At 40.1% G+C, this 140,753-nt stretch overlaps 16 protein-coding genes and 1 long non-coding RNA gene across 23 annotated transcripts; 8 read left to right on the top strand and 9 right to left on the bottom strand.

The window, feature by feature from the left end:
* Positions 1–3,389: 3,389 nt before the first annotated feature.
* On the top strand, positions 3,390–12,967 carry LOC115737652. The gene is made up of 3 exons (XR_004015045.2): positions 3,390–3,400; positions 6,384–6,387; positions 12,830–12,967. It is a non-coding gene; the product is annotated as an uncharacterized LOC115737652 (long non-coding RNA).
* Positions 3,724–6,609, top strand: LOC115737650. Of its 2 annotated transcripts, none has more exons than XM_030669871.2 (2): positions 3,724–4,205; positions 4,925–6,609. In XM_030669871.2, the coding sequence occupies exons 1-2, from the start codon at positions 4,121–4,123 to the stop codon at positions 6,058–6,060; spliced, it is 1,221 nt and encodes a 406-aa protein (XP_030525731.1). In that variant the 5' UTR covers positions 3,724–4,120; the 3' UTR covers positions 6,061–6,609. The 2 variants fall into 2 exon arrangements, with proteins under 2 accessions (XP_030525731.1, XP_048138920.1); XM_048282963.1 differs by lacking the exon at positions 3,724–4,205 and adding an exon at positions 4,268–4,610.
* Positions 12,968–14,965: 1,998 nt separating the features above from the next.
* Positions 14,966–22,570, top strand: LOC115737651. The gene is made up of 6 exons (XM_048282018.1): positions 14,966–15,107; positions 15,401–15,464; positions 17,086–17,201; positions 17,733–18,005; positions 18,216–18,756; positions 22,196–22,570. The coding sequence occupies exons 4-6, from the start codon at positions 17,921–17,923 to the stop codon at positions 22,332–22,334; spliced, it is 765 nt and encodes a 254-aa protein (XP_048137975.1). The 5' UTR covers positions 14,966–15,107; positions 15,401–15,464; positions 17,086–17,201; positions 17,733–17,920; the 3' UTR covers positions 22,335–22,570.
* Positions 22,571–24,090: 1,520 nt separating this feature from the next.
* On the top strand, positions 24,091–30,844 carry LOC115737647 (DNA-(apurinic or apyrimidinic site) endonuclease, chloroplastic). Of its 4 annotated transcripts, none has more exons than XM_048282017.1 (12): positions 24,091–24,249; positions 24,614–24,800; positions 24,879–24,976; positions 25,791–25,870; positions 26,277–26,456; positions 26,540–26,877; positions 27,521–27,631; positions 28,710–28,847; positions 28,932–28,979; positions 29,186–29,266; positions 29,634–29,793; positions 29,997–30,844. In XM_048282017.1, the coding sequence occupies exons 2-12, from the start codon at positions 24,675–24,677 to the stop codon at positions 30,116–30,118; spliced, it is 1,482 nt and encodes a 493-aa protein (XP_048137974.1). In that variant the 5' UTR covers positions 24,091–24,249; positions 24,614–24,674; the 3' UTR covers positions 30,119–30,844. The 4 variants fall into 4 exon arrangements, with proteins under 4 accessions (XP_048137974.1, XP_048137972.1, XP_048137970.1 ...); XM_048282015.1 differs by having other exon boundaries at positions 24,116–24,260; positions 24,613–24,800; XM_048282013.1 differs by having other exon boundaries at positions 24,128–24,304.
* A 1,544-nt stretch (positions 30,845–32,388) lies between these two features.
* On the bottom strand, positions 32,389–36,812 carry LOC115737649 (peptide chain release factor PrfB3, chloroplastic). The gene is made up of 6 exons (XM_030669869.2): positions 36,294–36,812; positions 35,333–35,550; positions 34,885–35,085; positions 33,859–34,071; positions 32,983–33,163; positions 32,389–32,707 (listed from the first exon to the last, which is right to left on the bottom strand). The coding sequence occupies exons 1-6, from the start codon at positions 36,610–36,612 to the stop codon at positions 32,415–32,417; spliced, it is 1,425 nt and encodes a 474-aa protein (XP_030525729.2). The 5' UTR covers positions 36,613–36,812; the 3' UTR covers positions 32,389–32,414.
* Positions 36,813–39,643: 2,831 nt separating this feature from the next.
* On the bottom strand, positions 39,644–40,555 carry LOC115737806 (probable F-box protein At5g04010). The gene has a single exon (XM_030670159.2). The coding sequence runs from the start codon at positions 40,537–40,539 to the stop codon at positions 39,775–39,777; it is 765 nt and encodes a 254-aa protein (XP_030526019.2). The 5' UTR covers positions 40,540–40,555; the 3' UTR covers positions 39,644–39,774.
* Positions 40,556–64,718: 24,163 nt separating this feature from the next.
* Positions 64,719–65,792, top strand: LOC115737807 (F-box/kelch-repeat protein At3g23880-like). The gene has a single exon (XM_030670160.1). It carries the CDS (start codon positions 64,719–64,721, stop codon positions 65,790–65,792), a length of 1,074 nt encoding a protein of 357 aa, XP_030526020.1.
* A 3,465-nt stretch (positions 65,793–69,257) lies between these two features.
* LOC115737760 (calmodulin binding protein PICBP) lies at positions 69,258–76,063 on the bottom strand. Of its 3 annotated transcripts, XM_048282023.1 has the most exons (5): positions 75,502–76,063; positions 74,343–75,327; positions 71,211–74,303; positions 69,804–71,096; positions 69,258–69,643 (listed from the first exon to the last, which is right to left on the bottom strand). In XM_048282023.1, the coding sequence occupies exons 1-4, from the start codon at positions 75,703–75,705 to the stop codon at positions 69,871–69,873; spliced, it is 5,508 nt and encodes a 1,835-aa protein (XP_048137980.1). In that variant the 5' UTR covers positions 75,706–76,063; the 3' UTR covers positions 69,258–69,643; positions 69,804–69,870. The 3 variants fall into 3 exon arrangements, with proteins under 3 accessions (XP_048137980.1, XP_048137978.1, XP_048137979.1); XM_048282021.1 differs by having other exon boundaries at positions 69,804–74,303; positions 75,502–76,062; XM_048282022.1 differs by having other exon boundaries at positions 69,258–69,615; positions 69,804–74,303; positions 75,502–76,062.
* A 7,123-nt stretch (positions 76,064–83,186) lies between these two features.
* LOC115737691 (triacylglycerol lipase SDP1-like) lies at positions 83,187–87,354 on the top strand. The gene is made up of 3 exons (XM_030669968.2): positions 83,187–84,764; positions 85,781–85,924; positions 86,131–87,354. The coding sequence occupies exons 1-3, from the start codon at positions 83,346–83,348 to the stop codon at positions 87,010–87,012; spliced, it is 2,445 nt and encodes an 814-aa protein (XP_030525828.1). The 5' UTR covers positions 83,187–83,345; the 3' UTR covers positions 87,013–87,354.
* Positions 87,355–93,190: 5,836 nt separating this feature from the next.
* On the top strand, positions 93,191–93,998 carry LOC115737692 (probable calcium-binding protein CML36). The gene has a single exon (XM_030669969.2). The coding sequence runs from the start codon at positions 93,277–93,279 to the stop codon at positions 93,973–93,975; it is 699 nt and encodes a 232-aa protein (XP_030525829.1). The 5' UTR covers positions 93,191–93,276; the 3' UTR covers positions 93,976–93,998.
* A 7,713-nt stretch (positions 93,999–101,711) lies between these two features.
* On the bottom strand, positions 101,712–102,719 carry LOC115737809 (BRASSINOSTEROID INSENSITIVE 1-associated receptor kinase 1-like). Its single transcript, XM_030670161.1, has one exon. The coding sequence runs from the start codon at positions 102,717–102,719 to the stop codon at positions 101,712–101,714; it is 1,008 nt and encodes a 335-aa protein (XP_030526021.1).
* Positions 102,720–105,473: 2,754 nt separating this feature from the next.
* LOC125315967 (BRASSINOSTEROID INSENSITIVE 1-associated receptor kinase 1-like) lies at positions 105,474–106,631 on the bottom strand. The gene has a single exon (XM_048282596.1). It carries the CDS (start codon positions 106,629–106,631, stop codon positions 105,474–105,476), a length of 1,158 nt encoding a protein of 385 aa, XP_048138553.1.
* Positions 106,632–108,900: 2,269 nt separating this feature from the next.
* LOC115733504 (BRASSINOSTEROID INSENSITIVE 1-associated receptor kinase 1-like) lies at positions 108,901–110,200 on the bottom strand. The gene is made up of 2 exons (XM_048281710.1): positions 109,726–110,200; positions 108,901–109,650 (listed from the first exon to the last, which is right to left on the bottom strand). Exons 1-2 carry the CDS (start codon positions 110,189–110,191, stop codon positions 109,064–109,066), a joined length of 1,053 nt encoding a protein of 350 aa, XP_048137667.1. The 5' UTR covers positions 110,192–110,200; the 3' UTR covers positions 108,901–109,063.
* A 13,555-nt stretch (positions 110,201–123,755) lies between these two features.
* Positions 123,756–124,520, top strand: LOC125315966 (uncharacterized mitochondrial protein AtMg00310-like). The gene has a single exon (XM_048282595.1). The coding sequence runs from the start codon at positions 123,756–123,758 to the stop codon at positions 124,518–124,520; it is 765 nt and encodes a 254-aa protein (XP_048138552.1).
* Positions 124,521–125,710: 1,190 nt separating this feature from the next.
* Positions 125,711–126,046, bottom strand: LOC115731097 (PTI1-like tyrosine-protein kinase At3g15890). Its single transcript, XM_030661725.2, has one exon. The coding sequence runs from the start codon at positions 126,044–126,046 to the stop codon at positions 125,711–125,713; it is 336 nt and encodes a 111-aa protein (XP_030517585.2).
* A 2,766-nt stretch (positions 126,047–128,812) lies between these two features.
* Positions 128,813–129,958, bottom strand: LOC115731094 (BRASSINOSTEROID INSENSITIVE 1-associated receptor kinase 1-like). Its single transcript, XM_030661723.1, has 2 exons — positions 129,529–129,958; positions 128,813–129,429 (listed from the first exon to the last, which is right to left on the bottom strand). The coding sequence occupies exons 1-2, from the start codon at positions 129,956–129,958 to the stop codon at positions 128,813–128,815; spliced, it is 1,047 nt and encodes a 348-aa protein (XP_030517583.1).
* Positions 129,959–132,239: 2,281 nt separating this feature from the next.
* Positions 132,240–133,376, bottom strand: LOC115731095 (BRASSINOSTEROID INSENSITIVE 1-associated receptor kinase 1-like). The gene has a single exon (XM_030661724.1). The coding sequence runs from the start codon at positions 133,374–133,376 to the stop codon at positions 132,240–132,242; it is 1,137 nt and encodes a 378-aa protein (XP_030517584.1).
* Positions 133,377–140,753: the final 7,377 nt, after the last annotated feature.

The raw sequence follows: 140,753 nt of genomic DNA, 5'->3' as shown, positions 1-140,753 counted from the left end.
GCTTTAGAAAATATTTTCTTAAAACGATCGTTTGTATCGCTTGCAAGATATTTAGATATAAATTATAGTTGATCATGAAGTTTTCTTTAGTCATTTCTTAAAAACAATCGCTTATATCATCTATAAAACATTTAGATATAAATTATAATCTATAAGGAAGTTTTTTTCTATTGACTAAAGAGATCACTTTTAAGAAAGTATTTTTAAAATCATGTACTAACAGAGATTTATTGTTTTTATGATGAAAATCAAAGGCTGAATGGCACAGACATGATTTATTTATATCTCTCTAGTGACGTAAAGTATCGGATCCACCATTTATTTATGGAGCCAACCTCATGGGATTGGTCCACAATTGCATCGACTAACTTCCAAAACAGAAAAAATAAAAATAAAAGTATATTTTCCAAACAATGGAAAATAATAATTGTTGCTAATAAAATCGACAAAGCGCAGGAGATCCTTTTTTTTTTTTCTGTCACTAAAGGAATCACTTTAGAATGAAAAATTAAAAAAGCAAGTTTGTCCCCGGGATGGCGTTTTTGACTATTCAACGGGGACGTGCCACGCATGAAAATGTGAAAAGTAAAGTACAATATATTTTGCAAAAAGAAAAAATGAAGATAATCTAGTATTAGATAAAAAATAAATATAAAAATTTAAATTTTAGCCATGTACTGTTCATAAACCTCAATAAAGTGACAACAATGAATACATTAATTATCAAACTTCAATTGGCCCGTTAAAAGTTAATCGTGTAAGAAATCTAGAAGTGCACAAATTTTCTTTTAATGAAATTAACGGATTTTAAGTAAAGTTATGTTAGTTATTTGATAATTGTATGAAACATTTTTGAAATTTTACAATAAGTAATGTTTTCAAACAGAAATTAAAAAAAAAAAAAAAACGGCTACAACCCAAACCAGCCCTTGGCTATCCTAACCATATTTGATACAAAAGATTTTTCGAGCAACAACTAAAATCGGCTCGGGCTGTACTAGGTATATTCGGTCACCAACTTTTTTTCTCTTTTTTCGAGTTGAGCCAATAGACCGGACCAAGAAAAGTTAGGTTAAATCTATTCAGGTGAGGCCTAAATTCCCTTTAGGCTCAACTTGTCCAGCTTGTTTGTAGCTTCACAGTTATTTATTAAGCAATTTGGTAAGCTTTTAATGCATAATTTGTTATCCTGATATGCATAATTTGCTTATTAGGAATGCTTAATAAGAGCTTCGGGGGCATTCGACTGGAAGACCCTTTATAATCATGCTAAGAAGTTAAGCAAGGATACTCGCTCAAATTATTAAGAAATATTAGTTTTAAGGAGACAACCTAGGAGACATTGTATCGCTTTGTCACTGCTTCCTTCCAAGTGCCATGTCCACACAGGTCACCGTCACGCGCAAAATGAAAAAAGAAGTCAACACCACATCATTGAACAGCCTCCAAGAAGTTAACTTCTCTAGAGCACCGACAATAGACGGATTAGGAGACGCATGACAACGCTTTTTTAGACATGTTTATAGAGCAGAAATCTGTTTTGTAACATAATTTTTGAAGCAAAAATCCGTTTAGTTACGTAACTTTATTTTTTTATTCTAGAACAATGCTCTAAAAGTGATTTTGGAGCTACTACTTCTGTAATCACTTGAAGAAGAAAAAAAATTACTTTTCTCATAAGCAAAAGACCAAAAGTTAATTTGTAGAGTAAAAGTGTTGCCATGCGAACCCAAATTATACTCTAAATTATTTACAATGATTTTTTTTTTTACAGAATAAAAGATTCGGAGGTTAATATAACTAAACCTAAATAACAATAAAATTAAAGACCTAAAGGTTAGTCATTCACTATTCAAAAACCTCAAAAAAGTGGCAAAGATAAAAATGAACCATCAAACTTCAGATAACTTGTCAATAGTTAGAGTGTTAAAATTGAAATGTACGAATCTTTTTTCTTTTGATGAAATTTATAAATTTAAAGCAAATTCATGATAGTTATTCGATAATTGTATGGTATAGTTTTGAAATTTGATCATAAATAATATTTTTGAAAAAAAAATTCCATGCTAAAGCACAAACTAACCCAAAAATAAGGAGCTATTGTATGTTTTTAATACACCGGTTGTGCTTGTAATATGCATAATTAATACTTTAATAATAAAATACCGAAAACCAAACATTCTCGCATTTAAAAAATAAAAGATCACTGTTTTGCAGAATTTGTCTAGAAGATTCTCTGTAATAATGGCATAAGCATGGATTACTCGCTCCAATTAGCAAAGATCTTGACTTTTTTTTTTAGGGGACAACCTAGGACTAATTGTGCCGCCCTGTCGCTCTGGGTCGCCATCACGCGCCAAATTAAACGAAGAAGTCGAGATCACACGCTTCACTGACCGCGTCCAGGAAGTTACCATCTAGGGCAACGATGAAACCACAGTTATACTCCAATTTTTCACAGTGAAAAAAAGCAATTTTTTTTTATTATTAAAATTGACTGATAAGACTTGGGCACGAGCAATAATTTAATACACAACCACATAATACACTAAAAAATCTCGATTTTGATTCTAATCTCAATCATACATTGAACTTTTTTTATCTAAAAAAATCCAAAACTTTCGCTCTAAGCTTAAATATGTTCACGCGTCCAAAATTCGTCATTAGTTTCTTCAAAATTATCAACATCGGGGTTAGCTAAAGGTTTATTATTTCATCAACAATATCACTTTCGTATGGAAGAACAACAGCTACCTAATGTTTGTGTATGGATTCTATGTGACGATTGTGGATGAGGATCTATCGAAAGGGAAACTGTAATTAGAAGTAAGCAATACCAACCGTTTCGCTTGTGGAGTACTTCATGAATAAAGTTATACATGTACCAAGTCGATGTAGAGTAGCACGCTCTCAAGAATGTCTCCATAAAAAAGAACTAAGTACAGTCGATCTAGTTCATCAAAACGGTCGGTATCTCCTGCTTCTAATTATAGTTAATAAATTAAGATGAGTTTTCTTTTCTTATAGAGACATCAAGGGACTAATTCCCTAAAACCATCTTACACTAGGCGGCGATTGTGGTCCCATTGAAAAAGAAACTATAATTTGAAGCAAGCAATACCAATCGTTTCGATTAGTAACCATAATTAAAAGCAAGAGATACCAACCATTTCGGTTAATCCACTTTATGGCGGGATGTTCCTGGATCAATTGTACTTACCTTTTTTTTCTTCTTTTTTTTAGGATGGCATTATTGAGAACGCGCTAATCTATACCGACTTGGTACGTCTATAATTTTATTCATAAAATACATCAAAGAATCATCAAATATCTCTAACATAATATCTATAAAAAGTTCTTAATTATCTATAACGCTACATGCTAAGCCCGAAAACGTTTTGTCTCACCTCACTTATTTCTCATTTAGCCCTTATGGGCATTTTTTTTTTCCGTGATTGCAAAGCAAAGAGGATAAAACGTAAAATTGACTAAAGGGAAAGGGACCAAAAACAAACAAAGTACTTTGTAAAATTTACTTAAACCGTCTTTATTGAATAATCATCTTCATGCTTCAAAATTTGTCCAAGGAACGCAAACAAAGTACACCCGCAATACATGCCTGGAAGTTTGTGCCTTTTTTTATTACGGAATCAATAAGAAATTTTTCATTCAGGACAAGATGATCTTTTTGTAAGAATAATACCCATCCCCTGAATTTGAGAAGCAAGATCGAAACCGCCATTATATATAGTTAAAACACCGGTAGAAAACCCCCCCTACCTTCTTTGTACTGTTGTTCTTCTTTCGATTTCACCTCGAGTTTCATAACTTACGGAGTACCTTTTAAACGTTGCTTCCAAAGCCTAAGACCTCTGCCTCTCTCTCTCTCTCTCTCTCTCTCTCTCTCCGCGTCGTGATCGCAGTTCGGCAACCGATCGCTCCGTTTTCTTGGACGACCCTCGTTTCGTTTCCCGTCGACGAGGCCGGGGATTGTTCGCTCGAGAGGTTTGTCTCTGACGAGCGGCCTTCTTGTTTCTTGCTCTGCTGCTGCAGGGATTTTTCTGGGGGCTTTTTTTGGTACATCGGTTCCTCCTTTTTTGGGAGCCTTGTCGGGTCGAGGATGGGCAGTTGGAAGGGACAAAGGGGTTATTCTCGTCATCAGGGCGTTCAGGGGACCAGATCGCTGGCAAGAAAGCCGCCGCTCGGTAATATTTTATTTCTCTGTAACGTCCCCCCCTTTTTTTCTTTCCCTGTGATTGATTGTCTGTCTGTGTTAAGCGGTTCGTTGGTTATCGTTTTCTTTTCTCAATTCCTTCTCTGCAATAATGTTTCTTCCCCTGTTAATGTCGGGTTCGTACTTGTAAAGGGCTGTTTTCCCTCTTTTTTTTTTTTTTCCCGCCTTGCTTTATTAATGTTGATCGTCCTTTAGAGATATACGGTCTGATGGTAGTTGAATGACTTCTGTTTGCAAAGGGGATCGTGTCTTTACGGTGGTTGGAAGTCTCTCTTTGGTGAATGGGAGATCAAATGTGCTGGGAGTTGAAGTTGAGAGTTGTGTGACTGAACCGATTGCAGACTGGATGTCATGAGCGGCGTGAGATTGATTGTTGGTTAGTTTCATTGGGTGGAGTTTGGCATTGGATATAGTTCGATTGTTGTCCTGCCCGACTATGTCTTACTTGGGACGATTCGGGCTGTTTGCTTCCGAATTAGCACTGTTATATAGGGAAAGAGGTTAATTGGCACCAAGTTTTTATAATCGATTGTGTAGTGAGTCAATGCTCTTTAATTTTTTTTTTTTTGCAAGAGTAGTAGAGCGTCCAATTTTTCCGGTGTGGATGATACTTTATGTTGCTAGATTGGGTCATTGTTTGTGCTAGATGTCTGTTTGGAAGTTGCGTCTTGAGTTGGTGTTCGTTTGCAGGCAGTTGGCAGCCAGCTGTGCCATCATGGGAGAAGCAATTCTGCCAATCGGTCGGCTCAGTTCCCTGGCGCAGACTCTTGGAAGCGAAGAAGTACTTGCACATACATGACAAAGTAGTTAAATGGAACGACTCCGCAGTTGAGGAGGCGTTTCACAATGCAAAGGATCGGTATTGGGAGGAGATCAATGGGCTTCCATGTAGTATCTCTTCCCCTGATCCAAATATTCATATAGACGAAGTAGATTGGGAATCCAAGGTTGACCCTGAACTGCTTTTGGACTTGGAACGAGGACCTGAGGCTTTCTACAGCAGTAATAGTGGTCCAACGATTATCTTTGGGGATGTCTTTGCTAATCCATCCTTTGCATGCGATGGATGGGGAGATGTAGAAGAGGAATGGGCAAAGGATGAGACATCTTGGAAGGTCAATTGTGTGGGTGGCGAAAATGTTTATGGAGCTGATCCTGCGGAGCAAGTCGCAATTGATGCTGATGCTCTTTGGGGGTCGAAGCAGGGCCAATTTCAGGGCCGGAACCAGCGGGTTGGTACACAAGAGGATTCTAATGTGAAAGACTATGCTAGATTAGAGAATGACAAAGATAGGACCGTCGACAATTGGGACACTTGGGATTGGGATAAGATGAATAGAGAACTTGAACCTGGTGGGTGTGAAAATGCACATGGAGTTGATTCTGCAGATCAAGTTGCACCTGGTTGTGACCCTTTTTGGGGTTCGAATCAGGGCTGTTCTCACGGGTGGACTCAGAAGGTCAGTGCTCAAGAGGATTGTGGCGGAAAAGATTATCATAAGTTGGAGAACGGGTACGATGGAACTGGCTGGGACACATGGGATGGGGACAACATGAATAGAGAAAACAAACACATTGGGTGCGGAAAAACGTATGGATCTGATCCTGTGGAGCGAATCACTGCTGATGGTGGCCCTGTTTGGGTTTCAAAGCAGACCCATGACAATTGGGATACATGGGATTGGGATAAGATGAATAGAGAACTCGAACCTGGTAGACAATATATCCCAAAACACAAGCGCGAAGGATTTGGCAGGAATGACAAGCAAATGAGGTATGGATGGAGCCACGGGAAAGGGATGAAGCAGAATAATTTCGTGTATTGATGTTTGTGCTGCAGTCCGTGTCTTATAGTCTTTTATTCTTTGAGATCCGTTGCTCCTGTGTGTCATGGATAAACAGGAGTAAGGTGACCGTTTTGGTTTGCGATAATGATCATTGTTTTGTTGGGCTGTATATGTCATTTTCTGTATTTCGCATCAAGATTGTTAGAGCAGAGCGGAAAGTGTTTGGCGGTACCTAAGTTTTCGTGTTGGGTTCGCAGTTTTGTCCAACTAGTCTGGAAGATTCGTCAAGTCTAAGCATCGATTTACTTCCTGTTGCCCTTTGTAGTTTCTTTGCTGCAATTTACCAATTGTGAATAAACAAGCAAAGTGCAGTTAATACAGATTTTGGCAATCTTCGATGTCTGCTACTTTTGTAGTCTATGATATGCATTGAAGCATAAGGTAAAAGCAGGCCGTCAGGCTGCTCCTGTCTTTGCGACGGCGATCTCTGTTGCTACTGCTGGTTGTGCGATGAGCGCCGCTGCTTCGGAACAGGCAAAAACATGTTTCCTCATCGGAATCTGAATGAGGGGAGGACACCGCTTTGGCGTAAAACTAAATGAACTTCGCATTTAGTGGATTCAAGAGGGAACACCTCAATGCATCCTCTCAAACAATGCAAGCAAGAACAGCTCCACAAGGATGGCCGTCGAAAAGATTTCATCGGAGGACGTTGTAAATTTTGTTCAATGAATTAAGGCGGTTGTTCCTCATTTTGAAGGATTCATATATGATAATGACGCCCTGTACAATTTATGTTAAAATCTCTATGTAAAGACCGAAAATCTATTTAGACAACTACGTTTAGAATACAATATAGAATGCCATATTGAGTTTTTCAAAAAATACCTAATATCGAGTTTTTCGTGTATACAAGTTGACGAGTTCACTCGAGATCGTCGATTTGGAACACCATTTAATAGTAATATTCATAATTTTCTAGGAAGCGTAAAATGAAGTAAAACCAAAGAAAATATAAAATGTTCCATGTTTTAAAAACCTATATTTAGAAACACAAAAATAAATCATAACTTATTTGATGCGCTAAATTTAATTATTTGCATAAAGTAAGATATAATGTAAGTTTCGACCCAAAAAAAAAAAAAGATATAATGTAAGTTGAGAATATTATTTTTTTATTAAGACCATACATCTTTAGTTTATTGGTTTGTTCTATTGTTTTTTTTTTTTTTTTTTTGGTAAGGTAAGGTATATATTGACAATTCAAAAGCGCTACATACAAACCATATACAACCCTCGTACCTGTAGAAACACAAACATGTGTCATCAGGTGCGAAGATGTATAGGCAAAAACCAAAAGATAGCTATACAAAAAAACAACACCGGGTCGAACCAGAGAAACAACCTACACAAACAACTAGATACCGGCAAAAATATAACCGAAACCGAAAGGCCAAAATAGTAGCCAAAACCCAGCAAAAAGATACTGGACAATAACTTAAGACACCACCGACCGGTCCATGAAGATGGAAGCAGCAATACCCCACTTCGACTGAATACACCTATTGCGCGGATTGTCCTCAATGCAGCCAAAGGTGAGACCTTTATCCCTTACTACCTTTAGTAGATGTTTGATGATACCCGGAATAACCAACGTCTTCTGTCTAAAAATGATGTTGTTTCTTTCCGTCCAAATGAGATGACAAAGTGCTCCGAGAGAGAACCTTGCAACGCGGTGAGGGAAAGAACGACCACCCAATCGAGGGACAATCCAACGCAAAAAGTCCTGCCATGGCTGGTTGACCCACGATATATTACATTTAGAAGCCCAAAATAATGCAAGTGAGGATGTAACAGAACATGCAAAAAATAGATGGTCAATGGAATTTGGTGTAAGATGGCAAAAGGCACATAAGCCTTCAGAGATTCCGTGATGCCCGAGCAGCATAACTTGCGTCGGTAGTCGATTACGAGTTGCAAGCCATAATATAAAGGCATGTCTCGGTGTAATGGCTTTATCCCGTATAAACGAATTCCAAAACACCTTTTGACCCCGTGCTCTAATAGCTTCCCAGGCCACCGAAACAGAGAAAGAACCCAAGGAGTTACCTAGCCAAATCATGTTGTCCTCTCTATCTTCAATAAATAGTGGGGCAGTTACACCCAAAGTTGTGAGTGTTTCCAGAACAGGGGATGGCTGCCAAGAGGATGTGAAGAAAGCTCGTATGCATGCATTGCGAGGAACACCAGAACTGAATATGTCTCTATTGGTAAATAACCTGTATAGCGGGCCACGATCATGCCACAGATCAAACCAAAAGGAGGTGTATAATCCATTTCCGATTCTCCATTTAAAGTGCATATAAAACTCAGCTCGCATATCCAGCAGCTTTTTCCATGACCAAGAACAGACCGTGGGTTTAGAGACAACCCAAAAATTCTTGTTCTTTAAAAATGTGGAGTGTATCCATTTGCACCATAACGATTCTTTGTCATTAAACAAGGTCCAGATATGCTTTAGAGCAGCAGCCTTATTACAATCAAGAAGTCTACGAATGCCCAATCCCCCTTCCTCTTTTGGGAGACAAATGTCAGCCCAAGAAACTCTTGCCCCACCTATTCCTAGATCCGGACCCTTCCATAGAAATTGCCTCATAATAAGTTCAATTCGGGAGAGAACAGATTTAGGAAGGTTAAAAACACTCGCCCAAAAGACATGAATGGCATGTAAAACTGATTTAATAAGTTGCAACCGGCCAGCAAAAGAGAGAAAGCGTTGGGACCAAGAACGAGCTCTAGCCGTTATAGTGTTAACCAAAGTAACACAATCCGCCTTACTCAGACGAGAGGATATAATTGGTACTCCAAGGTATCGGAATGGTAGCATACCTTCATGGAAGCCAAACAAAAGCCGAATGCTATCAAGGAGGTCCATGCTTCCACCCGACAAAAACAGTTCACTTTTTGCAGCATTAGGCATTAAACCGGACCAGTCGGAGAAGATGTCCAAAGCCTCCTTAAGCAAGGTAGTGGAGGCTAAATTTGCCTCAGAGAATAACAAGACATCATCAGCAAAGAAAAGGTGCGACAGTCGAGAGGACTTGCAGCGCCAAAAAAATTTAAAGCCCGGAGAAGATGTCTTAGCTTTAATAATACCCGAGAATACTTCCATGATAAGAGTGAAGAGGTATGGAGAGATAGGGTCTCCCCGCCGAATACCTCTACGGCTCGAGAATAACAAGACATCTTCACTGTTTGTTCTATTGTTTAGTCTCTCATTAAGCGGTTTTCTTTAACTTGGATTTTTTCTTTCAATCTTTTTCTTGATCAAGACATTTTTCTAACCTAAAATTTACATTGTCTAATTAGAATTATGACATTCGAAATATAATCAAGGAACTATATTCGAACTAAGCCATATGAGTCAAAAGAATAAATGAATTCACTTGCTTAAATTTGTTCATTGTTTTCAAATTTATACTTAATAAGAGATAGATATATACTTCCTTAATCTATTTCATGAAATTTAAATCCAAAATGGTCAGAAGTTTAGAAGTGACAATTATTATACAAACTAAGAGTTAGTTGTTAGAATGTGAGCTATATGGCGGAATGAAGTCATATGTGTTGCCATGTGGTAATCAAAATGACAAGGCGAAGTGTTTTAAGAGAAATTGAAGCGTCACGTGTGGCGAATATTGAAATACATGTTTTTTTTAACTTTGATATTAAGTATATGCAAAAAATGTTTTTTTTTTTTAAATGCACTTCTTTTTTTGTATTTTATGAAAGAATTATGAAAGGTGTATTTTAACTTTTGCTTAATTGAGAGGAACAAGAGTATTGCTCTAAACATGCACTTGCCCACGATCGCTTCGCATGAGGCATTAGATTAAGTCCAAGCAACATTTAAAAGCCTGTCTTCATTGCAAACTGCTCTTCCTCCTGTCTCCGGCCTACCGACCCTCCTGACCATTTACCGTCATACATCACGAGAGAGAGACAAAAAATCGTCCGTATAAACCTCGGGATAGGATATGTTTTATCCTATCCCGTGTTTGGTAAGTGTCCCAGATAGTATAATGTCGGATATAGAGGGGATATAACCCGGATAAAAAAATCCGAGGGGAGGGGGTATGATAAGGTCGGATAGGATTTCTCTTATCCGTCATATAAAAGCTAATTTTTAGAAACCCTACCCCTTCATTCACGCACTCTTTCACCGACGCTACAGCTTGCCTCTACAATTTTTTTTTCATGTTTACAACTTGCTTCTGCAATTTGTGAAGGTATGTATTCATCCATGATCATCTACAGCTTGCTTCTGGAATTTTTTTTTTCACGTTTACAACTTGCTTCTACAATTTATGAAAGTATGTATTCATCCATGATCGTCTATAGCTTGCTTCTACAATTTTTTTCAAAAGTTTTGGGTTTAAATTGCTTCTGCAATTTAAGCATACTTTTATTTGCAGTTTGACTTTGAATCATAGTCACGTAGGAATAAGCAATCTGTGAAACACAGACCAATCAACCACTTGATGACATCTTACATAGCAAACGAACATACGTAACCTTTTATCGAGGAAACGAACATACAAATTTTTTTTTCAAAATTTTTACCAAAGGCTGCGTTTGAAAAAAATTGCAGAAGCAAGCTTTTGGGTTTATAATTTTCATTTTTTGGTTTAAGCAATCAAATGGTGTCATAGCCAATTTAGGGCTTTTGGAGGTTAAGAAGCAATTGTTAGTGCACAAGTTCTCTACTGATTTTCTGATGACTTAATGAGATCATCTTTCAGTCATGAGTTGAATATCAACGTAGCTTTTTGACCTAAGCAATCAGATGGTGTTTATAATTTTCTGCGTTTAAACGAAATTTTTACCAAAATTTGTGAAGTCAAACTTTGGTGTTAAGGACTTGAGTCATTGATAGATAGAGTTCCATTGAACTATGTGCTGTTTTGTAGGGAAGCTCGAGGGTATATTGCTTGAAGCGAAGGGATTTTGGGAAGAGGCTGAATAATCATAGATTAATTTGGTAAGATTCTCTGAAAATCAATTGATTTGGAGAAGATATTGTTTTGGATGATTTTGCTATTGTCTAACCTACTAGTTAGTATTTGCCTAATGTTTTTTTTTTCCTTTATTAGAAATGGATCACGATGAGAGAGAGGAAATTTTTAACATTTTGTTATTAGAGGAGATGAACTTGCAGATGTTGCTTTTGTGTATGATGTATATGATTGTGGCATCCACGGTTGCGGAAAGGCACTACCGAAAATATTTATTGAAGGATCGCACATTTTTTAAGAGGCAAGCTCGTTTAGATCATCTTGATCGCCTCATTAATAGTAGTGACTTGAATTGTGTCGAACAACTTAGGATGGATAGACGTACATTTTCTCTACTATGCGAGTTGGCACGTACAATTGGTGGGTTAAAAGAAGATGGAATCGTGACTATAGAAGAACAAGTAGCAATGTTCCTACATATACTTGCCCATCATGTGAAAAATCGTGTTATCAAGTTCAGATTTATGAGGTCCGGAGAGACAATAAGTAGGTATTTTAACTTAGTTTTAAGTGCTGTGATAAGAATGCATAGTGTGCTTTTTGTGTCACCCGAACCAGTTCCAGAGGAATGTACCGACGAGAGATGGAAATGGTTTAAGGTATGTTTTCTTTGCTATTATATGGATTAATTTAATTCTTTAAACATAAGGTTATTCTATTAATTTCATGTTTCTAGGGTTGCTTAGGAGCATTAGATGGCACATACATTAGGGTACGTGTTCCGGATGTTGATAAAGCAAGGTACCGAAATAGAAAGGGTGAGATAGCAACTAATGTGTTAGGAGTTTGCTCACGCGACATGAGATTCATATACGTTTTACCTGGATGGGAAGGTTCGGCAGCAGATTCTAGAGTGCTTCGAGATGCTTTAGTTAAACCCAATGGTCCGAAGATTCCCGTTAGTAAGATAAGCATGTATCAATATGTTACATTATTTAACGTGTAGGTTTTGACGATTCTAAGACAATTAATAATGTTATCATTTGTTATTAGGTAATTATTATCTTGTAGATGCTGGATACACAAATGGGGAGGGCTTTCTTGCTCCTTATAGAAGTACTCGATACCACCTATCCGAGTGGAGAGAAGGTTGTATGCCAAATTCCCCTGAGGAATACTTCAACATGAAGCATTCTCAAGCTAGAAATGTCATAGAAAGATGCTTCGGTCTACTAAAGTTACGGTGGGCTATTCTTAGGAGTCCATCTTTTTATCCAATTAGAACGCAAGGTCGAATTATTATAGCTTGTTGCCTTATACACAACTTGATAAGAAGAGAAATGGCTATTGATCCAATTGAGGCACAATTAGATGAAGTTGCTAACACCATTGAAGATGTGGAAACAATTAATGTTCTTGAGCCATCAGATCATTGGACAACATGGAGGCAAAATTTGGCAATGCAAATGTTTAATGAGTGGAATGCAAGTCGAGGACATGGAGGAGTCGCCTGATTTGGCATTATTCCTTGTCTCATTTGTTTCTAATTATTGTAAGGCTTGTCTTGTAAGATGTTTTTGTTTCCATTGCTATTAGACACGTATAATATGGTGCTGATTTGTCATTATGGAGAAAAATATTCCTTATGTAATGTTTGAATTATGGCTATATCATTTTAAATTTTTATTGCTATGTTGTCTTTATCATTAAATTTTCTCTATTGTGATATCCTCTATCACTAAATTTTTTAAAATTGCAATGAGATGTTTAGAAATGGAAGATAGCGATTTTAGTCAAACTCAAGGAAGGGGAACAAAGAGAGACCGACGTGTATGGACAATAGATGAAGAAAATGCACTTCTAGATGGTCTTGAAGAACTAGTTGCGCCAGGAATGAAAGCCGATAATGGCTTCAAGAGTGGTTACATGATTATGTTAGAGAAGTGGTTTGAAGAAAAGCTTCCTAGTTCTAGCATTAAGGGTAATCCTCATATTGAGTCCAAAATGAGAAACTTGAAAAAGTTGTATAATCAGATTTATGACTTGAAGGATCAAAGTGGTTTTGGATGGGATCACGAAAAACATTCTGTTGATATTCATTCGGAAGATAGTTGGCAAAAATATTGCAAGGTTAGTGTTACTTCTTCTCATTTTTCTTCTTTACACCTTGTTTCTTTAAAAAAAAAAAAATATATTTTCTTTGTAGGCCTATCCTGGAGTTGCTTCTTTGAGAGGAAAGTCCTTCCCTCAATATGATCGACTAGCAACTGTATTTGGAAAAGATCGTGCCAAGGGAAATCTTAGTGAAGACCCTTCAGAAGCTCATTCGGTTGTAGATAATGAAGAAGGTGAGAATCATTATGACGTGGCTACTACTGGTGCAAGTCAAAACTTACCGTCACTATCATCTTCTCAAACGCAAAATGTTGCTGATTCTTCAAGAAGAAAAAGGGCTAAAGCAAGTGACAAGTGGGCTGCTGGGTTAGTTGAAATTGCAAGCACTTTTGGCTCTTTTATGGAAAAAGCTAACGAGAGGATGGAGATGATTGCTAGCCGCATCGGACATGCTAAAGATTTGGATGACGACAAGAGGAAAATCAATGAAGAGCTTCTTAAGATGTCTCTAGATACTATAGATAGAATAAAATTGTGCAGAAAAATTGTGAAGGATCCTGAGAATATTCATCTTTTTTTTGGATTTCAAGGAGAAGATAGGAAGGCATTTGTGGACATGCTTCTCCAAGAGATGATAGAAGAGTAATGTCGTGTGTAGTCTCTTTTTGCTATTTTTAGACAATGAACAACATCGAACAATGTTGATTTTACTATTTATTGGAATGCTTTAGTTTTTTGGAATATGTTGTTTCTTGTGAAGTTTGGAGCTTTATTCATAGTTGTTGTTGTAGTCTCATCGTACCCTTGCTTTTATATATATATTGCTCAATTCTTTTTCTTTATGCTCATTCGCCACTTCCTTCCTAGGCAATATATTTAGCAGTGAAAGTCAGTATAGATTGAATTGGGTCAGCTCACTAAGATAACACCAAAAAAAACTTGTTCATTATTCTAAAGGATCTTATGCTGTTACACATGAAAAGGTTTCCTCCGGGTGGGTGCTCTATTTTCCATAGATTGCAACATCTGCTTGATTGTGTATGGAAAAGGCTTCAAGTTCATGGGGGCAAACATGAAAACGATGATGACAACTTTCTTGTCTCATATGTTTTTATATTCATTTTTTTTTTTTGCAAAGAGGTTTGAAAATCTAATAAAATGTGTATATTTTCAAGTTTTTTTTTGTGTGTGTGTATGAGAACGTTATTTTTATAGTAATAAGATCGGAATATTTCATGAGCATCACGTAGGGGTATATATGTCCTTTATATTGATATACAGTTTCTACCAAATGCGGGATAGGATAGGATATGAGAATATCCGACTTTAAATCCGCAGTTCACCAAACAATGGATAGGATATGGCCAAATCCGTGGATTTCTTATCCTATCCTGATCAGAAATCCCGACGACCAAACGCAGCCAAAGGGAAGCTTTTAACACCCGGGAAGCATTGGACGCTCTGAGAGAGAGAGAGAGAGAGAGAGGGGGGGGGGCTTAGCTCACCTCAAATTCAAGAACTCTTCATGGATTTCGCAGCTTGAATGGCTCCGAGCCTTTTTATTGCTTTTTTCTCGCTGTTCCGGAATTTGGGGCGTCGTCTTTTAGGCGTTTACACTTTCTTGATCGACAAAAATGTGTAAGAGGATGAGAAGAGACGATCATCTCATCGCCAACCCTTCTGCTTCTTCTTCTTCGCCTGGTGAGGTCTTTTTTGTTGTTCCTTCTTTACAGAGAGTTTTGCCAGCATTTTGACGATTCCTGGAAAATGTGGGCATGAGTGGAAATGAAGACAGTTCGGTTTCTGATGCTAAATGATCTTCGCTTTTCATTTGTTGCTTTGTGTGATGTTCAAGGGTTCTTTTCATCTTTAGCTGCATAACGTGCCTGACATCCAACGTTCGCCGTTGAAAGGGGGATCCGCATACCCTTGTTTTGTGTGAATCTCTGTTTTCAGGTCTCAGCTTGCTTTGTCTGATACACCTTACTCCAATTCTGAATATTTTCATTTTCTACGGGTGTCACGGAACGGGTAAAATCTCCGTTGATGCTTGAGTCGCCCAATTGCTCCCTTCACATTCAGGTGTATAGGCTGCGCAATTATGCGTTGCTTTATTTCTAAAAAAAAATGAGGCCCTTATGCTCTGGTGCTCTTTTCAAGACTTCTGGCAATACATACTGTTTTCCATGATAGTTTTTGTTCTAGGCAAGACAGGAGTCACTGATGATAATGTTCTTATTTTGATACAGTAGACAGCATGCGGCGCTCCTTTGGTATGGAACTATCAAGCGCCTCTCACCCCTTCCTCCTAGGGTTGTTTCTCTGACTCTTCAGTTGTTTCATCACTCTACGTATTCAGTTCTCTTCGTGAATGCAAATTTTGAATATGTGGTGTCGTTATCTGAACGTTGGGATTTTAGAAGACTTTAATGAGGAAAATGCTTATGATGGTTGAGAACACTTCTGTGGAAAATTAGAAACATGAGGCGCCTTAGTTCACTAACTCGATTGGATTGCACTAGGTGGTCCGGTTCCCAGTTCCACAAACCGGGAACCGACCCTTCTAGTCTAGTTCTAATTCCAGGGTGGGAACCGACCCACTATGGAACCTATCACCCTTAGTAATAAATTCATAAAATAAACAAAAAGAACATTGATGGAATAGACGGAATGCAACACATGTCTAGTTGGCGGCTACTTTTATGGAGAAAGCACCAAAACCTTTTCTTGTAATGAGAAGAGAGCCATTCTGGCATTCTCCGATCCTTGGTGGCAAGTTTAGCGGCAAAACTTGGAGAAATCTCTGTGATAACATATGCACATATTCGGGCCATTGGGCTTCCTTTATACGTCTTACTATCTTTACCACGAATTAAACAGCTTTATCTTTCAATTTTTTTTTGTTAATTAAATTTAGGAAAGAACGTTGATTGGTATACTGAGACCGATTTACAGAGTTGGTATACTGTGATAAATTTTGAGTATTGAATATGATTTGCTTGATTAGGGACGACCCAATTACAGTTTGTCACATAACGTAATATGGTAATTTAATAGACTGGTTTTAATGTACCTACAATTACATTTAGGAAATATAGGTAAATATGGTGTAGTACGCTTGGTCGAATACGGTATCCTAATTGTTATTTTGCCAATATCCCCAAATAATCCCCCTTTAGAATTGGATACTATTTTCCATTTGCGTTTATAAATTCCGGAAGAGATAATATTTCCAAAAACGTTTGTTTATCTAAATTCGATAGGCCGAAAAATCGATATAAGCAAGTCGTACTGTGAGCATCGGCAAACTTGAGAGGTTAAATGTGGTGTGCCGCCTCCCCGGCGTCTCCCCCTCCAACTCTTCATTTATCTCTGTCAAATTTCGCCTAAATTTCTATCTGAGACTCTGTCTATTATATTTTCAATCAAGGATACTTTAGGCAGCATTTAATTTGTTATCTTGAGCTGTTATACCTAGATTCTGCATCTGCCATGGACGAAGGGTAAGAGGATACACGGTTCGCATTCGCATTTGTGCATGATTCTTCGTTTGGCTATTAGTAATTTAGTACCTAGAAAAGGCACAATGTGAACGAGGCCAACGTTTCAACCATTACCATAGTCAGCGAAAAGCCGCTCATCCTTTAAGTTACACCCCAACAGTTTGCGCTGTGGTGTACATATATTGGAGGCTTGGTCCAAAAAGTCTCTTTCATCTATCGATTAACTAAAGATTTTAATGTTGGACTTAGTTACATGTATGAAATTTTTGGTTTCTCGTTTTTTTATTTTTCTTTTTTCTAAGTTAGAAAGACGACCGAACCCGAATTTGCAGTTACCAACTGGGATTGGATGAAATTGGCTGATTTACTTTGCCTTTTATGTGTGATTAAAAAATGAGCCATTCCCCACAAGTCTAACTGCAGATATGCAGGAAGGTGCAACACAAGGAGTGCCAATTACATGGCTTCCCTATTACGAGGGTCAATACTTGGAGAACATTTTGCACAGGTCTCGTCCTTTCCATGTGGATTGACCTTCCAAAGAAGGGTAAGAATTATGTAATCCTGAATTGAATATGTACCTCTCTACTTCCTCTTCTTCTTCTTCTTCTTCTTTTATACCAACAGTCATAAGTCTTGGATTTGGTTTCTGAAATTTGTTCACTTTTCTTGGAAACACTCAATGAAGAGTCGCAACTTCATGGGAATAGATATGTGGAATTGACTTGAATACGAATGCTCGAATGGAAAAAGATATCGGTAAATTAAATGACTGGAAAAGTTCGTTTTCATTTATTTCTTGGTTGAGTGACTCGATGGTGACTGTCCTTTTCTGGTAGTTGACAAAAAAGTTAATAAACATTCAGCAAGAAAAGAAGATGTAGAATCATGTCAGAAAAACAATGATGCCTTGTGCATGAATTCGATTCGCCGGCGTTGGGTAAGGACCAACAAAAAAGGGAAACTGTAATCTGAATCAGAACTTGCGGAGCTATATGAACACCAAGCTGGCCCCCAAGAATACGTGTGCTTCTTCCGATTTCACCTCGAGATTTAGTAGTTTTCAACCACCCTTCAGACGTTGAATACAGGCCTAAAGCCTCCTGGACTCTCTCCCTCTCCCTTGTTGGGACCACAGTCCCGCAAAAAAACCTGAGATTGCCACTTGAAAGTTGCTCCGACGAGTGACCTCCTGTTCTCGCTCTGCAACTGCAAGATCTTCTGAAAAATTTCCTTAAAGTTTAAAGGAGTGTCGTTGGGTTTATTATGGACAGTTGGAGGGGTCAAAAGGGTTACAATCGTCACCAAGGCACTCAGGGGAACAGATCGTTCAGAAGAAAGCCTCCTACCGGTAAGAGTCTTGTCACTGCACTATGTTTTCATTTGATTGTCTGTGTTTTTGTTGAATTATGTAATAATGTCCTTTAATGGATGGTCAATGTGATGTGATATTGTCGTTTTAAGTTGAATGTAGCATGACTGTGCCGTTCCTGGACATGACATGATTTGAACTTTGTGTCTTGAGTTGATGAGCTGATGAAGGTTTCGATTACTTTGGCAGGCAATTGGCGGCCAGCCGTGCCATCCTGGGAGAAGGAGTTCTGCAGATTGGTAGGGTCAGTTCCCTGGAGAAAGCTTGTGGAAGCAAAGCGGTACATCCACTTACACGACAAAGTGCTTAAGTGGGACGACTTGGCAGCCGAGGAAGCGTTTCGCGATGCGAAGGCACGGTTCTGGGCAGGGATCAACGGAACTCCATGCAGCATTTCTCTGCCTGATCCAAATCTGCACATAGATGAAGTAGATTGGGCATCCGAAGTAGACCCTGATCTGCTTTGCGACTTGGATCGGGGGCCTGAAGCCCTTGATGGCGGCGATAATAGCGGGACGATTATCTTTGGGGATGTCCTAGTGAATCAGTGGGCAAGTAATCGTGAGGATCCCAATAGCAAAGATGGTTGTAGCCCAGGAATAGTCTGTGACAATTGGGATACATGGGATTGGGGTGACCTGAATAGGGAACCCGAACCTGCTAGACCCTATGTCGCAAGACACAAGCCCTCTGGATTCCGGCGGAAAGATCAGCAAAGGGTTTACGGACGGAATGGCGGATGAAGCAGAGCTAAGGATCCTGGGTGTCTTCTTAGTTTCTTTGGTGAAATTCATGAATATGTAAAGTATATGATACTGCATTTACAGCAAGATGTACCCTGAGTAAAATGACATTTAATTTTGTTAGCAATAACTAGGATATTCTCGCAAATTCTCCATATCTCTCGCGATTGTGAATGTACTAGGACTAGGAGATCCTCCATGTCTCCATTTAATTATGCATAAATAGGTTCATGTACTCTTCATTGAGATGTACATGAATTACACAATTCTTTCCTTTGAATATTCTCCTCCAAATTTTTGCAGATGTTCCAATTTCATATCCAAGTTCGGTGGTAAAAAAAAAAAAAAAAATTACAACCAAAGCTCCTCCAAGTTATCTGGTCCACTAGGCAACTCCTCAAAAGTAAGTCCTCCAAAGGATCCCCGGTAGAAAGATCGACAAGCTATCCACTCTGAAATTCGTCTGAACTGAAAAAATATCCGATAGATGAGGAGTGACCAATCACTAGTTCAGTCCGTGAATCCTCGAGCGGGGATCATTCTCCTATCAGCCACTTCGATATTTGAATGTCTTTCTTCTAGATAATAACGCATAAGACACATTTGAAAATTTTTTGTGTATTTCTACGTGTCATGATGAAAAGTACTTCGACCTATTTATTTATAGGACAAGCTCTATTTAAGGTAAGGTATGTCAATCAAGATATGAATAATCAAAGAGAGATATACGCGGAACCTTACGGGATACATAAAAAAACAGAAATATTCAAATTATCTCTAATTCATAAAAATATCCTAGAGAATTATCCTAATTGTCTCTAACAGCTTCTTCCTTCAATAAGGTAATTAAGTTAGCTTGAGTCCAAATAAAAAATATGAAAGTAAGCCTAGACTGAAAATTTCAGGATCTAACTCTTTTGAGAGGGGAGTCTGATGTTGGTGTCAGTTCTCCGATACGAAGAGCGAAAGGTCGTGAATCACAGGAAAAACATGGCTTTGTTGACTAAAATGATATCTGGATGAATGCAGCCATGAAGCTGGCGTCGTAATAGCAAGTGATCGATGTGGCTGCATTTGCTTTCGAAACTGTTACTAGACGACACGGCACAGCTTGTGCGGCTATGGTCATAATGACCTAGCTTAAAATCGAAGGCAAAAAACATACGACTGCTGCGGCTGGCTTTGTTGACAAAATCGCAACTCGATGGCGCGCTTCTGTCAACAAAAACTCGATGGCGCTTCATCAAATGACAGGGCTCTGCAGGCCATGTGACAACAGTAAGACGTTAAAATGAGTGCACACTTACGTAGGGCTATGAGACTCTGCAACAATAGTATGACGATGAAACGAGTGCACACTTGCACTTCGGGATCGACTAACTCTGATACCAAGTTAATAAAATTAATAATGCAGAAGAAAGAGTTGAGAAACTTTTATATATTTCAACGCATCACATGAATCAAGATATGCACAATAAAAAACGATATACGTGCAATTTTGAGAGATTAGTTGGCCCCTGCAAATAATCACCCGTACTTCTAACAAAGCCATGGTGGCCACAAGTCTGCTTGTGTTGGAAAAGAAATCCACATATACTTTGAGAAACCCCCCATCGCAATCTCCATCCTCCATTGCTAAAAACTCCATCGTCCTTTACAGACGCCATCATTGTTAATTTCGATGGCCCACTTGGTGGGAATTTCTTTGAGAAGAGTGCTTAGACCATTGTGCTTCCTCTATGTTAGTCTTTAATTACCACCATACCATCAAATTTCAGGTCCAGTTCAAATATTTCCCGAACTTTTCTTCATTTAAAAAAAAAAAAAAAAACTTGAGGTCCAATCCCAAATCTAGCCCAAATGTTTTTTTTTTTTTGGTGTAAGAGAAAAATCACCAATTTTTATTCGAGTCCCAACTTTGCCTCTATTAGCCCCATGTCCAAAAGTTATCGTCAGTCTTCTCTAATTTTCATATCCTAGAAATTAAAGAACGTTTTCCGTGTCATCTTACTGATGTAGATTTGTTATCGATGTGAAAACTCCACATCAAAGTTGGGATTGGGTCATGGGGTAGATTCAATAATAGATTGAAAGTTGACACCTTTTTACATAAACAAAAATTCAAGGTAGATTTGAGACTGGACATAAAGGTTGAGGGGTTTTTTCTGAGACAAAAAGAAGTTCGAGACAGAATTGGAATTAGACCGAAAATTTTGTGGTTTCGAGGGAATTGAGCCATTTTATTCAGTCAAATGCCTCTGACAACTACAATAGGATTTTCTTTGCTGATTTGGGGGGAAGAGAGAGAGACAGATAGAGATAATACCTTTCAAAGGGCATTTTCGTTCATCTGCTGGTTTGGTTGTGCACGGAGCCCATACAGGGAATGGAAATAGAAACATCATAAGTAGTAAATGAAGGACTAGGTGTCACCATTTAATTCTTTACTAAAAAGAGGCGCAGGCCATAATGGTTCCTCTATATCAGCCTTGCCATCTTTAGCAATTGCTATCAACGGTATACACATAATTTTAGTCTTTATTTCCTGAGATAATTTTAGAAAAGGAGGAGGCAAACATTGATTTCCTATAATGCAAAAAGAGTATCTGTTGATTTTGCCATTGGCATAAAAGGAAGTTCATTATAAACACCTCCATTTAATATATTCATGTTGTTTTCATTCTTTAATTGTGAACCCAACGTGTTACGCTATGAATAAGCATATTTGCCTCCTCATTTTTTTTTTTAATTTAATTGTCAAAACCATGAAAAGAAACCTGTTTAATTGATAGTAGTTGACAGTGCGGAGTCATTTTTTGTTTAGTAGATACATGGTGTGTACAACTAGGACAGGAGTGAATCACAATTGTTGTCATACTACGCAGTGTCGCTTGGTACTAAATCAATCCTAACACATCTTACGTTACGCTTAAACAAATAAGGAGGCGAATACGATTCCATGCCACATTTGGGACGCACTGGTTCAAGCATGAATGTTCTGATTATGAAATTGCCAATATCCTTGGATAATTATCCATGTTTAGAGATGAAATAGTCATTTCAATGCAGATTTTTTTAAGGAGACAATATTTGCCATTAATGCTTTATTATTTCATTGTTGATAGTCTGAAAATGCATATAAGTGAGACGTACTTGGAGCATGGGGGAACTCATGGGTTGGTGGCGGCGGCCCGCCACCTCCCGTGTGTCCACTGCCCTCCTTATTTGCAACTCGCTTTGCAGAATCAAACCCCTGCATATTTTTGTCACCATTGAAGTCGAAAACGATTTTCCAAGAGCTATCATCCTCTTCTGCGTCTCCCCATCCATGGCCTGGAATTGACTGATTCGCTAGGACATCACCGAAGATAAATGTTCGGCTTCCGTTACGGTCATCGCGAGCCTCAGGCCCTTGCTGCAAGTCCAGAATCAGCTCAGGGTTCACTTCCCAATCTACTTTGTCGTTATGGAGATTTGGATCAGGCCAAGAGATGTCACGCCGAAGGCGGTTGGTCTCAGCCCCAAATCATTCCTTTGCGACGTGAAACGCCTCCGGAACTGCTGAGTCGTTCCTCTTGACCACTTGGACATGTAAGTGGCAAGTGCCTCCTTGTTTCCATGACCTTCTCCAGGGAATCGAGCCGACCAATCTGCAGAGCTTCTTCCTTGATCGCACGGCTGGTTGCCAACTGCCTGCAGAAGGAGAGAGTCGATAGGTGGACAAAATTTTTGCTCTGATGTCACCTGAGTCTACCGGATTGACCTACCAAAGAATGGTAAGAATAATTGAATCCCAACTATTCATCCCACTCTACGTTTTTTTTTCGCGTTCCACTGTGATGAGAGTTTAGGATTTTGGTTACTGAAATGTCTTCCATTTTCGTGGAAACGCTTTAATGATGAGTTTCTACAGTAGGCTCATTGCCATCCATCGTGGGAGAAGAAGTTCTGCAGCTCGGTCGGCTCAATTCCCAAGTGAAAAGCTCGTGGAAGCAAGGAGGTTCTCATACTTTCATGACATTGGTTTAGTGGAATAGCTCAGCAGTTGAGGAGGTATTTCACAACCCAAAGGAACGTTCGGCGGAAATAAACAGGCTTCCATGCGACATCCCTTTGCCCGATCCAAAAATCCACATCCTGCGCCGACGAAGTAGACTTGGAAGCCAAGAGGGACCGTGAACTGCTTTTGGACTGGGAGCAAAGTAGCCGAGGGTCTTGATGGCGGCAACAGAAGTGGAACATTCATCTTCGGGAATGCCCTCACGAATCAGTCATTTGCATGCGATGGGCGGGGAGATGTAGGAAAGGGTTGTTCGAAAGATGAGAAGGGTCGAAAGATTGTTTCTGACTTGGATGTTGGAGAAAATACAAATGGATTTGGTTCGGCGGAGCGAGTTGCAGCCGAGGCTGACCCTTCTGGGCGATCAAAGCAAAATGGCAATTCTCAGTGTGGGATCAGAAGGTTATCTGAATCAGCAGGTCAGTTCTCAACATGACAGGATTATCACTAAAACAGAATATCCTAGTTTGGAGGACGGCCAAGACAGAACTCTTGATGTCTGGGACATATGGGATTGGGCGACATAAGTATAGAAACTGAACCTACTGGGCTAGAGAAAAACATAAGGAGTGCATTCTGTGGAGCAGAATACAGCTTGAGATCAAGAATTCACTGTAAAAAGTACAGCACACATGGGGGCCAAGTTTCATTTGGATATGCAATCAAAATAAGACATTTTGTTAAAATAAATCTACTGTAAACAATTCATCATCCAATAAATTTACATTTTTTGAAGTTTGAAGTTTTTGCTTCTTATAGATTGATTTCTTTATATGTTATTGTTATGTGTTGTGACCTTCGCATGGAGATAATTTATTAAAAAAATTATAAATTTAGCTTCTACAATTCTTGTTCACTGCTATTATTACCTTCAATCATATTGGTGGGTTATAAAGTATGGATATATATAAAGTCATGGATGCAAACCCACGTTTATATCCATTAAAGTGTGGTGGGAGCGTTGTTTCCACCGGGTGATGCGCCAATCAGCAGCCTGATCGGAAGACATTTTCACCATCAAGGGATGAAGGATTAATTCCAAAATTGTATTTGCAATGGGATGAAGATATTCTATTGAGTATTGGGCCCTCTTCGGTGCCTCAACAAAAATATCAACTACTCATTTAAGAAAACAAGTTTCTTTTGCAATTGAGATTTGTCGAGACATCAAAAGGGTTCTTAGGATTATGTATGCCGGTCCGCTTGAAAATGCTGTCCCTTAGTATATTTGCCGGTACGTAGATGTTCGACCCATGACCGGGATATATTCGTTCTCTAACCGGACCCGCACCCCACGTAAATGGCGGTTTTTGCCAGAGCAAGAGTGGGAAGGAGACGTGGGACGATCCGTTGATTCCGTGGAGTCCGGCGGTTGCTCCCCACGATCTTCACGCTTTGGCGGTTCTTTCTTCGCGTTTCGGTAAGGTCTCGGCTATGCCCTTGTGCTGCGTCTCTTCTTCCTGCTCAGCAACAGTGTACTCTCTCTCTCTCTCTCTCTCTCTCTCTCTCTCTCTCTCTCTGCAATCTTCATCCATGAGGCAAGCATTTCAACTAGGGTTGAGGGGTTTCACCAACCCTTCTTTGAGGTTCGTCCGACCTCTCTAATTTGCGTATATCCAGCGTGGAAATGCTCGAGCTTTCCAGTCTTCTTTCCCATATGATTCCCTTTTCGTTTCGATCGGTCGCTCAGCAAGAGCGACAACGCGACAGCAATTTCGAGTTGCACTCTTTGAAGTTACATTGCTTTGGTTCTTAAAAAGTTCCTGACTTTTCGCACGTTGTAGTTTCGCAGCGGCTCCGAGATTCTGGGTTGGTCGTTCTGTTGTCCAACTCGGAGCAAGCGAAATGGGGTCCAAAAGGGGCGTTTCTAATTCATCGATACCTGAGTCGGCGACTTCTGAGGACAAGGAAGGGAAGAAATTGAAAGGATTAGTGGCTTCAGTTCCTAGTTCTGGCACAAGTCATATCAAGGTATTGTCTTTTTAATCGAACCTATCGCTCGACCTCTGTTTTGGCGACTTGACTGCTTAGTATTAACTTTTCGTGTAGGAAAATTCTGGTGAAAGCATCACCGACGTCGTAGGCCTTAAAAATGACCTGGCCAGAATTGAGGCGATGACATTTCAGGAATTGAGAGCTACATTGAGGTGGGGATGAATTGTTTTTGTTAGATGTTGCAAACGTGCTATCGTTGTTATAATGTTTCCTGCGTGACCTCTACAGTGAGAAAAACTTCAAGTTTTTCTATTTGATGCTTGCAAGGGAGACTATTTAGCTGGGAAATGAATATTTCTGATAGAAAACCATGAAGTCTTGATATTTTGCCTTCAACAAAGAGCAACGTGTTTTTGAAAGTGACATTTTTGCATCATGCCTTTTCTCAATATGATGATGATATCTGTAAATTCATTTTTTTTTGTGTTTCTATGGTCGTTTGAGAGGCTTTTAAATCATCATTGTAAAGCATGCCGGAAGAGTACCTGGAATGACTGGGCCGAAGGACTGGCTTCCCAGCTGCTGTTGCAGTTCAGAGGCACAAATTGCACCTTCTCAGTTCTCCCGCCAGTTCTACAGACTTACACTCTAGCACCCTCTTGGAATTGCTTGTGAACTGCCTTCGTAGATTCCCAAGTTCTATTAACATTGGATTGACTGACTAATTGATGTGATGTTTAATGTACAAAATAGATGCTCATGACAATATTGGAAATATCATCTGTCTAGAGGATGAATAATAGAAGGGTATGCCACTCGAGAGAGTTTTGTTTTGAAAGAGTTTTGTTTTTCTTATTTTTCTGAAGCACTTGAAATATGTGGAGAAATAATTTCTAGTGCATGATTGGTTCCCCCTGACAGTGTACCATGCTTTGTATTATCTTGAAAGACGACATTATTGTTTGAGAACCCTGCAAAATACTTTTTAGTGCGTTGCTGGTTGTCTAAATCTTCTCCTGACACCAGGAGAATTGGAATCCCGGCCAAAGGGCGTAAACCGGATCTAATATCTGCGTTGAAGTGTTATTTCGATCAAGAAATGAACGGTACCATCTTTATAGTCTATTTACAGTTTAATGATAGATCATTTGATTCCTGGCAGACGGAGCAAGATTAGAATTTTTCTCACCAACTGTACCTATTTGAACTTACAGCAGCAGCTTTCGTAACTGTTTGAAATCTATTTCATGTGCTCATCAATGGATGTTGAAAACTTTCTAAGTTTGCAATCTTCTTTATGCACTTTTAGTTCACGGGAACACATTTCAATGCTTGCTCAACAATATTATATTCCATTTTTTATGTTCTTTTTGAACCCATTGAAGTGCAAAGATGAACTCCTCACTATTGTGGTTGACAACCATGGTGGTTGTCCTGTATTGGCTATTGTAGGTGTTACTGTAGGGGCGGCGGAGGATCAAGCGTCTTATGGGTTCTCTGAATCTATTTCAGTTTCAAAGAGGGAAGAGAACTCTGATGAGAAGAATTGTGTTGAAATTGGCTCCGAGTCAAAATCTAAAATGCAAAGAAGTAAGAGGGAAAAACAGTCTACTAGGGAAATAACAATGAAAGTTGATGGTATTGTCATCAGATCGAAGCAGATGCAGTCAACTGTGACTGATGAAATTGCTGGTAGGTGAAATATGTACTGATGCACTAATTATAGTAACATGTGCTCATGCTGTTTGCCCAGTTAACTTAGTTTAAATTATCAGGTGAAATGGCAAAAGGGAAAATGGCGAAAGGGGAAATATTATCCATTTCGAAGAAACAAGTTACAGGAATTTGTATTGAAGGAGGAGGAGGTGAAGTTAATGGAATGATAGAACCATGGACAATTCTCACACACAAGAAGCCACAGAAGCACTGGGTTGCTTACAATCCTAGGACCATGAGGCCTCCACCTCTTTCACGGAATGTGAATTCTGTGAAGTTGATGTCTTGGAATGTCAATGGTTTGAGAGCATTGTTAAAGATGGAGGGGTTTTCTGCTGGTCAGCTTGCTCAAAGGGAAATGTTTGATGTATTGTGCTTGCAGGAGACCAAACTCCAGGCAAGTATACTTGTTTTTCTTCTGAGTTTGTTGGACTATCTCTTGCTATTGGAACATTCAATGCCTACTAGTTATTGCATCAAAACCATTGTATCATGAACCCCTTTATGGATCTGGGGTTCCAGAATTCGCTCAAACAGCAAAGATCCATGAATTGGTATGTGCGTTGCAATTCGTGCTTCACTAAACACTTAATAGACGAGATTTGGCATTCCGAGCATTCTAGGCGGTATAAGGAGAAGAAGGGTGTAATCATCAATTCATACATACTGTACATATCTGCTCTAAACATCTACTATACATGAATTGACTGGAAAAGAAGGTATCAATCCATTAAGTGTGCTCTAAACATAACATCTTTCTTAAATTACTCAAACTGATCTCTGAAAATGTACTCCGATGCGATGTTTGAGTTTGAGTCAGAAAAAGCGTCCTAAAGTAACTATATCCCCTTCATACTGCATCCCGAATACATAATGTTCCCCGTTGCCATTTTCTTCCACGTACCAAATCAAACTGCCAACCAGGTAACTATTTCTGCTTAAGGGAAAATATTAACATATCGCTCCTGAGCATCAATTCTCTGGCTCCTGGCCTCATGTTGGCTTGAGGTTGTTAATGATTTAACTTGGCCTATATGCAGGAGAAGGATGTGGAAGCAATCAAAGATCGGCTTATGGAAGGTTATGAGAACAGCTATTGGACCTGCAGTGTTTCCAAACTTGGTTATTCTGGTACAGCAATTATCTCACGGGTATGCTTTATTTTTCTTCTCACAGGAGCACTCTTTCCAGCCTCTGGGAATGTGATAAAATTTTCTTATATATGTCTTAAGAATATTGTTTGATTTCCATCTTAGTTGGAGTGCTGTATGGTTTGGATAAGAAAGGTTTGATTTTTGTAATGAGAGAGAAATTAATTATCTCTGGCTTTATAATCCACACATTCTGTTTTAATCTGCTGCTTTGACACTATGTTGGATAAAGTTAGTAGGAAATGAGGAAGAACCTGGTTACTTCTTGAGTAGAAGAAACAAAACAGATTGATGGAAGCAACTGATTGTTGGCGTACTTGAAAGAAGAATAAATAAAGCCTGAAAGCATCAGTCTGTCCTTGAAAAAGTGGAGAAATGAGATGGCATGTCATCTCATGGTCAAATCGTCTTAAGCTGGGAATGAGCAGAAATAGACTTCATGTGATTTGCTATGTATTGAATGAGCTACTAGAAACTAGATATCTCGGGGAATATTTCCATCATCCTAATTTTCTTTGTTTCTCTCCCTGAAAGCACTTTGAAGGAGTGATTTGAACCCATTCAGCCATAGTGCCTTCTTGGTCCTTTTGGCGCTTCATAGCATCCAATAAATGTCTTAAAAAAGTTTGTAAGAAAGTAGAAATTCCTAATGGCCCCATTGATTTGTTACAGCGAGTGCATTTGACCACAATGAATTGTCATATTTTAACCGAGAATGTAGGAGTTTGTATAGATATTCTGATGTTTTAATTGGCATTGTAATATGCTTGTAGCAGGGTTAGTCCATTTGCTTTGTGTTTATTCGAATGAAATTCTTCTCACCTGAAATAAAGATCTCAGCCAATGATCAGCTGGTTAAGGGGCTTATGATTTGGAATTAGCATCTCAATTGATGTGGGAGGGTAATAATTGGTATAAGTTGCAATTTGTATGTTGGAAATGCAAAAAGGACTCCCTTTTCTCTTATATTAATTCATGTAAAAGGTGGATACCGTACCTTTTGGCTTTCTCTTAGATTTGGCCTTCGCAGATTATTTATTTTTGAAGTTAGTATTTTTTTTTTCTTTTTTGTGTGCAGAAAAAGCCCCTTTCGGTTACATATGGCTTGGGCATATCAGATCATGATTCTGAGGGACGGCTTATCACTGCAGAATTTGATTCATTCTATCTCTTGAGCAGTTACGTTCCAAATTCTGGTGACGGCCTGAGAAGACTGGTATCACTCTATTTCATTGGTTTATTTTGGTACACACTGGCTGATGTGATTCTCTAATTCTACTGCTTATATTATTTATGTCAGACATATAGGACCACAGAGTGGGATCCGTCTCTTGGCAGCTACATAAAAGTATGTTCAGCTCTATGTAGCCCTTCTGTTTATCGACAAAGCTATTTAGCCTTTTGTTCTGGAGTCATTATTGACCATATCATGGATCAATTCTACATTTTGCTTTTCCTAGTACCTACAAAGGTTTTCCAACAGACTATATTATTATTCTGTTGCAACATTGTTTCATTTCTTACTCAAATTTGTGCTTGTTGTTGGCAATACAGGAACTTGAAAAGTCGAAGCCCGTGATTTTGACTGGTGATCTGAATTGTGCCCATCAGGAAATAGACATTTACGATCCTGCGGTAAGGGAAATAGTCGACGTGCCTTTCCTGCCTTTGATTGAGTAGGTGTGCTAATAATTCACATCAGCTTTTTAAGTTAACTGTCACAGTCCCACGTCCTTGCCACACGATATTTCCCCCACCCCACTTAAAAAGAGGGGAGAAACCCAAAACAAGACAGCAAAATAAACAGAGAAAAGAACGTACTCAGGCTTTTCCTCCATAGAACTGATTTTTTTTTTTTTTTTTTTTGGGTGGGGCGGGGGTTTGTGGGGGGAAGGGGGTGATGAAAATCACAATTGAGGCCGTTTGGCATTCCGAACAGAAGTTCTTGGTACATCTAATGTTTCTTATTTCTGTCATTAATCTGATTGTCATGGGACTCCAGGGAAATAAAAGAAGCGCTGGATTTACAATTGAAGAAAGGGAATCTTTTGAGGCCAACTTTCTGTCAAGGGGTTTTGTTGATACCTATAGAAGACAGCATCCTCATGCTGTTGGTTATACTTATTGGGGTTATCGGCATGGTTTGAGGAAGACAAATAAAGGTATATCTACTTGATGGAAAAGTATATATTGAATGTTACACTTCTCTCCTTCAATGGTGATAATATGAGCAATGACAACCTTTTGCTTTTTCTTGGGTCATTATGCATATCTTCGTCTTATCGGATGAAGCATATGGAAATAGGCATTCTCACATGTTAACTGTCCTCTTGTACTGACCATAAAAAAAAAAAAAAATCTACAGGGTGGCGGCTCGATTATTTTCTTGTTTCAGAATCTATAGCAGGCAAAGTTCATGACTCGTACATCCTTCCTGATATCAGCGGTAGTGATCATAGTCCTATTGGCCTCATTCTCAAGCTTTAGTTCTGTCATCTCTTTTGGGATCTGGGTGAATGGATTATGGGAAGGTAGTGCGGCAGCTTCATCTTGGATGCTGGTTGGTGAAAAGTATTGAGCTTTTCTTGTCATGGTCACTTTTTGAGAAATTTGCTCAGCAAAGGGGGCAAAGAAAAGGATGACGAGATGACAGGATAGACAGTATTTGCTTTGTCTGGGCCTGTGGAGCGATCTGGGTTCTTCTTGATTATTCTACAATGTGTTTTTTGGAGGAAGAGTTATGATGGAACATTGAAATCACATTTGAAGAAATCCGTGCAAGTTTTTGAACATACATTCTGATGCCGAAGCCCTTAGGGGAGTAATGCTGACATGCTGTGTGCAAGTTGTAGGTATAACCTTCCTGGTTCACAATGCAATTTGATCGTCTAGCGGATGTTTTTTTTTTTTTTTTCTAATTGAAAAGGAAGCCTGGAAAGACAGTTGTCTACGAACCGTCTGGTGCTGAGTCTTTTAGTAATGTAAGGCATCCAATGACTTATAATGGATCTTTGCTCGGCTCTTGTCGTTAGAGAAGCTCAAAGGAGCATGTATCAGCAATTTGTCATTGGGCCTTGAATTTTGAATATGAACATGGTAGACCCTGAAGATGATGATGTTGCCATAACTAGGCACGGAGATGTCGGCGATGTTCTAGACAGATGTAATTAGCAAGTTTCATTTATTAAAGGAATCCTGCTGCTCAAGTATGTTGCAGTTTGCTGTGACTCCATAACAAATATGTAGACTCCTAGAATTTGTCTTTGCATGGGAAGGAAAATTTGCCTGGAATTGTTATGTTGGTTAAATTCTATATCAGCGAACCGCAATTGCCGGTGTAACCGACATAACAATTCCTTGGCATAGTGAAAGAAGAATTTCTTCACTTTAATCTGATTTGAGACAGCGCTGGGATGGTGCAGGAGTGAATACTAGGTTGTAGTTGAACCATCTCCAGTGTTGCTCAATCGAAATATGGAGTCATTAGCAGAGAAGGCAACCATTAAGTTGGTCTGATGGTGAAGTATCCAGCATAAGGTAAGGTGGGGGAAAGATCTTCTCATTTACTACATACGTTCGTTCGCGGTATGGGTAGCCTAAATATATCCTTATAAGTTCTTCTTGTAAGGGTACACTAAATATATCCTTATAAGTTCTTCTTGGAAGCAAGGCATTAAGATACTTTGGTTGCCCTATCCATCATGCTTCAAGGTTACTGTGTGGCGGATTTGCCAACCACAACCTTTCTACACTTAAACCAATTAAGCTTATCTTGGCTAACTCCGTCACTCCCTCAATAATTACAATGAGCACAGGAAGATTCACCTATTATCCATCGACTAAGTACCTCAGTCATTCGGCCAGGAGGATTCTCACCCCCTTTTGTTACTCACGCTGGTATTCTCACTAGTAAAAACTCCGTTGATCCTCCTAATTTAGCTTCACTGTCATTACTAGGCTCCCCTACCACTAGCTATCACTACAAAAATGACTAGCTAGCCTATTCGGTGTAGTCGTCCTGATTCCGCAACAAAACCACATAAAATCGAACAAATGTGTCACTAGTCTCTTTTGGTTCCAAACCCAGTTCGAACTCGAGAACTACACTGTTGCTGTGCCTCCACATCTCAAGGATAAACCTGGTCAGACCTCAATAAACCCTCGCTAATTATTTAGACCAGATGAAAGCTTTCTTAAAGTCCGAATATAAAGCTCTTAAGCCTCTTAATCACTAGTGTATTGGCATGTTTATTAAATCTCCTGGCTAGAAAGTTCACCTTATTCACATAAATTCCAAATCCATGAAAATACCCAGACTTCATAAACCAACCGAGAAGATGTAGGCCGAAGGTCGATGGGTACAGTAATATCAAGAACCGAATCTACCTCGTGCGTTTGATTCACACTCCATATTTCCTCAAACCAAATCAACCATTGGGATGTCTACATATATACCTAGTTACATCATTCTGAATTTCTGTGAATGGACATCCTAAACATACTCATCGGACTTGGAGCGATGTCTAGCGGAGGTAAATATTACCAACTTAGAGCCAGCAGAAATCGTGAACCGGCAAAGAGGATTGACAGTACATAAGCTTAGTCTATGCAGATAGTCCTAATCTAGAGTAGTTTACATGCACGGGATGAAAATTTCAGGCGCAAGTACAATCGTCTTATCTTTAACATGAAAACAAAAGAAATTACAAGGGCTAAAACTTTGAAGCGAAGAATCAACGCAGAGAAAGAAATGAATAGAGTGTGAATTTGTAAAACTGATTTACTATCGAGCCATGTCATTTGAGCGTCTCATATGGATATGAGCTCCAATTAGAGGTTCTATATTACCGTCCAAAACAGAACACAGGTCAGGAATTTCAACACCACTTCTTACATCTTTCACATGCTTGTGAGGGTAAAGAACGTATCTTCGGGCCTCGTCTTGCCATACATCGAACATATCTTCTTTCTTGATGCCACTTATGTCGGGAACTCCTTTATCGCTGGCTGTGACAAGAAGTCTAGCCTTCAACCGGTTGAGGGCCTTGGTCTTATTTGCAAAAATGCTCCTTTCACCTGTGGGATAAAAATTTCAAGGTCTTATTTTTCGATCACAAAAAAAATGTGGTACTAGACAGGCAATCATGAACGTGTGTTCCCACACAGGTCGAAAGATTTCATAGAAGTCTTATCACCACCAACAATCAAAATGGACAGGCATAATTTGCCATCTATTGAGGAACCGGCATTTGCTTCTCTCTAGAGTAAAAACCGGATTGCGGAAACCATTGATAAACAAATTAGAGTTGGAAGGTGGACTCCAACAAATGAACGAATAGACAACTCATTACTTGAAGATTGGACGGCAAAACCAGTAGGAACATGCTGAATAACAACTCCAGACCAGCCTTCACTGGCTTCTACTCCAGGTGATGATGGTGGGCACAAGATTAGCAAATCCTCCTCATTAATTTGTAGGTCGGGGGCCGAACCATGGAACAGAGGAATTATATCAACAGCGGCTAAGCTAACCTGCAAATTTTGAGTACTAAAATGAGGAACTGGCAGGGATTTAAGGGGCCAATGATGTAGCAGAACAGAAACACATTCCACAGAAGAGGCTCATCTCGACCTCCAATTCACTATTGGATAAGAAGCAGATATTGCTATAAAAAGAAAAAGAAAAGGCCAGAATGGTAGGATCCTATAAAATGCAGCTATTCCCTTGGCGATGTTTTTGAGTGAACTATCAACCTTAAGCTCGTGCAAAATTAATTCACATGCCACTTGAAGTTGCATATCTTATATCTTTGAACTGATGTTAGACTCTAGGGTACATGTATACATCTAGGTGCCACAAACATCTAAAGTGTGCGATTAAGGTAAGGTCAAGAAAGAATTTACACAAATATATACGATAAGGAGTCACGAGTACAAGTTCATATCTAGCTGCTTTGATTGATGAAAGAGCCACAAAAACAATCAATCTTCCAATTTCGATATGTTCTTCCTTGTGCACAGTCATTTACATGTCAGTGACGTCTTTAATAGACTTAGTTCTTGATATTAATCATGCACTGACAAGATGCCACTTTCGCCGTCTGAGATCTCCGGAAAGAGAAGAAAGGAATCATTCGGAGCCCATTATTAAGAAGAAGTCAAAAACCAATAGCAAGTATGCATAAGTCAATGTTTCATCAAAATGACAACAATAACTGTAACCCTACCTCATCAATTGTTGATCCAGTTTCTGAACTTCTTATCAATCGATGAACACCCATCTCACCTTGAAGATAACCATATGCATAATCAAATTCAAATTCAACTGTTGCAGAAGTGATTCCACCGTTCTTTGCCAGACGCTTCTCTACAATCCTCCCTCTGTAACCTTGCTTCTCAGCCCATTTTTGGTACATTCTCAGTAGTTTTTCAGCCCATAACTGGAGCAGCAAATGCAGGAGAGATAGAGAGATTGGAGCCGGCAGAGGCATAAGCCCAAAAGTTTTTGTTTTTTTTTTTTGGTCAGCATAAACAAGGAATAACATTGAAATAGGTAATGGAAGAAAAATATATCCCCATTATAGATGAATATTACAGTCCAATATAAATGTCGTTCAGTTCTTTCCAGGATTGCACCTGTTGTAACTAATCATCCCCTGCCCTAGTTCATATTGATGTCGAGACGAAGTACCCTCATCGCAGAAGTATCCTCATAGTGGTGAAGATATCGAACCACTATCCAGACTGATCAAATTCTCACCTCTTCCTTTTTTTCTCATTATTCTTTTGATAGCCATCACATTCTCACTCAATGTTCACTTCCGAAAGCATAGAAGAGCTAAAGGCAAACTAAAATTCAGGGGAGGGAGATGCGAATATATCCCACGGGACTAACGATACTAGAAACTAAATTAAATATCCGCTAAACCCTCGAGAAATCCCACGATCGGTATTCAAGATATCTAAGTCGTCAAGCAGAGAGATTCGTATATGAGAACTAACGGACATGGTGATCCGCACAAGCATATGTATATACTAACATCATTCCCCTAATGATGTCACACCATTACATGTTTTTTCATTCTCATGTTCTTTGAAACTCCCATATTTTGGTGTAACCTTTATAAAAAAGCAGGAACCAGAGACTTCACATCCAGTCTATCTCAATGGCCATTACGATGGAAGAGTCTATATAAATCATCATCTATTTACGTAGGCATAATTATCCTGGAAACAAAGTTAAATTATTAAACCTCATGGTAATTGCCATTGGATTCAGCTTTGATGACCATCGATGCTCCATCCACATCATATGGTCCCTTAAGAAGCTTTAACATCTCATACCGGTCAAAAAACTTGCCCATATCCAAAGATGCAGTGTATGCCTGCTCGAAAAGAGCATAATTAATAGCATCCATCTCCGCCAGTTGAGTAATCAGCTTTGCTTCTTCTGCCTGCAAATTGCAGCAGACAAAAGCCAACTAAAGCCCAGCAGTTGCACTCCCTTCAATTGATACAGTTGAACTAGACATGACAGTCATTCACATATTACGAATCAAGTTAATCTCAGAAGAAGAGATGTGACAAGAAGTATGGGCACATGCTTTCAGAGTTCGGCACAGATATTGTGAAACCAATGACCCAACAATTGCCCAACTTAATCCACACATTCTACGAGATGGATACGGCATTCCACATCACCTTGTAAGTTAAATCCCTCAGAGCGTCGACTGCGCTGGCAATATCTGCCAACTTCACAAGAGCATCATTGGTTTTAGCAGGGTCATCCCAGAGGTCGTAGTCTCGAATCAGTCCATCCAGCTTAACCCATCTTGCTTCTTCGATTTGCAGTGCAGTAGGAGCCATCATCTCAGTGCGTTGAACTGCATCTTCGATCTTCTTTTTTAGCGCAAACAACCCTGGAGAAAAAGAAATACCAATTTTATATTTATTCCTAAATGCAATGATTTATATCCCAGCAACATCCCAGAAACACCACTCCTTACATTTCACAGAACTCGCATTAGACTAGACAAGAAAATCACACTTTTACTTAAATTCCTCTGACAGAAGTCACATTTTGCAAAACCCATCCTTTTCATCACGTTCGACATAACTTTCTCGCAACGGCTAAAACACAACCACAGAAATCAAATGAACCCGTGCTTCGAAATTCTGAAGAGCTAACTGCGAGACCAAGGATATTTGGAACACCGAGGGAAAAGAAAGGAAGAATCTTTCCTCTAGGGTGATAACTTTTTGTTTTTGAATCACAACAACCCCTCACATATGGGAGTTCTCTGTTGAATTCGCGGGAAGTCAATAAGATAAGCAAAAGGCCAGGCGAGAAAGCTACAAGCCCAAAAGATATGTACTGACTGCAAATTTTACAAGAAAGACATGATTGTCTGAACGATGGATTTCGGAAAGTTCACTCTTTCCTTTTTTTTTTCTTTACCACGACCTTTGGATTTTTTCACAAGCAGTCTAAACGACATGTCAAAGAATCTCACCATCTATCACATGTACGTTTGCAAATGAACCGAGCACTCTATCTTAATCTGAAAAAACGAAGAATTACCCTCTTGAAAGCATTCAAGAAAGACCAACATAATGGAATCAGGCGAGAGAGGGAGAGAGGGAGAGAGAGAGAGAGAGGGACCAAGTTCTTTGTAGAACTTGTTTCTGCCGTCGACGGAGCTACAAGCACAGACTGTACAGCGCGAGACCTCGAACTTGTGCGGCTGCGGCGTCCGCCACTTTGAGCCAAATGAAGCAGAGCTTATGCTTCTCCGAACAAGAACAGCTTCTGCCGCCATTTTGGGATGGGAAAAGAGGATTGAATTTGAAGGAGACGGATCGCACCGTCCCTTTAAGACCAGAGAGAGAGAGAGAGAGAGAGAGAGAGAGAGTTGATGCGCAGACAAGAAAATGCGGTCATTACATTGCATTATCCTCACTGTTTTTTTTTTCCTTTCCATTCGAGAAAATATCTAACTTCTTGATAAAATAACATCAAGATTAGAATTCTTGAAGCAACAGTTGCAATTACTTTCTTGTATTTCAAAAAGGGGTGGAAACATCTCAAATAAGGAGGTACCTATACATATCCACATGGACCTATTCCGGGACATAGTAAGCTTAAGGGTATTCAAAGGGTGGAACTCTCGCCGCCACCCTGATCGACATTTTGTCGCTCTCGTTACCCTCCCTTTGTTCGTTGGAGCCGCACGAACTGCCATTGTGTCTATCACTGCTTGTGCTTGTACATCTGAGATAGTTTGATATTACTTTTCTCATATTTTTCAACGTATTTTCAACTATTCTTACTTTTCATGTTATGCAATATTTGAAGGATGATTGCCTTATGGATTATTAAATTGGAACTTCCACGTTGCCGTTGCCGCCGTAGTTGATGCCTCCACCTCTGCAGTTCCGATTCATGCTATATCACCATTACCATGCTCTAGCCATTGGCCATTATGCACTTCGAAATAATATTCCCATTGTTAAGGATGCCTCATTTATTTAGGCATGGCTAAAGGAAATATGCTCCTCACTCTTTGGGATACTGCGCTGTGATACAATTAAAGCATTTTATATCGTGAATTTCCCATTGTATCATAAGGAAAGTGCGATGCTAACTCTAACCGAGATTCAAAAGAGACAAAACACACTAGTAGATATGTGTTCATCTTTGGTGGAGATGTTGTAAATTGGAAATTAACCAAAAATATTATGGGAGGAATGACAATTCTACTAAACTAAAAGTCGACTTGATTGAAGCAGATGATTCTAAAGACATAATTATTGTAGTCATCTTCAAAGCCAATATTGTTGCCAATGCAAAGCAAATGTGTGATAGACTCAGGTTTTGCTAGGCACATATGTGAAAACATAATACTTTACCCTTATACACTCTAGTAGGCGAATGCTAAAAAGTTATCTATTTTGATGTTTCGAAAACAACTCAAGTTCTCGTGATTGACCCCAATTTTTTTTTTTTTTTTTTTTGCGAAAGGGAATGAAACCGACATCTTACATATCTATGCATCATTGCCAAGTGGTAATCGCTATTGCAAAGCAACAATAGTTATTGCAAAGAACAGAACTTTTAATAATTAAAAGATATATCCGATTGAGGCATGATGTGATAAAGCAGCTACTTAAAGATAAAAATTATGTTCCATACCAAAAAAAAGATAAAATTATGTCCATCGATTATGTAAAATCAAAATGAACATGTAACGTCAAAATGAACTTGGTTGATCCTCCGACCAACCATTGGGAAGAAATTAATGAACGATACATCAAGGGGAATGGGGCATAAGCAAGTTGAAGAAAACCAACAGTAATGGTAACCCAACCTATATGATTAGCAATGTCATGAATTAGGTTCATATGGATAATAACAAGTCAAATGTTAATCTAGTGATACACTATCAAAAAATTATTGTCCCTTCTAAGATGAGAATTGTGCAAGGCTACAGTTAAAAAAATGTTGAGCTAAGTTCTTAATGAATTTCATAGCCATTATTGGCAGTGTATTAAAATGCATAATACATTTGATGGAATCACTTATATAAGTGTAGAGTGGGGCCCCTCCTATGAGAATTTTTTTAGAGCACTTATGACTAAACCAAAAATTCTCATGGCCTATTAATGCAAAACTGCGTTGAACAACAAAATTTGTGGGAGTGCAATGTGATTAGTGAAAATTATAATTCCCAAAAGAAATTCTTGGTTCATAGAAGTTTCAACCTTCATTAATGATTTCGTGAATTATATTTCATTCTTTCTAGAACTGGTACATAACCTAACAAGCACCAATTCTCATGTACTACGCTCCGACAACTCAAGATTATTCTATTTTCTCTTTTCAAAACATTTTAAAGTATGTGAGTATTATTGGATATTTCGGTAATTTCGAAAAATTTAAAACTAATGACTTTGATAATGGATGACTGCCATAGAAGCCATCACTTTATAACGGTTTTACAACGGCCTTATACCGGGTCTATGACAACTTAATTTATTTCTTTATAAACCCCCCATTATTTCACAACAGCCGATTTCTTAGCGGCTCTCCTTCGTTTGAATATAAAATAAAATGAGAATATTATTTTCTTTTCAAAGCTTTCATTTCCTTACCATGATACACTGAAGTAAAAAGAGAATATTATTTTCTTTTCAACCTTTCATTTCCTTACTTGATTATACACGTAAGGTTATGTATATTCCTTCTATTATTCTTTGTAAAATGAGAAACAAAATCCGTTGTATTTTGAAAAGATAGACTGCTAAAGCTTATCTCATCGAATTTTGTACTTCAAGGGACGAAAGTATCTTTGAGACGGTGCTTGTAGGCCTCGGACATTTTGATCGTGCTTTTCTCGCGTACTCTTATTTTTCCTATTATCTTAATATTTTTTCAACAACCGCGCGTCATTGAGGCCTCATGATCGACCAAAGTGCCCCACTGTGGCTTGACCTTGTCCACGGTGGCTTGAACTCGTCCTCTAATATTCAGAATATAAGATGGAGAAAGGAGGAGAATGCGAAGATTTTCCCGCCAAAGATGTTTCGAGTTCGATTGCAAGGACACGATCCCCTCGGGAGGAGTGTGATGGAAGCCATTTGAAGCCATTGCCTATGGGACCGCGACGGTTGCTCGTCCATGACCATCTCATCCTTACCACCCTTTTGGTGGCGAAGGGCCTCAGCTCCACTGCTCCCGCTTCTAGCTCATCGAATCGAAGACGTGTGAATTGGATCGTCATGTTAGTAATTTCATATAACAATTTATCGGAAGTGAATTTTCATGCATTAAGATTTAAAAACCACATCAGTTCACCTGAAAGTTTAGGATTAAAACATCAATTATCCCCGCCTTCTTCCTCTATCAAATTTTTTTGGTCGGTGGGTTATAAAGACGGGCATTACAACATGATAGAAACATACAGCCTCTTTTCAAGCGGAAAGTCGGAATCGCCTGTAGACGCATAGATGACTCAAATCCATTTTGCCTGAGAATAATTAGATTTTTTTTTCAATTTTTACTCACAATAACGACAAAAACAACAAAGAGAGATATCCTCCCTTTCCACGTTATCAACCGACATAAAAACTTTCACATTCCTACGTCAAGCTAGAAAGTTCTGCAAGTACCTCAAACCATCCTCCATACTTGCGTACCTCCATCGCGACATACTCAGAATTCCCACGCTTACTCTCTCGACCTTGATTCTCCCCCCCGTCACATTCCTGCTACCAAACCCTAACTTCAAGTCCGCCACGAGCCCGCTGGCGGTGGCGCTTGAGCAGCACTCTGGCGACGGCAGCTCCTGCGAGAACCAACCCTCGGCCCCGGGAATGAAGCTTGCCTTCCCTTCGCACTCCATCATCGTGAACACCGCCTTCCACCCTCTCAGCGCCACAATCCACGTGATCCTCACGTGGTCCATGATCTCCATTGCCGACAGGCGCTCCTCATCGGCAACGAGCTCGAACCGGAACAGCCTGTTCGGGTCAGGCGCGATCTCATCCCCCGGCTTCGACATGGTGGTGATGTGGAGGTCCTGGGACCACACGTCGACGACGAACGTGAGGTCATCAAGGGACAGGTGGGGCTTTGCGGGGGCACGTGCTCGGCACCTGGCGGCGGCAAGGCCGAGGGCATAGAGGCGGCGGTAGGGGAGGGCGGGATGTGTGGACTGGAGGGCGGAGAGAGAAGGGAAGTGGGAGGCGCACACGGGTTTCCAGAGGTTGTCTGAGGACATGGAGGCGCACCACGACTTGCAGACGCAGGAGGCGACCGCCAGGGTTTTGGGGTCGAGGTGGTGAGAGACGAGGAGGACGACTTCCCACGGCGGAGGAGGGTGGTTCTGGGGCGGAGGGCCAGCCGACATGGCTTTGGCCTAGTGCTTTTGTCTTGATGAGACAGCGGTTATATAGGAGGTTCTACGTAAGGAGTTTTGGGCTGTGAGTTTTTTGTTTTTTCAGTCATGGCACGTGGAAAACGGTGGGGTCTTGCATGGAGGGGAAGAGCCACGTGCGTTTTGCGTTTGGTCGCGTGTGTCGTGCGCACTTAGTACTAAACTCGTCAAAAGAATGCGGGACATTTCATTGGAATGAGCACGATCGATTTCAGCACCGTTAAATGCTGTGATCCCATATGAGTCAACCAGGATTCAACCATGTTCTTTAAGCTAGTGTACACACCAACCATGCAAGTTTGGCCATCAAATGGGTCAGGCGGGTCGGATCGGGTCAAGAATATCCGAACCAAATTCTCAGACATGCAGTGAACATTCCTACTATTCGATCAAATTCACTGTTTGGAGCTGAGAAACTTGCCTAACTCCATCAAACTCAGTGGCCTCCATCCTATCTATCTGTGTATCGTTTCTTTTTAAACCTCTTTTTTTTCAAGAGACGAAATGGAAGGAGTCAGACAACAGGAGCTACAGGGAACCATTAACACCGTGAAATTCTGCGGAGAGGCCGAGTTGGGCAAAAATGTATCGAATCGGCCATAATTGAGTTGCTCCCCGCAGGTACGCTAAGCCAGAGCAACCAGAAAGCAAAGAAGTGTGCGATTCTGGAGACAAAATGAGTTCAGCTCCTTGGAAGGCCATCGGAAATGGGTGTTGGCGAAGCCAAAGATAGGCGCTGGTAGCAATGGCGACGCCGATCATTTGGGATCAAAGAGGAGGGGGAGAGCTGGCGAGTGACGGTGGTTGCAATCGAAGAGGGAGAGAGAGAAGAGTCTAGCGAAGAAGGAAGAACGAAGGTGGACTAAACCTTTTATTCTTTTCATACTTTATGAGCTAAAAGTGGATTTCATAACAGACCCATTTAAACCCGTTTGTTTCGGACCTTTTTTTTTTATAGTCAAAATCCACTATGGTCTATATGACAAATTTGAACATACCCATATATAACTCACTTTTATAGATACGAGTGAAAACACGAGACAACGACTCATATTGACACCCCTGGCTAATACTGACTAACAAACGAAGCGCGAGTGAACATTTAAACAATGGGTAGCGGCGCCACAAACTACTTAGTACTTTTGCGAACGTGCAGATGTTGGATGACTAGAAGAGAGAGACCCACCACGGACAACTCTGGCCAATCTATGAAGCCTTCGCTGATGGAGTGGGGTCGGTGGTGGCATCGTCGACGCGGGTGGAGCTGCTGGTATGGTGGTTTTCAAGTCTTTGTTGGTGGAGTTCAAGGGCGGCAGCGATGGATGAGCTTCTCTTCTTCAAAACAAATAAGAGTTGGATTTGAAATGTTGGATGATTAGGGGAGAGTGCCCACTGTCATGGGCAATCTCAGCTATTCATTAAATCTTCGCTGATGGGGCAACGTAGGATGCCATTATGATCGTTTGCGGTCGTTTAAAAGTCTCACCATTATCTTATTCGATAGTTCAACAAATATCTTGCATTGAGCCAAATTTGAAAAGTCGAGGTACTTGATTGTAATAAAAATGAAGTTTCAGAGAGTTGGTCGAATAATGGCCAAATATTTGCAGACTTAGAGTGTCATTACCGCTTAAAAAAGCCATGTTTAATACTCGACAAAAGCTTACCACGTAACTCATTGTATGAATTATATTGACCTATGCGAGCATTGGTAATATTTTTCTTGTATCAATCTCATACACGCTCATAGCTAGCTTACGGGTAACGGTAATTATACTAAAGTCGGTCTACAAAAAAATATGCTAAATCATATAAGCAACAGATTGTAAGTATGCCTTCAAACTAGTGGGTCATGTTCAACCCCAACAACAATGTACTAAACCATTTGATAGACTAACTTTGCGAACCAATCTTCATATAGTTGATGTTATTCATTATCCTTTCTAACATTATGTTAATTTCGTAGTTAAGTCGCCAAAGTGGGTGATAAACTTGCAGCCTAGAAGGTCTAGTTAAAAAAAATCAAAATAGTATTATTTATATTGTGACATATTTATGTCAGAACTATTTCTAGATTTAATTTGGGGCTTTTGCTTAATTGATCTTTGTCTATAAATTCATTTGTTACAATTATGTCTGGGTAAAAGTAGAAATTGAGAAATTTAACGAGAGGAACAACTTTAGATTGTATATCGTTACCATAACGTGCATTATTCACAACTCAAGGTCCGGCTAGGACAAGGCTAAGTTGCTGGAATGATGAAAGATGCCAATAAGGATGAGGTGATGGAGAGAGCAAATAGTAAAATCTTGTTGAACCTATCAGACAAAGTAATAAAAGTGGTCGAGAAGAAGGATGTCAAGAATTGTGAGCAAAATTTCTGACACTGTGTAACCAGGGGTTTAAATAATTGCCTATAGATGTTGAGGAGGATGTTTCAGCTTTGTTTTTTGGTCAAAATATGTTTCAACTTCGATATACTAAAGATAATTCCATCAGAGCCTAGTTGGATGAGTTTAACAAACTTATGATGAGTTTAACAAACTTATGATGGATCTAAAGAATGTGAAGAGGCCCTATTTGATGAAAAACAAGGCATGATGTTATTGGGTTCACTACTAGAGTCATGGGTTACAGATTCAATATTACAGGAGTATATTGTGATTATCTTGGAAGATGTGAAGTCTGCCTTATTTTTCAAGAAGTGTTAGAAGAAGTTGCGAGATGACGGTCTAGCGTAGGATGTAGCAAGGGGCTAGTGAATCAAGTTACGCATCAACACCGAGGTCTAGTAGTAATAGAGGTAAAAGTAGGCCGAAGTCGCACTCTAAGAAGTCTAACAGCGGTGTGTTATGCTTTGAGTGTAACGAGGAGGACCACATGAGAAGAGATTGTTCGATGATGAGAAACAAAGGTAATAAGTAGAATGCTACAAGTAGTGTGGCGGATGCCGTCAAGGAAGGTGTGGTTACACTTTTTAAAGCACAAATTTAATGTGTTTGATTGATTCAAAGAGTTTAAGGCACATTTTAAGAAGCAATCAGAAAAACAAATCAAGTGCCTTAGAATAAAAAAGGGCATAGAGATTTGTAGTAATAATTGGACCGAATACTTTCAGAAAGAAGGGATTGTTAGACATTGCACAATGTTGAGGACACCATAGTAGAAAAGCGCCACGGAATGTAAGAACAAAACTTTACTTAAGCAAGCTCAAGTCAAGCGAAAAGCGTGCCAAACTAGGTGAGGAATTTGGGGCCAAACTAGTAAACATTGCCCTTTACTTTGGTAATAGATATTCATCATTTGCTATTAAGTGGATGCCTCCCGAGGAAGTATGGCCGAGGAAACCTATTGACCACTTCGGATTACGAGTATTCAAATACCTGCATATATACTCATTCATTCTAGTGATGTTAAGCTTGAGTTGAGGGTAAAGAAGTGCATATTTCTAGGTTATGCAAATGGGAAGAAAGTCTACTTATTGCGGTAAATTGATCCGAGGTCACTCGATTCTCTAATTAGCATAGACTTGATCTTCAACAAGATTATTGTGCTTCGATAGAGGAGTTTTGAGACATAAACTAGTTGAGCGAAATATTCATGATTTCAATAACGAGGTGGAGATTCAAATAGAGACTTTGGAGACCTTAGAGGTAGTAGAAGGTGAAACCGAAGATGTTGTAGTTCCTAAAATCAGTCATACAAAATAATTAGTATGGTCATATCACACTCTGGCCACAGGCAAATATAGAAGACAAATCAAATCATTGGTACCTTGTAATTATACAAATATAGTTTATGCATTGACTATAAGATGATGGCTAGTGCTTAGTTGGCATGGTGGTTAACGTTCATGAGCAAGGAGATGTAATTACTTCAATGGAATTTCACATGGGAGTTGGTCAAAGTATCCAAGAGCTTGAAAATTGTTGGATGCTAATGGGTCTTCAAAAGGTGGGAGGGCATTTCTAGTATCAAAGTAGCAAGGTATAAGGTGAGGCTTGTTGCGAATAGTATATACAATGAGAGATAATTGATTCCAATGAGGCTCCTATGGTAGACATACTTCTATTCAGAGTATTACTTGCCTTAGTTGGTGTACAAGATCTAGAGTATGAACAACTAGATGTGAAAACGGTGTTTCTTTATGGTCAATTTGAGGAGCGGATTTACATGAGATAGCTAGATGGATATGCTATTTCGGGTAAGGAAGATCATGTTTGCTTATTAAAGAAATTTTGCATGGGCTGAAATATTTTCTTAGGCAGTAGTATAAACATTTTGATGCTTTCATGGCTAGTCAAAATTATTCGAAAAGTCAATTGGATAGCTGTGCATGCTTAGGAGATTGAAGGATGACACTTTGATTTATAAGTTATTAGATGTTATGACATGTTGATAGCATGTAAATATATGTTCTGAAGTGATAGTTGAGTGTTATGTTTGAGATGAAAAATTTAGATGGGGCAAAGAAACTATTAGGTGTCGAAATTTTGCATGGTAGGATTGTTAGATTTTTGCGTCTATCTCAAAAGAAATATATTGATAACATTATGGTATATTTTAACATACGATCATCAAAATCTATGAGTACTCCTTTAATCAAACACTTTAAACTTTCCGATAAGTTATCAATGCAGACTTAAAATAAGGAGGAGCCTATGTCCCGTGTTCTTTGTTCTAGTGCAATAGATAGTATTATGTACACCATGGTATGCATTAGGTATGGCATTTCATAAGCTCGAGCAAGTGCTAGTTGTTCCATAAAATGACTTGAAAAAGTTCATTGGGAAAGTTGTAAAGTGGATCCTCAAATATTTGAAGAAGACAATAGACGCTAGTATAGTGCACTGTAGAGACGACAATGAGACCACATGTTATATAGATTCTGATTATGCCGTTGACTTGGATGAGTGTAGATCTTTAACAAGATACATGCTCACGCTGATAGGTAATGCGATCGATTGAAAATCATCTTTACAAGACAACGTTGCCTTGTCTTTGACTGAGGCAGAGTACTTGACACTAAATTTTATAGCAAATGAGGTGATAAGGCTATGGCACGTGCTTTCGAACTTTGGGTTGGAGCAGAAAGATGTTGATATATATTGTGACAAATGAAGTATGATATAACTGGTTGATAGTCTGATTTATCACGAGCAAATAAAGCATATTGATATCAACTGCCATTTCATTTGAGATGTTGTGGCGAAGGACAAGGTTGTTGTGAAGAAGATCGCGACAATGGATAACTCGGCACACATGATGACTACGCCCATTTCTTTGGCAAAACTCAAGCTTTCGTTGAGCTCAATTGGCATTTGTAAAGAGTGATTGCTTATTGGGGTGTGGGAGAGACGGCATGTTTGATGAGCACTATGCCTTGGCTGCACACGTTGAGCCAAGGTCAAGAATGTTTATATGATGTTTCGAGTTCTAACCCGTGTACGAAAGCCAACCCAAATCCATAATATAAGAAGGATTTACGGGAAGAATTGTTGTCGGTCAGAATTATTGAGTACCTATGTGAGGACAAAATTCCCACACTTCCCTCTTCAGATTAAATTATTTATTTTGAAGGACACATATTCCGAAAAAAATGAATGACGCGGAAAATATTTTTCTAAATTGTTTCTATCTCTTACAAAAATAAAAGAACGAAAAATATTTTCATCGATCAAGAAAATATTTAGACATAATTGTTGATAATTGAAAACATCTTCTATCGACTAATTATTTCCAGAGACATAAGTTACCTTTGTAGGAAAATATTTTCTAAATTATTCATTTTTCGTGAAACAAACGGAACTTGAAAGTTATCTTATTAGCCGTGCGAAGAGCTCCGAACACGGACGGATTTGTTCTGTGAGTTCTCTATTCTAATTGTGTTATTTTTCCTTTTTGTGGAGGCACGAGCGTTTTAAAGTTGTGAGGTAATTTTTTGTGAGGCTGATTATCGAAAGTTTGGATATAATGTAGGGCTGTGAAATATTTGAGCGTGTGAGTGAATATAAATATATGATTCTCCAATTGTTTAGTAAATTATTTGCTACCAGCTTTTCTTGTGAAGTAGATACCAATATTTAAATCGAACCACGTGTGTGTATATTATAGGTATTTATTTTTATGATCATTTTATTCTTTTACGTTAATCTAATTAATTAGCTTCAGAATTATTTTGCAACAATGTGGATGTCATATCAGTCCGGAGCTTTCATGCCCTTTGCAATTGCCGGACCTACACCTATCCCATCCCACATTGACATCTAGCACAGAAGAATTACTCTATTATGGCACTTGGAATATTCCCTCTCGTGTTACTGAGACATGTTGGTTGTGATGTGTTAGATTCTTCCATAGACATGCCAAACGTATGTCCACCGTAAGATGTTCATATTCTTCTACGGACACGATTTACTTCGTTTAGAAACATTGCTAGCATATTTCTTCATTGGTCAAATTGTTTAGAAATTATGTTATCGTCTACAGATTACGTAGCCCATTATCATCTAAATAGTTAATTATGTCCATCCCAACATAGAGTCCACACGATCAACAGTCAAGATGGATTTGATCTATATAAAGGAAAGACGATCATGCAATGATCTTTCAAACTGGTCTTATGTAGACCTATTAAAAATTGAAAGTTGCTAGCCTAACGGTGTAATAACATGCGAGAATTGAACTCTCACTAAACGGCGGAACACAATATTTGTGGAAGTCTCCGTGAGCAAAGCACGAACGATGCTTCCCACGAAAACTCAAAAGCGAAATCAATCGGAATATACTACAAAAGAAGCGATTATTTATAAAGCCTCTTCTGAGTAATCACAGTTCTCCCCGACGGCGTCAGACTTGCTTCGGAGTGTCCGAGACGATGATGGGCCGTCCACGACGGAGCTCTCTTTCGATGGTTGACCAAGAGAGTGCCAGCGACGACGGTGACGCGGCGGAAGCAGAAGCGGAGAAGGGCTGCCAAGGAGGACTCTTCTGGCTGACGAAACCGTCTCTGCCGTCCGATCCTTTCAAGGTCTGCACAGGAAGGACGGCCGTGGCGGGGCTGCCATCGGTGGGGGATGGTGACGGGGAGCGAGGGTAGAAGAAGTCGGTGGGGAAGAAGTAGTACTGGAGGCCGGCCATGTAAGAATCAGGATTTTGAATTTGGATTCTCGATCGGACGCCGGACCTTAGTATAAGAGTGCGAGCTTCGGAGTCCTCGAACTGTCGTACGTTGGTGGTGGTGGGTGTGGTTTTTTATAGAGGTGGAAACAATGGGGAATGACTTGGAGGGCTACGTCAGCTTTGTCGCGCGCGTGGTGTCCTACGTGTGCTGCGCTTGTAACTTTGCGTGGAGAGAGAGAGAGAGAAAGGGAATTCGCATTTTTCCATGAATTTTCAAGATTTGGTGGGTCCTAATCGTCGTGCCACATTATTGGCCGTCGGATTAGTTCCACGGGAGAGGAATATTCTCCATGGGATTTTGGGAGGCGGATGCGTCTTTTATGGGAATTTTTATGGGCAAAATGATTTGTGTTCCAATTCGACAACTGCCCATCTTTGTGATTTATGTTTCAGGCGGGCTAGGGAAAGTCTACAACTTCACACGTGCGATATTTGGTAGGGTAGCGGAGAAAAGGCATCATTTACAATTTTTCTTTGTATTGATTTTAATCTTCCATCATACATGTGGAGAGAAATCGTTAACATGGCGAACCAAAGCATGTCTAGACCATATCAATGCAGACTAAACTAATATTTTGTTTATTTCAAAACAAAAATTGAACATCTTAGTCATTTTTCAGAAAAAAAAAGGGAAAAATTTTCTAGTGTTCGATGGAAATCCGAGAATGAACTTGAAAAGCTTGATTTTATTTTCTAAAGAGACATGTGCTAATCATGAGATATAAGGGATACCCAACGGCCAGGTCGCTGGAGCCAAGGTTCCTCGGGCCTAGCCACTAGGAACCCGAATACAACTATCGGGAACTCGAGCCCGATCTTGATGAACTCGGGCCCGGGTACCGGTGACTTGGGCTTGGAAGTTGGGTACCTAAGTACGAGCATCGGGGTTCCCTTGTCCAAGCACTAGAGACTTGGTCATAGGCATGGGGTCTTGAGCTTGGTATCCATTTATTCGAGCCCCAACCTCGATAGACTTGGGTCCAAGTAGCAGTTACTTGGGCGGAGGAGCCAGGTACCAAGGCATCGAGGACATGGCCATGAAAATTGGTCTCGTGCTCGTCCTCTGTGGACATGGACTTGGCTTAGATCGACTCGAGCTGCGGTGTTGACGGGGTCTCGAGATTGGACGTCTAACCGGAGTCCCACGATTGGACGTAGAATAGGCGTCCCGGGTTGGGGCATCGGCGACTTGGACACAAGAATCGAGTATGATGACTTGGCATTAGTGGCATGGCCGTCGGGGACCCCAATATGGGTACTAGGGTCTCGATCTTAGCCTCTATGGACTTGGGCTCGGGCGATGATGACTTAGGCACTAGAGTCGGGCATCGGGAAAAATCGTTGAAAAACCCAAGAACATGTACTAGAATCTTGAGCCCGGCTTCCGTGGACCTAGGATCGGCCTCGATGGACCTAGGTCCGAGCGTTGGTACTGTGGACATTGGAGTCAAGTATCTTGGCATGGTTGTTGGGGACCATAACATGGGTACTAGGGTCTCGAGTCCGGCCTCCATAGCCCGGGCTCGACCTCTATGGACTAGGGCCAAGTGCCACTAAATTGGCGTTGTAATTGATATAGCCATTGGGGACCTAGGCACGGGTGATGGCGTCCGGGGCCCGGTGCACAAGGTACCCAATCCCAGCTTTTGTGGACCCCTACTTGGCATCGATTGACTCAAGCCCGGCATCTATGGACACGGGTCCATATGCCGGGGACTTGGGCGAGGGAGTCGCGTACTCAAACACGATTGTCGAGGACCCAAGCATGGGCAACGAGGTCTTGAGCCCAACCTCGAGATACCCGGGCCCAACCTTTGTAGACCTAGGCCTAGGCACTGGCGGTTGGCATAGGAACCGGGTACCCAAACATGGCATCGAGGCCTTGGGCCCGGCCTTCGTGGACTTGGCCCCAATCATTGAATAATCGAACCCAGCCTCAATGGACCCAAGCCTAGTGTTAATGATGTGAGTGTGGCAGCTTGGGTGCCCAAGCATGGTTGCTGGAGGGTTGGACACCGACACCAATGTCTTGGGCCTAGCCTCGAGAGACCCGAACCTAGCCCGTGGATTTGAGCCTCACAAAGGGGACTTGGGCACAAGCATCAAGATTCCTTTGCCCAAGCGCCGAGATCTCTTATCTAAGCATTGTTGTCTAATCATATTTTGAAAAATGATTTCTGATTTCAAAAAAGGACAAATTTTTTCTAAATTTAAACATTGGGTTTTTGTCATTTAGCAAAGAAATCTTGTTAACTCATTTTATTAAGCGATTATGAAAACTTTTGTGAGAAGATATTTTTTGCGAAATAAACGGAATTTAAATGTCATTCATGGTGAAAACTTTGAAGTAAAAGGCACAACCAAAGAGGAAGGGATGAGAGGCCGAAACCGCCCCCAAGGGACCAACGAGGGCTTCGATGAGAAATAGCCAATCGTCTACCAACAACTTCAAACACGTTCAAGAAAAGTAGGCGCAACACATTATCTGTGGAAGTCTCTGTGAGCAGCAAAGCACAAACGATATTCCGACGAAAATTCAAAAGCGAAATCAAGCAGAGGGCGCTTATTTATAAAGCCTCTTCTGGGTCATCACGGTTCACACCGACCTCGTCAGGCTTGCTTTGGAGTGTCCGAGACGATGGGCCGTCCACGACGGAGTTCTCTCTCGATGGTTGACGGAGAGAGTGCCAGCGACGACGACTTGGCAGGAGCAGAAGTGGAGGAGGGCTGAGGAGGAGAAGGGCTCTTCTGACCGACGAAACCTTCTCCGCCTTCCGATCCTTTCAGGGCCTGCACGGGAAGGATGGCTGCAGCAGCGCCACCATCGGCTGGGGACGGCGACGGGGCGCGAGGGTAGAAGAAGTCGGTGGGGAAGAAGTAGTACTGGAGACCGGCCATGTAAGAATCAGAGGATCGAATGGGATTAGTAACCGGACAATGTATCCGAATATAAAGAGTGCGAGCTTCGGAGTTCTCGAAATGTCGTACGTTGGTAGCGATGGTCGCTGCGGTTTTCGCCGTTGGAGAGGCGTGTTTTATGGAGGCGACGATGGTCAGCTTTGTCGGCCGCATGGCGTCATACGTGTCCCCCTTGTCATGCCACTTTGTTGGCCATCTGAGGAATATTCTCTAGTGGGCGGGTGGAGGATCTACTTCTTTAGTGGAAATTTCTTAGGTCAAATCATTTTTGCGTTTCCGGCAAGCTAGTGAAGCTCCACAATTCTACATGTAGAATAGTAAACGTTTGACTAATTCCTCGAATTTCGAGAACTTTTGAATCGTACCAAGGTTTGAAGAAACCCGGTTTCGAAAAGTCGTAAGAACTATCGGGCAAGGACGAACTATGGTAAGTTACATCAACTTCTGCTACATGCGCCTGCGCGGTAGCTTTTACATAAAAATAAAAGAATGGTAACGATCAGCAAAACATCCTGCTTCTATGATTATTTATTAACCCTACAAAGTGTTAGAGACCTAGACATTTTGGCAGATAAGTGATGGAAATGTCAAATTAGCATTTTCATCAAATAGTTTAATAAGTCGTGGTCTTTTAGTTTAATTTCGAAATTGTTAGATAAAAACTTTGTCAATATAAAAAAAAAAATGCTCTACAGAAATTCACTGCCATGCTTTGAATCTTTCGATACAAAAGGTGAAGAAGGAAGCAACTCGAATGAGGTAATCGAGTAAGAATGAAGTTGTTTTAAGAGAGGGAAATATGGGATTGTAAACTGAAAATGAGAGAAGGTTTTAAAAAATCCACGAAATAAAAGAAAAGTGAGATGAAACCCGATTTTAAATATGAAAAATACTTCCTCGACACCCTGACAAGATCGTCGCTTATTTTTAATTGTAGATCCACATACCATTATCACATGTTTTGCATAAAGCACTCATTAATTGAAATAATTGATGAGCTTCGGACTATCGGGATAGCAACTATATATATATGACACACACACGGAAATAATTGACGAGCTTCATTGAGCTACTAGTGTTTTGCTGTGATTTGACTCTCGCATTTAAAGTTTGAAATCAGTTTTTGCTTATCCTAGGACCAGGTTACCTCAAGATAATTTACTTTTTATTTCAAAACCGAACCAGTTTTTTTTTTTTTTCTAAATAGGAAATTCAAAATTTGTTTTCTTCGGTTCGCATAAAGTCAAGCGAAGCATGCTCTTGGACTAACGCGAAACATGATAGGAAAAATGAAATTTGTGGAAGATTGATTACTATTAAAGCCGAAAGTCTACAAGAATTGAATGTGAGACTAAGACCCGCATGCTTTCTTAGAAATAGAAAGCTTCAGTTTGTTTGAGAACTTAAATAAGTCCTTATTATACATACATACAAACATGCATACATACATACAAGCATATATATGCGCGTGCGAGAGATCTATGCAAAGGTCACCTATGGCAAGAGAATCACTTGGCTTCGGCTTAAAGTTGCGCACACCACTCCATTGATTTTGTCAATATTTTTAAAAATGTGTGGTCAACAAGCGCCATGTTTCTCCACAGCCATAAAAATTGGGGATTCATAATACTAATGAAAGCTACGTAAATTGAAAGTATTCGTCCAATTTATTATGCCATAGTTGAAATTTTAGTATATAATATTTATTGAGCACCGGTTTACTCAGGAACTAGACTGAACCGGCCTGGAAGAATGATAGTTTCAAAGCCGGTTCAGTTTGGTCTAGGCCCGGTTCTAAGGCCGGAACCACCTGTTTTACTCGAGAATTGATTCAACCAGCCTGGCACCGGGTTGACCCGATTCTGAACCGGCTTTGAAGCCTCTTCTTTTGCACCCATTGACAATTGAATAATGATTTTTAACATGATCAAACGACAATTCAACCACTTTTTTTTTTTTTGGTCGTACACTTCAACCACTTGACGAATAGATCTTCGTAGCGAAATGTTATATCTTTACTGTTATATTGTTAGAATTTGATTTGTCACCCACAACGTAAAATGGACTGACCGGTATAGTACTCAACTTCAATCTTGTGGAATCGGAGGTCTTAGAGTCGGTCGACTATTGACCCACTATGAAATCGATCACTCCTAATATTGACACTATCTTTCTTATGAAGTCATACTGTCGAGCGGGAGTTGATTCGGCAATCATATCGTTGAGGGGGCTATCGCGAGGCCCGCTCAGCATTCTAGATGCCAAGCGATCGCCAGGCCACAATTGGTTATTTTTTTTTTTAATTTCATATGTTTTTTACGTTTTTATATAAAGTTTATTTTATTTATAATTTTGTTCTTTTGAAGTTCGTTTTTATAATATAATTATTAATATTTAATTACTTAAGATATACAATTATAACATTATAATAAATTCACATATGTAATGTAGACATCGAACAAAAGAATTGAAAAAAATATCGCGCAATTGAGATATTGTAATATTACAAAAAAAATCACATATCTAATATAAAAATCATGAAAAAATGAACTTAATAAATATGATTGTCGAACGATTACTCACTCTCGCGCTCTCCCTCGATCACTCACTAAAGTCACGAAATTTTTCGATTCATCATAATTTTGTTGATATGGCACAGATGACTCACACTTGGCCGGGGCTTGAGGGTGGTTCACTACTTACTAGGTAGGCCCAACATAGATCACAGGCCGTATGGGAAGCCAAGATAACCGAGGAATTTTAGCAGGTGATCTGTCATTTATAACGACATTATGAAAATTATCACTAACATTTCATGTGACATTTCACGTATACCTGCGATCGCAGTCCTTAGATGTCGACAAGCGATCTTGCATGTAAGTAAACTTAATCCGTGCATAGTCCCTTATCTGCAAGATTCGGGATTTTACGGTGTTGATAAGATGAGATTTGTCCAGCTTGATTGGCATTTAATTATAGTATTGGTCAAGCGATGAAGGCCCGAGACCCATACCTTTCATATGCTAGAAGGTGAAGTTACGATTACGTTGCAGGATATTGCGATGATCATAGTGCTTCCCATCAATGAACTTGCAATCAATCGCCCTACCGATTGGATTTGGGGTGCTTTCTGTGATGAACGGCTTGGTGCTCCCCCAGCTCAATTGCGTGGTAGGCAAATAAATTTAAGATGGTTGAGTGAAAACTTTCATCATCTTCTCAACTATGCCGATGACGTCACCGTATTGAAGTATGCTAGGACATTCATTCTCCGCATTCTCAGATGATCTATTTTCTCAGATAAATTAGGTGCCCAAGTTAATTTGTTGTTTCTCCCACTAATAGAGAATATCGAGACCTATACGCAGTGCAGTTGGGGTTCAACAGTACTAGCGTGGTTATACAGGGAGTTATGCCATGCAACCGACCCGAATGCAAAGCAAATGGCCAGCACCGTACATATATCGCGGATTTGGGCATGGGAGCGCTTCAAATGTGTCTCCCCTTATCCGACTTCAGATGCTCCTTTCTCGGATGTACCTTTCGGTAGTCGGTATGTGATATATTACATTTTCAGTTCACGCGTTATTAATTCTTTGCAGTGCATATAATATATGAAAATCTAAAGTTTTCCGTTTATGCTGCTGGAGTTGAGGCCAAACTACAACCGACATCCCCACACATACCGTAACACATCTGCACTACCAACTTGATTGAATGGGATCCGAAGATATAAGTAACGATAGCAACGTGTGGGTTTAATATCATGTTACTTTTTAAATTGATTTTTCGTTTAATTTGATATATTTCATTATAATAACAGATTACTTGGGAGTCCTACGAGAGCATTGAAGATGATGTACTAGATTACCGCTCGTAGAGACAACACTGTTGGAGGGCAAAGGTCCCACTTATCTATCACTGGATAATTGAGTAGCACTATCCGGACCGAGTACTTCGACAGCTTGATTTGCACCAGTCAATACCTCCCCATGATCATATTGCCTTGCATGATATTGATAACACGCTACCCAAGACGGACTAGGTCAATAGGCATAGCCGGTGGAACGATTTGTGGAACAGATGTGCCGAACGTATAGTCCTAGGTATAAGTACAATGCAAGCACTCCACTTTCATTCAAGATATATGGAGTGATTTCGTCGACATACACGGAAGTTGATTTCTATTGCGGGAGCCGCAATGGGTTCAATGGTTCGTGCAAACACTTTCAATTTAATTCATTAATTATTTTTAAGTAACATAAATTATTGATATTTGATAACTTTTGTTAATTTTGATATCATTACTACGGTGACGGCGTCGAACATATCGTACATATCGTGGATTTGGTCGATCCATCTCCTAAGGCTTGGGAAAAAGTGAGGACGATAGTTAGGGCAATGTTATACACCCAAAATGAGGAGAGACAGCTAACAATGATGCCAGCACCCTAACAAGCAACTACGTGAGCACCCGTTGGGTCGGACGAAGAGGATGGCCCCCCCGAGACTGTTCGGCCGACCCGGATGACTCCTCAAACTCATCCTTATGATGATGTCGTCCCCTATTCCATGGAATATCATATGATGGATATTGCTCCCAAGTTCACTCCGGGGTTTAGCCAGCATTTTGATACAGGGTTCACCCAGTTCGCCGGAACATTTGACGATCTACATCCGCACACTCCAGCTAATCTTCTTTAGAATATGGATCCGATTTCTCTCATTTTTATCCAGTCCCTCCTACAATATGATATGACATATTTTCACAAGATATGCCTTCGTTATCGACACATCCTACGTTCTTGTCGGTATAACACTAGGCCTACCGATCAATGGAGACAATCTCATTGTAAAACAAGAGATCATATAGGAAGACGACATCATTAGTACATATAATTGCAGTTAACTTGCTATCTATTATGAAGATCCAATGTTTTTTTTATATATCTTAAATAATTAAATATTGATAATTATATTATAAAAATGAGCTTCAAAAGAACAAAATTATAAATTAAATAAATATTATAAAAAAACATAAAAAAAAACATATGAAATTAAAATGAGAAAAACTTGTGAGCCAAGCTTGGCAGCCCAAGTACAGAGCTAAGCCTTCGCTCAGCACTTAGATTGTCGAGCAGGCCCCCGAGACCCATTTGGCCGTAAAGCTGCCGAGCGACACTTGGTCCGGTAAATTTTTTTTTTTCACACCTGATTTGGTAATTACTTTTTTTTTACTCTTGATTTGGAAATAAGCCCACGATCTTCTCTGTGAACCACTTCCAATTGAAGTCATTGAACATATTAATTTAGTGATTTGGATGAGTTAGCTAAACAAGCCTGAAAAAAAAAATCCAAAGTGAGAAAATTATCGAGATAAAAGTGTGCTCAAACGAGTTCCAATGCCTAACCATGAAGACAAAGATGACGATGAATGAGTATGCTCGATGATGAGAGAGAGAGAGAGAGAGAGAGAGAGAGAGAGAGAGAGAGAGAGAGAGAGAGAGAGAGTTATGAATTTTCACATGAACTTGCCATGTCAACTAACTTATCATTCCATGTCATCAAGCTCAGTAATTTCATAGTAAATTTGATGGAAGCTAATGTATGGTAAAGGTGTCATGCGTGTACCAGTTTGAAATTTTTGGTGATCCAAAAATTAGTTTGGAGTACATTTATTATAGGTGTACTAGTTTGGTATTTTTAGAGAAACAAAAATTAGTTTGGGATAAAAATTTGTCACACGTATACCGGTTTGGGATCTTTCGTGGTATTAACCCTTAATTAAAGTGTTACCAACTTTTATTCAATTAAATCACTATCTTGTTTCATGTTGTTAACTCTTATTTGATTTAGTTATCTATATTTATTTGAATATTGTTATTATAAATTATGAACAGTTCTCATTTCCGATTAGAAAAATTTGTTTATCTTCTATCAATCTTTCTTTAGTTTTCTTGGTAATGCCTTAAGCTTACAACTGTCATATGAATTACCATGTTCATTTGAGTAACTAACAAACCTTTTTTTAATTAAGTAATAAACTAGTTTTAAGTTGCCGATTCTTATTTGAATTACTTAATAATGTTTATTTGTTGCTTTTATTGCAATTTAGGATTAAATACCATGAAAAATTTCAAACCGGTACACCTATGAAAAATGTACTACAAACTAATTTTTTGACTAGTAAACATTTCAAAATGATACACATGTGATAAATTTACTCTAAAGCTATCAAAAATCCCAAATTAATACACATATGACAAAATTATACTATGCTAGTTTTTTCATTAAATTGGGTCAATGTCACGAAAAATTTCAAACTGCTACACTTGTGACAAACAGAGAGTAAGAACTCCAAACTGATCCATCCACCAATTGTCATGTATCATCCAATTTAGCAATTTAACGGTAAAATTAAATGAAAACTAATGAAAAGGTAAATTTGTCACATGTGTACTAGTTTGAAACTTTTGGTGGTTAAAAAATTAGTTGTGATAAATTTGTCACATGTTTATAAGTTTAGGATTTTTCGTGCTATTAACCCTTCAATTAACCAACATTTACTTAGATTTGGTATATTTCTATTTACATTGCTTACCATTTTTTAGATTTACCAAATTGATTTAGTAAGCACCAATCTCAATAAAAGTGATAACCAATTATTTTTTGTGTGACGGGTCTTATTTGAGTAAGTTATCAAAGTTCATCTGTTTTTTATATTAATTTTTCTTATGCTTGAAAAATAAAGTTTCTCTTATCTTTTAGCAACTTTAATTACCATTTCTTTACCACCTTATTTTATTTTATTTTTCATGCTTGTTAAAACCCTCGCGACTTTATCTTCTTACCCTTCTCTCTCTTGTTCCATTTTTATCTTCCAGTCCACTCTCCATCTTCTCAACTTGAGTCGAGATTTTCCCTTCCAAACGGATCGGGGAGTATTTTATTGCTTTACCTTTTTTTTTACTATTGATGCTCTTCTCTACTTGCTGCATCAGATCCTCCTAACCAAGAAGTCTGACAGAATCAATGAGGAATACGGTGAGTTCATGGTGCACTCTAAGCGCTTATACAACTTTTCCAAATTTTGAAAACTCTCATCTTCTGTGCTAGATACGTGGATAACTTTTAATAATATTTTAATATCTTCTCGAAATATATATTTATGTATTCTTTTTTGTCTCATCTTCTTCTTTTTTATCTTTACTTTTTCCCTTTTCCTTTTCCCTTTTTTTCCATCCGTCAACCTTCACCAGACCTTAATGATAGTCAGCGGAGGTCGCCGGCCTCTTGCGAGGGTGGGCCTTCACCGGATCAGGTGAGAGCTTCCAGCCTAGGGCCAAGCGTCCCTTGCCCGAGGCTAGCGGAGGGAAAAAAAGAAAAGAAAAGAAAAGAAAGTAAGGAAGAAAGACATAAGAAAAGAAAAAGAGGAAAATGAATAGATAAATAAAAACTTTAAATGCTACTAAAATATTATCAAAAAAATTTCACTTCACATCAGTGGTTCAAGCTAAAATTGACTGAATGAACATGATTGGCAAGAGTGCAATAGATTTAGGACTTCTTGAACAATTTTTCCCATAAGAAAAATTTTCGGCCAACAATTTTCCTCTCCCCGCATCCAGGCGACACCGCCTTGCCCACGGCTGACTAGGGCTTCGCAGCTCTCGTCCAATGGTCGGCAAGGGCTTCGTGGCTCTTGTCTAATGGCCGTCAAGCTCCGGTAACCATGGCCGGCCACCGTAGTAACGAAAAAAGAAAAGAAAGAACGAAATGCCAAAAAAAAAAAGAAGGAAAATTCAAAAAATAGAAAATAATAAAATTTTTGAAAAATATTAAAATATTATTAAAAATTATCTATGTCAACGTCAGTCATCCCACGTCATCATCGACATGCCACATTGTGATTTTCGATCAGATGAATTGAATTGACATATGTATAAAGGTTTAGGTCTTAATTGGCAAAATAAGTTTATGGCACAATTGCAATTAGAGCTTTTTTTTTCGCAATTTTTCATTTGTATGTGAATTTTGCTCCTCAACATGTATGTATTGTGAGAGTTTCTAGCGTCTCATATTTTCATTAAAAAAAAATCCGAATCCAAATGCACGAGTCACAAAAATTTAGATTAAGCAAACAACAAAAAATAGAATTAAATAGTCTATTTAGACAAGAGCGGTTTAGAGATTGAATTGTGTGTTCAAGATTATACGGCCTGTCGAAATGTCCTCATTAACTAATGTTTTGGGTCTCTAAATAGACTGCATCTACGTGGTGCATGCAAAGCGAAATTTTTTTTACGAATTTGGTAACATGACATAACACATAATACTTGCTAGCTTTTCCGAGGGGCCATAAGAAAACGATTCATTAAAAATTTGGTGGATCTCACCGAATCTGACGATACGGATATACTTTAGTACATATCTCGATATTATATTTATTGAATAAATTTCTCCTTATATTGGCTGAAGAAACCATTTGTTCCTTTTATTTGTCATTAATGGAAGAAGGCGGCCGAAGAGATATGCCAAGTGGAAAAGTTGCCCGGTTGCTCATGATCATTTGCAACAGCGACCAAGGGCGCAAACGAACAATTTTTGCGCGTTTTGGCTTCAATGTTGAAGGCAGAAAGAGAACAGCAAATACTAATCACCTATAAATACATCCGTTTTCCTAGATTACATGTTGAATTTACACTTTTCCTAAGAGCAAAAGCCATGGAAATCATGCTGAGGTTGGTCTTGTTCCTGGCCATCTTGCTTGCTGGGATCCGGGTCATCTGTTCATTCACTGATCCTGGTGACTGTAACTCGATCCGATTCCAACAGTTGAATTCATGTTAGGCCAACCTTAGCTCGTGACGGTGAACATCCTACTTTTCTGTAGATCATCTTTGGTTTTTCCGAAACGAGAAGATATTTGTTACATTGTTAGGGAAGTACATTGATATGGGCAAGTTAGGAGAAATTTGGAAGTGGTCACATGCATTAGGAACTAGGTCACATCTATTGCTTGCGTGACATTGAATGAAAAAAAATTCAAGATAAAATTACGTTAGCATTGGAAATTATCCACGTCAGCGATTTTCGATTAAAATTGATCAGATAAACTCAATTGGCAAAATTTAAACATATCCCCAATTGCCAAAATTAAAGAATTTAAGGTTGAATTGATAAGTCTAAAAAAAAAAGGATTTTTTGGACAATTTCTGTTATGTAAGCTGTAAACAACAGATGGGACGACGAGGAACGAGAGGACTCGAAACTCCTCTTTGTTTTGTGGCAACCTCCTCATGCCTCTGCATTGTCCTTGACTTGACTCCTCGTTTTGAATCTCTCTCTCTCATTATCACTTTCCAACCAAGGTTATTGCTGTTGACTTGAATAATTTTCCTCCTTTTAGTGGCTGGAAACCGTTTGTCCCTTCTATTTGTCATCCAGGAAGCAGTCCGGCAGAGAAATCTACGAAACGGAAACGTTGTCAGGTTTTTCATGACCGTTATGACAGCGACTAAGGAAGCAAATGAACATTTCTAGTATAGTAACAATCAAGTTTACAGGCTGTGGCTTCACCGGCGAGATTCCTGATGAGTTGAGCAAACTTTCCAACCTGACGACCTCCATGTAAGAATCAAGGTTTATCTACTTGAGAGTTTGGTTAGGTAATCCAGTGTAAAATGACTTTAGGTTAATTATTAGCCATTGTGGTATTCTTTAAGAGACCATTTCTCGAGAACAGGTAAACACTAATTGGGCATTTAAAAGGCTGATTAATATTCGATATTCATTGAGCCTTAATCATGTCAATTTATATATGAGGGGCAATTGTCCAAAGTTTTCCTAAAACTATTGTGCTTTTGCCAATTGAAGCATCTTGCCAATTTTAGCCTTAAAAAGCCGACATGGACACCGACCGTCTTATGTGGCATAACCGACGCTGCCATGGACAACTTTTAATAATGTTTTAATATTTCTCGAACAATTTATTTATTTATTCATTTTTTTCTTATCTTCTATTTTGCATCTTTACTTTTATTTCATTTACTATTCCCTTTTTCCTTTTTTGCCATCTGTTAGCCTTCGCCAGGGCCCGGTCGATAGTTGGTGGAGATCGCCGATATTGGCCAACGGCTGCCCTCGCCGAAATGGGCGAGGGCTACCCCTCACCATTTCAAGCGAAGGCGACACTCTCCAACCTAGGGTCGAGCGTCCGTTGCCCCATGCCGGTGAGGGAAGCTCTTGCTTGAGGCCGGTGGAGGGAAAAAGAAAATAGAAAAAAGTATGGAAGAAGTAACAAAAGAAAAGAAAAAAAAAGGGAAAAAGAATAAATAAAAAATTAATTATTATTAAAAATTGTCCACGTCGAGATCGATCGTACCCCATTAGGGCGACAACCATCCATATCAGCGATTCTAACCGGATGGACTGAATTGGCACAAATGCAAATGATTTAAGGCTCAATTGGCCAAAAAAAATTAGAATTGAATCGCTACAATAGCAATATGTTTAGGAATTTTTCGGTAATTTATCATTAATATGTGAATTTACGCATCAATGTGTATGTAGTGTGAAAGTTTCCAGCGATTGGGATTTTCAAAAAAATGAAATCCAAATCCAAATGTGCGCGTCACAAGGATTTAGAATAAGCAATCAATAAGAAATAAAAATAAAAGGTCTATTTAGACAAGCGCGGTTTTGAGATTGAATTCTTTGCTCAAAATAATGCGAGCCTGTCGAATACGACATGTATGTATGACGCACTAAAATTTGATGACATGGCATAACATACATCCCTTTGGTCAAACGTGTCATAGGCGTGCGTTGAACTGGCCAATGAGGGTGGCGCACACGCCCAAACAAATACATTTGAACCATTAAAAATTTGGCGACCTCACGGAATCTGATGATACTAATATACTTTACTACATATATCATATGAGATGAGTGCATTATTAAGTCCTAAAACTTATCACAAATATGCAATTAAATCATGAAATTTGTCAAATTGGTGTGATTAAATCATTCAATTAACTCCATTCCTATTTTAACAAACTCACAACTGGCATCCCACTTGCTAACTCTTCACATATGGGAATTAAGATTGCTAATTTCCACAAGAGGGAGGGAGCTAAAGACGGCATTGCCCGATTTCCTAATACCGACATCATTGCCAACATAGCAACTCGCGAGTTGCAGAGAGGCTGATTTGGTGAAGGTGAAAGTGCAACAGTATGGAGGAAGGTCTCCTTGTCGGTTCACCGAAGGATTGATGGAAACGGTGTGATGAGGCCGAGTCGGTGAGGTACATGTGCATTGGCCTGGAGGGAGGTCTCCTTATCGGTATACCCATCAAACGGGTGGGTCAGTTGAGATCATAGGTCTTTTGGCCCGAATATGCTCATCTAACTCGTTTATGACATATTTATTGCAATACAAATCTAATGACTCATACCAGACTCGATCCGTATTTCTAAAATCCAGAAAACTCGTACCCAAATTGAGCTGAGAGTGTAGAGTAAGTTAACGCGAGATCGAGTGAGGGCAAGATAGAAACTTTTATAAACCCATTCGAACTTGAAGTAAATAAGGTACATGTAATGTTAGGTTTGTATACTTATATTTAGGAGCCATTTTTTTCTACTCCTTTTATGGCCCATTACAAAAGTAACTTTGTTTAAATAGTTAGTACTATAATTTCGGTTAAGTAATATATCCCTGAATACTGTGGGCATTCACCGAGTGGTTCGCTATTTTCAAAGCACGTTTAAATCGACGTTTCAATCCAAGAGTATTCACTCTCTCCTTGGGCGTTGCCTAAAATGTGGTCAATATGAACTCGAGTCATACTTAGATGATGATCGCGTGGACACCACTTGACAAACGATTTTGATTGCATTGGAATCATGGACACTAATCGGGCGACCTTCTACTTCTATTGTATCAATATGTATTTGGTCAAGGTCTATTTGATATAATTTCCGCACGACGGTTATCAATTTGATCAGGGTGAAGCCAGACATTATGTCTAGGGTGAGCCCATATGAAGTATTTGATTTCTTCGTATTAAGTAATTTTCTCGATCTTTTCTTGCTTGGTAATGTTTTATCGTGCAAGACCAAGAGTCTTTGCTGGTAATCAAACTTTGGCCCAGCTTTGATAATAGATAATAATTAGCAAAAGATGATCTTTTACGATAATGTATTCTCTCCAGCGATTAAGTTGAAAACAAAAATGCACTGTTTTGTAGGGCTAATTCCCTAAAAAAGTACCAACTTTAGGTCTAATGACGATTTTGGCCCGAACTTTTTTTTGTCTCACGAAAAGGCACCAGCTTTAGGTCCAATGACGATTTTGACCCAAACTTTTTTTTATCTTATAAAAAAGCACAAACTTTAACTCGAGTCCCAAATCTAACCTCCCCCATTAGTAGCCAACATAGCAATTTCATGTCATTAATAAATCCACGTGACTTGTTCACATGGATTTAAGATACTATTCATCGTTTTCTTGGCATGGAATATGAAGTTATTCATGCGCGTCGAGGAGGGGGTAGGACGGGGCTTGTTAAAAAAAGAAGGCACTAGTCATAAGCTTGGCGATCTCATCCATGGCGTCTCTCCATGGGTGGTAATACACAGCTTCAGATTCCAGTTAAACAGTTGATACTTGTGAGTGAAGTGAAGGAGATGATGAATAAGTTAACCGTCATCCTTCAAGTTGTGCGACAGGTGAAGCATATGAACGGCTTCAAAAATGATGAATAGTGCCTTAAATCCACATCAACAAGCCACGTGGATTTGTTAATGACATGTAATTGCCATGTTGGACAACTATTGGTTCCAAATTAAGTGTGGCCAGCTAGAGTTAAAGTTGGTGTTTTTTCATGGGATGAAAAAAAGTTTAGGCCACAATCGTCATTGGACCTAAAGTTGGTGTTTTTTTATGGGATAAAAAATTTTTGGGCCAGAATTGTCATTAGACCTAAAGTTGGTGCTTTTTTAGAGAATTAACCCTTGTTTTATAAGCTTAACCAAAATATGCACAAAGCGTAGAATTTAGAGAAATGATATATTCTGTGAAAACGTAAAAAAAAAAAAAGACAATATAAAAAAATCATATATTCATCATGGTAATGATGGAAATAGGAAAAGGCAAGACATAAAACCCATCTAAATTACCGGTTAAGATATTGAGAGAGAGGGGCGTACGAGATGGAACAGGTGAGGGTTCTTTCGATCATTTTATCAAATTATATTGTTCAGGCTCAAATGGACATTCTCTATATTATTTACGAGAGGCCTAGTAAAGATGATTATTATGGTACCCTCCACTGTCACATTAAAATTGCAAGCACGTTAAAGACGACATTAACCGATTGAGGAAGTGTACAGACGATAAGAGGACACTTTTTAAACATTTCAAAAAGGATAAAGTTGTTATGAAGAGTGTTCGACGCGATTGGGAATATTTTTATTAATAGAATGTGTTGATTTTTAAAATCAATTTGTGATGTTGAAATCATGTGAAATCTTTTTGTTGGCTTAGTATCATCCTCGGTATAGGTAATGATGACTTTATTCAATGAAATTTATCGTTTATCAAAGGGATGTGGATTGCCAATTTACCAAAAGACCACTACATCCACGCCTTAAATTGTATCTATAGTATCTGCACGATTTACCTTAGATTGCAAAATTAAATCTAACCATTAGTCTACAAAGACCGTAGGCATCATTGCAGATATTGACAAATCTTTTTTTTTTATAACATATTTTTTTACATATTGCAGATATATACCGGTCTGCCAATTGCCAAGATAGCGGAATCCAACCAAATTTTGCAAAGATAGTGATGCCCGTCTTAACCATGTCGAGGAAGGTGATGAAAGATATCTATCTATCTATCTATCCATAGTAATCCTCGTCCGAATAGAACAAGGAAATAGACTCTATAATTGATAAATTCTTAATAAATAATCCTTCTCCTTCCTTGTGATGGACATACGCCGGTGAACAGCCTCAAGCAGACGGTGGCTCCACTCTCGATGAAGATGAACAAACTTCCTCTAGCCATCCTCTCCGATATCCTCTCTAGAGTCTCGAGCCAGTCGCTGCTACGATTCCGATGCGTTTGCAAGCGCTGGAGAGAAGCCATCGATGATTCCTACTTCCGCAACTCATTGCACTGCTCGAAAGAGCGAGTGCTTCTACACCATGAGTATGGAAAAGAGGAGATCTATATCTCCGAGATACAAGAGGAAGCGGCCATGAAGATGATCCTGATAGGGAAATTTCCGGAACTGAAAGGCTACATGCTCCAAGGTGCCTGCAATGGCTTCCTCCTTTTCGGGCACTGGACCGATATCGAGAATAATCCTGAACTCCTGATTAATCCTCTTGCTAAAGAGATTCTGAGATTGCCAAGAGTATCTGATCTTCTACCAAACATGTCAGCTATCAAGTTGGTTTGCGGGTTCGGCTTTGATCGCTCTGCCAACACGTACAAGATGGTACAAATCAGTGAAATTGACTATGACGAGGAGACTCATACCCGCACAACAGGGGCTCGAGTCTGCAATTTCAAAAAGCAATTGTGGAGGACCTGCAAAGCCCCGCCGCCTTCTCAGTGGCTTTGTAGTAAATCCGTCTTTGCTTGCGGAGCTTTGAACTGGTTGATCGACAAGAGGGTGAAGGCGACGCTCTCCTTTGACCTTACCAGTGAGGAATTCAGCTTGATCCCAATCCCGATCTCGGATGATTCCTACGGAGCCACCGGAATGCACGAGGTGGGAGAATCGCTGGCGTTGTTCCTGTACCGTATTTCGAACACAACCCACCTCGAGACGTGGGTGCTTAAGGACGCCACCAGCACCCGCAGAGAGTGGACCATAAAATACAGGATCGACACGGTCGGCAAGTTTTACTACGTGCTAGGACCGTACGAGCTCGAGAAGCTGATCCTCCATCGCTGGGGGGACACGTGTTTGTACGATGTCAACAAGCAAAGATTCACGAGGTGCGGGACTGAGGATATGGCGCTTCACCGGTGTAGGTCCGTGACCCTAAGCCTGGTTTCTCTGGAGCAACTTTTTGGTGAGGAGACGTCGGGGAGGCTCTGATTATTTTCTTCTTGTTGTTTTCTCATTCGTTAATGCACTTTTAAATAAAACTCGAGCAGCCGTGGCTGCTCCTTTATTATCTTTTTCGAGGATAGTTTAACTAATCTCTGCGGCTGGCCCCCCCTAGTATTTTGCTCCGTTATTATATTGGGAGTCAATCTCACTCTATCAATCTTGGCCAAATAATAGCAGCAGAAGTCGAGCCGCCAGGGTAAAGAATAAACGTGACAGTCCTAACCCCGTAAGATTTAGGTTAAGCACAACTACCATAAGCATATTTGAATAGTCGCGAAAGAGTTACGATTGCGGCCAGAAAGCACCATTTAAATGCTAACCTGTAGAACACCACCATCCATGTCGACTATGTCTTAATTGTATTTCGAGTGTTTGACCCAAATTGAAATTTGTGGCGACCCCGCTGTAAGTTTATGCAAACTTCACAGCCGGATCCCAGAAAAATTGAAGAAAGCAACAAGAACTCGTGAAAAGTGAGGAAAGAATTAAAATCCCAGCTTAAAAAAGAAAGAAAGAGAAGCACCATCATAAGGAAAAATCGTGCAGTCGGGATCAGAAGATTTAGAACTTGCACAATTACAATAGATTTAGAACTGTTTTTAGTAATTCTCCCTGAATCCAACTAGCGGCAACTTGCCACTAATCTCACATTTAACTATCCTCCTATAAAACTCGAAAACTATCCCCAAAGATTACCCCACGGACTACAGTCTACACCCATCACCTCTACTTCTTCTAAATGAGGGAGGACCCGCAGGAGGGAGAGAGTTAGAGTTTGGAAGACACTGTTAGGGATATTAGTGTATCTATATAATTCTGCATATCTTTCAAGATTATGCATATATCTCTTTTGCTAGTTCATATTCTTGAGTGGTTATATTTGATATTCCATGGGATAATTTCTTATTCATAGATATTTTGATAATTCTGTTGATTTACTGTATCTTCAAAATTATGCGTATCTTGATGTATATATTACTTTAGAGAGTGATCTATAAAAGCCTACAAACAGGGTGATGTGATTTTTATTATCATATATCAATAATACATACAAGAATTTCTCAATTTCATTTTTCCGTTATATTATTCTTAACTATGACGAAGCACTCATCTATGGATACTTCAACTTAATTTTTACTTTTTCATTCTTTTCAATTCGTGCTTAATATGTTTCTCGCGGCTCATGCATTTTGGCTTTCGTTTTTTAATCTGAAAATTTGAAACTTTCACAAAATATAGACATTGACAAACTAATCCGTGTATGATTAACTCGTAGTTAATGTAAATTTAACTAGTGATAATGTCATAGCTCCTCCTACTTTCGAGAAATTTCGTATGTCCTATGTTATTGTTCTAAAAAAATTTTGCAAATTCAAGTCAAATATCAGCCCAAAAAGTTGCTGGAGAGAAGTAATAGGAATTTCGAAAGTTTTACACTCTCAAACTTATTGCTACCGAACGAATTAACAAAAACTCGTTGCAATGGCATAGTTCCTATTATTTTAGAGAAAGTATGTATTTCCTATGTTATTGTTCTCAAAAAATTATGTAGAATCGAGTCAAATATCGGTGCGATAAGTTGCCAAAGCAATGTGATAGGTACTTCAGAAGTTTTATAGGAGAAGTACACTATAAGTACCAAAAAAAAGTTGTGTATGATGCTCAATTAGTGCCAAAAGTTTCGAAATGGTCACTTGCTATCGATTTTTTTTAAAAATGATCATTTAAATGTTAACTCTGATATGCTCAATCAGAAATTTGACTTTTCATTTTTTATTAATATCTGAATCCCATGTGACTTGTCGGAGCTCTAAATAGCAATAAAATAGACAAAAATTAAAAAATTATTATAAAATAAAAATAAAACTTAATTAGAATAAAAATAAAAAATTTAAAAATAAGTTAAATTAAGCCACCACAAACACAACATCACCGACAATGGCTGGAGGGCGTCGCTAGCCCCCGGCCAAGGGTCAACAACCTCTGCTGGCCATTGTCGACAACGATGAGGCAGCATCAATGACTCCTTTTCAAACTCTCACCCCCTTTTTTAGCTTATTTTCAAATTTAATTTAATTTTTTCAGTTATTTCTATTTTTTAAGGATCCACATGGAAGTCCACATGAACTATTTTTTAAAAAATATTTCCATGTCAAATTAATTATACACATAATCACTTTGGGCGGAATTTCTCCAATTTAGTGCTTAGGTCATTGTTTTTCTCTAATTTTAGCACAGAAGTGGTCATTTCGAAACTTTTGTTATTAAATTAGTTAGCTTTGGCACTTCTAGTGTACTTCTCTCAAAGTATTATCCTCTCAAAATCATATTTCAAAATCAATTTACTACTTTTTACCAACTTCCAATTACCTTTCGCGCCAATGCCTTACTATCAAATACGAACCTTTATTCGAATGACTTTGATAAACTAAAAGGAAATAATCAGTGGTAACTAATTCAATGAGAGTTGGTAAATCAGAGCATGTTGATAATTTAGTTGGAGAACATTTGATAATTCACTCAAATTAGAATTAGTAAGTTCATATAATAGTTGGTAAATGTAATATATACCTTAAGAAAGATAAATAAAGTTTGGTAAAACATAAGAAAATTTTACAAATAATAATAAATTCCGCAAAAAAAAAAAAAAAAACTCAAATGTCAAATGATAAACCAAATCTTGGTAACTTGACTAGAGAGAAATTGGTGAATCACTCTAGATTTGAGTTATGCTATTAGAGGATGATGGTTTGATGCTTAATATCACTAGGAACCCGGTTACGGCGGTTAGAGCTTAAGATATTCTTTGGGGATGAGCCATCGGTTGATAATAGATGGAGAGCTTACCATAAGGGAAATCTTGGTCGCCTTTTTACCAGGTGTTGTGTAGTGACCATGATTAAATATTGAACATGAGATAGATAAGTGGAATAAGCCATTGATATGTTAATTGATGAGATTGATAAATGGACTAGATCATTAATTTTTGCTTTGATGTTGCTGACAGAATGAGTATTTCTGATATGGATAAAGCTTTGTTGAAAAGATAAAATTCGTTTTGATCTCGTAAGACAAGACACCCTCGCCGGCCTAAGTGTTCGATGACATTCCAAGGCCAGTTTGTCGACTACTCTTTTGCTCTTTCGAAAGTTTCCTAGGTTCAGTTCAGTGTCGTGGTTGTAGGAATTGCGTTTCCTTAGATTTGAGGTATCATGTCCTCCCATAATCAAAAGTCGGCAACAGAAAAGATAACTATATAGACATATCACCGGGGGCTTCCTTTCCCCCGGCTCTCTGATTCTGGAGTCGTGTTGAAACATTAAACAAGAGCAAGAGCAATCTTCACTGACAGGATTGCGTGTCTGCAGATAAACTATTTTCTGGAGGGAGTGATATGCTGCCTGGGATGGTATAAGTCATGCAGGAAATCATCTAAAAAAAGCCAAACCATCTAAGCACTCCGGAAACTGATTGCCTCATTCACAAGTACGTAACAAATGGTCGAAAATGCAAAATTCTTTTTCATCATCACACTCTTATCACATCTCTAGCTGGAGCAAGAAACTCAATAACTACAGGTTCATCTGTACATTGACTTGGAAAATGACTCCTGATGATATCAAGGTAGACATCATATACCGATCTATGCAAATTAAACCTCTGAGGTGAGAGGAGCTAGTTAGCTCCCACTTACATGTGAGAACACAATGATCGAAGGACAATAAATGAACCTTATATCTCCTTGGATCGCCCAAACGTTCCAATTTGATGAATCCAATGCAACTCTTAAGTGATGACCATGAATTCTCTGCATTGAAGAGACTTCACTTATTTATCTGTGTGCAAAAAGTTAGAAAAGGAAGAGTTAGACCTGTTCTGCCAAAATGGTTGCAATGAGAAGGAAGTTCATCTCGCTATTTTATGGACAGAAATTGGTTATACAAATTGCAGGTAAGTGGGCATTTGGTTCAGTTGAATCATTCAACCGTTTCTTACCTTGATAATAGATGAGGAATAAAGGGATATGCATGACACAAAGCTGTTCCTTGTGCCTGAAGTATGGTCAATTCCCAACTGGAGGACTAACCGTTTCAAAAGCTTCTACGAGTAAGTGAACTTTTCTTCTCCTTGTTGGAGTTAATCTGGAAACAACTTGCTGAAGGGCATAATCCAACATCCATTCCTCGGTATTTTTCCTTCCATCCATGTCCTGATGCCTCAAATTGACTTTTTCTGGTTCATCAAGCAGCTGAGGAGGAAGATGTTGCGGCTGCTGTAGGTTGAGGTTCCTCACTTTCTCTAATGCCTTGACGAATCTCTTAAGGAGAATTACCTTCTTCAGGTTGCTCCAATTTTTCACTGCTCCTCGGCTAAATTTGCTTGCCACCTTGGGCTCCATTCTATTCTCTTTATGGGAAGCACCATTAACAGTAGTAAATTGGAGCTGCGTTTCTTGATCTGAAGCTCTGGGCTGTTCTGTTCCTTCAGGTTCCACCCTTCCATCATCAGCTGAATTATTCAATGTTGAAGTGAGAGTCTCTGCACATTCTGCCTCCTCATATTGAATGTCCTTACTCGAAAATTGACCACCTGATGAACTTTCCTCAGCTTCCAGAAGAAGGATATTGTCAATTGCCTCTTGTACCAGCTTAATGGCCTCAATTTTTTTGAGTTCCATCTTTTCACGATCATCCCTATGACCTAGAGATGTTTGCTGATCTTTTGCCTCTGGTGAATCTTGACAAGGACAAGAACTGTATGTTCTGTCCAATTTGTTCTCTTCTTCTTCGTCTTCCTTGTTGATGCCATCAAGAGTTGACCTGCTTTCATCTTCTGTATTAAGACTTGATACCATGTGCTTGTGTATCAAGTACCAGAGATTTGAATACTTCTTGTTCTCCAACTGTATTTCCGGTTCTGCATTAGGGACACGTAGAGGCATGGACTCCTCAAGTGGAGATGAATCAGATGAAAGCTCATCTATGGGATTTGCTCCATCATTACCTTCTCGACTAGCCATCCTGGGCTCCTCCCATGTGTCATCGACAGATGGTAAAGGGGACGACCCTTCAATGTGTGTTGACTCAGCATCATCATCTTCTGGCGAATGGCCTTTAGAATAATTGGATAATGTCACTGTTTCACCCAAACAACCTTTGGTCTCGGAGGGTTGGCTGTTTGATCCAGCATCAGCACCCTCAGGTGGTGAATTTAAACTTGGAGTTTTCCATGAAAACTCCTCTACATTTTCACTGTTTTCTTCCTTAAAGCACCGATCAGATAGATCACCTGCGATGACGGGCTTACTCAAAACCTCATTAGGACTTAAGAAACTAATCTTCATAAGGTTTTCATCATAGACTGCACTGCTTAATTCTGTACTGATTGAACATAGGTCCCAACCTGTTCCTTTGGCCTCAGAGAATGCCACCGTATTCTGTTGTTCTTCAGTTGGGGAATTGTTGCTTTCGGCAACTGGATAAGTGCTCGATGACTTCCCAGTCAAAGTCTCAGAGAAGTATCCATCCTCACTGGCAATTGGTCTGTCATCCAGGACTGAGCAATTCATGTTGACTTTGGCTCGGCAAGCAGGATATGAAAATGATATATTTGGACTTATGGTAGATTCACCTTCTTGTGCTGGGACGACAGTTTCAAAAGCTTCTACAAGTAAAGCTACTTTTCTTTTCTGTGCAGGATCCAGGTCGGAAATGACCTTTCGGAGTGCATGATCAAGCATCCATTCCTCAGATTTCTTCCGCTCTTCTATAGATTGCCGTCTCAAGCTAACCTTCTCTGATTCTGTGAAAAGTTCTGAGGATGGCCTTCTTGGCATTCTTGGCTTGAAGTTCCTAGTCTTCTCCAATGCCTTGACAAATTTCTTGAGAAGGATGAAATTTTTCACACTGCTCCATCTCTTAAGTGTAGGCTGATTAGGCTTGTGCCAAATCTTAGTATGTGTTTGTTCCTTCTCAGTATGCAGATTTTCAGTTCTGACCTGCTCTTCTTTTGAATCTGACGCTGCACCATTCTGAAGTTCACAGGAAGTAGAGATGCCTGATGATTCGGTTTCACCTCTGCTTTCATCCTTCTCACCAGAGTGACACTGCTCCTCCAACTTTGAGTCATTAGCTTTTGACTGTCCATCAAACTTCTGATGTGGACTTCGGGAAAGAAGAATTTTGTTAATTGATTCTTGTAGCAATTTGATGACATCACTCTGGCACAGTTCCGTCTGCTGCCGATCTTCATCATTGGTTGCTGCCTCAATGTCATGACCCCCTTCAGAAACCTCTTGACGACAGTCAGCTTCTTCCACTCCAAGCAGTGTACTGCCATCTTTCACATATTCTTTCTCATTTTCTAGACTCTGCAATCCTCCACTTTCGGCGATGTCTGAGACCATGTGCTGATATATTAGGTACCACAACCCATTACTCTTCCTGCTTCCAACAGGAGTCCTAAATGGATCATCTGGCTCAGATTCTGCTATATCTTCAGGCAAATCACGTTTAGAATCATTTAATATCGGCACTGTTTCACCCATTGAACCTTCAGTCTCGTAGCTTTTTCTGCTCAATCCTGCATAAGAACCGTCAGCTAGTAAATTTAAACTTGGAGTTTCCCTTGCACTCTCCACCTCAACTTTTCTATCGTCTAATAATTCAATGTCATTGTCACTGTTTTCTGCCTTCAAGCACTGATCAGATGGATCACTCGCAATAGTGGACTTACTCATAACCCCATCAGGACTTGAACAACTATTTTTCATAGGGTTTTCATCATAGATCACCATGCTTGTATCTTTACTGATTTCACAAAAGTCCTGACCTGTTACTTTGGCCTGAGAAGATGCCACTGGGTTCTCTTGTTCTTCAGTTGGGGAACCGCTGCTTTGTACAACTGGATATGTGCTTGATGACATCCCAGTCAATGTCGCAGAAGAGTATCCATACTCACTGCCTTTTGGCTTGTCATCCTGGACTGAGCAATTTACGTTGGCTTTAGCACGGCGAACAGGAGATGAAAATGATGAATTTGGACTTAAGGGAGATTCACATCCTTCTGCTGGGACGACAGTTTCAAAGGCTTCTACAAGGAGAGCTACTTTCCTTTTTTGTGCTGGATCCAGGTTGGAAATGACCTTCCGGAGTGCATAATCAAGCATCCATTCCTCAGATTTCTTCCTCTCTTCTGTCGATTGCCGTCTTAAGCTGACTTTCTCTGCTTCTGGGTGAAGTTCTGAGGACTGGCTTCTGGGCATTCTTGGCTTGAAGTTCCTAGTTTTCTCCAATGCCTTGACGAATCTCTTGAGAAGGATCAACTTTTTCACATTGCTCCATCTCTTAAGTGTTGGCTGGTTAGGCCTTCTCCACATCTTAGTTTCCCTTTGTTCCTTCTTGGTATCGAGATCTTCAGTTCTGACCTGTTCTTCTTTTGAATCTGGAGCTGCACCATTCTGAAGTTCAGGGAAAGTAGAGACTCTCGACGATTCGATTGCACCTCGGCTGCCATCATTCTCATCAGAGAGACACTGGTCCCCCATATATGTATCATTACCCATTGACTGGCTATCAGACTTCCAATCCAGGCTTTGGGAAAGAAGAATTTTGCTAATTGCTTCTTGCAACAGTTTGATGGCATCACTCTGGCACAGTTCCATCTGCTGCCGATCTTCATCATTGGTTGCCATCTCAACGTCCTGACCACATTCAGAAACCGCTTGACAATGGTTGGTTCCATCCACACCAGGCAGCATATTGCCATCTTTCACATGTTCTTTCTCATTTTGTAGATTGAACGGCTGCGACCCTCCGCTTTCAGCAATATCTGAGACCATGTGCTGATATATTAGGTACCACAACCCATTATACTTCTTTGTTCCCCGAGGAGTCCTAAATGGATCATCCGGCTCAGAGTCTCCAAATTGAGCTTCTGCGTTTTCTCCCTTCAATTCATTTGCCGGAGATGATTCATCCTTTGAGGCCCTAGCAGATTCTTTGCTGCTGATACATACATCTGATGTGCATGCTAGCTCATCAGGCATGCTACCTGATACAGTGGTGTTTCCACTGTTCACTGTCATTTCAGTCAGGTGAAGTTCTGACTCCAAACATGAGGGCTCTTCTGCATCAACTTCTCTGACAATGTTGGCATCCTGTGGGTATTCTAAATGACAGGTTTCTGGGATACCAGTTGACTTGGAGGACAGGTCCTGGGACAAACCACCATCTTCAGGTTTCAGTTGGCAGACCGCTGGGGATGCAGCTTGATCTTCATCAAGAGCAACATTCCCTCCTTTGGTATTGCAATTAACTGATGAACTTTCCTCTTCATTCTCTCGTGTATTATTAGAGTCAGTAATGCCAATTTCAAGCTCACTTCCACTTCGACAAAACTCCGTGAGCGTCTCCTTCTCAAGGGCCAGAGGAGACACCAGCACATGCTGTTCCTCGCTGTAAACACATGCTTGCTGTATATTTTCTCCAGAACTTTTATGGGGGATCATAATTTTGACCGACTGTATATCAACTAGACCCAAAGAATCAGAGTTGACTTCGCCTCCATCTTGAGCTACATCTCCATTTGGATCTGCTTTTGGTCCAGTGTAGATTTCTACAGGAACTTCCCTCTTGAGTTTCTGAGCGGTAGGAGTGACATTCCCTAATTCTTCGACGGCTTGCTGTCCCTTGCACACTGTTTTGCTCGAGTCATTTCCCTTTACTGAGTTGCCTATATTGTTTACTCTCTGAGGGGGCTGACCTTCCAGTTTCTTGCTTCGCTGTGCATTCGCACGCTTTCTTGCCGATTTCAAGCGCTTCAATGTGGGAGCATCCCCATGCCGGTGATGGCCGTGAAGAGAACAGTAGCTATATGGACAGACTTTCTTCGCCAAAATCCTCTCAGACGAATCGCCTTCTTGCGGAATCTCCAGCTGATCAGGAACCTTTGATCCCCTGATAGCCGAAGAGCAGGTAGCTCTATGAATGCTCGAGTCAGAGGACTGAGAAATTTGTGGCCGTTTCCGTGCAGGAGGCCTCTTTGGTTTCAAACTGGCCGTTTTAGTTAAAATCTTCACAGGTCTGAGGGTCGGAGTTCTTGTAAAGCCTTTAACAGATTTGTAACTTGAAGGACTCCGGTTTGGCTCAAAGCTACTCAAGAATTTTCCATTCCGATCATTGCTGCGGACAGATGGCTCAGAATTACGAGTACTTGCTTGAGAGTTCACCTTCTTCTCGTCATAACACCTCGTCGACTTCAAATACTTTGGCATTCCATCCATGTCACTCGAGGAACTCAGAGGCTGGTCATGTAGCAAACTTGGGTTTCTTCTAGATGGCCTTGTGGTCTGAAACCCCGCAAGCCTGACAGACCGCAACTTCTTCAATTTCTTCCTTTGGAGATCTACCACTCCAGAGATCTTTTTCGAAGAAGATCTTCTGAGTTTTGAACTGGACATTCTTGTCAATCCCTTGGCCAACCTTAAACTAGATCTCCTAGTTAATGTCCTCAATGGTTTCTGTTCAAAGAAGGCAATACATATCTGTAAGCTATTAAGTTACTGCCTTATTCATCTTCCCACCCAGATATCATACCTTATCTTCCCTCTTCCCCAAACACCCCCCCCTTTCTCCTTTCTTTCATTTTTGGTCTGGTAATTATTGCTAAAAGAAAGAGGATTTGGTGGAATTACCTGCAAATCATATGCCTTCATGCCGGAACCTGCCATCGCCTCCGTGTGATCCGGCGATGCATCCGACATCTCAATGGAAGTAGACCATTCCGAGGCTGCTCCATCACTGGAACGGTCAAGTACCGGGTTGTGACCAGATTGAGACTCCCCTGATCTTCCTGAGGACTCCATGCTCGGCCGGCTCGAGAGCGAATTCATCTCCATCAATTTGGACCCTTTAACTTACTTTTTCCTCTCCTGGTTGAGCGGCTGTCAACTTTCCGGTTCAGCGACGGCCCAAACCAAATTTCAAGAAGCAAGTTCCGCAAGCTCCATCGGAGTCGCTTCAATCATGGAGGTAAGACGTGAAGTTTTCTTGTGGGCAAGGCAGAAAAAAAGCGTTGAGCTTTCTTGCTGGCAAGGAAGAAAATCTCGATTGGGAAAGTTTCTTGGCGAACGAGAGGAGCAGAGATTACAGAGTAGGCTGTCGGCTGTAGAGGTTAGTTTCTGCTCGCCAGCTTGACATTAATTTTCTCCGTAATATTACTGCGCAGAGATCAGAGATTGGCAAAGAGTTCGATAGATGCCTTGACTTTTCACCCAAAAAAAAAAAAAGAACTGTTTGACTCGGCCTTCCTTGCTCAACTGACCTGTATTTTGGATTCTTCAGATGGCGAGAAAAGCTTTCCGGGCTCCTGTTGTTGTCGGGTGGGGGTGATCATCGCTCTCTTTTCTCGTTAACACCCGTCATGTCGCTAATAATGCTGGGTTGAGGTCGCTGTGAAGAAGATAAGATTCGTTAAAAATTACATCTTTTCATGACAGATGGTCGAATGAATCTGCAAGCTGCAGGGGAAGTACGCAAATGCAGGCGGACCCATGAGCGAGAGAGAGAGAGCTTCCCCCAACTCGTAGCCTCGTTTGGGCTATAAATTAGAGATGTATGGACCAGTGCTTGTGCAGCCTGCAACAACCCACTTCCCCAGTTGAAATGTCAACTTCAGACAAAACACAAATCCTATTTTATGGAGTTTACTTCTGATCCATGATGTTTGATGTAATTTGAATATCATGTGATGCGGTCGGCGCTGAGGTCCGATCCAGAAAAACCCCCCTGAAGAATATTTTTAGGTGCTCTCAAAGTACGAAAGGACGAGCTGATTGGTAATGAAAGCCAGTAAAGCCATTTACAATTTTAACTAGGGATGAGCATAGGCCTGATGGGTAGGTTTCGGATCTAGATTCTGAAATCAATCATATTATAACCAGTTCTAAATTTTTGAAACGTAAAACTTACCATGTTTATCCTGGAATCTATTTTCAAATGTACCTTGTTTTTTGGGTCTGATTTCAAAGTTTACCCCATAAATTTTTTTAATTATTATTTCATCAATATAAGTAACAATGAAACGATTCAAAGTAAAATATGAATAATAAAAATCACTATCCATCAAAAGTAACAATTCCTAATACGAGTAATAGAAATTACAATTCACCAAAAATAAAGGAGGTGAGGCAAGCGAGACTAAGATAATTTTTTAACAGTTGCTAAAAATCGATTCCAAAACCGGTCCGGTTACTAGGTATTTAGAGTCAATAATCGGCCCAGTTCCAAGAGATTCTCAAAATTTAGAACCAGTTTCCGGATCTATTTTTCGGATGATCCAATCCGGGTTCTAGATAAACCCAGACTGATTGCACACACTTGATGTTTACTCTAGTATACCATTTTCTTGGTTTACCCTCAATCCGTCAGATAATGAGACCCGTAGAGGGCCTTGAAGAATTCAGGAATCTCTGTTCGTAAACGCGTGGAAGACCAGCGGGAGAGTCAGAATTGGGGGTAGAGAGAGAGAGAGAGAAAGATAGAGGGGACAACGATTTTGCATCAACTTTGTACCGACGATGATGAAGCGTGTGGGTCGGGTTAGACAGCGTGAATGCCGGGGGAGGATCAGCATCGCACCGTCCAGAATCAGATCTACACCGTACGAATTTCGTGTTATGGTTTTCTGAAGCGGAGAGGTGAGGATGAGCTGAGGTTAGGACAGGCAATTCTCGCCACGCTTTGTTTGCGTGATGTTAGAAGTGTTAAACACAAGTTGTCGTGTGCTTTGAATGTGTTAACTTATACTAGCAAACAGATTTACTTGTTGTGTCCGGTCGACACCGAACACGGCGACTTGTCTCATAATCGCGTTTGTGGTGTCGTGTCATGTGAGGCTCTTTATTAGGCGTGTCCTGTTCGTATCGAGGCATCAATTAACAAATGTGTTGTGTTCGAGTTAAACATGCCCGTGGTCATACATGCTCCGCTATAATACAATTCACAAGATACGGCAAGAATTCCCTACTTTAGATGGCTATACTCTTGTTTTCGGTGCATTTTTTTTATTCAAGTCCTTAGAAATAAATGAAATCAGATTCTAAGGCGTGCGTGATAGCACTCTCTTCAAAGAATAATAATCTCGAAATGAGAATATCACATAGCAATTTTAATAGCACTCTCTTAAGGAAACATGTTCCGCAGGGTAAGTTAGAACCTTGATCCTATAATACGTTTTTGTGTTTTTCTTTTTCTATATCTTTGCACAATCCCGTGATAATTCATAGTGTCCGATAATGAGTGTGTAATCTTAAACCAGTAATCCGAGCTTCCATATCCAGCGATATTCGTGACTAAGACTTTTAATTTGTTAATACTCGTATTCATTATGTGTTTAAATATGAGTTGTGGCCAGTAAATTTCAGCGATATTCATGATTGGAATAAGCATGCAAATCGCAAGCCGGCCAGCCAAATGTGTGTTTGGGAGAGTTATAGAGAAATGCAAGAACATTTCTCCAAAGACCTTTGACTCCATGTGCATTTGGTCAAAACAAATATCATTTTTTTAATCGAAGGAAATTTTCAATTCATTGAGCAAAACAATACTCGAGAAGTATTTAGAAGGATTTCAAACCTTACAAATCCTAAAATAATTGCAGAACAAAACAAATACCAAAAAGCATATATAACAAAGAATACTCTACAGCTAATGGTCACTCACCGGATTCGGTGATGAGTACAAGCCGAGATCACTCACGCTATTTATAATGACTTATGATGCGTGTTTAGGTTCAACTTCCTCATTGCTATCGCTGAATAATAACACCAACATCAATATATTGAAAAAACACAAATCCAATACTTGTAAGAAACTCCTATATCTATATCTAGATATAGTTTGAGCGAGTAAAACTTCCGGATCTAAGGTTAAATCTAAATCAGAAGGGGAGAGCGGCCTAATCTCAAAAAGGTTGTGAAATCATGTCATGAACATCTTCCTTGGCTGTCGACTGGACGAATGGCCGAACTGGTCTCCACGTTCTCTCAATATTAGCGGCAGAAATTTATTCACACGCAAAAACTCCCATAATAGAGAGAGAAGCCGAAAAAGTAAAAATCTTGAAGATGAGAGTCAGAAAAGTAGAGGGACGGAAAGGGAGGGTGAGAGGGAGAGGGGTCCCCCAAGACGTATTATTGGCAATCGGAAACCCTAGAGGGAAGCGAGAGATTGTTGGCTGGGAGGAGAAGCAGATGCAAGTGACATTTTTTTTTTTTTTTACTTTTTTGGACTTGAAGAGGTCATCGTAAAGCAAGTGCCATTTGGTTTAGTCACTTTTCCTATATTTTTTTTTATAGAGTAGTTTTAAAGTTAGAAAAGAAAATGAAAATGAGAATGCTTCCATGATGATCCGACAAGACTATTAGTTATTTCTGATCATAGATTCATACACCATCATCTCTTGTTTTGCATAAAACACTCATTAATTGAAATATCGTAGGGTCATAAATAATTATAGTATTGTCAGATCGTTAGACTAGCGGCTTCCAAATAAAAACAAAAGGCATAGCTATTGTTCATCATCGCCATTATGGAAGCAAACCTGGTGAAGCAAAACAATTGCCGGGGGATCAAACCCTCGAAGAGCCAAGGCAATGCGACTCCGAGATCAACAAATCTCTCGACAATGACTTCCACTTCGAAAATCTCTCACCTTCGCACAATCACATTCCAACGCTCAAAATGACAACCTCTTCTACCACAAGCGAAATATGGACTTTTCCATGTGGCGCTGAACCAAAATCCACGAACACAGAAAGTTTTACCCGGGGGATAACCTATTTGGCTTGTAAGTACAAGGCTTGTTTGGTTTCACTTTAATGCCTACTCAGTCAATGGGAAAAGAGCAAATACTAGCGTAGCTCTCATGAAGTATATCATAAACAAGAAACAGTCGATGGCAAACTTTAAGGGTCGTATCATATACACAGGTAAAAGAAGGTGCAAAAGAGAAACAAAACTGAACCGAGAGATCATTTCGCTGGGAAGATGATGAGGAAAACCGATGCAAACTGACTTTTCTCTAATCGAGCATGAGGCGTGAGTTGGTTCAAGGGTTCAGGTTCTAGTGAGACTCGGTCTGGTTCCCGATTCCCAATTTTATATTTTTTGGAACCTATACGATTTGGTTCCCGCAAGAATCAGACCGAAAACTGAGAACCGATAGTTTACCAAACACTAAAAAGAATTGACTTTTACGCTTTGGCTTTTTCATTTTACGAAACCCTAATATTCCTCTCCTTGAGAGTGACTCCTTGGCTTTCTTCCTCTCTGAGAAAATTTCTTCATCTTAAAAGTCTAGACATTGCTCTTCATTGTTGTCATCGTCGACGGCCATTTCTACCATCGCGCACAACCAAGCTATGTTTTGCTTTGTTTTTTGGTCGGGAGTGCACGAATAGCTTAGACTTCACTCAAGACCTCTTCGCTGGCCAAGATCACCAGTTGTCTTAATGAGGATTATCATCGATAAATAGGGTTTGCGAGTTAAAGTAAAATGAATATATGTGGCAAGGCTTTTTAATAATTATTATAGTTCAATTAAAAGTAACTTTAATTTAAAAATATCATTAAGTGATTAACTATGTTTGTGGTTTCTTTTGATTTCAACAGATTAGAACTTGGAGGAATTTTTTATGGAGGATTGAGGCTGAAGTTTTATAATTTAGGTTTTATGTTACGTGTTTTGAAATTATGTTAGTTATTCTATTTTACATGTTTACAATTTTATGTATTATTGCTTTAGACAAACTTGAAATTTTCAATTTTTATTGCTGCATTCACTTTCATTTTGCTTAACTACAAAATAAACAAAGACTTAAAGAAAATTGGCCTATTTCCGAATAGACTATGGAACCTGTTATAGGGTAGATTACAAGTTTCAAAAAATAAGAAACCGATTTTGACGAGTAGGTTTAAGCTGGATAGGACCTAAAACTACTCATTCCTATCGAGCATAAATAAGGAAGCAATCCGCTTGTTGTGCAAACCTAGACGCGTGAACCTAGACTCTTGGCGACCCTCGGCAAGCCAAGCGCAATTGTCAATGGACACCATACTGACGTTCAACTCTGGGTTTAGTGATGGAGAAGATGAGCCTAGTTCCGATGACCTAGATCTCGATGACCGTTGACCCTTGGCAACACTCTCTCGACTATCAAAGATCGTCCCCTGGCTACCGTAACTATGGCTCGCGTGGATCGGAACTCGGAACAAAGGATTTTGAGAGACACGATAAACAGTAGACATTAGGGCAAAATACAAAATTTGAAAATGTTGGTGAGGACAAAGTTTGAAGGGAAAAGAGTTCATTTAGCCTGAAAGTTGACATACAAAGATGCCGAAAGGCCAAGGAAAATCCACTTGCCTTGGCCTTTTTGTTTTGCCAATGTGGCCTTCGCCCAACGCTCGCTAAAAATATTTTACCTAATGCTCAACTTTTACTCAAGGGACTTAGGGTGGGTTTGGTTCCAGCATTCTCAAGGGACTTTCGGCTCCCAAAGCCTATTGGGAGAATGCTCAAGCATTTAGTTCAGCTTTAAGCTATCATTTAATCAAATGCTGGCCTTGTGAAAGCTGAAATCCCAATGTTGGTAGGGACCAAGATCGGGCTTTCGATATTTGACCAAATGCTAAGGGATTTTTTTCTTCCAAAAGTAACCTCATTAATTCCTTATATTTTCGATTTTGCCTCATTTTTACTGTTTATCTTCTTTGCCGGTTCGGTAATAGGTAATTTTTTTAATCAAAAATTTAAAAATTACATTTAAAACCCCTTTAGAATGTTGTTTTTACCAAACACTATTCAACTTAAAGCCCATTTTCAAATGAGATTTTACCAAACACAATTAACATTTTTCTAAACCCCTTTAGGTTGAAGACATTTGCATTTCTCCATAACTTATTTCAAATACCGAACCAAACCCACCCTTAGGAGCCTAAAGTTTTTTGGAAAAGTTGAACTAAACCAGTGGAAGGTTAGGTTGGCCGGTGCGCTCAAGCCCTTATTTAAAATTAACTTGGTCACTTCGGTTCATTCTTTGAGACAAAGTCTGCTATTTGCGTTCTTTTTTTTTTTTTTTAAAGAAAACGGCTTTACTTCGGATCCTGAATTGAAATTTTCCCAAATTGTTCAAACACAATTTTTCTCTTCCAAGATAGCAAATATGGGGGCTGGAACTTTTGGGCCTAGAACACGAAGAATACATGCAAGAGGATTGATTCAGCAATCCTTTTGGGTCGATTTTGCTAGGCCCATTGGGCTCAAATCTATCTAATCCGTGTCCCTTCTTCTTTGGATCGTCTCCTCTGCTCCTCCTCTTCCTCCTTCGCCGATGTCAGACGCCAATCTCCTTTTCGCGTTCCTTCCAAGCAACCGAGAACTCACTCGCGTGGGCGTACACACAAAAGCAAAGCAAGAAACACGAGCTTTGAAAACCACTCTCGCTTCTTCAATTCCCACGACTTCCACGACGCTGGATTGTGATGTCTCTCTTGCATATAATAATAATGTCCGACCCCTTCTTCTGTCTTCTTCCCTCTTCCCTCCCCGTCCGTTCAACTTCTTCGCTCGCTTCAATAATTTCCAGGAAAGCTCCAAGGCAGTAGCAAAAGCTCTGTGTCCCGTAGCGACAGTCATCGTCTCCCCTCCCGTCTCTTATCCATCTTCTTTAAATGCGATCCGTCGCCATCGCTGCTGATTCGGCTCGGCATCATCGCCCCCGTGTCCGGTGAATCCCTATCTCTTCCAGGATTCGCCGTGGTCCTTCGTGGGTTGGTTTAAATTCTTTGCCTTTGGGTCTCACCTCTCTCGCCTTTTCGATTTCGACCCTCCTCTTGGAATTTGGTTTTTTGCACCTTCTTGAGTCTCCGTTGGAGGATTGAGTCGGTTTTGGGAATTTGGGAGCTTGTTGAGTTGTAGCTGAGGGATTGCAGTGAGAATGCTGGCGAAGCGTTTGAGATAGTTTCTGCAATCATTTGCCTGAGAAAGCCCTGCTTTTTTTCGATTCGAAGGATCCTTGGCACCTTGATTCTGCTAATTAGGAGCTTTCTTGGTTGGTGATGTTCATGATAGCTGGATAAATTTCACGAATTGCAGGTCAGCGACTATGATTTGAGCGTCTCTCTTGTAGCTTCAATGATTTAGCTGATGTCTGGGTCAATGTTGCCTACTCTTGCTGGATAGTTAGAAGCTCGATCTGTCTCTGAAATGCCAATCTGCTAATTTGCTCAAAATAGTGAATTTTTCAGCCCTTTTGTGAAATTGATTTATTCACTTCCTTACGCACTTTAGCCAGATTTTATCTGGTTGTCTATTTCTTCCCTCCTCTTTGCGCCTTGTGCTCATTGAGGTTTTTCCCTACCTTTCTTTGCTGTGGATAGTGGAAGTCTGTAAGTTATTCTTTCGTTCCTTAAGAACCTATTTGATACTTTAACATACCAAAGCATCCAGAGATCAAGGGTGGTTGTTACTCAAGACATGGATATAAGTAACGAGGCAAACATTAATCCGTTCTCCATTGGACCTTCGACCATTCTTGGCCGCACCATTGCCTTCAGAATCCTGTGTTCTCGGTCAATGTCACATCTGTCGCAGCAGCTCTTTCATGTGGTGTTGGATTATGCGTTTAGGATTGGGGGCTTTGTTACCCCCATGATATCATGGTTTCATCCTAGGAATCCACAAGGGATATTGGCAATGGTCACTGTTATAGCATTCTTATTAAAACGGTACACCAGCGTGAAAGTGAGGGCCGAAATGGCTTATCGGAGGAAATTTTGGCGGAACATGATGAGAGCTGCATTGACTTATGAGGAATGGGCTCATGCTGCTAAGATGCTTGATAAAGAGACAGTGAAGATGAATGAATCAGATCTTTATGATGAGGAACTGGTAAGAAACAAGCTGCAGGAGCTCCGCCAACGTCGCGAAGAGGGTTCTCTTAGAGATATCATCTTTTGCATGCGAGCTGATCTAGTCAGGAATCTTGGGAATATGTGTAACCCTGAGCTTCACAAGGGTAGACTTCAGGTGCCCAAGCTCATTAAGGAGTACATTGATGAGGTCTCAACTCAGTTAAGGATGGTCTGCAACTCTGATTCTGATGAGCTCTCTTTGGAGGAGAAGCTCTCTTTCATGCATGAGACTAGGCATGCCTTTGGTAGGACAGCTTTGCTTTTGAGTGGGGGAGCTTCTCTGGGAGCCTTTCATGTTGGTGTGGTTAAAACACTGGTTGAACATAAGCTTTTGCCTAGGATAATTGCTGGTTCCAGTGTGGGATCTATAATGTGCTCTATTGTTGCCACCAGGTCTTGGCCTGAGCTTCAAAACTTCTTCGAAGATTCTTTGCACTCATTGCAGTTTTTTGATCAGCTGGGAGGGATTTTTGCGGTTGTCAGGAGGGTCAGGAGGCAAGGAGCTGTGCATGAGATCAGACAATTGCAGTGGATTTTAAGGCATCTTACCAGTAATCTTACGTTTCAAGAAGCTTATGACATGACAGGACGAATTCTTGGGATAACAGTGTGCTCTCCGCGAAAACATGAGCCACCCAGGTGCCTTAACTACTTAACCTCACCTCATGTTGTCATTTGGAGTGCGGTCACCGCTTCTTGTGCCTTTCCTGGCCTTTTTGAAGCCCAGGAACTAATGGCTAAGGATAGAAGTGGAGAGATTGTTCCTTATCATCCACCATTCAATTTGGGCCCTGAGGAGAACGGTGGGGCACCTGGCCGTCAATGGAGAGATGGTAGCTTGGAAATTGATCTACCTATGATGCAGCTAAAGGAACTATTCAACGTGAATCACTTTATAGTGAGTCAAGCAAATCCTCACATTGCACCACTATTAAGAATGAAGGACTTTGTCAGAGCTTATGGTGGGAGTTTTGCTGCCAAGGTATCATCTCTAAGTTCTACTTACGGTTTGCTTTCTTTAATTCATGTCTCTTTCTCTTTCTCCTAACTGGTTTGCCTTTAAAGAGGCCATAACTGGTATCTGGTGCTTGTTGATCCTGTTTTCTCTGAGCAAACGGTTTACATTGTCCAAGGTGATATAGCAGGTTCAGTTGTAATATTTCATGTCCTGCTTGAGCCCTGAATTTACAAAAATGGTGTGCCTCTTTTATTACATTGTGCGAGAGGGAGGGAGGGAATAGGAGTGTTAATAGAAGCAATTTGCTTAGCCTTACACTCGGGAAATTGAGATAATAACATACGGGCTAAGCGCAGAATTGTTGAAGATCACGAGGCGTTAGGGAGGGAGTAGGAGTGTTAATAGAAAGCAAAGTTCCCGGTTTCTAAAAATGTGAGATAGGCCTTTAACACTTACCAGAAAGATGTATTTGCACCTCTTGTCCTTTGGATTTTTTTTTTCTTTGATGTCCTAAACCCTCTCAAGGTGAAGAAAGCCCTGTGTACTATTTATAAATGAAGAATGCTCCCTCTACCCATCAGTTGTTCAGTTGGGCATAAGATAATATCGCGTGCTTCACAGAGAGTTGTAAGTTGACCCATATAAATGAAACAGTGTACATCTCCTAGCTGATCAGAAAATCAGTCACAAACCATTACTAAATGGTACAATAGGGGTGCCCCCCGAAAAGAAAGAAACAAATAAAGGAAAGTTTCAAGTGTTCTGATTATAAATGATCCAAGCTACAGAGTGTTCTTCTCATTTGTATGTCAACCTTGGAACAACTTGAGTAACCTATTCAGTGATTTGATTATTACTCTTCCAAGACTTGCTTTGTCTTTTGTTGGTTCATGAGAAGGAAGGGATGGAAACTCAGGTCTGTGATTTTGATGGTGGATAACCGGATATCTTGTGCTATATGGTGTGGTTTTCTTCTCTGTCTATGAAGGAATAAAAATGTTCTGTCTATAGATTTATTTATTTCTTTTGGATATTTGTAGCTTGCTCAATTAATTGAGCTGGAGGTGAAACATAGATGCAACCAAGTATTGGAGTTTGGTTTTCCTCTTGGGGGGATCGCTCAGCTCTTTGCGCAAGAATGGGAGGGCGATGTCACTGTTGTTATGCCTGCCACACTTGCTCAGGTATGTGCAATACAAAGGCCCTAGACTCCTTGTGAAAACTTATGAAGCACTTTTGATAGGAACTCGTATACTATGGATTTTCTTCTCCCCTAAGCTTCTGGATTGATTTGCCCATTTGCACTTTTGCCTGCACATGAATTGCCGACCTCTTCTTTTTCTATGTGGCAACTGATTTTATCATTTGTCGATCGGTGTTTGTATTACAGTATTCAAAGATCATCCAAAACCCATCCCATATTGAGCTTCAGAAAGCTGCCAATCAGGGGAGAAGGTGCACTTGGGAGAAGCTCGCCGCCATTAAAGCAAACTGTGGCATTGAGCTTGCACTTGATGAATGTGTTGCGATCCTCAACCATATGCGCAGAATCAAGAGGAGTGCAAAGAGAGCTGCGGCTGCTTCTCTTGGCCTCACTGCCACTGCCAAATTCAGCGGGTCAAGAAGGATCCCTTCATGGAACTGCCTTGCTAGAGAGAACTCAACTGGGTCACTCGACGAAGATCTCCTGGCAGACACCACTTCCTCATTACATCAAGGAGTTGGTGGATCCTTAGGTAGGAATTCCCGGCCCTATCGCAGTGGACATGATGGAAGTGACAGTGAATCTGAAAGTGTAGATGTACCTTCTTGGACAAGATCCGGTGGGCCCTTGATGAGGACTAGCTCTGCTAACAAGTTCACTGACTACGTCCAAAGCTTGGACCTACACGTTGACCTAAACAAGATCCCTAATTTGAACTCCAATGTTACCCAAATGGGAGCAGAAACGCACTCACAGAGCTCGAGGGTGACAACTCCTGATAGAACGTCAGAGAATGCGGAGTTCGATCTGCGGGACTTGAGCAATAGAAGCAGCTCAAGCATCACCGTGACCGAAGGAGATCTCTTGCATGCTGAGAAGGTTCAGGAGGGGATCGTGTTTAATGTCGTCAGGAGAGAGAACCTTAGTATTTCAAACAGGAGTCATGATTCTGAGAGTTACAACTCTGAAGTCGCCGAGTGTTTGCATCTCGATTGTCCAGAAAAGGAGATGGATGGCAGCTCGGATTCCGAATGCGGGTCTGGTGGAGATCATGTGGAAACAGCCTAAGCCGAAAAAAAGGAGAGGAGAGATTCATGGTGCTCTGGTTCAAATTGGTTCTGGTGTAGATAGCAGAAAGGACCGGAGAATCTCCTGACAGTTGGTTTATACATTGCATCGCCTTTGTTATTCGGCATTCACCATAGTAAGTGGTTCCAATGCTTCTCTTACTTCAGAAGAACAGGGAGCTTAACTAAATCAGCGCATTGCGTGGGATTGTAATTAGCTGTGGCTGCGTTTCTAGGTCAGGATACCGCACGGTTCTCCGGAAAAGCCCCAGCTTGTAAATACGTTAACATGTTCAATGTGTAATCTTGCCTTCAAGTGCAGCCAAGGACTCTATTTCTCTCTCTCTCTCCATCTCGCCCGCGAGCGCGCATGCATTTGACTTCAGCTTTATGATAGCATTAGAAGTTGTAGTTTATCGAGTGACCGTCCGTTCTTTTTCATCTTCTTCATCCTCCGAGTGACATGTAATTTTTCTAGCAACACATGTCTTCGCTTCCCCTTTCCCTTCTGTGCTTCCGTCTCTCCTGAGACCGATTTGCTTCCCCTTCGTTCTTTAATCCTACATTACATCAATCTATTATTATCAAGTAATTCCCACAGGTGAAATGAAGGGGAAATTACTTTTCCTCTTTAGCTATTTGTTTAGCATCCATCATATGTAGATCATGCAGTTGGGTAAACATAAAGATTCCCAACCATTTAGGGTATCATTAGTGAGTCCGATACCCCGATGGTCAATGAAATCGGTACACAAAAAGACCTCGACATGACACAGATAACTCAAAACAACGACGGCTTATCCACGGTTCAACTGATCACCGATGCTTCTTTAAAAACTCATTCGCAATTCATCACTTCCGAAAAAACAGATCACTAATGGATCAAGGGAAGTATCTAAATCAAAATGGAAAAGCCATTTGTTTTACCTTGCATGAACTTTGACATGCTTTGCGAGCACGCCAAGGTGGGAACTTAGAAGCAGTATTGCACTTGTTGGCAAGAAAGAGAACTTTCACGTGTCAAATTGAGCCGGACCAGAAGGCAAACTGATAAGTCTTTTCATCTTTTCCCCCACGTCAAAACACGTGTTGTTGTTGGTCCAATCTTTGGTACTTTGGTCTGATCCTTACCGAAACTTTTCAAAGCAGAACGAGCAACTTCTTCTGATTCACTAGGGGCTGCGTAAATGTTCAACGATGAACCCTTGACTTATGTAAACTTGAGTGGACCTAGTAATGATTTAAATTTTATATATATCAAGTATCAACTTTCATTTAAAAAAAATAGAAAATCGATATTAGTCGGTCATCATTTAATAACTCTATTTATTTTTATCTCTATCTTTCTGTCTGGACCTATGTTGACGAACAATTTCGCCGACGCCTTAAATTGAGCATTCCAACGTCGAGTGAGGCAAGTCCGTACCCCATCCGGACCCTTTCCTTGCGTAATAAAGCGAAAACTCAGCCACTTGCCAAAGCAGAGTGAAGTACTCTGTCCATGTCAGCGCTCGGAGTCCACATCAGCTATCGCCGGCCAAAATTGACCGAAAGTACTAGATTGACAAGTCGTCAAAAGTTTTATAACTAAATTAACAAAATCGAAAGGTTTAGAACCGAATTAACCGTCATACAATAAGTTTAAGAGTTTATATTTTTTTTAACAATTATCCCTGTTTAAGATGATGATTATTATTATGGATTTTTTCTTTTTTTTGGGTCAGAATTATTATGGATTTAAAAGGGACCTAAAATTAGCTGGAAGGGGCTACGAGTTCGATTCAATGAGGCCATCAATGTCGATCTACTTGCAGACCAAAACCGGCAACGGACGAGCAGAAAAAGGAGTGTGAATGCGAATTGGTCAGACGTCATTGCCTTTCATAGTTATAAATGGTGTCCACTTATAGATGGCCCATCTTAACACAACATGAGGGCAAAACTCTTTTCAATTTGATTTATCTATAGTAAAGGGGGGACATTATATTTAATTTGAATGGGTCGGGGCGTCCCCTTTACTTTTCCCACATTTAAAACGATTTTTCATGTGAGCACAACTTTTTCCGCGTGCCGCTCTAAACTTCTAAGTGATCGACCCCGATGTTCAGATAAAGTTATTATGTGATGTTTATATCGCATGATGTGATGTCCTGATACCGTAAAAAATAATAAAAGCATTCTCATTTTTCGAGTGTGCATTTTCTGTCGTCATTCTATAGGTGCTAAACCGGAATATTTGGTCCATCTAGTGTTGATGATCATGTTGTGTGATATAGAAGGAATATTACTTTTCCTTTCTTGGGAATAATCATTTAATAAGAAGAAACTCGATGAATTTGTAAAGCCATTTTGGTGCCACTGTCTAGGGTCATTAATTGTGCGATTAGCGTGAATCTACAGCTCCGTTAATTTCATGAAAAAAACTCGAATGATTTGAAAATATTTTTTTCAAAATGATGATTTGCATCGCTTAAAATAATTAATTGACGAAGAATATTCTCATTATCGACAACAATTTACGTCTAGATTTTTTCGGGGCCGAAATATTTTTCGATCATTCATATTTATAAGCGATACAAATGATCATTTTTAAGAAAAATACATTTGAAATAATTTATTTTCTGCAAAAAAAAACCGAGCTTTTCATTGATTAATCGACGGAAAAATGTTTTCGTTAATGATAAAATTTTACGTCTAAATATTTTTGTGGCCGATGAAAAGTATTTTACATTCATTCATATTCATCATTTTTTTTTAGAAAGCATTTATCATGTATTCATTCTTCTCGAAACAAACCTCGTTCACATCCCACTTTAAAGAGAGGATCTTGACTCGATCAAAATTGAGTTGGCCGAGTCAACAAGCCGAGCAACACGGGAGATACCAAGCATTTGACGTTATGCTTCTTTTCGTTTAAATTTAATTTTTGGGTACACACGAGAGCGAAGGCCGGACTTTTGAGCCGTTTGTTTAGATTAGGCGCACGAGACGGGTTCGATAATTGGAGTTTTCTCCTGTGATAGAGAGAAGGACAGCCAACGTGCTGTCTACTGCCAAAATTCCTGAAGCGTGGGGACCTGCGGTTGTCGCTTTTCGTGTTTTTGGGTTTTGGCCAGAGTGGGGATGTTGCACTTTTTCAAAGGTGTGGTTGGGGGAAGAAAATCATCTGACTGATGAGGGTTTCCAAGGATCTTTAGAGAAACGAAAATCATCCAATAAAAATATATTTTATTTTGCGAAAAATAAATAATTTAGATATATATTTTTGAAATAATAGTATGTCCCACTTCAAAAATAATTGGTCAATGGAAAAATATTTTTGTTACCGACAATAATTTGTATCTAAATATTTGCATAAACGATGAAAATATTTGTGGCCGATTCATTTTTATTGGCGATGTAGGCGGCTATTTTCTGAAATTTCTTTTTTCAAAATACTCATGAATCTAAATAATTTTAGAAAGAAGAAGGGGGCTAGTCGATTATAAATCTTTTAATATTTAAGATATGAGAAAATGCTAGAAACGATCGCTCGTCGAGATCCCGAGAACCCGTCCCCGATGGACCGTAGAACCACCAAAGATCACAAGAGATTATTCACAAGTTGTAACGGAGCTAAACTAAAAGTCATTTGATCCGATTAGGAGAATCCCAAATAAGCTGTAGTGTGCTATTGAGAGTCATCTCCGGCCCGAGAATGGGACTGAACCGGCTTGATCTTGTCTCGGAGAAATTCAATTGCCTGCAATTGAGTGTAATTGAATGATTTGTTGCATTTGCAAAACTTTTCTTTCTTCCGTTCTCTTCCACCTACTGATTCAAGTATCGAAGGAAGAGAGAGAGAGAGAAGGAAACTAAATTTGGATCTAACTATCAACTTTATTCCTCTTAATCTCTTTCACCTACTCGCTTAAGTATTGGAGTACCAATTTGGGTTGCAAATCCGAGCGCCTTGACCCGTTAGTTGCACGCACAGGTCTAATTCTCGTCTAGGGATCCGATTGACTCCAAAGCATGAGATCGCGCGCAGGACATAGATGAGTAGGGCATGTTCGACCTCATACGGATCGTTACCAAACTTTCAAGTGTATCCTTAATCGAAATTGGGGGGAAAACGACAATCCTGGCCGTCGGCGATGTTCCAATGCGTGATCAGTCAACGTCGGGAATCTCCCCGGCAACAATATGCGTCCACTAGTTGCTGCATGATTCTTCCAAAATGTGGGACAAGTTAAACTAAGATGAAACATTGGTCATAACTAGTTTTATCCTTGGGTCGGATTTTTTCAATTCGTATGCACAGAACCCTGCATGTGATGTGCTGATCCGGTCCAATCCCATCCTCGCTAGAACATTGGAACTCACGAACAATTATTAAATGGCAAAACTGATTAAAATTACATAGTTAAACTCCGATTGGGTTATCGCAATTCGTATATTAACTACCTAGAAGAAGTCACTTTAAAATGTATCTTTGACCCGTCAAAACCGTATAATTAGAAGACACATCGATCGAAGCTCAATTTTCTAGTTTTAAATTTATGATTTAGTCATTAATCTGATCAATTTGTGAGTAATTAAAGTTAATTTTGCTGTGCCAGGCACGAACTTCTATAGAGAAGCCATCCACCCAATCATTCTTTTCCAATTTTGAGAATATATATCTATAAAAAAAAGTTAAAATACTTTAAAAAAATAAAATAATCCAACAAATATTCTTCTTCCCAATGATTGCCACCATCCCACCATGTGCCCCATCCGATACGCCAAATCTGCTCCACGATGTAAAAGAAATAAAAAAAAATCATATGGAATATGAAATTAACATCGGATTCTAATTAGCATTAAGAGGTGACTATACAAGAAATTAAAATGATTAATTAGGCTTGATGGCATTATCGTAAATTTATCATCGTTTAAGGGATCAATCCTTGAGAATAGAATAGATTATGCGTGCTTGATAGAGGGAAGAAAGTGGCAGCAGTTGTCAGTTGTTATCAATGATGAATCGAATCATTTCTAAATCCTTTTTTATATTCTTATTGATTAGGTGATCATATCGAGTAATTAATTGTTGGTACTTGTTCAATTGGTGATCCCAATGCGTTTCTCCTATTTGTTTCGACGATGTTGATATTTTAGATTTCGCAATAGGTTGAGTTAGCTCCTCGACCCATTAAAGACAAGCCGTTCCGCGTCTAGGATGGGAAAAATCATCCGGTGCTCTTAGAGCACATCGTGCCTCCTAATTCTGACTAAACTAAAAGGGTTTCCAAAACCTTATGAAAGATCGAGATGAATTCTTACATGACGCGCGATCGAATCGGGATAAACTTCTCTATGCCGTTCTTCGATTGCTCCGATCGCGTGCTGACGTGGCGCTCCTACATGCATCGCAGTATTTTTCACGGGGGAATCCACAAGAGAATTACTCCATTCTAGCATGACCAAAAGACGGTTGGTGCATCGACCGTGAATCAAAACCCTACGTGCCCTTTACGACATTCAAGTGAAATTTGCAAGTTTGGTCGACTTGTCTCGATACTCTACGTCCATTTCGGTGTTTTCCCCTTGATATTATCGATATATTCTCCGGACGAGAAAAAGTCTTAAAAGATTTTTAAGCAGAAAAGTCCGGACGCTTAAGTCTTTCCGGATCAAACTAAGTCAAAACCGGAAAGCGATTGGATGGCCTTCCCAGTTGAAGGAAGCCGCGCGGAAAGATCAGAAATCGTCTGAAAACGAAAAGAGACATCTTTACAATCTTTTCACATGCCGACCTCCTCCGTTGTTTCGGGGTAAAAGGCATGGTTAATTCCTGGCCAGCTAAGTTGCGGGGTAATTGCCGAAAAGGTCCTCGGAAAGGTGAATTTCTTCCCAATTTTACCCCTCCACCCCACCTGTCAAATCTGGACCGGACCCCAATCCCATCAATCTCCAAGAAACATGGCGACGACCGAGACAACTGACAACCCCGTCGTTGAAGCCGCACAGCTTATGAACAGAAAAGTAAAAAAAAAAAAAAATTTAATTTTTTTTTAATTGTATTTTGGTTGAATATTTCAGTAGACAAAGGTACCCGTTGTTCACTTGTTATTCTCGCAGGAAGCTTCGCGGAAGCTGCAATGGCGGTTCCCGCCTGCATCCGTCTTCTCCATTTAACACCCGCCTCGCTTCCTCCCTCCTTCCCTCAAAGCCCATTTCCCACCTTTCTCTCTCTAGACATTCCGAGTTTCTCTACCCCCGTTCCCCCCCGCCACGACCAATGAAGCTCGTCAAGATCAACCGGCTCAGCCCGAAGCGCCTCTTCGGGTCCAAGAAGGACCGGTCCGGCGTGGCCAGGTCGGACGACCCGTCCTCGTTCGGGTACGGCACGACGTCGTCGTCGTCCTCTTGCTCCTCCGCCGCGTCGTCCGTGCACAAGCCCGGCGCCGGCGGCGAATCCCGGACGCCCACCAGCGTGCTCCCCCCGCAGCTCTCCGGCGAGTGGTCCGACGCGGCGTCGTCGTCCGCCGACTTGAACTGCGAGCTCGCCCGGGCCTTCACGTACATCGACGGCGACAACGACGGGGTCCTCTCGAGGGACGAGCTCGAGGCCCTGCTGACCCGGCTCGGGGCCGAGCCGCTGAACGCCGACGAGAGGGCGCTGATGCTGAGGGAGGTCGGGTGCGCCGACGACGGCGGCGGCGGTGCCGGCGTGAGGATAGAGGACCTGCTCAGCCGGGTGGGCTCCGCGGGCGGAGATCCGGACTGCGACGTCGAGATGCGGCGGACGTTCGAGTTCTTCGACAGGGACGGCGACGGGAGGATCACGGCGGAGGAGCTGCTGGGGGCGTTTGGGGCGATGGGGGACGGGGGGTGCACGTTAGAGGAGTGCCGGCGCATGATAGCGCAGGTTGATAGGAACGGGGACGGGTTCGTGTGCTTCGAGGACTTCAGCCGTATGATGGAGCTGCAGATCTGATCATGTAGTCATTCACACAAAAATGGATGGATGTGATTATGTGACCGCATCACGATGCTTCTGATGCGTAAATTTAACCTTTATTGTTTAGACTCGGATTGATTCGCGGTGATTCGATGAAAATGAATGAGTTGATTATAAATGATCGTTTGTATCATTCAAAATACTTAGTGACCGAAAATATTCTCCATCATCGATAATTATGTATGTCTTACTATTTTTGGAAACAACAAAAATATATTTTTATTTATTCATGTTTATAAACATACACCAGATCGTTTTTGGAAAAATATTATTTAAATGGTTCATTTTTTACGAATAAACGGAGAATTAATTTTTTGAAGATTTTTTTTAGGGGTGTGCATGGTCCGGGCCGGTCCGGTCCCGGCATGGAACCGGGGACCGGACCGTAGTCCCGGTCTCCATATTTTCGGGACCAAGGATCGGACTGGTACCGGCGGTCCCGATCCGGGCCGGTCCCGGTCCGGTCTCGGTCCCGGCCCAATAGAACCGCTAACTATTGAAAATCTAGTCAACTTAATAAACTATGCCATGGTAAAAACATAACGACTCGCTATGACTTTTATGATCGACGAACTTGACTAAAATGTTCGAATTCAATACCAAATCCAGCCATTACATGATAAAAACATCACCAACCGCACTCAAAAAAACCTGCAGAGAGAAAAGATGACCAAAAACAAGATAGAAAATAAGACTAAAAAGAGAGTCTTGAGGAGGAGAGTGCGACCATGCAAGGTTGGGAAAAAAATGGGCAATGGACTTTTATTATTCTGTTTTTTTTTTTCAATTTTTTTTTTGCAATTGTATATATTTATATATAAATAATTATATATTATTGGCGGTTCGGTCCGGGCCGGGCCGGTCCGGTTCGGTCCCAATACAAGAAACCCGAGGACCGGACCGCCCAACCACCGGCCCCATTTATTGGGACCAAGGACCGGACCAACCCAGCCGGTCCAAGCCGGTCCCGGGTCGGTTCGGGCCGGTTCGGTCCAGTTTGCACACCCCTAATTTTTCTTTCTTTCTTTTCGGTTTTTCTTTTATTTTATTGGAACGAATTGGGAGATGATTGATCAAATTTGGTTTGATCTACCAGACGGCTAAGAGTAATTGATCTATGTGGAAGGAAGATGCATTTCGATTTTTCCGTACACATAAGTCCGCGCAGATAAATGAATGATTGAGTATTTAATTCATATCATGAAATCACAAGATGTCGCTTAAGTAGAACCGACACACAACACGACACGACACGACGACACGTCATTTCTAAAAAATTAGAAAATTTCGACATGTTGAGACATGTTATATTTATCATGTACTTATAAAAATATCGGTAGTGAGTTTCTTCTTATTCTTCTTCCGTTGAGAATTCATGATTATGTTTTTTTTTTGGGTGGGTATATTAATGTTGGGTGACTGGGTATATAACTTAATTGTATATATTTTTGATAAATTTATATTTTCACTCTTAATTTAATGAAAATGCTTAAAATTGATTTTGTGTGTGCTGAGATGCTGAACTCGAATGTCGCCGGCATGTCTAGAGCGCCGACAACGCATCGGTCATATGTCGGAGAGTGTCAGAATGTCAAAGAGTGTCAGACATGACATAAATTTTTTTTTAAAAAGTGTCGGTGCTTTCCTAAGGTGTTGCAATATGGACCGCTAGATTTAGCGGCCCATATCTCGACCTTTGGACATTGACCTAATTGACACCTGTTGGAATTCTTATGGAGTTTGGGATTTGATTCCACCCGCCTGCCTTGCGTGAACATTCCATATTTTTGTTCCCTCGAAAGTTCCATGCAACTACACCTTCGTGACATGTTCTCCATCATGGGATTAGGTCACACGAGAAATGATTGCATCATGGAGGGGCATTCCCATTAGGTGCCTTTAACTTTAAGGGCATTGCTGTTGGGGTACATTGCTGTTTAATGAATAATGTTCTGAAAACCTAGCTCTACGACAACACTTAAAAGAGAGAGCACATATCGTCGGTAAGCACCTGAACTTTTGATCCGTCGTTTCAAATTCGTGGACCGTAATGTGTTCGTCATCGAAAGTCTCTTGAGAATTGTCGTATATTCTAATCATACGTCACGAGCACTTTTCTTGAGGGTAAAATCTCACGAGCTTTGTTATCGAATAGAATCGAAGATCATCTTGAGGGACTATCACGTGTGTTGTAAGGTTATTTCATGAAGTTTTGGACAATGACAATCTACGGCTCAACAGTCGTACAGATACAGGCAACTTGATGGATGTAGACGCAAAATTTTTCTGCAAGAAGAGGCAATGACAAAAGGGAACGACAGTAGGAAAACGATGGATTTGATCCGTTCCATCGTCAGGAACGATTCAACATGCGAGTGGTTCCAGAAGAAGCAGATGGGCAGTTTCTTCGAAACTCAACCAGCTGCGTCCGAAACGGTGTTCTTGTCGTGCGGCGTGATTGTCCAATGATCCTTTTGACTTTCCACCTTCGCAGATTGTCCGTCCCTGTAACGCTGCTGCGGCAGTCTAACCATGAACACGAGCTTCTCAAACTCAAATCTTAGCAGATAATAATCAGTACATGAAGCAAAAAATTACACGTCGACAGAGATGTAACGGAGAAAGTGAATGTGGCTATGGACTCCATGACTCTCAGGCAAAAAGAAAAGACTGTAAGTTGAAGAAGATGTTGGATTCTAAGAACGTCGACCGAGATGTGGTATCTTTGAGCCGTTCATAGAGCAACTTCGGATGAAGGAGGAGGAGGAGGGAAAGAGTAGTCAGGTATCGAATCAAGTTCGCTTCGGTTCCAACTGCACCTACTTACTAGGATCTTGCCTGAGCAATCGGGTTTCGAGAATTCTAATTACTTCAAACATCTCGGGTCGGACGGACAGATCGTCGTACGCGCGCACCACAACGCCAGCCAGACTAGTCCCTCTGCTTCCTCTTCCACGTAGTTCCGCTGCAATTCAGGATTGATCAACGTTTTCAACTGCTTGTTCTTAATAATACGTCCGTCCATCCGTTCTTTCAAAACGATGTATTTGCCAAACGCCAGGAGAAGAACGGCATAAGTGCCAAATGCTGTGCACGGGCATTCATTTTGGTGCCAAAATTTCTGCCGGATCATTTAAGTGCTAAATAGAAAACAAAACGATCATTTTAATGCCTCCGGCGAAAAAATCCAAACCAAAATTAATTCGTGGCATTTTTTATTAAATTTGTAATATTAAGTTGATATTTTTAACAAAATAAAGTCCACGTGAATTTCTAGACTAAAAAAATTTAAAAATAAAATAAAATTAGATTTAAATAAAAAGAAAAATTAACATTTTTAATACAAATTTTATTTAAAATAAATTAAAAAAATTAGCTTAAAATTTTAATAAAAAAGATAATAAAAAAAGAGGATACAAAATCAGGCGGCGGGGCATGCATAGCCCTCACCACCTGGTTATCCATCCCGTAAGTTTTTTTTTTACTTTATTTTTTGGCTTTTTTGTTAAATTTGTAAAATTATTGTTCAAATTTTGACAAAAAAGCTTATCTTTCAATTTAAATAAAATTTTTATAAAACATTTAATAAAAATTTGTATTTTAAAAAATTTATTAATTTTGTATTTTAAATATATTTTAAATAAAATTTGTATTGAAAAATGAATTTGAACCAAATCGACATTGTCTTAGCCACGTCATTACCACGTAGGAGAGAAAAAATATTAAAAATCATCATCATTTCTCAATAGTCCAAATGGACAGAGTTAATAGAAGGACTTGTTTGCACCAATTTAACAAATTTTAGGACTTGATTACACTTTTTGTGAGTTTTAAGATTCAATTATACTTTCGTGACAAGTTTTAAAACCTCTATTGGACATGCCTTTTTTTTTTTTTTTTTTTTGAATTTTTAGCTTTTTATTTTTTTTATAAAATTATTAAGTTTGTATTTTTTATTTTTAGTATTTTTTTCGATTATTAGTTTTTTTTTATTACTGATTGGAGCTCCAACGAGCCACGTCGCCTTCATATATTAATATAAAAATTCCACATCGAATTTTTTGTTGGAGTGGGCACTTAAATAATGGTTTTTCAAAAAAATTGGAATTGAAGTGATCCAAACGAAACTTTTGGTACAAAAGCGAGCGTCGTACACAACTTTTGACACTCCTAATGTTCTTCTCCTGCCAAATGCTAGTAGAAAAAGGTCCCCAATCGCCTATCTAGAGATGAGCACAAGAAGCGTTCTCTCGGAGGCGAAATGTCGCTCTTGAGTGTGCTATTTACTATGTACCTGTACCCAAGGGCAATGAACCCAATCACGCCGTCGATGAGGTCATTGATATAAACATCATTATGGCGATGATAGGTTTGAGAACCGGAGTCGGAAGCAACTGTATTTTCTACCTGGGATTTTATAGCCCCCTCTTGTACATTTCTGTTGTGCATGATGCTAAGAAAACTTCCTAATATATTTTGAAGATTGACAAAACCTTTCATGTTATCTATTGAATCTGACAGAAGTTGTTTTCATGTAGTACTCATGGAGAAACAAGATCCAGACTCTGTTTTTTGTCATCCGAATATTGCATCTAAAGCTCTGGATTCTTTTATCTCGTTGATATCGTACATGACACGGACACCATTGGAGTAATATAATAATGCCAACGAAGAATGCATGTTTATATTGTCAACGTACTTGGTATCTCTAGACTCTATGCAAAGTCTATTCGGACTCAGGCAGTAGCATCTGATTAGGAAGTATCTTTAGACGTAGAATTAAATGGATAAATATATATCCCAACAGCTAGTAATCTGGCTCAGGATTCACAATTGGAAAGTATTGATCTTCAATATCGAAGATTGTTTTTGCAATACAACTTATTACGCTAAACATCTTTGATTGATTGACGATATTTTTGAAGTTGAGATACTCTTTCCAAATGAAGAACTCTACATATGGAAAACTAGCGTGACATTGTATGGGCGACTTAATCAAGGTTGATTGGAGAATGATCGGACTGTCCAATGGCTAGTTTGGAAGTGGAAGAGTATAAAAGGAATTTCTAGTACTAAAGCAAACTGGTTGTGAATTTGAAATTCCAAAATTCGAGAGAGCTTCTACTTTATACACTTGTCTTTATAAGCTTCAAAGTGGCAATGTTTGAGAGGTTTTCTAAAGAGTGATTGTGTGAGATAGTGTCATCTTTCGAGAAGCTTCACTCACTGTAATATCTTATCGAATAGGTAGTGAAATCTAGCCATTAAGCTGTCTACATGAAGAGTGGACGTAAACTTGCAATAAGCCGAACCACTATAATATCTATGCGCAATTCTCTCTATCTCTTAACTACTTAATATTATCATTATGGGTATATTGCATGTAAGTGAATATGTTTACAATATTCTCGTTCATCAGACGCTGACTTCACATGACATTTATTTTGAATGTTTTAATCCTGCTTTAATTTGTCAAGATTGATCTAAATCATCTATTCACCCGCTCTACGTGATAGTGCTAGTAACAACACATGATCATAGCAGAGCAGAAACCCGATATCACCGCCTCAAATTGCGCATTCAGCATGTACTGTACAGGCAAATGCGGCGGTGCATGATCCTGACATTACCTTGATCGGATCGTTGCGGTCGCTCCCCAAGATTAGAAGGTAAGGCGTTGTGGATCATCAAGGGATAGACCAGTGAAAGCTCTCTCTTTGTCCTGCAAAAGCCCCTCAGGCTAAGCACGTTTGCGTGTGTCGAAACCGAGCTTGCCCCTTGCATTTCCCTTCCAAAGATCTCTTCCCTTTCTTGATCAACAGTGACTGCTCTTGTCAAAGCCACTAGCGAATCGTCGGCTATGCATTCCCGATAAACCACGCCGGGATTGCCTCCGCCCACGATTTTGCCATTGCTAAAGTGGTTCGTCGCGTCTCGCAGCTCCTTTAGCGAGAAGCTTTTAGGAGGTGTTGGATCATCTTCATTGGCACAGGAGAAACGGATGGCCCGGAGATTGAACACCATATGCTCAAATGGTTATATTCTTCGTCAACGCAAAGGGGATGGTGTAGGCTTGATAATATCCTGGAATTTCTTTTACGCATCTCATTAACAGGACACAGTATTAGGTTTCTAGAAAATTGTATCTTGGGCCAAGAATTGAAGTTGCCCGTCAAAGATAGAGAACAAGTCCAACATAAGTTTGAAAGAAAGGAATGCTGGAGAAATGAATGACAATTATAACGAGATTTGTTTATTAAAGTCGTATAACTTTTTTTCTGGACACAGAAGTGTTGAAAAGTTATTATAGAGGTATAAGGTTAAATCGGATCAAGTAACCTTTAGGATCTGTATAGTTAATTCGGGCATCGGGAGATTTTCAACTCAGGAATTGTTTCTATTCCAAGGTTAAAGGCCTCGACTTAACTGGTTTACACGACTTTTGCACTCATGCCCCTAAGTTACAAAAGGAAATGGTTTGGGAAAGTGACACAAATATTCTCTGAATTTCCTGTAACTTTTTAATTTATTTAATATGGTCCCTCAACTTTGATCCAATATGTAATATCTGCAATGAATAAGTATAGCCCATGAATTTTGCTTCAATGTTCAATGTGGTCCGTGAATTTTTAAATATTTTTACATAGTTTAGGGACTACGTTGAATATCCACCATTGATTCAGGGACTACACTGAACAAATTAAAATTCTAGGAATGACATTGCAACGTTGAACCAAAATTCGGTGGCCGTTTATGTTCCTATCCCATTGAGAGACGAACTTCTGGCTGACTAGACGTATAGATTGAGTTGACCGCATGAGGTCCAGAAACAAAAATTTCATCCATAAAGGGCCACTGCAAAGTTCCTCTGCCAATACTAATTTCAAAGTCTCGTAAGGTGAAAGATCCAAGCGTTCGAATATGAAAATCATGGACAAACCTGAATTCCCTGCGACAGGAAAACCATCAAGTAGCAAGTGAGGTGAAGATGGACTAGTTTACTGGCATCATTGCATAATTTGCTTCCCTCCCTCCCCGCTTGATCTCCACCTTGCATTTCTCATCCACAAAGACAACCATGTCCGGTCACAAACTTAAAACAACTTGAGAGCTGAGTCTCGCGAATTCGCCCCTGCCTCTAGGGGCTAAGTGTCTACATTTTCCTCAGCATCAACAAAACTAACGAGTCTCACTTTCAGCCGTCGAGTTGTCCTCCCTCATTGTCTATCACGACGGCTTCACAAAAGTCGTCTCGGAAGAAAACTTGGCGTTGCCAGAAAAGAAAAAACACAGATGAATTAGTAGTCCAGGAGTACAGAGCACAAGGATCAAGTCAATTTATCCCCATAGTAGTTAAGTTTCGCTTACATCCCTGGAAAACATATTACATAGTGTAAAAATATGCTTGACATATCGATATGCTAGTTGAGGGCCCTGCGCTTTGAAGAATTTGAAAATTCACTTACTGATATTTGGGGATAACTACACGTTTAATTTTTACAAGCAGCTAAGTTTTACATTCATTCACAGCTACTCAGATAGGCTAAATCGTCGCCTTTTTTAATGTCTCTTGAATCCTTACTATCGATTTCGCTCAGAAGATTGCAATCCTTACATGAAACACATAACACAAGATTAGCGGAGTCTGTGGAAGCGGAAGATGATGTTGAATATGAAAGAAGGTTGATCCAGATGTAGTATCTCCGTGCCTGTCATAGAGCAATTCCGGATGAAGGAGAAGGAGGGAAAGAGTAGTAAGTGGTGGAATCACTGTTTCGACTCTGACTGTGCCGACTGCTAGGATCCTGCTCCTGCCTGAGCAATTGGTTTCCGAGCATTCTGATCACTCGAGACAGATCGCGTCGGACTGATGGATTAGTATCCACACACAACAATGCTAACTGGACTAGTTGCTTTGCTTCTTCTTCCACATAGTGCCCCCACAAGCTAGGATCAATCACTCTTTCCAACTTGTTCTCGTTCATCATCTGGCTAATCCATTTTCCCAAGCTGATAATTTCATCTGCTAGCAGACCAAACTCCGTGCTCTTCCGTCCGCAGATAAGGTGGAGAAGAGTTTTCCCAAAGGCGAAAACATCGTCCTTCAGAGTGCGCCACTCGATAATTCCCTTCTCTGATTTACTCTCGTGCACGATGTCCACACGGTAGAAACCTCCCATCTCAGCCTTAAATCGAAAAGCTAGCAACATACTCGACAGGCAAAAGCGGAGTGGCGTGGTCCGAACATTACTTTGATTGTGCAGCTGGTGCATAAGACCTCTTGCTGCTCCCAAGGCTATACGCTTGCGAGTAGTCCAATCGAGAGGTCGGGGTGACCAATCCGGTCTCTCTCGACCACAATGAGCAAGGCTGTAATGGATCATCAGGGGATAGACCAGGATAAGCTCCTTCTTGGTCCTGCAAAAGCCGCTGAGACGTAGCACGTTTGAGCGTGTCCGAACCGAGCTTGCGGCTTGCACTTCTCTTTTGAAAGCCTCTTCCCTCTCTTGATCAAGGGCGGTTGCTCTTTTCACTGCCATGAGAGAACCGTCCGCTAAGCGTCCCCAGTAAACCGCACCGAATCCACCTTCTGCGAAGAAGTTGTGCCGGCTAAAGTTCTGCGTCGCGGCTCGGAGCTCTTTTAGGGAGAAGCTTCTAGGATGTGCTCGATCGTCTTCACTGGACTCGGAGAAACTGAAGGTTCGTAGATTGAACACCATGTTAGAGAACTTCAATTCTTCTTCAACGCATACGAGTGGTGTGAGCCTGGTAATGTCTTTGGGTTGGTGCTGATTGATTCCGGAGTTCCTTTTTCCGAACCAACATAGAAAGACAGTCTTACAATACTTCGAAAATTGTTTGTTTTGTGGGCCAAATTGATAGAGAAAAGGGTCTTAACTTGGTTAGACAAGACAAGGAATGCTGGCGTAAATCAACCACAATGACTAAAATATCTCTCGAGTTTGAAAGTACGAAATCCGACCCGAAAAGAATGTGCGAAAGCCGGACCACGTGAGAGGGAAAAGAAGAACCAGGTGCATAAGACTTGGTCTCTAAATCGGACCATGTAAGAGGGAAAGTCCACGTTGAACTTTGACAGATCAACTTGGTGTTTGACTAAAGTTGGGGCTTGTGTTGATGTCGGAAAATCGTGCAAGAAACATTGTACGTTGTTTGTTTGTAAAACAAATCAAATGGTGCATTTCTTTACCCAAAGACTATTATGCTAATAAAATCTTATTTCTTATTGTCACAAATGAAGATATGGGCTGAGTGGGCTAGACCCTATTATACCCACTTGTAAATTAGAATTGACACTAATCAATAATAATTATTATTTTTATTAAGTTTCGAAATTAAAACAATAAAATAACTGTTATCTTCTAGCAAATTAATGAAAAAAGAGTCACAAATATTTTTTATTATTTAATTTCGGATCCTTTTTTTCGACCTTATGGTTATTAGGCGCTCTTACATACTTTGGAAGGTTGTGTCTGCTCGGACGTAAAATCTCAACATGTAGAAGGTTATGTATGTTCGGACATAACTTCCTAAACATAAGTTTCGGTAATATATATTCAACGTTTTTTTATTAGTATCATAACTTCCATTTTCGTTTTCTTTCAAGAGAAATACAGTCTTCTTTCCAATTGTTTTCTTTTGAGAATTTTTTTTGAGAAATATCAGAATTGCTAAATGATATTCTCATTCCGAGACTATGTCGTATCATAAAGGATTTTTGTCAGTAATTATTAGTAACGTTGTGGGGCAAATAATTCCTTAAAAAGGATGTTATCCCGCATCAAAATCCGATTCCATTTCTTCCCATTTCATCATTTTATTTCCTAATAGGTGTGTGTGCCGTGGCTTCTAGCTTGTGGCTGGTGACATTCGTGAAATACCTCCCGAAGAATTGCAAGTGTTTTGAAACGACATTTCTTATGGACGAAAAGCTACAAATCTTCCCCGAAAAAGAAGGCCACGACCCTCTTTCTGATTCACTTTTATAACAAATCATAAACAGTTGGTTCCCACCACATTACAATTTCAATCGAAAGAATTTCAGTAATTCTGTTGAATAAGAATCGAGAATTTCTTTATTAGATTGAGAGATTGTTTTCGCTAAAAATTATGAGTACTTAACATTGTGCGAGTTACTCGATAAAATCGAGGGTTAGGAAACACAATTGTGTCTTGAGTGACTATAGTGTGTTTGTAATCTCTATCGTATCGCTCGATCTATAGGAGAATCTGTGTTGCTCTCTTCGTGGGGTATGTCACATCAATCGAACTACGTACATCCGGTATCCGAATTATTTCCTTATTCAATTAATTTTATTATTGCAAAGTGAGAAGAGACATCTTATAGACAAAAAAAAAAAAAGTAGAGAGTCTAAAATTTTCTTTAGTGTGGTATCAATTGAAAGAGAAAGCCATTAGTTGGCCAAAAAATGTCAAAAGAAAAGTGTTCATGCCATTAAAAATTCCAAACTGATATTGCAGGAAAAATTCGCTAATCTCTTGTCCATTGTTACAACTTATTACCAACTTAGATTCCGTGTTAATTCACAGCAAATTGAGTCACGAGACAAACCCGCGGCTTAATAATCCGACAAGTCTAGTTGACTGGATAGGGTCTAGACGCAAAAGTTCCATTCATGAAGGGCGACAACAGAGGTCTTCTGCCGGCATTAAGGATAAATAATCAAAGGGAAGACCGGGGAAAAAGATGGATTTGAACGAGTCCCATCAACTAGAAGAGTTCAACGTCGAGTTATTGAAGAAGAAGTAGATGATCGACAGTTTCTTTGCAAACTAACAACCATAGACGATTGTCAAAGTTCAAGATTCAATCGCCATTAGCCAATTGACAAAAAGTGACTTCTTCGATATTTCTTTTCTTTTGGCGGACCTCCTTTTTTTCGTTGAAAATGAATGATAATGATTGCTTATATTGTCTGAAATAATTAAGTCAATAAGAACTATTTTCATTATCGGCAACAATTTATGTCTAAATATTTTCATGAATGTTGAAAATATTTTTTTTTCATTCATTTTTTTTTTCGTTCATTTTTTTTTTGTAAGCAATACAGACAATCATTTTTAGAAAAATATTTTTTAAATTATTCATTTTTTTCGAAACAAACGGACCTTTAGTCTCTTGTCAGTTTCTACCTATCCCTTCCGTGATAAGTTAGGACATAGCAATCCCCACAAGAAAGCAAAAGATATTTGGAAAACCATTGGGTACTGTAGCTGTGATATGCACCGTTCAAACTTTGTGTACGTCCTAATATTAACTCCAACAGTATCTAGTATTTGCTCGACGAAGACATTACAGAAGGATCTTATAAGCGAAACTGGAAATGAACACATAGGAACTTAGGTAAAACAGCAGAAGGCACAAGTTGAACTCCGTGTTGAAGTTAAAAGAACAGACGCTGACCAAGATGTAGCATCGTGAATGCCGGCGGTCATAAAGCCATTTCCGACGGAGAAGGAGGGATGGAGTAGTAAGGAGTCGAATCACACTCGCTTTGGCTCCAACTGCTCCTACTGCTAGGATCCTGCCCAAGCAATTGGCTTTCGAGCATTTGAACCACTTCAGACATCTCCAGTCGGACAGATGGATCGCCATCTGCACACAATAATGCCAGTCGGAGTAGCTGCTCTGCTTCTTCTTCCACATAGTTCCCCTGCAAATTGGGATCGATCAATCTTTCCAACTCGTTCTTGTTCATAAATCCACCAATCCATTCCTCCAAACTGAGATTTTCGTCATAAGCCAGCGCTTCAAGTTTTGCAGATGGCTGTCCAGAGATGAGCTCAAGAAGCACTTTCCCAAAGGCGTGAACATCATTCCTCAGTGTGCACTTTCCTGTGTGTAGGTACTCCGGGGCAATGAACCCGACTCTGCCGTTGGCATAGGTGGTGTCCACATAAACGTCTTCATAGAGACGATAGGTTGGACAATCGGAATCGGAATCAGCTGAATCTTCTCCTTGGGATGAGGATGAGACTCTTGCGGGCCATTGAATAGTCCCTTCCTTTGCATTTCCGTCGTGCATGATAAGGGCACGCCAAAAATTCCCTATCGTGGCCTCAAATCGTTCATTCAGGAATATACTTGACGTGCAAATGTCGCGGTGCATGATCTTGACATTGCCTTGATTATGTAGGTATGCGAGACCTCTAGCTGCTCCCAAGGCGATGCACATGCGAGTTGTCCAACCGAGAGGTTGGGTGGACCGATCCGGTCTAAGTCGAAGATGATATCGTAGGTTCTTGTTGATCATCAAGGGATAGACCAGCAAAAGCTCTTTCTTGGTCCGGCAAAAGCCCCTGAGGCGCAGCACGTTCTGGTGCGCTGAAACTGAGCGCCCCACTTGAACTTCTGTTTCGAACTGCTCCTCACTGCATTCGAAGATGGTGCGTGCTCTTTTTACTGCCACTAGAGAGCCATCGGCTAAGCGCCCCCAGTAAAGCGTGCCGAATACACGTTCACTAAAGAAGTTGTCTCGGCTAAAGTTGTGCGTGGCGACTCGGAGCTCCTTTAGAGAGAAGGTTTTAGGAGGAGTTGGATCATCTTCAACGGACTCAGCAAAACTGAAGGTTCGGAGATTGAACACCATCTTTCAAGCAGGGAGCACCCTCTGCATATCCCAAGAGACTTTGCTTTTTTTTGTAACTCAAAGTTGGGATTTTGCGTCTCACCCCCGACTGCTTTTGGTCGATGTGAATGAACGAACGAAAGGGTAGGGAAAGTCGTTGGATTGCAGGGCTGATGTCGAAGTCCAAGTGTGGGGGCCATCTCACTCCCAAAAAGCAATCCTAGGAGCAGCTCCGTGGAAATTGAGAGCGAGAGAGGTTTCAATTTCATTTGCCTGGAAGCTTCCTAAATTCTGAAAACAAGAAACAACTGCATTAACAATGAAGTAGAAATCTTTACTATCATATAGTATGAACAAAAAAAAAAAAAAGGGAGTCAGTTGATACTAAAGTAAATAAAAATCGAGATTTATTTCTGTTAGATCTTTCTGGAGTCAGCGTTGACCAAATATTGGAAGACACAAAAGTGCTTGGGATTTTGCAAAAAAATGCAGCATTTTTTAAAAATATTTCCCAAAAAGTCATTTTCCAGAAAAATGACCATGTTTTCCATCGTTTGACGAAAATCTGAAAATGCTCTGAAAAACGATTTTCGCCGTTTGGCAAGAAATTAATTTTCCTAAAAAAGAATATCAAATAATTCGTATTTTTAATTATTTTACTTTTTAATAATTTTTTTTTATTTTTCCCTCTTTTTTTTTTTTATCTTCTTTCTTATAAAAATTTCTTCATCAGCTAATCGCCGCTCATGGCAGCAGGTGGAGCCCGGCCACACGAGAGCTGAGCCGCGGCTCATGAGGCCTTGAGCTCTCCCCGACTCACCGAAGAAGCCGAGGAGGTAGATGAAGGAGGGGATGGCGGCAATAGGCAACAGCAGCTCTGTTTTTTGGTTCGACAGAGCAGCAGCTCTGCTGGTTTGCGTGAAAAAATGGGGGAAAAGAAGCAGCTCAGAAAGGAGGAGAGGGCAGGATCTTCACAGAGAGATTGGAAAATGATTCCCTTCCTTTCAAAAGTGGAAATCATTTTCCACAATTTTAGGAAGAGTTTTTTTTTCATTGACCGGATAATATTTTCTTTGACCATGCATTTTTCTCCCCCCAAACATAAGAAATTTTAAGGAAAATATTTTCCAGAAAAACCTTTTCCGTAAAACAAACGCGGCCTTGATATGAGTACATATTCCTTGCAAACTCCCTTGCATAACTCTTCTTGGCATATTGCGACTTGATATGACTTCATCTTCCATGCGAACTCCCTGCATAACTCTTCTTGGCATATTGCGATTGTCACTCGTGACTTAAAAGATAATAATGATCTTGAACATCTTACATATATATATGAACACAGAAGATTCGATTTGCGAGGATGTCCAAAGCATCTACATGCGAATTCCCCTTTCTCTTCTTTCTTTCGTTTTTGTTTAAATGATTAAAATTCCTGGAGGACAAGAAGACTACATATCAAATTCAAAGAATAGCAATTTGATTCAGACATGGAATTGGCTCGGCAAGTAGAGAGTCTCCGGTCTCAGGAATGCGAGGAGGAAGGTGCGTCCCTAGTATTTCTTGAAATTTCGTGAAAGCTTCGTATGAGTTTCCTCGTAGCAAAGAAAGTCAAAAAACCAACTAGTCCAACCATATCCTAATCCTCCTCGGAAAAGCTGAGACACGGATTTGAAAATGCAGGCAGAGATGGGATTGACAGCGGCTTGGAATTTCCTCGATTAATAAGCGAAGCATATTTAGATGATGCTACCTTAATTGATGCCTTGCATCCTGAAGATTACAGGGGAAAACACTGTCCACCCCAAAATGTCTACAACCTTAGCATGCATTAACATCTGAATGCTACTCAGTTATCCATGGTTGAATAGATGAAACATGTTGATATTTATTTATCTTGGATTATGACATCAGCGGTCTCCGCATTTTTTTTTCCAATATTTGAAGTTTTGCCTTTTACTTTAGTTCTTTTTTCCAAAATGATCCATAGTTATATATATATTGTAATTATGTCAATTTAGCCATAAACCTATTTTTAGTTCCTGGCGCTGATGCCGTACTACTTGCACTGATGCCGACTTTTTTGGTCCAAGATGCTTTGTATGTAGAATTTAATTTTTCGACCCAATTGCGGATTGGTTTGAAACAATATAACTTCCATAACAAACACGAAGATTCATTCACGATTAATTCTAAAGATTAAAAGGAGACACTTTGAATCCGTATCTCGGTTTCTAGTTTTCAATTCCATGACAAATGTAGAAGATAGCAGTCACTACATGAAGGACGTGGTATATGTGCCCAAATATCAGAGAACGGTATTACAGGAAGATCATTCGAATGAAACTGGTGGAAACATTGTACATACAGAGTTTAGGAAGATAAAAACATAGAAGCCGGATTCGTTATTGAAGGTAAAAGGCAATGGTGATGATGTAGTATCGACATGCCAGTCATGGAGCAATCCCCTGAGGAGAAGGAGGGAAAGAGTAGTACGGAGTTGAGTCATACTCGCTTTGACTCCAACTACTCCTTGAACTGGGGTCCCGCTGAAGAGACTGGCTTTCGAGCATTCGAACCACCGCAGACATCTTTGGTCGAACAGATGGATCCTCATGTGCGCACAACAATGCCAACCGGACTAGTCCCTCTGTTTCTTCTTCCACGTAGTTCCCCAGCAGATAGGGATCGAGTACCCTTCCCAACTCGTTCTTGTTCAGAAAATTACCAATCCATTCGGCCGGATTGAGATTTTGAAAATGCGCCAACTTATTAAGTTCCAAAATTGACTGTCCCGAGATGAGCTCGAGAAGCATTTTCCCGTATGCATGGACATCATTCTTCAGTGTGCACTGTCCTGTGCACAAGTACTCGGGGGCAATAAACCCATGTGTGCCACAGAGGTCGGTGTCGACATAAACATCTTCATAGGGTTGATAGGATGGAGAATCGGAGCCAGAATCAGCTGAACCCGTGCGCCACTCAATAGCCCCTTCCTCTACATTTCCCTCGTGCATGATCATGGCAAGCGCAAATCCTCCTATCACGGCCTCAAAATGCTCGTTCAGCAGTATATTGTATGAACAGATGTCGCGATGCAGGATCGTGATGTAACCTTGATTGTGAAGGTGCGCAAGCCCCCTCGCTACTCCCAAGGCTATCCGCTTGCGAGTAGTCCAATCGAGAGGTCGGGCAAACCGATCCGGTCTCTCTCTAAGATGGTAAGATAGGCTATTGTTGACCATCAAGGGATAGACCAGCAAGAGCTCTTTCTTGGTCCTGCAAAAGCCCCTCAGGCATAGCACGTTTGGGTGCCTCGAAATTGTGCTTCCCACTTTCATTGCTTCTTCGAACAGCTCGTTGCTCAGTTGATCGACAAAGCGCGCTCTCTTTACAGCCACTAGCGAACCATCGGCCAAGCGCCCCCGGTAAACTATGTTGAATACACCTTCCCCCACGATGTTGTCTTTGCGAAAGTTGTGTGTCGCGACTCGGAGCTCCTTTAGAGAGAAGGTTTTAGGAGGAGTTGGATCGTCTTCAACGGACTCGGCAAAACTGAAGGTTCGGAGATTGAACACCATCTTTCAAGCAGGGAGCACCCTCTGCATATCCCAAGAGACTTTGCTTTTTTTTATAACTCAAAGTTGGGATTTTGCGTCTCACCCCCGACAGCTTTTGGTCGGTGTGAATGAACGAACGAAAGGGTAGGGAAAGTCGTTGGATTGCAGCTTCGTGGAAATTGAGAGCGAGAGAGGTTTCAATTTCATTTGCCTGGAAGCTTCCTAAATTCTGCATAATTCTCCACCGTCATTCATTGGGAAGAGTACTAGTCTTTTTCTTTTTCTTTTTTTTTAACCTACATTGGCTGTACATTCGCATGAAAAAGCTATTGACTTTTGCGTGTCCTCGAAGATCCATTCTTCTAATTTTGCCCCGAATTTGGAACACGTGCGTTATATATGTCGATCGATCGTATTGCAATTTTTAATAGATGATCCTTGAAAACAAGAAACAACTGCATTAACAATGAAGTAGAAATCTTTACTATGATATAGTATGAAGACACAAATATTGGAACGCAGAAGATCCGATTTGCGAGGACGTCCATAGCATCTACGTGCGAATTCCCCTTTCTCTTCTTTCTTTTTGTTTTTGTTTAAATGATTAAAATTCCTGGAGGACAAGAAGACTACATATCAAATTCAAAGAATAGCAATTTGATTCAGACATGGAATTGGCTCGGCAAGTAGAGAGTCTCCGGTCTCAGGAATGCGAGGAGGAAGGTGCACCCCTAGTATTTCTTGAAATTTCGTGAAAGCTTCGTATGAGTTTCCTCGCAGCAAAGAAAGTCAAAAACCAACTAGTCCAACCATATCCTAATCCTCCTCTGAAAAGCTGAGACGCGGATTTGAAAATGCAGGCAGAGATGGGATTGGCAGCGGCTTGGAATTTCCTCGATTAATAAGCGAAGCATTATTAGATGATGCAACCTTAGTTGATGCCTTGCATCCTGAAGATTAGAGGGCAAAACACTGTCCACCCGCAAAATGTCTACAACCTTAGCGTGCATTAACATCTAAATGCTAGTCAGTTATCCCCGGTTGAATAGAAGAAACATGTTGATATTTATCTTGGATTATGACATCAGCGGTCTCTGCATTTTTTTTTTCCAAAATTTGAAGTTTTGCCTTTTACTTTAGTTCTTTTTCCAGAATAATGATCGACGTACTGTTCAACAGTTTTCACCACGACACGTCCTGTGGTGTCCAACTTGATATCACAGTGACTAAATTAAGGGGAGGGCTAATGGGGGGACATTTTTGAAAAGTACATGAACCATTTTGATAATAAAAAAAAAAGAAGTAGCGGGATAATTGTGGATAAGAGTATATGGACCATGATTACATTATCCCTATGTATCTAATATCTAGTAATAATAACCACATTTGCGATCAAAATGTCATTTAGAATGCCACTCCAATGTTCATCAAAATCCAGGGCGTTAGAATAATTTATGCGAATACATGTATAGAAAGAGATAGCAAGATTTGATGCGCACATGGACAAATGCCGCTCATAACCGGCCACAAGCAACAAAAACGGAGGTTAGAGGAAATATAGGGATTGCTAACTGGATTATTAGGAAACTTAAGCGCATATTAACAATGTCATTGATTGTCTCATGGCATCTTTATCCCCATGAAGTCGCGAAAATTATCAGGAAGCATATCTTTGCAATTATGAGAAGACCGTGAGTTGAGGAAGTTTATCCAATCAGTCATAATTCTAAATTTATTATACGGCTGTTAATTCAATCTCAAATTTTTCAATTTTGTTCCGACCGAAAAAAAAAAAAACTTTCGAATTTTGTCAATTTAATTTTATAACTTTGCACAGAATTCTAATATAATGATTGTGGCCAATTTTCTGCTGCTCTCTGTTCCACTTGAAACCATACCCATCACTAATTCCTTCCCCCTTTCTTTATTAGAAAATTTGCTAGACCTACTTCTCAATGGTCAACTCCGCAGCTTTATGAACTTGCCAGTGGCAGGTGGCTTGCCGAATAGATCTTCTGGTCCAGAATCTACCGTCATCTTTAAGAATGCCCGCATAGTTTCCTTAGCTGGGCTCTTATCATATAGAGCATGAAATTTTCATAAGTTACTAAAGTTTCAACGAGTCTGGCCTTTGAAAAAGGAACCAATAAGTCTCGCCAAAAAAAAAAAAACAAAAGATCATGAGTCCTTTGTTATATGAAAGATACATATAATATCTTTAATATACAGCTGAATAGATAACCAAATCGAATTCATGTTTCCTAGCAATTTTGCGATTTTTAGCCCCCATTTATTTCACGAAAAATGAATAATTTGCATAACGTCGTCCGAGAGGTAATAAAAAAGTCATATACATATATTGTAATTGTGTCAATTCAGCCATAAACCTATTTTTAGTTCCCGACGCTGATGTGGTACTACTTGCGCTGATGCATACTTTTTTGGTACAAGATGCTTTGTATGTAGAATTTAATTTTTTGACCTAATAGTCGTCCTACGCATAAATACTTTTTTTTGGGGGGTTCGAACACCCATAAAGTTGACTTGATAGGGTCCGGACACAAAATTTCAAACATAAGGGGCCACAAAAGGGGTCTTCTGCTAATATTAAGGACAAATAACAACGAGGAAGACCGAGGAAAAATATGGATTTGAAGGAGTCCATGGCCAAGAAGCATTCCACATGTTGGGATTGAGTCAAGAAGCAGATAATGCACAGTTTCTTTGAAACTTACCTCCATAGAAAATGGTTCGTCCTGTGAAGTTATTGCAAATTCCACCGCGTACTAACTTATCAAGAGAGATTACAAAAATCAACTCATCCCGTAATTTACGTTGTTGAGTCACGAAAGAAAAATATGTCTCTACAGAGGAAAAAAAGGACTGCCAATTCCTTTCTTTCTTTCTTTCTTTCTCCGTCCAGAAAAGAAAACCTCCTAGTCGTTTATGAACCAACGAATTGAGGAGTACAATTCAATGGTTTTCTATTCTACGACCTACAAATTTGTGAACATTCTAGTCTACTCCATGTCCAGACGAATCATCGTGGGGCTTTATTGGGTGAATGTGCGTTAGGGCACCGAACCTTACACTCGGATCCCGCATGAAAAGAGTATTGAATTGATTAATTTTAGGGGTTAATACCATTAAAAATTAGCACTCACCATATATATACCGCAAGCTATTTATCGTCTCACAAAAAATATCAAAATGGTAATGGCCCTAATCTTTTAAAAATGATTGCAATGAGCCAAAGCGACGATTCCCGCCATTGAAACAAATTCGAGATGGGTTTATCTTTTTTTTTTTTTTTTTTGTTTAGAAAACTCACACCCTTTTATTTCTCAACTAGAGACAACATAAGGCAAGCCCAACGCAGGGGCATCACAACACAGGAGGTCCCATAAAGTTTGGGATGGTTTACATAACCAAGAAACAGGAAGGTAGTTTAAACGGAAAGCCTTAGAAATCCAGTTAGCAACCTGATTTGCAGATCTCCCGCAATGGGCCACAGTAAGGTCTGAATAACTCTTTGAATAGCTCTGGATATGGCCCCGGGCCTCCAGTATGACCGCTTCAGTCTCCTAAGGTACAGCATCATGTTCAAGTACGGCTTCAATCTCCCAACGAACAGCATCCTGTTCAAAGTCCGGCATCAATCACCATCTTGCAGTCTGAGCATGAGTACAGTTTCTCCTCTCTTCTAGATCTAAAGAACCCCAAGGCTTCTACCAGAGCACTCGCTTCCGCTTGAAGAGATGATAAAGCATGGATTTTTTTTCATAAATCCTTCAAGTAGCGTTCCATGTTTATCTCGAAGGACTCCCGCAATCGTTGCTACTCTGCTCCCAACCTCAAAGGAGGCATCAATATTGATCTTCAGGGGACGATCCTTCGGTGGGTTCCATACAGCCTGTTGGTGAGTTCGATTATGCTCTTTTTTCCCTTCTACTTTATTCCATCTCTCATAGTTGCGAACCAAAGCCCCTGCCATCTCAATCAGATCTTTCGGGTTGGGATGTTTACTCCTAAATATACAATCGTTTCGGGCTTTCCAGATCGTCTAGAGGATTGCTCCAATTTTCTCGATTTGAAGGGAATCTCCTATCCTCTTGAGAGGCTCTTCAAGCCATCTATCTATTCTAGTTGTTTCACTGGCTGACAGTTGTAGGTTAATTGTAGGGTGACTCCAAACAGCTTTAATCCAAGGGGCAGTGAAGGAAGAGGTGTTCAACTGTTTCAACTTTGTTTCCACAGAAGGGCAGTAGGCATCTTCAATTATTTTCCCTTTGAAAAGGTTTTCACGGGTGGGGATAGCGTTTTGGCACACTCTCCATGGAAAAATTCTAACCGTTGGTGGGACTCGAAGATGCCAAATCTGATGCCAAAATTTCCAAGAGGGTTTGTAGGATGTTGAGGCCTGAATCAAGCTTGGTTCCTTGACTTTGCTGCGGATTGTAATATAGGCGCTTTTCATTGAGAAGAGTCTTGACTTTTTAGCAGTCCAGATTAGTCGATCTTCTATTTTTCTAGAGCTTAGTGGAATTGCCAAGATTTCCTCAACTAATTGGTCATCAAAGAGTTCCCTTAGAGTCTCCTTGTCCCAACAGGAGTCCTCTTTCCTTATCAAATCAGCCACCATTAAAGGGTCGTTACGATTAGCTGGTCCTCCAATAATACCCTGCTTCAGCTATTTGTCTTCCTGGATATTAATTTCCTTTCCGGAACCTACAGACCACCTGACATTGTGAACAATTGCATCTCTCCCACTCCAAATACTCTGCCACCCCCAAGAGGGGCGAGAACCCTTCTCTGCCTGCCAAAAGTTCCTATTAGGAAAATAAAGACCTTTCAGTAAATTTCCCCATAGAGGGTTCTCTTGTTTACCTAGTCGCCACACCTGTTTGCCCAACATAGCTTTATTAAAAGATACTAAGTCTTTAAAGCCCATTCCTCCTTCATCTTTTCTCCCTTTAATACCTCCCATTTTTTCCAGTGAAGCCCCCTCTTTGTCTCGCAGCCTTTCCACCAAAAGTTAGCAATCCTCCTCTCAATGGCTTTACAAATGGATATGGGAATCTTGAAAATAGACATAGCAAATTGAGGGAGAGCTTGGACTACTGATTTAATTAGGATTTCCTTTCTGGCCCTTGATATCAAATTTTCCTTCCAACCCTCCAGTTTCGAGTTGACTCTTGCCAGCAGCTAGGAAAGCAAGTCCTTTTTTGAAGTTCCCCAATCAGAGGGGATACCCATATACTTGCTAGTTTTTTCCATTACTGAAACCCTCAATACCAAAGCCATGTTCCTCCTCAAATCTGGTGGGCAATCTGCACTAAAGGAAACTCCTGATTTGTTCAGATTTATGGCCTGCCACGAGGCGTAGCAATATTGATTTAGTAACATTATCAGATTTTGGCATTCAATAATTCTTCCATCCGAGAATCTTTAAAGTCATTGAAAAACACATCAATCTGATTGGAAGCTCAATACCTTACCCGAGTAGTTTTTCTTTGAGATAGTGAAGAAAATGCACAATCACACAATTAAGCGCGTCATTAAAACCTCTCACAACTGCACGATCCGTTTGCACAACACAACATTTAGCACTGAGTCTCCTCATTCTCCAACTCGGTGACAGTTAGTGAAAGCTCGAGAGAGGTGTAGATATGAAGAATCGTACTATGCACCTCTTGATTGTTTGAAGGAGGTTAAGGTTAATAATGTCATCGCTCTTGTCATTGCCTCCCCGCGAGAATAGGAGATAATCTACTAAATTAAGACGAAATGGAGATTCCACAGAATGGCCCGGGTAGGTGTGAATTGTGCAAAGTGTGTACCCAATTTTAGAAGTGCCAACTAGAGCCTGCAAGAAGATAGCAGTAATTACATTGTAGGAAAGTATTACAGAACATACAAATGAAAGTGAAGAGGAGCATATAGAGTTTAGGAAGAGATGAACATAGAAACTGATTTTGTTATTGAAGGTAAAAGGCAATGGTGATGATGTAGTATCGACAGGTCAGTTATGGAGCAATCCCCAGAGGAGAAGGAGAAGGAGGGAAAGAGTAGTACGGAGTTGAGTCATACTCACTTTGACTCCAACTACTCCTTGAACAAGGATCCCATTGAAGAAAAAAAATGTAAAATTGGAACAAGAGTTAAATTTGGAATTTTTTTCTTGGGTAATAGGTCTAACAATTTGGGGGCATAATAGATGTAAAAAAAAAGAGGCTCTAACCGAAGCTATTCATCTAATTATTTTTTTTATCAATATTTTTTTTTTTTTTTTTTTGCGGCAATAGAACATATCATTTTGTTGCATCAAAAGTAGATGGATCACGGTGGTTGACCTATTCACCCTCACGCGAAGACGGGGTTCTTGCCACCTCACACAAAGGGTCAGATTGATCTAAGAATAAAGCGTGGAAACGCATAAATGGAGAGGCGGATGACTCGTTCAATTAGCATGATAGATTAAGAGGCAGCACTTTGAATAACTCTTTCAATTTATAGCTTTTGAAGAAAAGTGGTCATTATTGGCCAATTCTTTGAAATAGAGTCGAGAACCTCAACCCCACCATTTCACTATTCTAGAACAATCTAGAAGTGAGCCGTCTCACACTATTACAGAGACGAGTGTGCCATAAAAGAAAGATCATTGAAACAAAAGTGGAACAAACATATAAATGTAAGGAAAGGAGAACCCTAAAAAAAGAAGGTTTTAAAGTATGTCCAAGGGAAAGTCGCCGTTCAAGTCTTAAACCTTATCTACCGGATGTTATTGAGCCCTAACCTTCATCAAAAAGTGCAATCGGGTTTTAAAATTTTTAATAGGTTTATAAATCTTTATCGAAAAATACAATGAAGTCATAAATTGAAAAATGCAAGTTGACGATCTAGCATAAGTATCTTTTTAGGTGACACTTAGGCAATTTTAATTTTTTTTTTTAATCGAAATGACTTGATTGTACATTTTAAAGAAGACTTAGGAATTGATTGAAATAATTGAAAATTTTAAGACTTCCTATGCAATTTTCCTCATTTCCCATGAAGAGAAGGAGGAGGGAAAGTGTTGTAAGGAGTTGAATCGTGCTCGCTTGGACTCCAACTGCTCCTTCTGCTATGATCCTGCCCAAAGGAGTTTGTTTTCGAGCATTCTAACATTTTCAGATGTCTCCGGTCGAACAGATGGATCGCCATCTGTGCGAAACAATGCTAATCAGACTAATCGCTCTACTTCTTCTTCCACTTAGTTTCCTTGCAAATTGGGATCGATCGCTCTTCCCAACTTGTTCTTCTTTCATAAATCCACCAATCCATCCTTCCAAACCGAGATTGTCGTCACACGCCAGCATATTGAGAGTGACATCCGTGTGCTGATGTGTGACCTCTACTGCAGGTGTTACGCACGTCATCAGTGACGTCATCCGACATGTCCACAAAACAACATCCTTCACCACATGTGTTGCCGCACTAGCAAGTCGCCACGTCATCCGCCACATCGCCCCTGACTGTTGACCGAAGACCATTGATCGTTGACTAACCATTGACTTGCACTGATCGACCAATGACCAGTTCAAATCAAACCGGCTAGACTGATTTTTTTTCCCATTTCTAGCCTGTTCGTGCACTCTTCAACTGGTTTTTGGCGCTTTGTGATCGGTTCCAAAGTTATCTCGACGTGCTGAATCCATTTTCGGCCTTATTTTCTACACATATGCTTACAACGTACTGGTTTCTTCATTTTTTTTTTTCTGTTTTTATACTGGTAAAGTGCTTATAATGGATAAATTAAAAATCTCAATGCCCACTCCGATCATTTTGAATGGTTCCATTTATGTTCTATGAGCTCAAGAAATATCAATTTACTCAAAAGGACTGCGCATACTAAGATTACTAGTAAAACTAAGGATAAATTTGTTGCCCATTAGGTTAAATAGGATAAGGAGTCATCATATTCTCACTTGGGCTTTTATCAGTTGCATGTGCATTAGTGAAGTTGAACCTCTTGTTAGATGGAACTCGCATGGAAAGAGTACTAAATTGATTAATTTTATGGATTAATACCATAAAATAATCTCAAATTGGTATTCATGATATATAGACCCTGAACTAATTATAGTCTCACAAGAATCTCAAACCGGTAATGACCCTAATTTTTTAAAAGTGGTTGCAATGAGCCAAAGGGATGATTTCCACCAACGAATCGCCAAAACATTAATCAAGTCGAAACATATACGAGGTCGATTAATCTTTAATTCATTAAAAAACCAAGAAAAAAAATCAATCTAACAGGAAGCACAATGCCCGCCTGGGAGGTTTTTCTCTGCTTCATTGCATACTCCCACTATAGATTGAGTTGACCGCATAAGGTCCAGAGACAAAAATTTCATCTATAAATGGCCACTGCAAAGGTCCTCTGCCAATGCTAATTTAAAAGTCTCGTAAGGTGAAAGATCCAAGCGTTCGAATATGAAAATCATGGACAAACCTGAATTCCCTGCCACAGGAAAACCATCAACTGGCAAGTGAGGTGAAGATGACATGTTTACTAGCACCATTGCATAATTTGCTTCCCTCCCTCCCCGCATGATCTCCTCCTTCAATTTCTCATCCACAAATACAACCATGTCTGGTCACAAACTTAAAACTACTTGAAAGCCAAGTCTCGCGAATTCGCCTCCGCCTCTAGGCGCTAAGTGTCTACATTGTCCTCAACATAAAAAACGCTAACAAGTCTAATTCTCAGCAGTTGAGTTGTCCTCCCTCATTGTCGATCACGACGGCTTTGCAAAAGTCGTCTCGGAAGAAAACTTGCGTTGCCAAAAAAGGGAAAAAGCACGGATGAATTAGTCGTCCAGGAGTACAGAGCACAAGGATCAAGTCAATTTATCCCCCATGGTAGTTAAGTTTCACTTACATCCCTGAAAAACATTTTACATAGTGTAAAAGTATACTTAACATATCGATATGCTAGTTGAGGGCCCTGCGCTTTGAAGAATTTGAAAATTGACTTACTGATATTTGGTGATAACTACACGTAGTTTGACATTCATTCACAGATACTCAGATAGGCTAAATCGTCGCCTTTTTTTAATGTCTTTTGAATTCTTACTATCGATTTCGCTCAGAAGCTTGCAATCCTTACATGAAACACATAACACAAGATTAGCGGAGTCAGTGGAAGCGGAAGATGATGCTGAATATGAAAGAAGGTTGATCCAGATGTAGTATCGCTGTGCCTGTCAGAGAGCAATTCTGGATGAAGGAGAAGGAGGGAAAGAGTAGTAATTGGTGGAATCACTGTTTCTACTCCAACTGTGCCGACTGCTGAGATCCTGCTCCTGCCTGAGCAATTGGTTTCCGAGCATTCTGATTACTCGAGACAGATCGGGTTGGACTGATGGATTAGTATCCACACACAACAATGCCAATTGGACTAGTTGCTTTGCTTCTTCTTCCACATAGTTCCCCCACAAGCTAGGATCAATCACACTTTCCAACTTGTTCTCGTTCATCATCTGGCTAATCCATTTTTCCAAACTGAGATTTTCATCTGCTAGCAGACCAAACTCCGTGCTCTTCTGTACGCAGATAAGGTGGAGAAGAGTTTTGCCAAAGGCGAAAACATCGTCCTTGAGCATGCTCCACTCGATATTCCCTTCTCTGATTTACTCTCGTCCACGATGTCCGCACTGTAGAAACCTCCTGTCTCAGCCTTTTTAACTAGGACAGCTAGCAACATACTTGACAGGCAAAAGCGGCGTGGCATGATCCTAACATTACTTTGATTGTGCAGCCGGTGCAATCAAAGTACGTTATCAATCCACCCCCAAAACTATAAATCCTGAACCTCATTAACCCAGAAATCATCTTTGGCATCTCTTTTCATTTCATAGCAAATCCCCGACCCTAACTCTTCAACCTGGATCTAGGAATGAAGCTGTACACAGAAGCAGTTTGTTCCTTACCCCACTGAAAATTCCCTTACACATCTGCGCATCCTTACCCGATGTTAAAGAAAATGGAGCAAGATAGTGACCAAGAGGCTCGCATGGCTTCCCTGTGTAGTCGACTAGGTCATTTGTGGCCTAGAACAAAGAAAGCAATAATGGATGAATTTGTTACAAAAGAAAGCTTGGAGGAAGGAGCACGTACATTATTTGGCCGTCTGTATTGCAGCCCAGAGATTAACTTCCAAGCGTTTCAATTCACCATGAAAAAAGCATGGAAAACAGAAAAGGTATTGTGTTCTCATCTAGAAGTCGGTCTATTTTCTTTTGTATTCGAAACTGTACAAGAGAAAAATAGGGTTCTGGAAACAGGACCTTGGTCTTTTTCAAGACATTTGCTGATTCTGAAACCATGGGTCCCTAGCACCATACCTCAATGCCTCCCTTTTGATGCTTGTGCTTTCTGGATGCACATTCTGGGGCTCCCTGTGGAAGCTAGAAAAGAGGAAGTTATTCGTAATATTGCTGGAAGAATTGGTAGAGTTGAGGCTATCAAAATCGAATCGAAAGGATTCGTTGGTGTCACAGTCAGTAAGGCTAAGGTCAATCTAAATTTGACATCCCCACTGGAATCCGGCTTACTACAGCTTCATGGGAAAGGAACTATGGTTAGACTTCCGTTATGAGAGACTGCCTTCTTATTGTTATTCATGTGGAAAGATGGGGCACTTTGCCCAAAACTGCTCAGATATTACATATGTCGAGGAAGTTTTTGCTGATAATACCAATATGTATTACGGATCATGGTTGCGAACGGAGATGAATACCCACAGCCCCTTTTGGAAATCCTTCTATGATATAGATATAACTGGAAGGATGGAGGAGGAGTCTATCCCAGAATCCCCAGAGAATTCTAAATTGCCTGATCCATCGCAGAAAAAGGCTGGGGAGAAAGGAAAAGGCAAACTCTCTAAAGAAGAGAAAGGCAAAAGAAAGATGAGTGAGCTTGAACCTTTAACCTCAAATGCGGATATGTCCAAAGTGATGGGTGATACAGCTGGAGAAAGAACCCTTATGATAGAACTCCCTTCAACCCAAGTTAGTCGAGTGACTCTGAAAGAAAGCCAGACAAGAACAAAGCTTAGAGAGCCTAAAAGAGGAAGAAAAAATGTGAACTGGGATGAGAAGGCTATGTTGTTAGATGAAGCAAACTTTCTGGAAACCCCTGTAACCTCTGCTGAGGAACCAACATTACGGGCTTTGGTGGCTTGCCCGAATAAGCCACCAGGTTACAAATGACCGTCCTTTCCTGGAACTGTCAAGGGTTGGGCACACCATTGACAGTTCAAGCCCTCAAAGCCATTATGGCTCAAGAAAGGCCCAACTTAGTGTTTTTATGTGAAACAAAGAATCAAGAAAGGGTGGTTCAACGAGTGAGGAAGAGACTTATGTTGCAGAAACAGTTTGTGGTTAATCCTACAGGAGTTGGTGGTGGTTTAGCTCTATTATGGAAAGAAGATGCTGAAGTTTCAATTTTCGAAGCTACTGATAATTATATTGATATTCAGTATGTTGACCCAATTCAGAAAATTCCCTTTAGGGTGACTTTTGTCTATGCGCCAGCAACATATCGAGCAAGACTCATTACTTGGGAGAAGATCAGACAACTCAGGTTTCTAAATAACCTTCCTTGGGTCTGGTTGGGGGATTTTAATGAAACGCTTTACCATTGGGAAAAGGTAGGAATGAGAGATTCTGATAATTATAGAATGCAAACTTTCAAAGAATTGCTAGATAGTTGTGGAATGATGGATCTGGATAGCAAGGGATGTGCATTTACTTGGTCTAATAATAGAGAAGAAGAGTATCTAGTCAAGAAGAGACTGGACAGGGCTGTTTGTAACCTAGAATGGAGATTATCTTTCCCTCTGGCGGAGGTTTTTGCCTTGCCTGCTATAGGCTCAGATCACAGTCCTATTGTTCTCTCTTTAACAGCTGAAAGAATTAGAAGAAGAAAAAATTTCAGATTTGAAGCCTTCTGGATGGAAAGTGAGGAATGCGGAGGTGTCATCAAGGAAACATGGGAGAAAGTAGAACAATCAGATGCTGACTTGGTTCATAAGCCGAAAAAAGTATCGGAAGCCCTGGAGAAATGGAGTAAAAAAAGCTTTCCAAACAGCCGAAAGTGTCTCCAAGAGTTGAAATTTGAACTCGAATCCCTGACAAATGAACCAAACCCGAATCAGAATAGCAGTAAGAGGGAGGAGATCCTAAACCAAATTGAGAATCTGTGGAGGAGGGAAGAAATGTATTGGGGTGTTAGATCGAGAATCAATTGGCTGAAATGGGGAGACAAAAATACCAAATTCTTTCATGCAACCACCATCCAAAGAAGACAGCGCAACAGAATCTCCATGTTAAAACCAGTTGGACAGGAAATATGGGTCAGAGATCCCTTGCAACTGAAGGAGATGACCACTGATTTTTTCAAAGAACTATACTGCTCTGGAGGACCGAGAAATTTCTTTCCAGTGTTAGAGCAATGCCCCAGTATAGTCTCCAATGAGATGAATGCAGAGTTGTCAACTTCCATTACCATGACAGAGATACAAAAGGCTGTTTTTGAAATGGGATCCTTGAAAGCCCCAGGTCCTGATGGTCTTAATGGATTGTTTTATCAACAGAATTGGGAGAATATTAAAATGGGAATCTTCAAGGAAATAAAAGGCTTCTTTGAGACTGGAGCATTGAACCCTGATTTGAACAAAACTCACATTACACTCATACCTAAAGTCAAAAACCCAAAAAGACTCGACCAATTCAGGCCAATTAGTTTGTGAAATTTTGCGTACAAAATCTTCTCTAAGATCCTTGCTAATAGGCTCAAGCCGTGGTTGCCTGATCTGATTGCCGAAGAACAAAGTGCTTTCGTGGGGGGAAGACAAATTCAAGATAACATCCTGGTGGTTCAGGAAGTCCTACATCAAATGAGAATCAGGAAAAGCAAGAAAAGATTTTGAGCCATCCTTAAAGTTGACATGAAAAAGGCTTATGATAGGGTGGAATGGGATTTTCTGGAAGCTTGTCTATTGAAGATGGGTTTCTGTTCTTTTTGGGTGGACAGAGTAACGTCATGTGTTACATCAGCAACCTTCAGTGTTAAACTCAATGGCGAGCCTTTACCGTATTTTAAACCATCAAGAGGTATTCGACAGGGAGACCCCATCTCACCATACCTTTTTATTCTTATGTCAAACACTCTTTCAATGCTGATGAGGAAGGCGGTGAGCGACGGAATCATCAGAGGCATAAAGTTAAAAAGCCATTGTCCAACTTTGTCGCACTTACTTTTCGCAGGTGATTCTATTTTTTTCTTGGATGGTAAACTGGTGGAAGTTCAAAATTTGGCTTCAATCTTGAATCAGTATTGTTATGCTTCGGGTCAAGATATTAATCATAATAAGTCGGGGTTGTTCATGGGTCCAAACTGCCCATATCGGTTACAAGAGAGTCCGGCATCTGCATTGAGAGTTCCGGTGATGGAAAAAACAGGGAAATACCTAGGAATCCCATCTGATTGGGGAGAATAAAAAAAACAGATGTTCTCTTGGATTAACGCGAGAGTGAATATGAAGCTTGAAGGTTGGAAAGAAACCCTCATATCCAAGGCGGGGAAAGAGATTCTAATAAAATCAGTGGTACAGGCAATTCCACAGTATGCAATGTCGATATTCAAGATACCCACTTCAATCTGCAAATCAATGGAGAGGAAAATCGCGTCTTTTTGGTGGAGTAATAGTGAGTCCAAAACCGGACAGCACTGGAAAAGATGGGATATCCTGAAAACCAGAAAGGACAAAGGGGGGCTAGGCTTTAAAGATCTTATGGATTTCAACAAAGCTATGCTAGGTAAGCAAGCTTGGAGAATAGCTCAAAATCGAGTTCACATGTGGAGCAGATTGCTAAAAGGATTGTATTACCCGGACAAATCCTTTTTTCATGCGAAGAAAGGTTCAAGACCATCCTGGGGCTGGCAAAGTATTCTTTATGGAAGAGAAGCCATTTCGGGGTCAGTGAGTTGGTCAATAGGCAATGGCGAAACGGTTAACATAAGAGAGGACCCTTGGCTAAAGAGGGGTATTATAGGTGGTCCAGCAAATGTAAATGACCCTTCTTTTGTAGCAGATCTCATTTTAAAACAGAATGCTATGTGGGATGAATCAACACTTAGACGTGTATTTGATGAAGAACTAGTTAAAGAGATCTCGTCTATACCGCTAAACCTGCCTCTTGGAAAGGACAAGCTTATATGGACAGGGAAACAATCGGGAGATTATACAATAAAGAATGGCTACAATGTTATCAGAGATAAAGTACCCCCGACCTTCCTTTGATGAAGCTTCAACATCTTTTCAACCATCTCGCAGATTATGGAACAGAATTTGGAAGGCACATATCCCCCCAAAAATTCAGTTTTTCCCGTGGAATGTTTGTCAGAATGCCATTCCCACAAAGGAAAACCTCTCTAAGCGAGGCATAATCACTCGGCTCCCGTGCTCGGTGTGTAACTTAGATGTGGAAACTACAGAGCATATATTTCTACAATGCTCATGGACAGAGCAAATCTGGCAAGACCCCCTCACTTTTGGGCATAACCGGAGACCAAGCGGTATGCGGATGGATGAGTGGTTACGGGATGTTTTAGAGAGACAGGATCTCAGTATCTCCTTTGAATTGATTGCAACAACTCTTTGGTGCATCCGGAAAAAGAGGAATGATTCGGTTTTCGGAGGAAGTAGACCAAACGCAACAAACCTTATCCATGATGCAGAATTAATCTTGAAAAGTTATACCAGATGGAATAAAAAGATCTTAATATTGCCGAAGGGAGATCAAGCTTCCGTCCCAAATGGATACCTCCGACAACCTCAGCTCTAAAGCTTAAACATTGATGCCTCCATCGGCAACGACACAAATGAACGGAGCTATCGCCGGTGTTCTTCGGGACTCGAAAGGTACTGCGCTTGATGGATTCGTAGAGATAACCCCTCCTTTCTCGCCAATTGTTGCAGAAGCACAAGCCTTAGTACACGGTCTGAATTTTCTGAAGTCGAGGAGAGAGAAGAAAATGCAGATATTAGTGGAGTCTGACCGCTATACTTTGGTGAGTGCGGTCAATGCGAGTAGGGGAGTTAAGGCTGGGAAGCTGAAAGTCGGATAGGTGAAGCCCAACACTTATTGGCCCGGATGAATAATGTATCGGTGGCGCATTGTGATAGAAGAGCCAACGAAGTAGCCGACTCGTTAGCCAAAACCCACCGTTCTAATAATGTGCCTGTATCTTGGTTATCTAGACCTCCTCAAAGTTTATGGAATTTGCTTTGTTTTGATGCCCCCTCATTGGGCTTTTCATGTAATGACTCTTGAGTTTTCGCTATGAAGTTATTTCCATTCCGACAAAAAAAAAAAAAAAAAGACCTCTTGCTGCTCCCAAGGCTAAACGCTTGCGAGTCATCCAATCGAGAGGTCGGGGCGACCAATCCGGTCTCTCTCTACCACAATGGGCAAGGCTGTAATGGATCATCTAGGGATAGACCAGGATAAGCTCCTTCTTGGTCCTGCAAAAGCCGCTCAGACGTAGCATGTTTGAGTGTGCCCGAACCGAGCTTGCGGCTTGCACTTCTCTTTCAAAAGCCTCTTCGCTCTCTTGATCATGGGCGGTTGCTCTTTTCACTGCCATGACAGAACCGTCCGCTAAGCGTCCCCAGTAAACCGCACCGAATCCACCTTCCGCGAAGAAGTCGTGGCGGCTAAAGTTCTGCGTTGCAGCTCGGAGCTCTTTTAGGGAGAAGCTTCTAGGATGCACTCGATCCTCTTCACTGGACTCGGAGAAACTGAAGGTTCGTAGATTGAACACCATGTTAGAGAACTTCAATTCTTCTTCAACGCATACGAGTGGTGTGAGCCTGGTAATGTCTTTTGGTTGGTGCTGGTTGATTCCGGAGTTCCTTTTTCCGAACCACCATAGAAAGACAAGGAATGCTGGAGTAAATTGTTCGACAATTGTTTGTTTTGTGGGCCAAATTGATAGAGAAAAGGGTCTTAACTTGGTTAGACAAGACAAGGAATGCTGGAGTAAATCAACGACAATGACTAAAATATCTCTCGAGTTTGAAAGTTCGAAATCCGACCCGAAAAGAATGTGCGAAAGCCGGGCCACGTGAGAGGGAAAAGAAGAACCAGGTGCATAAGATTTGGCCTCTAAATCGGACCATGTAAGAGGGAAAGTCAACGTTGAACTTTGACAGATCAACTTGGTGTTCGACTGAAGTTGGGGCTTGCGTACGTGGATGTCGGAAAATCGTGCAAGAAACATTGTCGGTTGTTTGTTTGTAAAACAAATCAAATGGTGCATTTCTTTACCCAAAAACTATTATGCTAGTAAAATCTTATTTCTTATTGTCACAAATGAAGATATGGGCTGAGTGGGTTAGATCCTATTATACCCACTTGTAGATTAGAATTGACACTAATCAATAATAATTATTATTTTTATTAAGTTAAAAAATTAAAACAATAAAATAACCGTTATCTTCTAGCGAATTAATGAAAAAAGAGTCACAAATATTTTTTTTATTATTTAATTTCGGATCTTTGTTTTCGACCTTATGGTTATTAGGCGCTCTTATATACTTTGGAAGGTTGTGTCTGTTTGGACATAAAATCTCAACATTTGTAAGGTTATGTATGTTCGGACGTAACTTCTTAAACATAAGTTTCGCTAATATATATTCAACGTTTTCTTAGTAGTATCATAACTTCCATTTTTGTTTTCTTTCAAGAGAAATACAGTCTTCTTTCTAATTGTCTTCTTTTGAGAATTTTTTTATGAGAAATATTAGAATTGCTAAATGATATTCTCATTCCGAGACTTTGTCGTATCATAAAGGATTTTTGTCAGTAATCATTAGCAATGTTGTGAGGCAAATAATTCCTTAAAGAGAATGTTATCGCGCATCAAAATCCAATTCCATTTCTTCCTGTTTCATATTTTATTTCCTAATAGGTGTGTGGGCCATGGCTTCTAGCTTGTGGCTGGCGACATTGGTGAAATACCTCCTGAAGAATTGCAAGTGTTTTGAAACGACATTTCTTATGGACGAAAAGCTACAAATCTTCCCCAAAAAAGAAGGCCACGACCCTCTTTCTGATTCACTTTTATAACAAATCATAAACAGTTGGTTCCCACCACATTACAATTTCAATAGAAAGAATTTCAGTAATTCTGTTGAATAAGAATCGAGAATTTCTTTATTAGATTGAGAGATTGTTTTCGCTAAAAATTATGAGTACTTAACATTGTGCGAGTTACTCGATAAAATCGAGGGTTAGGAAACACAATTGTGTCTTGAGTGACTATAGTGTGTTTGTAATCTCTATCGTATCGCTCGATCTATAGGAGAATCTGTGTTGCTCTCTTCGTGGGGTATGTCACATCAATCGAACTACGTATATCCGGTATCCGAATTATTTCCTTATTCAATTAATTTTATTATTGCAAAGTGAGAAGAGACATCTTATAGACAAAAAAAAAAGTAGAGAGTCTAAAATTTTCTTTAGTGTGGTATCAATTGAAAGAGAAAGCCATTAGTTGGCCAAAAAATGTCAAAAGAAAAGTGTTCATGCCATTAAAAATTCCAAACTGATATTGCAGGAAAAATTCGCTAATCTCTTGTCCATTGTCACAACTTATTACCAACTTAGATTCCGTGTTAATTCACAGCAAATTGAATCACGAGACAAACCCGCGGCTTAATAATCCGACAAGTCTAGTTGACTGGATAGGGTCTAGACGCAAAAGTTCCATTCATGAAGGGCGACAACAGAGGTCTTCTGCCGGCATTAAGGACAAATAATCAAAGGGAAGACCGGGGAAAAAGATGGATTGGAACGAGTCCCATCAACTAGAAGAGTCCAACGTCGAGTTATTGAAGAAGAAGTAGATGATCGACAGTTTCTTTGCAAACTAACAACCATAGACGATTGTCAAAGTTCAAGATTCAATCACCATTAGCCAATTGACAAAAAGTGACTTCTTCGATATTTCTTTTCTTTTGGCGGACCTCCTTTTTTTCGTTGAAAATGAATGATAATGATTGCTTATATTGTCTGAAATAATTAAGTCAATAAGAACTATTTTCATTATCGGCAACAATTTATGTCCAAATATTTTCATGAATGTTGAAAATATTTTTTGTTCATTCATTTTTTTTTATCGTTCATTTTTTTTGTAAGCAATACAGACAATCATTTTTAGAAAAATATTTTTTAAATTATTCATTTTTTTCGAAACAAACGGAGCCTTAGTCTCTTGCCAGTTTCTACCTATCCCTTCCGTGATAAGTTAGGACATAGCAATCCCCACAAGAAAGCAAAAGATATTTGGAAAACCATTGGGTACTGTAGCTGTGATATGCACCATTCAAACTTTGTGTACGTCCTAATATTAACTCCAACAGTATCTAGTATTTGCTCGACGAAGACATATTACAGAAGGATCTTATAAGCGAAACTGGAAATGAACATATTGGAACTTAGGTAAAACAGCAGAAGACACAAGTTGAACTCCGTGCTGAAGGTAAAAGAACAGACGCTGATCGAGATGTAGTATCGTGAGTGCCGGTGGTCATAAAGCCATTTCCGACGGAGAAGGAGGGATGGAGTAGTAAGGAGTCGAATCACACTCGCTTTGGCTCCAACTGCTCCTACTGCTAGGATCCTGCCCAAGCAATTGGCTTTCGAGCATTCGAACCACTTCAGACATCTCCAGTCGGATAGATGGATCGCCATCTGCGCACAATAATGCCAGTTGGAGTAGCTGCTCTGCTTCTTCTTCCTCATAGTCCCCCCGCAAATTGGGATCAATCAATCTTCCCAACTCGTTCTTGCTCATAAATCCACCAATCCATTCCGCCAAACTGAGATTTTCGCCATAAGGCAGCGCTTCATGTTTTGCAGGTGGCTGTCCAGAGATGAGCTCAAGAAGCACTTTCCCAAAGGCGTGAACATCATTCCTCAGTGTGCACTTTCCTGTGTGTAGGTACTCCGGGGCAATAAACTCGACTCTGCCGTCAGCATAGGTGGTGTCCACATAAACGTCTTCATAGAGACGATAGGTTGGAGAATCGGAATCGGAATCAGCTGAATCTTCTCCTTGGGATGAGGAGGAGACTCTCACGGGCCATTGAATAGTCCCTTCCGTTGCATTTCCATCGTGCATTATAAGGGCACGCCAAAAATTCCCTATCGCGGCCTCAAATCATTCATTCAGGAATATACTTGACATGCAAATGTCGCAGTGCATGATCTTGACATTGCCTTGATTATGTAGGTGTGCGAGACCTCTAGCCGCTCCCAAGGAAATGCGCATAAGAGTTGTGCAACCGAGAGGTTGGGTGGACCGATCCGGTCTAAGTCGAAGATGATATCTTAGATTCTTGTTGATCATCAAGGGGTAGACCAGTAACAGCTCTTTCTTGGTCTGGCAAAAGCCCCTCAGGCGTAGCACGTTCTGGTGCGCTGAAATTGAGCGTCCCACTTGAACTTCTGTTTCGGACTGTTCCTCGCTGCATTCGAAGACGGTGCGTGCTCTTTTTACTGCCACCGGAGAACCATCGGCTAAGCGCCCCCGGTAAAGCGTGCCGTATACACGTTCGCTAAAGAAGTTGTCTCGGCTAAAGTTGTGTGTGGCGACTTGGAGCTCCTTTAGGGAGAAGCTTTTAGGAGGAGGGGCATCATCTTCGAAACTGAAGGATCGGAGGTCGAACACCATCTTTAAGAAATCTCAAGTCCTCTGCAACACTAATTGGAAGGTACCGATCGATTCCCAAAGCCGCTCGGAGGAAGACTTTGGAGTACAAAGAGAGACTATTGCGCGATCATTAAACTTTCATCAAAGAGATTAATGCTCTGTCTTTTACCCAACTATTGGCAACAACCCGTAGCTGGACGACAAAGCATTCCAGGCGTTCTGAGCCTACAAGCCAACAATGCTTCGCGGCCCTCCTGCCTGCTAAGGCCTAGGGCGATTTTCGGTGTCAACAGAGATTGAGAGATTATTTATGTTAGATATTGGGTGTAATTACACAATCTGCAATGGAATTCATTGCTTCTTACCCCATGGATGTAGGTCATGTTAGAGTAACATTGCTGATACCACGTAAGGTTTTGTAAGACCATTGTCAACAGTTCTAAAAACTTAAGTTGTTAGAACAGTTGGCGATGGTCCACCAAATCTCACATGGTATTAGAGCAGCATGTCATGAGTTCAAATTTGTTTACGCTCCTATTTGCCTCTCCAATGAAATATGTCCACGCTCAATACAAGTAAAAAATACCAGACTAAGCATGATGGGGGAGCATTAGAGTAATTAAATATTAAACCACGCATTCATCCAACGAGTCTCAATGCCTACTCCGACCATTTTGAATGATTTCACTTATGTTCTATGGGCTCAACAAATGTCAATTTACTTGAAAGGACAACAGACTCTAACATTAAGTCATTGGTGATATTCACACGCCTACTGAGATTACTAGTTAAACTAAGGATAAATTTGTTGCCTATTAGGTTAAATGGGATAAGGAATCATCATACTCTCACTTGGACCTTTATCAGTTGCATGTGCATTAGTGAAGTTGAACCTATTGTTAGATGGAACTCGCATGGAAAAAGTACTAAATTGATTAATTTTACGGATTAATACCATAAAAAAAATCTCAAATTGGTACATACATATATCCCAAACTAATTATAGTCTCACAAGAATCTCAAACCGGTGATGCCCCTAATTTTTCAAAACTGGTTGCAATGAGCCAAAGGGATGATTTCCGCCAACAAATCGCCAAAACATGAATCAGTTCAAAACAAATTCGAGGTCGATTAATATTTAATTCATTAAAAAACCAAGAAAAATAAATCAATCTAACAGGAAGCACAATGCTAGCCTCGGCGGTTTTTCTCCTCTTCTTAAAACATAAAGGAAACGCATAATCGCACAATTAAATGGGTCATTAATACCTCTTACAAGTGCACAATTCGTTTCGACATTCAGCACGAGTCTCCTCATTCCCCACCTCGCTAACATTTCGAGAGAGTTCGAGAGAGGTATAGATGTGTGGAATCGAACTATGCACCTCTAAAATTGGGTATGCCTCCCTGCGAATCGGAGATAAATCCAGTGGATTTAGAAGAAAAGGAGATTCCTCGGATTGAAACATTGCCCGTAAGTATGCTGGTGGGCTGCGGGGCTAGCCTCCTTCCAGGTATAGTCGCCGTCGGAAAGGGTCTTCGCCACCCTGCGGGTGGTGGTGAGTTGACCCAATTACGACTGGCGGATCCTGGATTACCAAAAAAAAAAAAAAAAAAAAAAAAACATTGCCCGTAAGTAGCTAAAATGGACCGGGTAGGTGCGGATCGCGGAAATTGCACACCCGACTCAAGCCTACAAGAAGTTGATGTGCAATGCTGTTTCGTATTGATGACTCCCACCACAGAGAAACTTCTTGAAAGCTTCAGATGAATTTACCTCGCAGGGAAGAAAGTCAAGACGAACTATTCCAACCATATCCTCCTCCGAAACCAGAGAAACAAATTTGAAAGACGCGGGCAGAGGACTAAAGTACCAACAACTTGGATGTTCTTGCATATACAAGGATAGATGTGCAAGAAAGAGGCATGTGCGACTGATCTTATCAGTTTCTTCTGATGAGGACTTCTATGGTGGCCTTTATTTTTTGGTTTGAAACAATATAACTTCCATAACAAGCTCGAAGATTCGTTCACGATTAATTCTGAAGATTAAAAGGTGACACTTTGAATCCGTATCTCGGTTTCTAGTTTTCAATTCCATGACAAATGTAGAAGATAGCAGTTACTGCATAAAGGACGTGGTATATGTGTCCAAATATCAGAGAACGGTATTACAGGAAGATCATTCGAATGAAACTGGTGGAAACATTGTACATACAGAGTTTAGGAAGATAAAACATAGAAGCCGGATTCGTTATTGAAGGTAAAAGGCAATGGTGATGATGTAGTATTGACATGCCAGTCATCGAGCAATCCCCTGAGGAGAAGGAGGAGAAGGAGAAGGAGGGAAAGAGTAGTACGGAGTTGAGTCATACTCACTTTGACTCCAACTACTCCTTGAACTAGGGTCCTGCTGAAGAAACTGGCTTTTGAGCATTCCAACCACTCCAGGCATTTCCAGTCGAACAGATGGATCCTCATGTGCGCACGACAATGCCAATCGGATCAGTTGCGCTGCTTCTTCTTCCACGCAATTTCCCTGCAAATTGGGATCGATAACCCTTCCCAACTCGTTCTCGTTCAGAAAACCACCAATCCATTCCATAAAAGTGAGATTTTCACCATCCGCCGACGAAAAAGGTTTCTGAACTGACTTTCCCGAGATGAGCTCGAGAAGCATTTTCCCGTATGCAAATACATCATTCTTCAGTGTGCACTTTCCTGTCCAGAAGTACTCGGGGGCAATAAACCCAAGTACGCCACGGACGGTGCTCTCCACATAAACATCTTCATAGGGTTGATAGGATGGAGAATCGGAGCCAGAATCGGCTGAACCCGTGCGCCACTCAACAGTCTCTACATTTCCCTCGTGCATGATCATGGCAAGCGCAAATCCTCCTATCACGGCCTCAAAATGCTCGTTCAGCAGTATATTGTATGAACGGATGTCGCGATGCAGGACCTTGATGTTACCTTGATTGTGAAGGTGTGCAAGCCCCCTCGCTGCTCCCAAGGCTATCCGCTTGCGAGTAGTCCAATCGAGAGGTCGGGCAAACCGATCCGGTCTCTCTCTAAGATGGTAAGATAGGCTATTGTTGACCATCAAGGGATAGACCAGCAAGAGCTCTTTCTTGGTCCTGCAAAAGCCCCTCAGGCATAGCACGTTTGGGTGCCTCGAAATTGTGCTTCCCACTTTCATTGCTGCTTCGAACTCCTCTTTTTTCTGGGGATCGACACAGTGCGCTCTCTTTACTGCCACTAGCGAACCATTGGCCAAGCGTCCCCTGTAAACCACAGCGTCCCAATACTGCCCCACGATGTTGTTGCTGCTAAAGTCGTGTGTCGCGACTCGGAGCTCCTTTAGAGAGAAGGTTTTAGGAGGAGTTGGATCGTCTTCATCGGACTCGGTAAAACTGGAGGTTCGGAGATTGAACACCATCTTTTAAGCAGGGAGCACCCTCTGCATATCCCAAGTTGGGATTTTGCGTCTCACCCCCGACAGCTTTTGGTCGGTGTGAATGAACGAACGAAAGGGTAGGGAAAGTCGTCGGATTGCAGCTTCGTGGAAATTGAGAGCGAGAAAGGTTTCAATTTCATTTGCCTGGAAGCTTCCTAAATTCTGCATAATTCTCCACCATCATTGGGAAGAGTACTATTCTTTTTCTTTTTCTTTTTTTTTAACCTACATTGGCTGTACATTCGCATGAAAAAGCTATTAACTTTTGCGTGTCCTCAATGATGCATTCTTCTAATTTTGCCCCGAATTTGGAACACGTGCGCTATATATGTCGATGGATCATATTGCAATTTTTAATAGATGATCCTTGAAAACAAGAAACAACCGCATTAACAATGAAGTAGAAATATTTACTATGATATAGTATGAACATAAAAAAAAAGGGAGTCAGTTGATAGTAAAGTAAATAAAAATCGAGATTTATTTTTGTTAGATCTTTCTGGAGTCAGCGTTGACCAAATATTGGAAGAAACAAAAGTGCTTGGGATTTTGCGAAAATATGCAGCATTTTTTAAAAATATTTTCTAAAAAGTTATTTTCCAGGAAAATGATCATCTTTTCCATCGTTGATGAAAATCTGAAAATGCTCTGAAAAATGATTTTCGCCGTTTGGCAAGAAATTAATTTTCCTAAAAAAGAATATCAAATAATTCGTATTTTTAATTTATTTTAATTTTTAATAATTTTTAATAATTTTTATTTTATTTTTTCCCTCTTTTTTTTTAATCTTCTTTCTTGTAAAAATTTCTTCATCAACCGATCGTCGATCATGGCGGCGGGTGGCGCCCGGCCACACGCGAGCCGAGCCGTGGCTCATGAGGCGTTGTGTTACGACCTAGAATTCGGTGCCTGTAAATAGTAGAATTCGATTTATGAAATGACTGTGAGTTCCAATTTGTTGCTCAAGATTGGATTCCAAGGAATCAAGCGACGGAAATTGGATTTACCTGAATCGACGATTGAATTAGTTTAGGTTTCGATCGTCGGTCGTCATGCCTTAGAATTAGAAATTCTCGTGTCCGAGCCTCATTCCGACTAAACCGATCCGAGATTGGACTAAATTACCCTTTGTCGGATAGCCTAATGATCTTGTACATATATTTATATATATATATATATATATATATATATATATGCGCACATGAACACAAGATCCGATTTGCGAGATGTCCAAAGCATCTACGTGCGAATTCCCCTTTCTCTTCTTTCTTTCGTTTTTGTTTAAATGATTAAAATTCCTGGAGGACAAGAAGACTACATATCAAATTCAAAGAATAGCAATTTGATTCAGACATGGAATTGGCTCGGCAAGTAGAGAGTCTACGGCTCAGGAATGCGAGGAGGCAGGTGCTTCCCTAGTATTTCTTGAAATTTCGTGAAAGCTTCGTATGAGTTTCCTCGCAGCAAAGAAAGTCAAAAAACCAACTAGTCCAACCATATCCTAATCCTCCTCTGAAAAGCTGAGACACGGATTTGAAAATGCAGGCAGAGATGTGATTGACAGCAGCTTGGAATTTCCTCGATTAATAAGCGAAGCATTATTAGATGATGCTACCTTAGTTTATGCCTTACATCCTGAAGATTAGAGGGCAAAACACTGTCCACCCCAAAATGTCTACAACCTTAGCGTGCATTAACATCTAAATGCTACTCCGTTATCCACGGTTGAATAGAAGAAACATGTTGATATTTATCTTGGATTATGACATCAGCGGTCTCTGCATTTTTTTTTTCCAAAATTTGAAGTTTTGCCTTTTACTTTAGTTCTTTTTTCCAGAATGATCCATATACTGTTCAACAGTTTTCACCACGACACGTCCTGTGGTATCCAACTTGATATTACAGTGACTAAATTAAGGGGAGGGCTAATGGGGGGACATTTTTGAAAAGTACATGAACCATTTTGATAATAAAGAAAAAAGAAGTAGCGGGATAATTGCGGATAAGAGTATATGAACCATGATTACATTATCCCTATGTATCTAATATCTTGTAATAATAGCCACATTTGCGATCAAAACGTCACTCAGAATGCACTCCAATGTTTATCAAAATCCAGGGCGTTAGAATAATTTATGCGAATATGTATAGAAAGAGATAGCAAGATTTGATGCGCACATGGTCAAATGCCGCTCATAACCGGCCACAAGCAACAAAAACGGAGGTTAGAGGAAATATAGGGATTGCTAACTGGATTATCAGGAAACTTAAGTGCGTATTAACAATGTCATTGATTGTCTCATGGCATCTTTATCCCCATGAAGTCGCGAAAATTACCAAGAAACATATCTTTGCAGTTATGAGAAGACCGTAAGTTGGGGAAGTTTATCCAATCAGTCCTATAATACGGCTATTAATTCAATCTTAAACTTCCCAATTTTGTCCCGACTGAAAAAAAAAAATCTCAGTTTTGTCAATTTAACCTTATTTCTTTGCACGAAATTCTAATATAATCATTCTGGCCAATTTTGTGAGATTCTATGTTGTACCTGAAACCAAGCCCACCCGTAATTCCTTCCCCCTTTCTTTGATAGAATATTTGCTAGATAAACTTCTCAATAGTCAACTCCGCACGTTTATGAACTTGCCAGTTTCAGGTTGCTTGCCGAAGAAAACTTGTGGTCCAGAATCTACCGTAATCTCTAAGAATGCCCATGTAGTTTCCTTAGCCGGGCTCTTATTTATATAGAGTATAAAATGTTCATAATTTACCAAGTTAAGGATTCAATGAGTCTGGCCCTTGAAAAAGGAGCCAATAAGTCTCGCCAAAAAAAAAAAAAAATCATGAGTCGTGAGTTATTTGAAAGATACATATAGTATCTTCAATATACAACTAAATAGATAACTAAGTCGAATTCATGTTTCCCAACAATTTTGTGATTTTTGAGCTCTGCTTATTTCACCAAAAAAAAAAATGAATAATTTGCATAACGTTTTTCAAGAGATAATAAAAAAGTGTTAAACCTATTGTAATTGTATCAATTCAGCCATAAACTTTTTTTTTTGTCAATTCAGTTATTAACCTTTTGCATTATACCGGTTCGGTCTATTTGACTGATCGGCATTGATGTGGCACTACCGGCACTAATGCGGACTTTTTTGGTCGAATACACATATAGTTGACTTGATAGGGTCCAGATACAAAATTTCATACATAAGAGGGGCCACGACAGAGGTCTTCTACTAATATTAAGGACAAATAACAACAGGGAAGACCCGAGCAGAAACATGGATTTGAAGGAGTCCATAACCAAGAAGAATTCCACTCGTAGTGATTGAATCAAGAAGCAGATAATGCACAGTTTCTTTGAAACTTACCTCCATAGAAAATGGTTTGTCCTGTGAAGATATTGCAAAGCCTACCGCGTACTAACTTATCAAGAGAGAATAAAAAAATCAACTCATCCCGTAATTTACGTTGTTGACTAACGAAAGAACTATACGTCTCTATAGGGAAAAAAGACCGCCAATTTCTTTCTCCATCTAGAAAAGAAAACCTCCTACTTGTTTATGAATCAACGAATTGAGGAATACGATTCAATGGCTTTCTATTCTATGACCTACAAATTTGTGAACATTCTACGCTTAACTTTAGGCTTAAGTACACTATAAGTGCCAAAATTTATGTGGGGCGCTCACTTTTGATACAAAACTTTCAAAACGATCATTGAAGTGCCAATTTTTTTTAAAAGCGATCACTTTAGGGCTAACTTTTTCTAAAAACGATCATTTAATTGCTATATTTTTTGAAAAATACTCACTTCAGCGTCAGCTCAAATATTAATAAAAAAAATAGGCCACGTCGAATTTCCAGCGAGCCACGTTAGCTCAAATCGGAGTCGGCTCTGAAGTGATCGTTTTAAAAAAAAAAGTTGGCACTTAAGTGATCATTTTGAAAAATTTGGCACTAAAGTAAGTGTTATACACAAGTTTTGACACTTATAATGTACTTTAGCTCTTAACTTTATGTCCATACGAATCATCATGGGGCCTTTGGGTGAAAGTGCATTAGTTAGGACGGATCCTGCATGACAATAGTATTGAATTGATTAATTTTAGGGGTAATACCATTAAAAATGAGCATCCACGATACATATACCTTATCCTCTCACAAAAAATATCAAAATGTTAATGTCCCTGATCTTTTAAAACTAATTGCAATGAGCCAAAGGGATAATCCCCACCATCAAAACAAATTTGAGATAGGTTAATCTTTAAATTTCATTGAAAAACCAATCAATCTGACAGGAAACTCAATACCCAGCCTGGGCAGTTTTTCTTTTAGACATGAAGGAAATGCACAACCACACAATTAAGCGAGTCATTACAACCACTCACGAGTGCAGGATTCGTTTGCACAATACGACATTTAGCACTGAGTCTCCTCATTCCCCAACTCGATGACAGTTAGTGAAAGCTCGAGAGAGGTGTAGATGCGAAGAATCGTGCTATGAACTTCTTGATTGTTCGAATGAGGTTAAGGCTAATATTGTCATCGCTCTTGTTATTGCCTCCCCACGAATAGGAGCTAATCTACTAAATTAAGACGAAATGCGGAATGGCCCAGGTAGGTGTGAATTACATAAAGACGATACAAATGAAAGTGAAGAGGAACATATAGAGTTTAGGAAGAGAAACACACAAGCTAAACTTGTTATTGAAGGTAAAAGGCAATGGTGATGATGTAGCATTGACATGCCAGTCAAGGAGTAGTTCGAGTCGAGCAGATGCTTCCCATTGTGCGCATGACAATGCCAATCGGACTAGTTGTTCTGCTTCTTCTTCCACGTAATTTCCCTGCAGACTGAGAATTTCATCATCTTCATTGGTATAAGCTTGATGGTTTCTCTCGATTGGTGGTGATTGGTTTGGGAGCACCTTCTGGATATCCGAAGAGACTTGCTTTGTTCACACAGTTTTTTTCTACAACACAGTTGGGATTGTGCGGGTCTCACCGACGACTGCTTTTGGTTGACGTGGATGAATGAAATGGTAGGAAAAGTCGTTGGATTCATTGCCTTGCTGTGAGCAGCTTCGTGGAAAGATGAGAGCGAGAAAGGTTTCATTGCCTCAAAGCTTCCTAACTTTGGCATGATTCTCCTGGTAATTATTGGATTCCCACACATTGAAGAATCCAAAATTGAAGAGTACTAGTCCTATTTCTTTACTACATCTGTTGCACATTACATGGAAAAGTTATCCACTTTTTGGTATCCTTAAGATCCGTACTTCTAGTTACTCGTACTTGGAACACGTGCGTTATGTGTTGATTGATCATACTGCAATTGCAATGGAAAAATTTTCTGTATCAGTGGGAATTTCTCGTATTAATTTTAGATCATTATTTGTTTCTCAATTTCTTTTTAATGGACAAGCCTCGTAAACAAGAGACAAATGCATTAACAAACTATCATATGATACAGACATAAAACATGTAGTCAATCGATACTGCAAATAAATAAATAAATCATGATATACTTCTATTAGATCTTCCTGGAGTTAGTGTTGACCCAATATTGGAAGAGACAAAAGTACTCGATATGAGTTCATCTTCCTTGTAAACTCGACAAGGTGAAGCTATTTCGAAGTCAAATCGTGCACTACGGGTCGGCAAAAGACATCAAGAATGGCCATTCGCAACAAATAACAACTACCCCGACGAGCGGCCACTCGCACGACAAAATGTCCCTCGTCATATCTCTTACTACCGAACTCGAATCAACTGGGTTTACGGTAAAAAGAAAAAACACTTTGGAAGTACTAGAAGATCACTGAGATAGGGGAAAAACAAAAAAGTACTAACAGATCTTAAACTTCACTGGCTCAAAGATGACCGAAGACGGTCGGAAAGCGTCTCAAAAAACAGAAAGTCAGAACTTGAAAGCAATACATGCGAAACTTTGAACATCTATCTCGACCAAATCGTATCTCTGAATCGACTTCTGTAAAAGCACACGGCTCCATAACACCCTATACTATGCTTTTCACTTTCATAGCTTTTTTTTTTTTTTTGGTCCAAACTTTCATAGCTTTTTTTTTTTTTTGGTCCAAAAACTTTCATAGCTTAACAGCCCCTAAATTGGATATAGAAACTTAGAAGTCACATGCATCCGAAGTTATGACTCTATTGCGTCAGAGGGTTGCCGTTATGTGAAAGAGTTAGATTATTTCATCCACTGATTTCTAATGTTGTCTGCTCTGGTCAACTTTGATTGCTCTCTCCAGAACACTTACGTGCAGGTAGTCACCGAGTGAGAAGAAGGGCTTGAGCAAATCTCGGGTTTGAGCCCTTGCTCAGAGTGATCAACCTTGTCTTTTTCTTCCACAACAATGTTCTTTGCAAATCTACTTAGCTGATTAAACGAGCCACATACTCATTAACAACAGCCTCTCTTACTTAATTTCTTGTCTTTCGGCAAAATCTACTAGATTCCGCGTTAATTCACTACAAATTGCATGGTGAGACAAGATGTCACACCCCGATTCTCCAAGAAAAAGGGCATGACACGGCCGTCCTCCTTTACTCAAAGGACGCAGCCTCAAAGTAAGAACAAAAACCTGATATCCAAATTATATACCTCCACATATATAATGATAAACAGGTCACAAGTTCACAAAAATTCAGAGCTCATCTCCCAAAACGGAAAGACAAACACATATAGCTTTCCATCTAGCTCGAACTCACCAACTATATACAACTTATCCCAAAAATATATCCCCACTATCCACAAAGTAGTCTTGTAGCTAACGTACGCTCGACCCTATTTGCGACTCGCCGATAAACCCGAAAGACAAAAGAGATAACGGAGTGAGCAACCACAGCTCAGTGAGAAATACAATATCTTCTAAGCGGATCGAGAAATCACTATGCAATCGTTAAAATAAAACAAAAGCAACTCGTAGTAATAACAACTATCAATGGCTTAAACCATTGATTAATCTCATTAAACTAACTTTCGATGGTCCATCCATCGAATAATCTCATACTCATCATCAACTATGGCCACGTTTAACGCCGTGGCAAGGCGACCAAGTTTACCCCTCTTGGTTAGGTCTACCACTCATTTTAGCCGGTGGTTCGGCTCAATGACGTCCTGACAAGATGCATACTACCCCCACCTCGGTGGGTTCTAATCATAGGGATATGAGCATTAATCACAATACCAACATCCAGAAAATCACAACAATCCAGCTTAACAAACCAAATACATAGCCTTGCTCAGAAATATGTTTCTCAAACAGCATTTCAGTAAAACAATCGTCAACAACCATATCAAATAATAAAATGGGTAGTAATAG

The sequence above is a fragment of the Rhodamnia argentea genome, chromosome 7 (assembly GCF_020921035.1).
Source record: "Rhodamnia argentea isolate NSW1041297 chromosome 7, ASM2092103v1, whole genome shotgun sequence".
Taxonomy (NCBI): domain Eukaryota; kingdom Viridiplantae; phylum Streptophyta; class Magnoliopsida; order Myrtales; family Myrtaceae; genus Rhodamnia; species Rhodamnia argentea.
The sequence above is the reverse complement of the archived record's forward strand: the minus strand, read 5'-3'. Positions and strand labels throughout refer to the sequence as shown.

What these genes read in the sequence shown, in the direction of transcription:
- LOC115737650 (XM_030669871.2), top strand. Translation starts at nt 4,121, where the DNA reads ATGGGCAGTTGGAAGGGACAAAGGGGTTATTCTCGTCATCAGGGCGTT. An exon ending in GGCAAGAAAGCCGCCGCTCG is followed by an intron (nt 4,206 to 4,924) that starts GTAATATTTTAT and finishes GTTCGTTTGCAG; the next exon opens with GCAGTTGGCAGCCAGCTGTG.
- LOC115737651 (XM_048282018.1), top strand. Translation starts at nt 17,921, where the DNA reads ATGGACAGTTGGAGGGGTCAAAAGGGTTACAATCGTCACCAAGGCACT. An exon ending in CAGAAGAAAGCCTCCTACCG is followed by an intron (nt 18,006 to 18,215) that starts GTAAGAGTCTTG and finishes TTACTTTGGCAG; the next exon opens with GCAATTGGCGGCCAGCCGTG. An exon ending in CAGCAAAGGGTTTACGGACG is followed by an intron (nt 18,757 to 22,195) that starts GAATGGCGGATG and finishes GCTGCAAGTCCA; the next exon opens with GAATCAGCTCAGGGTTCACT.
- LOC115737647 (XM_048282013.1), top strand. Translation starts at nt 24,264, where the DNA reads ATGCCCTTGTGCTGCGTCTCTTCTTCCTGCTCAGCAACAGT. An exon ending in CTGGCACAAGTCATATCAAG is followed by an intron (nt 24,801 to 24,878) that starts GTATTGTCTTTT and finishes CTTTTCGTGTAG; the next exon opens with GAAAATTCTGGTGAAAGCAT. An exon ending in TGCAGGAGACCAAACTCCAG is followed by an intron (nt 26,878 to 27,520) that starts GCAAGTATACTT and finishes GCCTATATGCAG; the next exon opens with GAGAAGGATGTGGAAGCAAT.
- LOC115737649 (XM_030669869.2), bottom strand. Translation starts at nt 36,612, where the DNA reads ATGGAAAGGAAAAAAAAAACAGTGAGGATAATGCAATGTAATGACCGC. An exon ending in CTGGATCAACAATTGATGAG is followed by an intron (nt 33,164 to 33,858) that starts GTAGGGTTACAG and finishes CAAAATTTGCAG; the next exon opens with GTTAGCTTAGCCGCTGTTGA. An exon ending in TTTTGCCGTCCAATCTTCAA is followed by an intron (nt 32,708 to 32,982) that starts GTAATGAGTTGT and finishes TTTATCCCACAG; the next exon opens with GTGAAAGGAGCATTTTTGCA.
- LOC115737806 (XM_030670159.2), bottom strand. Translation starts at nt 40,539, where the DNA reads ATGTCGGCTGGCCCTCCGCCCCAGAACCACCCTCCTCCGCCGTGGGAA.
- LOC115737807 (XM_030670160.1), top strand. Translation starts at nt 64,719, where the DNA reads ATGAAGATGAACAAACTTCCTCTAGCCATCCTCTCCGATATCCTCTCT.
- LOC115737760 (XM_048282021.1), bottom strand. Translation starts at nt 75,705, where the DNA reads ATGGAGATGAATTCGCTCTCGAGCCGGCCGAGCATGGAGTCCTCAGGA. An exon ending in TGAAGGCATATGATTTGCAG is followed by an intron (nt 75,328 to 75,501) that starts GTAATTCCACCA and finishes TTCTTTGAACAG; the next exon opens with AAACCATTGAGGACATTAAC. An exon ending in CAACTCTGATTCTTTGGGTC is followed by an intron (nt 74,304 to 74,342) that starts TAGTTGATATAC and finishes TGATCCCCCATA; the next exon opens with AAAGTTCTGGAGAAAATATA.
- LOC115737691 (XM_030669968.2), top strand. Translation starts at nt 83,346, where the DNA reads ATGGATATAAGTAACGAGGCAAACATTAATCCGTTCTCCATTGGACCT. An exon ending in GTGGGAGTTTTGCTGCCAAG is followed by an intron (nt 84,765 to 85,780) that starts GTATCATCTCTA and finishes GGATATTTGTAG; the next exon opens with CTTGCTCAATTAATTGAGCT. An exon ending in TGCCTGCCACACTTGCTCAG is followed by an intron (nt 85,925 to 86,130) that starts GTATGTGCAATA and finishes TTTGTATTACAG; the next exon opens with TATTCAAAGATCATCCAAAA.
- LOC115737692 (XM_030669969.2), top strand. Translation starts at nt 93,277, where the DNA reads ATGAAGCTCGTCAAGATCAACCGGCTCAGCCCGAAGCGCCTCTTCGGG.
- LOC115737809 (XM_030670161.1), bottom strand. Translation starts at nt 102,719, where the DNA reads ATGGTGTTCAATCTACGAACCTTCAGTTTCTCCGAGTCCAGTGAAGAC.
- LOC125315967 (XM_048282596.1), bottom strand. Translation starts at nt 106,631, where the DNA reads ATGGTGTTCAATCTCCGAACCTTCAGTTTTGCTGAGTCCGTTGAAGAT.
- LOC115733504 (XM_048281710.1), bottom strand. Translation starts at nt 110,191, where the DNA reads ATGGTGTTCAATCTCCGAACCTTCAGTTTTGCCGAGTCCGTTGAAGAC. An exon ending in TGCGCACCTTCACAATCAAG is followed by an intron (nt 109,651 to 109,725) that starts GTTACATCACGA and finishes AGGCCGTGATAG; the next exon opens with GAGGATTTGCGCTTGCCATG.
- LOC125315966 (XM_048282595.1), top strand. Translation starts at nt 123,756, where the DNA reads ATGAAGCTTGAAGGTTGGAAAGAAACCCTCATATCCAAGGCGGGGAAA.
- LOC115731097 (XM_030661725.2), bottom strand. Translation starts at nt 126,046, where the DNA reads ATGGTGTTCAATCTACGAACCTTCAGTTTCTCCGAGTCCAGTGAAGAG.
- LOC115731094 (XM_030661723.1), bottom strand. Translation starts at nt 129,958, where the DNA reads ATGGTGTTCGACCTCCGATCCTTCAGTTTCGAAGATGATGCCCCTCCT. An exon ending in TTCCTTGGGAGCGGCTAGAG is followed by an intron (nt 129,430 to 129,528) that starts GTCTCGCACACC and finishes AGGCCGCGATAG; the next exon opens with GGAATTTTTGGCGTGCCCTT.
- LOC115731095 (XM_030661724.1), bottom strand. Translation starts at nt 133,376, where the DNA reads ATGGTGTTCAATCTCCGAACCTCCAGTTTTACCGAGTCCGATGAAGAC.